This window comes from Nansenia antarctica (genome assembly GCF_963989245.1).
Source record: "Nansenia antarctica genome assembly, chromosome: 1".
Classification (NCBI taxonomy): Eukaryota; Metazoa; Chordata; class Actinopteri; order Argentiniformes; family Microstomatidae; genus Nansenia; species Nansenia antarctica.
In genome coordinates this window covers 54973295-55098766 of record NC_137674.1, presented here as the reverse complement: position 1 = coordinate 55098766, position 125472 = coordinate 54973295, and the positions used below count along the sequence as shown (strand labels likewise).

Below are 125472 nucleotides of genomic sequence, written 5' to 3'. Positions count from 1 at the left end.
ACGTTGATGTTTTGTAGATAGTCTTAGACAGTAAGAAGCTTCAGATCACCAGACACACGCTGAGGAACACCCAACACAATCAGCATCCTTGATTTAAGTGTCCTTCTCTGCTTGCTGTTTATCTTGTATATATTGAATATACTGTCCAGTTTGGGTTTTATTTTGCTGTATGTCAGGAATACGTTCAGTATTACTTTGTTATAATACAGGGTTTATGTTGGCTAACAATTGTACTGATTGTATATAGATAATTGTTTTCTCCACTCGATGCTACGAGTCATGTGACTTCCTGTAGAGGCGATATGAGTCATGTGACTTCCTATAGAGGCGATATGAGTCATGTGACTTCCTATAGAGGCGATATGAGTCATGTGACTTCCTATAGAGGCCATATGAGTCATGTGACTTCCTGTAAGAGGACGATATGAGTCATGTGACTTCCTGTAAGAGGACGATATGAGTCATGTGACTTCCTATAGAGGCGATATGAGTCATGTGACTTCCTATAGAGGCCATAGAAGGGAGCCCCTGAACCATCCTTTGTTTTACAAGATTCAAAACTTAATACGTACACTAACTATTCTACATTACCTCTGACATTCGAAGACTTGGGCTTCGACACTCACTACGATACCAGCTTTGCCGAATGGCAAGGCAAGTTTATTTGTATAGCACATTTCATACAACAGGGGCAATTCAAAGTGCTTTACATACATTATTTAAAAATACAGCATTAGAAAATAAAAATTGCAATGAATAAAAGCAAATATAAGAAGTAAATAGATAAAACATTTAAAAAGACAGTTAATGGAAAAAAGACATTGATAGAAGTGTTTGTGTTTAATCATAACTGGTGCAAAACATGAAGGTTTTTAGCTTAGATTTAAATATTTTAAGGGTTTGGGCCAGTCCTTCACTTCACAGTAATAATGCATATGATATTCAATATGTTTATATGTAGTGACAACGTAATGACATAACATAATAAGCATGTAGTAAAGTTGTCTGGGAACCTGTTTTTATTGTTGCTTCATATAGAGATTAGTCAAAAATACAGCATCTTTTGTTCAGCCAACATGTCCATCTTTTAATAAAACTTTCCATGACATGTTAAAAATGTCCGTTAGAAGAAACTTGGCCACTGATGCATCCTCTTTGATACTATGAACAAATCATTTTAAATAACTCAAAACAGAAAAGCCAGTTAGTTGAAATCCAGACAATAACTTTCAGACCAAAATGAACACAGTGAACAGTCACATCAAGATGACAAGATGAAATATTGGGGGAATAATGATACTGATAAAACGCAAAAGTTCGGTTGGTAAACCTGATAAGCTTTAGAACTGGGCTGGGCTGGGAATACTGGGATAACCTATTCAAGACTGTTTTGTTCTACAGTCAATCAAGACTTCTTGGTACAGATTAGCATACATAACGGCTATATAAAAGGACTAAAATGAGACATGCGCTACACGCTAATGGAACTAACTTAACAGAAACAGAAAGATAAAGATACTGCAGTTTTATAAAAAACAAACCAAACAGAGGTCATCCTCAGATGCTCAGGGAACTGTGCATGTATCGGCCACACCTTTTGCCCCACAAACATGGACACCCTCACCCTATATGAACGGAAGCACAGACCAACCAGAGTCTAGAATAAAATAGAGTGGAGAGCTGTCTTGCGAGTAAGGAACTGAGTGAAGACTCTTTGTCTGTGTTTGTCTCTGTTCATTCTTCTCTCCTCTTCTCTTTTCTAATCTCCCTTGGTGAGCAAGTCTTCTATGTAAGCGTCCAGTTCATCATCTGTGTTTATGTCAAAGTCCTACAGGAGGGAAGGAGAGACATTAGTGTTCAGCGTATGACTGTATATATGTGTGTGTGTGTGTGTGTGTGTGTGTGTATGTAAGTAAGTCTGAGAGACAGTGTGTACCTCCTGTACTTTCTGTAGCAGAGCTACAATGTTGGTTCGTAGTTTCTCATCGGCCTCTTACAGGAAGTCACATGACTCTGTTTGATTTCTTCAGGGAGATTGTTCCAGGAGCATGCAGCTGCGTGACTGAAAGCTGCTGCACCGTGTTTTGTTTTTACTCTTGGAATTATTAGCTAATCATAACTGGTGCAAAAACATGAAGGTTTTTAGCTTAGATTTAAATATTTTAAGGGTTTGGGCCAGTCCTTCACTTCACAGTAATAATGCATATGATATTCAATATGTTTATATGTAGTGACAACGTAATGACATAACATAATAAGCATGTAGTAAAGTTGTCTGGGAACCTGTTTTTATTCTTGCTTCATATAGAGATTAGTCAAAAATACAGCATCTTTTGTTCAGCCAACATGTCCATCTTTTAATAAAACTTTCCATGACATGTTAAAAATGTCCGTTAGAAGAAACTTGGCCACTGATGCATCCTCTTTGATACTATGAACAAATCATTTTAAATAACTCAAAACAGAAAAGCCAGTTAGTTGAAATCCAGACAATAACTTTCAGACCAAAATGAACACAGTGAACAGTCACATCAAGATGACAAGATGAAATATTGGGGGAATAATGATACTGATAAAACGCAAAAGTTCGGTTGGTAAACCTGATAAGCTTTAGAACTGGGCTGGGCTGGGAATACTGGGATAACCTATTCAAGACTGTTTTGTTCTACAGTCAATCAAGACTTCTTGGTACAGATTAGCATACATAACGGCTATATAAAAGGACTAAAATGAGACATGCGCTACACGCTAATGGAACTAACTTAACAGAAACAGAAAGATAAAGATACTGCAGTTTTATAAAAAACAAACCAAACAGAGGTCATCCTCAGATGCTCAGGGAACTGTGCATGTATCGGCCACACCTTTTGCCCCACAAACATGGACACCCTCACCCTATATGAACGGAAGCACAGACCAACCAGAGTCTAGAATAAAATAGAGTGGAGAGCTGTCTTGCGAGTAAGGAACTGAGTGAAGACTCTTTGTCTGTGTTTGTCTCTGTTCATTCTTCTCTCCTCTTCTCTTTTCTAATCTCCCTTGGTGAGCAAGTCTTCTATGTAAGCGTCCAGTTCATCATCTGTGTTTATGTCAAAGTCCTACAGGAGGGAAGGAGAGACATTAGTGTTCAGCGTATGACTGTATATATATGTGTGTGTGTGTGTGTGTGTGTGTGTGTATGTAAGTAAGTCTGAGAGACAGTGTGTACCTCCTGTACTTTCTGTAGCAGAGCTACAATGTTGGTTCGTAGTTTCTCATCGGCCTCTTACAGGAAGTCACATGACTCTGTTTGATTTCTTCAGGGAGATTGTTCCAGGAGCATGCAGCTGCGTGACTGAAAGCTGCTGCACCGTGTTTTGTTTTTACTCTTGGAATTATTAGCTAATCATAACTGGTGCAAAAACATGAAGGTTTTTAGCTTAGATTTAAATATTTTAAGGGTTTGGGCCAGTCCTTCACTTCACAGTAATAATGCATATGATATTCAATATGTTTATATGTAGTGACAACGTAATGACATAACATAATAAGCATGTAGTAAAGTTGTCTGGGAACCTGTTTTTATTGTTGCTTCATATAGAGATTAGTCAAAAATACAGCATCTTTTGTTCAGCCAACATGTCCATCTTTTAATAAAACTTTCCGTGACATGTTAAAAATGTCCGTTAGAAGAAACTTGGCCACTGATGCATCCTCTTTGATACTATGAACAAATCATTTTAAATAACTCAAAACAGAAAAGCCAGTTAGTTGAAATCCAGACAATAACTTTCAGACCAAAATGAACACAGTGAACAGTCACATCAAGATGACAAGATGAAATATTGGGGGAATAATGATACTGATAAAACGCAAAAGTTCGGTTGGTAAACCTGATAAGCTTTAGAACTGGGCTGGGCTGGGAATACTGGGATAACCTATTCAAGACTGTTTTGTTCTACAGTCAATCAAGACTTCTTGGTACAGATTAGCATACATAACGGCTATATAAAAGGACTAAAATGAGACATGCGCTACACGCTAATGGAACTAACTTAACAGAAACAGAAAGATAAAGATACTGCAGTTTTATAAAAAACAAACCAAACAGAGGTCATCCTCAGATGCTCAGGGAACTGTGCATGTATCGGCCACACCTTTTGCCCCACAAACATGGACACCCTCACCCTATATGAACGGAAGCACAGACCAACCAGAGTCTAGAATAAAATAGAGTGGAGAGCTGTCTTGCGAGTAAGGAACTGAGTGAAGACTCTTTGTCTGTGTTTGTCTCTGTTCATTCTTCTCTCCTCTTCTCTTTTCTAATCTCCCTTGGTGAGCAAGTCTTCTATGTAAGCGTCCAGTTCATCATCTGTGTTTATGTCAAAGTCCTACAGGAGGGAAGGAGAGACATTAGTGTTCAGCGTATGACTGTATATATATGTGTGTGTGTGTGTGTGTGTGTGTGTATGTAAGTAAGTCTGAGAGACAGTGTGTACCTCCTGTACTTTCTGTAGCAGAGCTACAATGTTGGTTCGTAGTTTCTCATCGGCCTCTTACAGGAAGTCACATGACTCTGTTTGATTTCTTCAGGGAGATTGTTCCAGGAGCATGCAGCTGCGTGACTGAAAGCTGCTGCACCGTGTTTTGTTTTTACTCTTGGAATTATTAGCTAATCATAACTGGTGCAAAAACATGAAGGTTTTTAGCTTAGATTTAAATATTTTAAGGGTTTGGGCCAGTCCTTCACTTCACAGTAATAATGCATATGATATTCAATATGTTTATATGTAGTGACAACGTAATGACATAACATAATAAGCATGTAGTAAAGTTGTCTGGGAACCTGTTTTTATTGTTGCTTCATATAGAGATTAGTCAAAAATACAGCATCTTTTGTTCAGCCAACATGTCCATCTTTTAATAAAACTTTCCATGACATGTTAAAAATGTCCGTTAGAAGAAACTTGGCCACTGATGCATCCTCTTTGATACTATGAACAAATCATTTTAAATAACTCAAAACAGAAAAGCCAGTTAGTTGAAATCCAGACAATAACTTTCAGACCAAAATGAACACAGTGAACAGTCACATCAAGATGACAAGATGAAATATTGGGGGAATAATGATACTGATAAAACGCAAAAGTTCGGTTGGTAAACCTGATAAGCTTTAGAACTGGGCTGGGCTGGGAATACTGGGATAACCTATTCAAGACTGTTTTGTTCTACAGTCAATCAAGACTTCTTGGTACAGATTAGCATACATAACGGCTATATAAAAGGACTAAAATGAGACATGCGCTACACGCTAATGGAACTAACTTAACAGAAACAGAAAGATAAAGATACTGCAGTTTTATAAAAAACAAACCAAACAGAGGTCATCCTCAGATGCTCAGGGAACTGTGCATGTATCGGCCACACCTTTTGCCCCACAAACATGGACACCCTCACCCTATATGAACGGAAGCACAGACCAACCAGAGTCTAGAATAAAATAGAGTGGAGAGCTGTCTTGCGAGTAAGGAACTGAGTGAAGACTCTTTGTCTGTGTTTGTCTCTGTTCATTCTTCTCTCCTCTTCTCTTTTCTAATCTCCCTTGGTGAGCAAGTCTTCTATGTAAGCGTCCAGTTCATCATCTGTGTTTATGTCAAAGTCCTACAGGAGGGAAGGAGAGACATTAGTGTTCAGCGTATGACTGTATATATATGTGTGTGTGTGTGTGTGTGTGTGTGTATGTAAGTAAGTCTGAGAGACAGTGTGTACCTCCTGTACTTTCTGTAGCAGAGCTACAATGTTGGTTCGTAGTTTCTCATCGGCCTCTTACAGGAAGTCACATGACTCTGTTTGATTTCTTCAGGGAGATTGTTCCAGGAGCATGCAGCTGCGTGACTGAAAGCTGCTGCACCGTGTTTTGTTTTTACTCTTGGAATTATTAGCTGATTAGTCTCAGCTGACCTTATATTAGGGACCTTGCGGGAATATAGGGTGGGAGGAGATCTGATATGTATTTTGGTCCAAGACCATTTTGTGATTTGTATGTAATTAGGAGGATTTTGAATTCAATTCTCTGACTGGTAGCCAGTGCAGGGATCTCAGGATTGGTGTAATGTGTTTTTGTTAGGACCCTAGCAGCAGCGTTTTTGGATGAGCTGCAATTTACGAACAGCTCCTTTAGATAGGCCTGTTAGTAGACCATTACAATAATCGAGACTACTCGAAACAAATGCATGGATGAGTTTTTCAAGGTCTTGCTTGGACATGAAACCTCTCATTCTTGTTATGTTTTTCAGGTGATAGTAGGCTGATTTAGTTATCGAATTGATGTGGCTGTTGATGTTTAGATCGGAGTCTAGAATTACACCAAGATTTCTGACCTGTTTTTTAGTCTGAAGAGAGAGAATCAAGTTTTGCACTGACTTTCGATCTTTTGTCAGGTGCACCGAATACAATTATCTCTGTTTTGTCCTTGTTTAGTTGGAGCAAGTTTTGTGTCATCCAGGCGTTTATTTGCTCAATGCAATTACAGAGATTGTCAATGGGACTATAGTCGTTCGGTGAGATGGCTATGTAGATTTGAGTGTCATCCGCATAGTTGTGGTAGGCAATTTTGTTCTTTTTTATGATGTGTCCCAATGGAAGCATGTAGAGATTGAATAGAAGGGGGCCAAGGATTGACCGTTGGGGAACCCCACATGTCATTTTAATTTGGTCAGATACAAAGTTGCCAATGGAGACATAGTAGCTTCTGTCCTGTAGGTAGGATCTAAACCAGTTTAGGGCAGTGCCTGAAAGTCCTACCAGGTTTTTAGTCTATCTATTAGAATGTCGTGGTCTACAGTGTCAAAGGCAGCACTAAGATCTAGTAGTACCAAAACTGAGATTTTTCCAGAGTCTGTGTTTACGCGAATGTCATTAAGGACCTTAATAAGGGCCGTTTCAGTGCTATGTAGGGGGCGAAGGCCTGATTGAAAGTAATCAAAGAGATCATTTAGGGTCAAATAGTTGTTCGTGGGCAACCATTTAGTTGTTCGTGGGCAACCATTTCAATAATTTTTCCTGTACAGGGAAGGTTTGATATGGGTCTGTAGTTGTTTAGTACAAATGGGTCTAGGCCGTTCTTTTTTAGTAGAGGCTTAATAACTGTTTTTAGGGCTTCAAGGAAGATTCCTGATGAAAGGGAGGTGTTAATTATTTGTATTAGTTCGCCTGCCATGCAGCTAAATATGTTTTTTAAAAAGCTTGTTGGCAGGACATCAAGGGCACAGGTGGATGGTTTAACTTTTAATTAATCCTTTATCTTCATTTTGTATAATGTACATTTCTGGAAATAATGGCCCTATTTATTTATTTATTTATTTTGCATTATGTGTTGTACTAACCCTATAGTTACTGTTGTGTTTTCACGCTTACTGTTGTTTCCTTCAAACTCTTTTTTTAAATCTTTTTATGTGGAGTGTGTTTGCATTTAAAATGTTAACTTTAATGCTGCCCTCCGCAAATGGGAATTGTCTGTCCCATAACTATGTTTAAATGCAACAATTCATGTGTTGAGGCTCGTAAAAGTGTCCAAGACTGCTTTGCTAAGTAGATTAAAACAAATAGTTCAGAGATAAAATCCTAGTACAGTGTGAGGTTACAGCAGCACATGGACAATCTGCAGGGCTTTTTGTTTCTACACCTCCTATGTTTTGCTATAAACCCAAACTGTTCAGTGCTGTTTGTGTGTGTCTATAAACTGTCTCCCTGGTTTGCTTTTGCAAGATAGTAGTTGCCTCTTACCTTGCCCTCTAATAAGCTAGATGGAATGTTTCACCTTGCTTTCACATATCCAATGGCAATTACAATGACAGGAGTGTCAAGGTGGGGATGGAGGCTGATTTGGGAGAGAGAGAGAGGGAGAGGGAGAGGGGAGAAGCTGCTACAACCACCATGACCTCACCCCTCTATTCTCCCCCTTGACATCATTGTGCTCTGTCAGAAAATGTCAAATTAACTCATGGCTGAATTACTCAATACAATTAGACTGTGGGTACTGCAGAGGGTAGGAGTGTGTGTGTGTGTGTGTGTGTGTGTGTGTGTGTGTGTGTGTGTGTGTGTATGTGTGTGTGTGTGTTGGGCGGGGGGGTTATATCAGAGAGCACAAATGTAACGCTTGGTTGCAATAAACAGAATCAGAGGGGGAGGTCAACTCTGTCTGCCCTGGTACATGGAGTTAGAGGGTGACCTCAGCCAGTGTCCCTGTTGTTGAATACTAGGGGACAGAATGTGTGTGTGTGTGTGTGTGTGTGTGTGTGTGTGTGTGTGTGTGTGTGTGTGTGTGTGTGTGAGTGACGGTTCTCACAGAGAGAAGGCATAGACTGGTCAGACATCATAATACACCAGTCTCTTGGTACTACCCTATGCTATACATTTTAGGGTCTGAATTAGCAAGAGCAGCAGAAAAAAATATCATAGGTAATTCATTTCCAATTTCACAAAGTCTATCCATTTTTTACCAGCTTAAATTGATGTCATTAAGCAATATGAGGTCAGTGCTGAAAACAATGGAAGGCATACACACTCACTGTCCCATAATCATTTAATGAACAAAGACAGCGCCAAATCCTTCATGGGTAGATAGCTGAAATGTTTTAACAGTCATTTCATTAAACTAAATGGAAAATCCTAATCAACGTCCATCTTTTAATTGTGATGTTGGGGGTTAGTATCTAGGTGATAGAGCATGTTGTGCCGCCCTGGTATGTCGCATGCCCCAGTAAGCGTGTGTGTTAATGGAAACGGGACTCCTGTTGTGTGTTTTGTTCCCTGTAAAGGACACCACACACACACCCCCCTGGGTGTGGAATGACACGTGCCAAACGTTTGCAAACACAGGTGGAGCCTTGTAACCTTGTAGCCTTTGGGTGAGAGTTATTGGGTGAACAGATTTTTTTTAAAGCCTCAAATGTCACAAAGAGCTGTGAATGCTGCATAAATCAGTCAACATCAGTCTGAAGCCTCTCAAAATGGAGGCTTAGAGAATAAATAGTGCTGAATAATCAGTTGTGGTCTAAATATTTACTAGAGGGCAGCCAAAGTAGTGGCATACATCACAAATCAGGCGTGTTTAATAATTGAGATGCATAAATCTGTCAAAAGAGAATTGTAAGGTTAAAAATGTGGTCACATGTTCTTTTGACCCTACACGACTTGTTTACCCATCTGCTCATTCATTTAGAAGGGGGAGTAGGACCCATTGGCGTTCACACAAACTACAGGAACCCTCTCCTTGCAGATGCACTTGCAGACTGATCATTGATGCATTTTCACAATGGGGACCCCTGAGTTGAGGACACAAATCCACACACGTGCACACAACCACACACAGACACAGACACACTCATACACATTTGAATATTCTATTTTGGTTCACAGTAAGCATTAAATCAAAGCACCAAAAAAACCATAATAATAAGAACAATAAGGCACCAACTTCACCACACAGCTATACTTCCAACTTCACACACACACACACACACACACACACACACACACACACAGAGACAGAGGGAAAGAGGGAGATAGAGAGAGGGAGAGGGAGAGAGACAGAGGGAGGGAGAGAGATATTAAAACGCTCGTTCGTCTTTATAAGCTATGTAGCTCAATTGGTTAAAACTCTTGGTCAGTAACCAGGAGATCGCGGGTTCGAATCTCACACACACACACACACAACAACAAAGCTAATCTACACAGAGGAGAATCCGCTGGCAATAAAAACGTGTCCGTCCATCATCAGTCACTTGACAGTCCAATAAACCTCGCGTCTGAGCGTCACATTACACGGAGTCACACTGAGAGTTTAAATCCCGGGAGGGAGAGAGCAAGTACAACACAACAACCCCACAGTCTCCCTACATCCCTGTACCAGAGAGGAGGAGAGGGGAAAGGATCAGACTCACCTCTGAACCATCAGCGGGAGTTAAGACCACTTGCTTTCTATTCCTGAAGTTGGAGAAGGACTTGGAAACAGAGAGACCGACGACAGAGAAAGACAATACCAAGACACCAAACAAAGGGGGAGAAAGAGAGTGGGGATAGGATATGTCTGATTTATTTGTATATTTTTTCAGTCACGCTGGCAGGAGAAGAGACGGACCACTCCTCCTCGGTGCCCCAGGAGGCCCAGGAGGCCCAGGCACCGGCGGGACAAACCAACGGGGAGATGCCAGGCTGCCCCGCAGACTCCCCCAGGCCGCCGGGCACCGTGTTACGACGTGCCCAGTTGGAGTGGGAACGGCCCATGTCTGTCAACTTGCCCATCGAAGTCCTGAGCGCTGACCAACCTTTCCCTTTCCTGGACACCACGCTGGCTGACCTGGGCATAGAAGAGTGAGTCTCCACAGGATGGCAGGTTTGGGTGTGTGTGTGTAAGCTTATGTTAGGCAACCTGTTCTGTCTGTCTCTGTGACAGATGTGGAGTTCTGAAGGCCTCAGAGGTGTGTGTGTGTGTGTGTGTGTGCGTGTAGGTCGTCGGTGAGAGAGAGGGTGGTCTGGGTGGACACCAAGCGGACCCAGGTGAAGAACAAAGCGGGGAAGCTGAAGGAGAAGGAGATCACCATCTTGGAGGTGCGGGTCAAGGCCCAGAACCCAGGGGACAAGCAGACCCAGGAGGTTCTGGACAGCACAGAGTCCCACACCGACCGGTCCTACTGCCGCACGGGAGTGGACATCCTCCCCTGGAAGCACACACAGCCAGGTCTGGGCCACGTCGCACTCTCCACACACGCATACGCGCACGTGCACGCACACACACACACACACACACACACACGCACACGCACACTCTGGCGTGTATTCAGTCAGGTTTCTGAGGTGAAACCTTCAGAAAGTTGTAGAAAGAGATCAAAAACATAAGTAATGTATCACTTTTACTACAGCCTTTAGAAGCGGGTGGCCTTTGGACTATGATTGCTTATAGAAAGTAAAACACCCACAGCACTTGACAGTCTGGGCTGTGCTGAATTGGTCCACATAACATGCATGTCCTGCATACAGGCAGTTCACATTATAGCCGGAGATTTCAATCATGCCGACCTGAAGGCAGTACTACCCAAGTTCTATCAGCATGTTAAATGTGCAACAAGAGGAGAAAAAACACTGGATAAGGTATACACCAACATCAAACGTGCTTACAAGGCTAGACCGCTAGCTCATCTAGGCATGTCTGACCATGTGTCAATCCTCCTGATCCCAGCCTACACTACCATGAGGAAAAGTGCTCCCATCACCACTAAGACTGTCAGAACCTGGCCAGAAGGGTCCGCTCCACTGCAGATCTGCCTAAATGACACCCCATGGCAGGAATATGAGCATGAGGACCTGGAACAGTTCACGTCGTCGGTTCTGAACCACATAGTGAACTGCACCAACTCAGTCACCGTGGACAAACGGGTCCGGGTCTACCCCAACACGAAGCCATGGATGACTGGGAAGGTCCAAAAACTGATCAATGAGAGGGACAACGCCTTTCTCGCAGGGAAGGGCACACTGCTGTACAGCACCACCAGGGCTAACCTAAAGCGCGGCATCCGAGAGGCCAAGGCAGACCACAGAGAGAAGATTGAGGAATGCTTCCTGAGCAACGACTCCAGGCGGATGTGGCAGGGGGTTCAGCACATGACAAACTTCAGAGCCAACAGGCTCACAGCCGCAGAGGACGACCCCCTGCTGGCGGAAAAGCTGAACTCCTTCTACGCCCGGTTCGACGAGGGGCGTACGGAGGTAACCACAACACAAACACCACTCTCTCCAGCTCTCAGCAGCCTCACCCTCACAGAGCATGAAGTGAGACGCGTGCTGAAGGCGGTGGACCCCAGGAAAGCCTCGGGGCCGGATGGCGTCCTGGGACGGGTGCTGAGGGACTGCGCCGACCAGCTGGCCGGGGTTTTCACCAACATCTTCAACCAGTCCCTGTCCCAGGCCACCATCCCACCCTGCCTGAAAACCTCAACTATCATCCCAGTCCCGAAGAAAAGCACGGTGAGCTGCCTAAACGACTACCGCCCGGTGGCACTCACACCAATCATCATGAAGTGCTTCGAGAAACTAGTCCGGGCCCACATACTCACACGCCTCCCGCCCAACCTGGATCCATACCAGTTCGCCTACAGAGCCCACAGGTCCACAGAGGACGCCATCGCGACGACTCTCCACGCCACTCTATCCCACCTGGAGAGGGGAAACAGCTACGCGAGACTGCTCTTTGTGGACTTCAGCTCTGCCTTCAACACCATCCTTCCAGACAGGCTAGTGACCAAACTACTAGACCTGGGACTATCACACTCTATATGTGCATGGATCAAGGACTTCCTGACCGACCGCCCCCAGAGGGTGCGGGTGGGCTCCCACACCTCCACAGCCCTCAGACTCAGCACTGGGTCCCCCCAGGGCTGCGTGCTAAGCCCCATCCTCTACAACCTCTACACCTACGACTTCACCCCCGTCCACCCCAGCAACTCCATCGTAAAGTTTGCAGACGACACCACCGTGGTGGGCTGCATCACGGGGGGGGGACGAGGCGGCGTACAGGGATGAGGGAGAGCAACTGAGCAAGCTGTGCAAGGTTAACAACCTGCTGCTGAACAAGTCAAAGACCCAGGAAATCATCGTGGACTTCAGGAGGAAAAAGTCCGAGATCCAGCCCCTGCTCATCGACGGAGAGAGCGTGGAGAGAGTCTCAGCCCTCCGATTCCTGGGGGTGCACATACAGGATGACCTGTCCTGGAAGAACAACACAACAGCCACCATCAAGAAGGCACAACAGCGGCTCTACATCCTGAGAGTCCTCAGGAAGGAACACATCAAGCAGGAGATAATGGTGGCCTACTACCGCGGCGCAGTGGAGAGCATCCTCACCTACGGCATCTGCAACTGGTTCTCCAGCTGCACAACCGCGGAGAGAAATGCGCTACAGAGAGTCGTGAGAACAGCCCAGAAGATCACCGGCGCCCCCCTCCCCTCTCTGGAAGAGCTGTACAACACACGCTGTCTCAGGAAGGCCTCCAAGATCTCCAGAGACCCAACCCACCCTGGGTACGAACACTTTAACCGGCTGCCCTCGAAAAGGCGGTACAGGACCATGGCCGCAAGGACAAACAGACTGAAGCACAGCTTCTACCCCAGGGCCATCCAGGCCCTGAACACAGCAAAGACCTAGGTTCTGGGCCCTGGACAGTCTGGACGGATTGATGGCAGCTGCTGGACTGAAAAAATCAGGTGTAGTGCTGAGGCACAAATATGTACATTTCTAGCCTGCAAACTGCGACACTTCAAATGAATGTGCAATAACACTATGTGCAATATGACAACCCTAGTCGTCTATCTGTACAGTATAGTATAGTGGATAGTGTACATAGCCTTTATTTATGTAAACCAGCTCCTTCCCTTCTTGTGTTTTTTTTAGTTTTTTTTTCCTTTCCTAGCACCAGGGGAGCCACCCCTCCTAAATGTCGTTGTTTGGTACCTGTACTATAGCAATGACAATAAAGACCATTCATTCATACAGTATGTAGCGGAGGCGACTTGTAAACTTAAGTGTCACCTTCAGACATTGAAGATGTCCTCTCGGCCGCATGGTATCATGTTAAACTGTTGGCTATAATTCAATGCTATATTCTGACTCAGCCTGTTTGTAGGACAGGTGATGCTAACCAGCGCTAGTTCAACAGACCGTAGTAGACTTTCAGACACAAAGAGACGCGGAGTCAAAGGAGCTCAGTTTACTTGCGCAAGGAGAGTGATTCAGAGAGACCGTGTTTAAGGGTCAGTCCAAATGGATCTAATCTTTTCACTCTCCAAGTCAGCCTTTATTCTTACAGAATGGAAAGGCGGAGGCAGTTTGTGATCCTATCAGACTCCTAGAAAAGGGGGGTGGTGTTCAGAACTAATCATTAACAGATGTGGCCGTGAGCGACCAAAACCTGTAAGCAGGGGAGAGAAGGGGCGAGCTGACCTTCTCTGTTTTGATTGGCTCAGGGACAATAACACGAGGGGTAATGGGTGAGGAAAAGTTCATAAACAGAGTCCAGAGTACAAGGGTGTACAAGGTTCACACAATCATTAACAGAGCCCAGAGACAGGCTGTACAGAATTTACACAGTGATACACAGAATTATATAGAGTATCCTGTTTTAACCTTATTTAACATTATGAAAACATCGTCTTAGCCCTAACATTTCCCTGCTGTTTTTCATATTTTATCACGATACAAACATTCGTCTCTTTATTCAGGTAGAGCTATCTTGTTTCCACATTTTCTAGTTCAACCGTCATTCAACGTCGCCGTACAGATCACAGACATGAATATTCATTTTTCTCAATTTGGGTTAGAGGCTGGTACTTCGGTTCCATCATAATCTCTCGAGTCAACATTTGTTGTACAAATATTCCTGAAATCAGTTTGTTAGTCATAGCTTTGAAGCAGGGGAAGACACAACAAACGAGCACAGCCAGAAATATCATTACAACAAAGAAAATCATTAGTCCTTTTACTAATAGTTGTTTCATGCCTCCCAGGTTCAGCCAATCCAACCATCCCCACGCATTCTGATCAGTGTGGGATGTTGTCAGGATGTGTTGCAAGTCATGGAGTCGGTTCAAAGCGTCAGTCATATTGGGCAAGTGTAAGTTGTCTGTGATGTAAGTGCAGCATGTGGTGTTAAGCATCACACATGTTCCTCCTGCCACTGCAGTCAATAGGTCAAGAGCCATTCTGTTCTGAAGTACCATCAGTCTGATCTGATCGATTTCGCGGTTCTGGGCTTCGTTTATCGTAAGGGATGCATTTACAAATGTCTCTAATTGATAGTTCAGGGTTTCTATGCGCAGGGAATGCTTCCCTATCCCTATCCCGGGGAACAATGCAAGTACAATCTTTTGACTAGTAGTCCAAAGTTTCTTGTCATCTGGGACATCACTGCCCCAGATTGGGTCGTGTGCCTGGACTTGGGCGTCTCGTTTGGTTCGTCGGGAGGAGATGTCATGGGTCATGATGTAAGTGTGTTCTGATAGGACAACGGGAGCACACACCCCGGCCCAGTTATCTGGGAGATGAGTGTATGCCTTATTCCCACAGACCCAATATATCCCCTGTACTGGCCGAGTGCCATTTCTAGGGAAATCGTTCATTCTCGACCATTCTTGAACCATTCTTGAACCTTTAAAGCTCTCATCGAGATCCGGATCGAGCTGTACTCTGCCCTTTCCTATAATGTACTCTGATATTGTCTCTGGTATTCCTATAATGTACTCTGATATTGTCCCTGGTATTGTCCAAGTAATTTGGCATCTCATCTTAGGGAGTTTCCCTAGAGGAATTGTTCCTTTCTTCCTAGTAAAGCAGTTAGAGAGCTCGACCCCAGGTTCGAATCTAACTAGAGGGGTCAAGAGTGGTTTGGGCAAATGGAGATGCAAGGGGAGCGTTTCTGCGCATAGGGGCCTAATGTTCCAGAAATATGGGGATTTGTCTTTTCCACTTATTTTGCTTATGAGGCACTCTGTTTGTCGACTTGAGAGCGGAACCACCCACAGAGTGGGGTGGCTGGCTGAGACAGGCAAATGAGAGCAAACATAACAGTCAGTCATATTCCTATTCTGCGCCTGTCTGTGAACATATTTGTACCATGTGTTAGTCAGAAAAGGGTGTGTGGCGGTGTCTGTGTCTTGTGTTAGGTCAGCCAGATATCGTCGTGTTCGTGTATTAATATCAGTATCTTGCTCTGGAGTCTGTCCTGTGATTAACAGAGTGAGGCCTAAGGCCAGGAACACCATTGTCCAAAAAAGATGTGGTCCCCTCATTCTAAGAGGTAGTGGATCTGGAGAATTCTTCACCGGTTTGAGACGTACCGTTCACTACCAGGACGGCCCCCTTTGTAGCCGGACTTCCACCACTACCCGTCGTTCGAGGGGAACAATGTCACTTTTTTACAATGGCTTTGGTGTATCCACGTATCTCGTTCTGCGATCTTGACAGCAGTTGGGGTGCTCAACAGTACTTCAAATGGCCCAACCCACCGCGGGCTGTGCCAATGTTTTCTCTTTATTTCTTTGATGAGGATCTGGTCACCAGGTTGTAGTCTTGGATCCTGTAGGGAGACAGAAAGGTCTGGCAGATTATTTGTTCTGGCTATTTCCTGTTTCCTAAATAGCTGGGTCATCCACGTGGCCAGTGTGTTTTCCGTTTCTGCCAAATCTACTTCCCTAATGTCGTCTACTATGGGTAGTCTAAACCTTCTCCCATTTACTATTTCAAATGGGGACAGACCCATAGGTGTCGGTGTTATTCTCATGTATGTTTCCACTAGAGAAACACACTCTTCCCACCTTCGCCCTGTTTCTTCCATTGCTTTCTTAAGTCTTAGTTTTATTGTGCCGTTTGTTCTTTCTATCAATCCTGCACTTTGAGGGTGATAGGAACAGTGATTCTTTAGTTCAATGTCCAGGTGTTTGGACACGTGTTTGATCAATTCGTTCACGAAATGTGAGCCATTATCACTATATATTCTTTCTGGGATGCCGTGGTTTGGAATGATGCGGTTACATATGGCTTTGGCCACTGTAAGTGCATCATTCGTTTTTGAGGGTACTATTTCAACCCATTTTGACATTGGACAGATGAGGGTCAAACAGTATCTGTACTTGTTTGGCCCAGAGCTGTGGAGTTCGATAAAATCCATATGCATGTGTTGAAATGGATGTTTTGCAGAGGGGAACTTGCCCCTCTTTGGTCTTTCATTTCCTTGTGAATTATGTTTGCAGCAGGTCATACACGATCTACAAAAGTTTTTTGAAAATTGTGTGTAATTATATGTGTGAAAATGTTCATTAATCCTGTTAATCATCCCCCATGTATCAAATGAGCTGCTGTTTTGTAGAGACTCTGTGGTAAAACAATTTTCCCATTTATTCTATAAACTTTGTCCGTCCCTAGGACTGCGTTGTCTCTAGCCCATTTAATTTTTTCTTTGTCTGATGCATTGTTCTGCATGTCTATAATAGCTTCAAATGGTATTGGCTGCGGAAGTGGTTTTGTGTTGACGAGAATCTCAGTTCCGTATTTACCCGCAGCTGCTTCTTTTGCTGTTCTGTCTGCAAAATCATTTCCTTTCGATGTTCTGTCTGTTCCTTTGGTGTGTGCAGCGCATTTGCATATAGCTAGGGAGCGAGGTAGCAGAACTGCTTCCAGTAATTTGGTCAGCAGTTCTGAGTGTGTTATGGATTTTCCTGTAGAGGTTTTCATTCCTCTCCTAGCCCATTGTGCAGCGAAGGTGTGTGTCGCTGAATATGCATATTGGCTATCGGTGTATAATGTGATGTCTATTCCTTTGGCTGCTACACATGCTTTTGTTAATGCTACTAATTCAGCTGCTTGAGCTGAATGTGAGTGTGGTAGTTTGCCAGCTTTGATGATTGATGTGTCTGATACTACAGCGTATCCTGTCATGTTCTGTCCTGTCAGTGACTTTGAGCAAGACCCATCCACATACCACACTTCTCCTTTCCCTAGTGCAGTATCTTTTAGGTCTCGCCGTGGTTTGCAAGTTTGTTCTGTTTGCTCTTTACACGAATGGGGGTTTCCATCATCTGGGGTGGGCATCAGTGTAGCGGGGTTTAACACTGTGCACCGTTCTATGCTGATGTGAGGTTGTGACAGTAGCGTGGCTGTCAGAGCGAGGAAACGAGCTGGTGAGAGGAACGCCATTTTTGTTTCATTCAGCAACATGGAGACAGCGTGCGGTACTAATAACCTCAACGGGTGGAACAGGACTATTTCTGCCGTGCACTGTACTGCCATTGCTGCCGCGCAGACAGCCTGAACGCACGGTGGAAGTGCCAATGATACTGGGTCTAATCGTTTAGAGTAGAACCCAATGGGTTGCTGTTTTTCTCCATGTTTTTGAGTCAATACTGAGGTCATAAATCCTTGTTTGCAATCTACCATCTGAGTAAATGGTTTCCCATAGTCTGGTAATGCGAGTACGGAGGAGCTTACTAGACTTTGTTTTAGTGTATTAAATGCGTCTAATGCTTCCGTGTTCCAATCGAGTTTATCGCTCATTTTTAATGTGTCTGTGTATGTTATGACACGGGAGCGAGGGGGCTCAAGGACACGACACCGGAGGCAGAATACAGTGTTAGCCCCGTAGGGTATTTATTTACAGTGCAGGCGGGTGGAAAAACAGATGATGAGTCCGGGGGTTTCAGCCTGGCGGGCTGGGGGTAGTGGCTGGCGTGGGCTGTAGAGAAACAGAGAAACAGCGTAAGTCTCAACGGTAGGCCAGTACAAAAAGGTATGACAAAAATAGTAACGAGAGCAAAGTACACGACTGGTAATAGAGGATACTTGCCAGGCCATTCTTAGGGAAGAACTGACGATGAATGAAGGGAGTCCAGGGTAGATGTAGCCAGAGGGTTGATTGGGAGTGGAGACAGGTGTGTTGGTTTGACTGTGGCTGGATAACCCTCCAATCACCGGGAACGAGCTTCACCTGCGGCGGAGAGCACGCTGTGCTCGAGTTGTGGGGGCGGGTGCTCGAGCTGTGGGGGCGGGGGAGGGCGTGTGTGACGGCCCAGCCGTAACAGGACCCCCCCCCGAGGGGGAGCCTCCTGGCGACCGGCCCGGAGCCTCCGGGTGGGCCCGATAGAAGTCCCTGAGGAGGACTGGGGACATGATCTGGGACCGGGGAATCCAGCTCCGTTCCTCTGGGCCATATCCTTCCCAGTCCACCAGGTACTGGAAACCCCGGCCACAGCGACGAACCCTGAGGAGCTTCCTTACCGCCCACTGGGGGTGGCCATCCACCAACTGAGGAGGGGGCGGTGCAGGGACTGGTGGCATCAGGTCGCTGGCGACATGGGGCTTAACCCGGGAGACGTGGAACACCGGGTGGATCCGACGGAGGGAGTGAGGGAGGACCAGCCGGATGGCAGCGGGGTTGATGACCCGGTCGATGGCGTAGGGGCCGATGTATCTCGACGCCAACTTCCGGGAGGGGACATTGAGGGGGAGATCCGCCGTGGAGAGCCAGACCCTCTGGCCCACCTGGTACACCGGAGCTGGAGTGCGACGACGGTTGGCGCTTCGGGTAGTTCGGGCGGTGGCCCGAAGCAAGGCCGAGCGTACGGAGGTCCAGACCCGACGACAGCGAAGGAGGTGTGCCTGGACCGATGGTACCGACGCTTAGCCCTCCTGGGTAGAAAGCAGGGGTGGCTGGTACCCCAAGGAGCACTCGAAGGGGGACCGGCCGGTGGCTTCATTTACCATGGCGTTCAGAGAGTACTCCACCCAGGGTAGGTCCTTGCTCCAGGAGGATGGATGGAGGGAGGACATGCAGCGGAGTGCCGACTCCAGGCTCTGGTTGGCTCTCTCCGCCTGCCCATTGGTCTGGGGATGGTAGCCGGAGGAGAGGCTGGTCGTGGCCCCAATCCCAGAACAGAAGGCCTGCCACACCTTGGATGTGAACTGGGGGCCACGGTCGGAAACCACATCCTGGGGAAGCCCGTAAAGCCGGAAGACGTGGGTGGTGAGTAGCTCCGCCGTCTCCGCCGAGGTCGGTAGCTTTGCCAGAGCTACCAACCGCACGGACTTGGAGAAGCGGTCCACGATGGTGAGGATGACCGTGTTGCCTAGAGACGGGGGAAGGCCGGTCACGAAGTCCATGGCGAGGTGGGACCACGGTCGACCGGGCACGGGTAGAGGCCGCAGCAGTCCTGAAGGCGGCCGGTGGGATGCCTTGCTGCGAGCGCAGGTAGGGCAGGCCGAGACGAACTCCCTGACGTTCGCGGCCATGGTGGACCACCAGAACCGCCGGCGCAGGAAGGACAGTGTGCGTAGGGCCCCAGGATGGCAGGCGAAGCGGCTGGCGTGGCCCCACTGCATCACCTTGGTCCTGACGGCGTCCGGGACGAAGAGACGGCCGGGGGACCCCGGTCGGGGATCTGGCTGGGTGCGCTGTGCAGCTCTGACCACCGCCTCGATCTCCAGGGTGACCACTCCAACGACCCGGGAGGATGGAACGATGGTGTCAGGAGTGGTGGGTTCCTCCTCTGCGGCATGGAGCCGAGAAAGGGAGTCAGCCTTGGCGTTCAGGGAGCCCGGACGGAACGTGAGGTGGAAGTTAAACCGCCCGAGGAACAGGGCCCAGCGTGCCTGACGGGAGTTCAACCGCCTGGCCGACTTGATGTAGGTTAGGTTCTTGTGGTCCGACCAGACGGTGAAGGGGTGCTCTGCGCCCTCCAGCCAGTGCCGCCACTCGTGGAACGCCTCCACCACCGCCAGCAGCTCGCGGTTCCCGATGTCGTAGTTGGCCTCGGCGGAGGTATAACGGCGGGAGTAGAAGGCGCAGGGGTGCACGGTCTGGTCCTCCGATCGTTGAGAGAGCACGCCACCGACGCCCGTGTCTGAGGCGTCCACTTCCACAATGAAGGGCCTAGAGGGGTCTGGGTTGATTAGGACCGGCGCCGAGGTGAAGAGCCTCTTCAGGTCACTGAAGGCAGCGCTGGCTGCTGGTGTCCACGTGAACTGGCGCAGGGGGGAGGTGAGGGCAGTGAGGGGGGCGGCTACCCGGCTGAAGTCCCGGATGAATCGCCGGTAGAAGTTGGCAAAGCCGAGGAATGACTGCAGCTGTTTCCGGGTGGTAGGTTGGCCCCACTCGACGACGGCCCGAGTCTTCTTGGGGTCAGGGCGAGTCAACCCACCCTCCACGATGAGCCCCAGGAATTCCACAGAGTGAGTGTGGAAAGAGCACTTCTCAGCCTTAATAAAAAGGCGATTCTCCAGTAGGCGCTGGCGGACTAGGCGGACATGTTGGACATGCTCCTCAGGGTTCCTGGAGAATACTAGGATGTCATCCAGGTAGAGGACGACAAAGATGTCCAGCATGTCCCTGAGGACGTCGTTCATGAGGGCCTGAAAGACGGAGGGGGCGTTAGTGAGACCAAAGGGCATGACAAGGTACTCATAGTGGCCACGGGGGGTCTTGAACGCCGTCTTCCACTCGTCACCCTCACGAATCCGGACCAGATGGTAGGCGTTCCGGAGGTCCAGCTTAGTGAAGATGGTGGCCCCAAGGAGGGGCTCAAAGTTGGAGCTCATGAGGGGGAGAGGATAGGTGTTCCGGACGGTGATGGCATTGAGCTCACGGTAGTCAATGCATGGCCTGAGGGTTCCATCCTTCTTCTTAACGAAGAAAAACCCCGCTGCCACCGGGGAGTGTGATGGACGGATGAGCCCCTCAGCCAGACAGTCGGAGATGTAGGTGTCCATGGCTGCCTTCTCCGGGGGGGCAAGGTTGTAGAGGCGACTGACCGGAAGTTTGTTGCCAGGGCGGAGCTCGACGGCACAGTCGTAGGGCCGGTGAGGGGGCAGGGTGCGAGCACGCTCCTTGCTGAAGGCCTCTCCGAGGTCGTGGTAGGCCTCTGGGATGGAGGAGAGGTCAGGGGGAGCCGGAGGCGGTCGCAGAGGCGATGAGGGGGTATGGGCGGCACGGAGGCACCGGGCGTAACATGCGGTACTCCAGCTCAGGATACGTCCCTCACCATAGCTGACATGGGGAATGTGGAGCTCGAGCCACGGTCGTCCCAGGATGAGCGGGGACTGGGGGGTTTTGAGGATGTAGAACCGGATCTCCTCCACATGGTTCCCAGAGACGGTCAAGGAGAGGGGTGTAGAGCGGTGGGCGAGAGGCCCCAGGCTGTGTCCGTCTAGGGCTGAGACGGAGAGGGGGGTCTCGAGGGCAACGAGGGGAACGGCAGCTGAGCGGGCCAGCTGGGCGTCCATAAAGTTCTCGTCTGCTCCCGAGTCAATGATGGCCTCGACCGTGAGGTTCTGCCCCTGCCAGGAGAGGGTGACAGAGAACCTGGCTGGGCTGGTGGTAGGTGGGGATTGAGAGACACGGCTCACCCGGATTCCCCCTTCGGGTGAGCCTGCCCTTTTGATAGGGACGGGCAGGTGTCACGGAGGTGTCCCTTCTCTCCACAGTAGAGGCACAGGCCCTGGGCCCTTCTCCTCTCCTTCTCCGCCGTGGTGAGGCGGGCTCGACCAAGCTGCATCGGCTCCTCGCCAGTGCATGGGGTGTAGGTCGACTCCCGTGCGGAGGAGGGGTTGGCTGTGACGATAGGGTCCTGGGGGCGTGGCGAGCTGGTCTGGTAGCGCCCTCTCTCTCTCCGACGCTCCCGGGAGCGCTCGTCAACGTCGATGGCTAGGGCCACTAGTTCGTCCAGGGTGGCGGGTCTGTCCCGGACGAGCTCGTCCTTGATGGCCTCACTCAGCCCCTGGCGGAAAGCAGATCGCAGTGCCCTGTCATTCCATCCGCTTCCGGCTGCCAGGGTGCGAAACTCGGTAGAGTAGGCCGCCGCGGTCCGGTTCCCCTGGTGGAGTGACATCAGTCGCGCCCCGACCTCCTGTCCTGCAGTGGGGTGGTCGAAAACCCTCTTGAACTCCGTGAGGAAGGTAGCGTAGTCACCGAACAGGTCAGGGCGGGCGCAGAGGGTGGCCTGGACCCAATTCAGGGCGTCGCCGGTGGTGAGGTTGGTGATGAACGCCACCCGGGCTGCCGGCGACCAGAACTGGCTGGGCTGATGCGAGAACACCAACTCGCACTGGAGGATGAAGCCTCGGAACTGGGCGAAGGCTCCGTCGAAGGGGCGGGGGCTGGCTAGGTGGGGCTCCCGTGGCTGTCCAGTAGGTGGTGCCGGTAGCTGGGCAGGGTCAGGGAGAGCAGGGGGGGGGGCAAAGGCTGCGAGCGCGGCCACCTGTGCCGTAAGCGCTTGGGTCGTAGTGATGAGGTGCTGCATCTGGGTGGCGCGGTGCTCCTGGTTAGCCTCCTGGGTTGTAATGCGAGTGTTCAGGGCCTGGCACGCTGTAGCGGCCGCCTGGAGGAGGTGAGTGTGTTCAGCGAGGATCTGGATAGCCGTCGGACCGGATCCAGGGGTGGGAGATGGTGCCCGGTCCTTCGTGTCGTCTGAGCCCAATTGCATGGTCAGTTCTTCTGTTATGACACGGGAGCGAGGGGGCTCAAGGACACGACACCGGAGGCAGAATACAGTGTTAGCCCCGTAGGGTATTTATTTACAGTGCAGGCGGGTGGAAAAACAGATGATGAGTCCGGGGGTTTCAGCCTGGCGGGCTGGGGGTAGTGGCTGGCGTGGGCTGTAGAGAAACAGAGAAACAGCGTAAGTCTCAACGGTAGGCCAGTACAAAAAGGTATGACAAAAATAGTAACGAGAGCAAAGTACACGACTGGTAATAGAGGATACTTGCCAGGCCATTCTTAGGGAAGAACTGACGATGAATGAAGGGAGTCCAGGGTAGATGTAGCCAGAGGGTTGATTGGGAGTGGAGACAGGTGTGTTGGTTTGACTGTGGCTGGATAACCCTCCAATCACCGGGAACGAGCTTCACCTGCGGCGGAGAGCACGCTGTGCTCGAGTTGTGGGGGCGGGTGCTCGAGCTGTGGGGGCGGGGGAGGGCGTGTGTGACGGCCCAGCCGTAACAGTGTATATCAGATTCAGCAGGGGTTGGGTGATGGCGGCATATTCCGCCACCCAAGCCCTGCAGTAGTTTGTCATTCCTAAGAACTGCATCATTTGTTTCTTAGTCTGTGGTTGTGGTGTTGCCGTCACTGATGTTTTTCTGTCTGGGTTAATGCGACGCCCTTCTTTGTTTAATGTGTGTCCTAAGAACACAACTGCTTCTTGACATATTTGCGGTTTCGATTTCGATACTTTACTTCCTGTTTTTTCCAGATGCTGTATCAACTGGATCGTGACGGCCATACATTCCTGTTTGGTGGGGGCGGCCACCAGCAGGTCGTCTACATATTGCAGAATCTGTGAGGACTCTGGAATATGAAGGTCCGCCAGGCAATTTTGCATTGCCTGGTGGAAAATCATTGGACTTTCAGACCACCCTTGTGGCATGCGTGTGTATGTGTATTTTTTGTGTTCGTATGTAAATGCGAACCACCCCTGTGAATCTTTATCCACTGGGATGGAGAAGAACGCATTGCTAAGGTCTATAACAGAGAAGTATGTTTGTCCTGCAAATAAACTGTTTAGTAGAATGTGAGGATCTGCTACGACTGCAGCCGCGCCCTGTGTGGCTTGGTTTACAGCTCGGAGATCCTGCACCATTCTCCATGACGTTTGGTCTGCCTTTTTTACAGGAAATATTGGTGTATTGCATTCTGCGTCGGGGCATTCCCTAAGAATGCCTGCTTTTATCATGTCCTGTATAACTGGTTTGATACCTATGCGGGCGTCGTCTTTTAATGGGTATTGTCTGACATTGGGTCGATAAGTTGATTTGGCTTTGACCCGTACTGGTTTTACTTTAAAAATTAATCCCACATCGGTCTTTCCTTTGGACCAGAGGCTATCTGGAATCACTTTAAGTGCATTCTCAGCCTCTGCACTTAATAGTATTATTTGTCATTCGTCCAAATTCGTGTGTGGTGTCATTGTTGTAACCCATGCTAGGCTTTTTCGTTCTATATTTTGGTATCGCTGCCAGCCCGGTTTCTCACTCATGTCTTCCCACCCCTGACATATGCTTGCTACCTGCCGAGTGAAACTACCCAGCTGCTTCCACTCGGTACCTGGACCAATAGCAAGTGAGAGGTGGGGATACTGAGTCGAGCCCAGCAGTTTCGTTGCCTCTGGGGTTAGCGAGGTTGAAACTGCTGCGTTTCCTAGCTCGTCTTGGTAGAGGTAGCTAAGAACTGTTCTCTGTGGCCCCATTCTATTGAATAGGGCTTGATAGGGCGGGTCAGGCCCTGGCTTTTTAGCATATCTAAGGGTGATATGCAGTTCTGTTGGTTTCATTCTGGTCTGTCCCTCTCGTGGGGATACATAACTAATCAACGTTTTGGCCGTTTCAGTTGGGGCTGGATGTGGTAGTTTGAGGGACCAGAAATAGTGCGGTTGTCCTAACCCATGTCGCACCATTAACTGGTCTTCTGCTCTTTCAGTTGGTCCTACTGCACGTACTCCTCCAGCTACTGGTATAAGTCTAAGTTTTAGTAGGCATATGCCATCTCTCCCTAGGAGATTTACTGGACAGTCTGGAATTAGTGAGAACGATAATTTACCCTCTATACCGGAGAGAGGGTCGATTATGTCTAAGGGTTGTGATACTTGATGTCTGCTAATTTGACCATTTGCTGATTTAACGCAGTGTTCTGTTATTGCTGGCCACATATTTGCCAATTCTACTGTAACCACAGAGGAGTCCGCCCCGGTGTCACATAAGAATACGATGCTTTTTCCTTCTATTTTTATTCTTCTCATTGGTTTAATTTTGTTATATGAGAGCGACCAATTTGTCATTACTTCTGAAATGTCCAATAGGGGTGTGTCGCCTGTCTTTTCAGGTTGTAAGCCTGTGTCTGACCAGTCTGAGTCTGAGTCTGATCCCTGACCGTCTAGTCAGTGTTGTTGTTGGTGGACAAAATGTCCCTCATTGTTGTTGTATCCCTGTCCCCCCCGGTTGGCCCCCTGTTGGTTCTGTTGTTGATATCCCTGTTGGTTATCCCCCCGTCTGTCTTGTCTGTGGTTTTGGCACTCTCTGGCCATGTGGCCTTCTTGTCCACAATTATAACAGAGGAATTTCCCATCTTTATTTAAGCCCGTTCTTTTTTGATTTCCCCCCCCCTCTCTGTTTTGTCCCTTGTGTCCTTTGTACTGATTGTTTCCTCCCCCACCCTGGTTGTGATTCCCTTTATTTTGATTCCCTTGGTTGTTCTTATTTCCGCCTGAGTTCCCTCCCACATAACAACATATTTCTGTCCCGTCCTCTGTCTCTAGCATCAGCTGATTGCTCTTTTTGTCTTTCTTTCGTCTGAGATCCTCCACTGCATGCTCTGCATAGTTCATGCATTCTGTCACTCCACCAGTCTTGTGGTTTATATTATGCTTCCTAATGAAGTCTGCTATGCCCGCTGAAAAACCTCCCATAAGGGCGGCCTTCAGTTGTTGTTGGTAAGGTGAAGTGTCAGCGGGGTCATGTGGTAGTCCCCCGTGACGTCTGAACACTTGTTCACAGCGGCCTCGGTACTCCTGGAGTGACTCGCCGGCCTTTTGCTGACACGATGTTATTTTAGTGTAGTCTGTTACGGGTGCGAATACTCGACGAACCCTGGTTATTAACGCATCCATTGCAGTGTTCAAAGCGTCGCTGCGAGTTTCTAGGGCCGCATGGGCTTCGTCCCTGCCTGTAAAGTCGCCTCTTACCCTGGCCCACTCGTATTTATATATAGTCTGACAGGCCTGCACCATCTCTGGTCCATTTAGCCCGTACGAATCTCTGAGTTGGTTTAACCCATTGCAATGGTCGTCTATGTTTTCTCTGAAGTGTGGTACACTCTCACAAGCTGCCCTGCAGTCTGTGACAGTCCATGGTCGGTATACTGTCATGACCCCTTCTACGATGGGGTTGGCTACTTGGACCATAGGTGCTATGATTGTTGCATCATCCCAATTGTCCAAATCATTGGGTAAGGGCGGGTATAATTGCTCCACTGGCTTGCCGTTGGGTATTATCCCAGGATATGCCGGCGGGTCAGTGGGGGGCGGGGCGGTGTTATGATCTTGTATTCTTTTTAACATGAGTGGTGTTTTTGGTCTACGCTTTTCCTCTTTCTCTGTCCCTAGCCCCCACCCTTCTTCTTTCCTGCTCTCCCTCTCTCTCTCTCTCTCTCTCTCTCTGTCTCTCTCACTCTCTCTGCCTCTCTCTGTCTCTCTCTCTCTCTCTGTCTCTCTGTCTCTGTCTCTCTCTCTCTCTCTCTTGCACTCCCACTTGCCTGCGTCTCGTCATCTGGGTCAATCATCGTGAGCACTGTGTGCTTGGTCCCTGTCATTTTCCTGGCTGCTTGATCTAACCATATTTTAGCGCATATAACTTCTTTTTCTAATTTCTTTTCATCTTTCCTGCCTCTCTTGGTTTCTAATATAAGTTGTAGGCGTCCTAATAAGAGTTCGCACGCTGCTGGATCTAATTGTCCTTTAAAACCAATCGTTTTATCCCATTTTCTCAAATACTTCGTACTTTTGGGGAAACAGTATTTCATAAGTTTAACATCGAGTTCCCCTTTGTCTTCTTTCCCTTTGCTATTTGAACTGCCACAATTACCCATTATTTATGTGTGTGTGTGAATGTGTGTGAATGTGTGTGTGTGTGTGTGTGTCTGTCTGTCTGTCTGTCTGTGTGTGTGTGTGTGTGTGTGTGTGTCTGTGTGTGTGTGTGTGTGTGTGTGTGTGTGTGTGTGTGAGTGTGTGTGTGTGTGTGTGTGTGTGTGCGTCTGTGTGTGTGTGTGTGTGTGTGTGTGTGTGTGTGTGTGTGTGTGTGTGTATGTGTGTGTGTGTGTGTGTGTGTGTGTGTGTGTTTGTGTGTGTGTGCGTGTGTGCGTGTGTGTGTGTGTGGGGGGGAAAGCCTCTTCTGTAGCTTGGTGTCCCGGCAGGAATTCAGGTCTGTTCCGCTCAGATGTGTGTGTGTGTGTGTGTGTTTGATTGCTTGAATTGATTGAAAACTTTATTAGAAGATTTGCAGAAGTAGGTACATGAAAGTACATATTACATACAAGGTCAACTAAAAGGATAAAAACCCAAGAAAGCTGCTGGCTTATTTCAATTGGGGTCCTTGTGTGTGTGTGTGTGTGTGTGTGTGTGTGTGTGTGTGTGTGTGTGTGTGTGTGTGTGTGTGTGGGGGGGCAGCTGTCTAGGGGGAGGGACCAAGCAAGGCGAGTCTACCCTAAATAGACTCTTTAGTGAAACCCTTCAGTCTAAAGTCCAACTCTCCTATGATTCATATGAACCGCCATCAATATAGAGCAAACAATAAACTCCATCAACTAACTCTCTCTCTCTCTCTCTCTCTCTGTCTCTAACACTTTCTATCCTCACTTATTCTAAAAACTGCCACAATTACACATTATTTATGTCAATTCTTCTGTTTTTACTAGACAACGTGTCGTTCAAAACCTAATTTCCTTAATTCACCGCAGTGTGCGTCGCGGATGACAGAGCGTTACGTTGACACCGTGAGGTTTCAACTCTGCTTCTCCGTTCGTCACCAGTGACAATCAATTTCTCACAGGCATTCACTTCCAGTCATAGTTATCAGTTTCCAGTCTTAGTCTGTTGTTTACACAGCACAAGGACATTCATTTATTTTTCTAAATGGATTCCTTATGTATGTCAAACTTACAGTTCTAAGTTCGATTAGTCTACTGTTTTCATAACTCAAGGATATTCATTTATTTTTCAAAATGGATTCTTTTTGTATGTCAAACAATTCCTATTTTGTACAATTTAGGATAGATAGACTATTCATTTCGATTGCAATCTTTCTTTTTCTATTATATTTACCGGTGTTCTTTGTATCTGTTGCCTGGTCTGGGATCTCGTCGGCCGTCTTTTCGAGGATCAAAGCTTCGACATCTAGCCGGCCTGGACCGAATTCAACGTTCCAGGACTTTGTCCGGGTCCTGGATCCGGGCTGTCGACAGACTGTCGGCGTTGTCGAGTCTTCTCCCCTCTTCAAAGACGACGTTGAGATCCGGCTTCAGAAGGACCAAATGTTGGCTATAATTCAATGCTATATTCTGACTCAGCCTGTTTGTAGGACAGGTGATGCTAACCAGCGCTAGTTCAACAGACCGTAGTAGACTTTCAGACACAAAGAGACGCGGAGTCAAAGGAGCTCAGTTTACTTGCGCAAGGAGAGTGATTCAGAGAGACCGTGTTTAAGGGTCAGTCCAAATGGATCTAATCTTTTCACTCTCCAAGTCAGCCTTTATTCTTACAGAATGGAAAGGCGGAGGCAGTTTGTGATCCTATCAGACTCCTAGAAAAGGGGGGTGGTGTTCAGAACGAATCATTAACAGATGTGGCCGTGAGCGACCAAAACCTGTAAGCAGGGGAGAGAAGGGGCGAGCTGACCTTCTCTGTTTTGATTGGCTCAGGGACAATAACACGAGGGGTAATGGGTGAGGAAAAGTTCATAAACAGAGTCCAGAGTACAAGGGTGTACAAGGTTCACACAATCATTAACAGAGCCCAGAGACAGGCTGTACAGAATTTACACAGTGATACACAGAATTATATAGAGTATCCTGTTTTAACCTTATTTAACATTATGAAAACATCGTCTTAACCCTAACATAAACGCTTGTGTCTTCCATGTGGGAGACCCATGTTCGAACCCTGTCAGGCACACATAGATCCTGGTTGCTCTTCTGGCACTGCTAGTCATGTGCCACCCCTATAGTCCAAACATCTCATGTTTATACTTAACTCTCTAAATATTCCCACAATTGGTATTGGATAGACCTAGACATTCAGCACTGGTAACCTCCTGGCCAAGAGCACCAATAACCTTCTGTTCCCCACCACTTAACTTGTCCAGTTAACTTGTCCAGTTCCTTTTGTGTTTGCAGATCTAAAGAGATCAGTATGCGTTCAATACAATGTGATAGCTCCACCTTTGCCTCAAATGGGTTTAAGGGAGATTCTACTATCGCATACACATCAAGGAAACAGAGGAAACAGAAACTACGGGCCTAGCCCCTTTCCCTCTAGACACTTGTGTTGATCTGGAAGAATTGGATAGATTTAGGTAGGAGCTTGTTGTCTTCTGATCTGCATTAAGTGTATAACTAACCAAACCTGTCAAATCTAATCTTATTTTAGATTGTGTCAAAGGAGAAGTGTCATAGAAGTAAGCAGGGGGATAGAGTTGAATTTTTTTTGGTCTTTAGGTTTTGTCATCCAAAACAAGCAAGGTGACATCTCTCTCGCTGTTTCTCCATGTTGCCTATCCCATACCCTGCCCTGGACAGTGACCTGACAAAATGTCCAGCAGTTTGGACTTCTCAAGGTGCTGTGGATCTCAATGATGTGCCAGCCAGAGATGCCTCAGTGACAGCCAGGAGATGAGATGATGTGAAATGAGATCGTCCTACTGTGGCGTCGTCATTAATAATCCCAGTCAGTTATCTCACACTCCCTGTCCCTCTGTGACCTGCGTAGCTTCGTGATGACGCGTTGGGGTCAAGCATGTATGTGGTATTTCTATTCAGCTCCCAACGCCAGGTCTTGACATGAGCTCATACTGCTTTTGTTTTCATCTACCGATACTCTAATGAGAAAGGGACTTAGGCCTAATCCTAGACTTTAGAAACAGTGTGTTTCACAGCAACTGTCTCCATTGAAAGTGTGATCTAGTCAAGGATTTAGTTAAATCTGTGTTGGGGAAAACTGCCTCCAAGGAGCTTTTCAGACACTACAGGGCTTCAGATCTTTTCTTTTCACATTGTCCTTTCCAGCAGTTTCAGTAACTACGGCGAATGCGTAACCAGCCGGTTACAGCTCAGTTTGGTCCAGAACGGCTCAGCCTGGCTCAGTTCAGTAGTGTGAAATAGGTACAAGTTTCCCATGTGTGTGTTTCAGAAGAGAACGACGGGCTGCTCCAGCCAGTGGAGATGACGATGGCCATCGAGTCACAGTCCAACTTGAAGAAGACAGACGAGTCACGACAGGTGTGAGGAGGGAAGAAGCCCCCCTCAACCACCAGCAAATGCCAAAAATGAACACTCAATGCAATTAAACATGTTAGTCAACTAGGGGCCTATTCCTTGCGCTCCACGCCTTTTATGCACTTCTGGCTCAGCCACTTTCTAAGATCTGGTATTCCCATTTTGAAAAGGTGCATGGGAATCTCGCCAAACAGGCAACCCATAAAATACTAATAGCAGAAGACGCAATTTGGAACCCTGTCCAATAGTGTTTCTGGACTTGATGCAGCCTCTCCAGCAGGAAGGGAACATGGAGATTTTGCACGCAGATGAGAATGTATCATGCAAATAGCACTTGATTGTATGGCATATCTGTATCGCTCAAGGAATGCCATTCCATGACATGTCACGCATTATGTTTTTAACATGATTTGAAGCTATGCATAATTTGTTTACGAAGTTCCTGTGACCACAATTAGTCCGTAACGGCTTTGGCTATGATGATACCTTAATGGTTCCACTCTCATTATAGCATTTAGAAGTCTTATTTATCATTACCAAAGGGTATATTTCATTGTTTGAAAATAGTGAAAATATCACTGACAATGGCTTTAAAGCAAAGGCGAATGCTTAGCAAACTCAAAGTGTAACAAACAGTACCTCAATGCTGTTGTACCATTTTCTGAATCACACCATTATTTTTCTATGAATGTTGTACTTCTTTTGTGAACTATTTAGGGTAGAATATGTATATATTAACAAGAAAATGCTTTGTTTGATGCTATTACACTAGTGTGATGTGTTGTTTTTTCATAAAGTTTCCTCATTATCATCATCTCAATCTCTCCGTCTCTCACACACACGACTCTGTACACGGGGGAAAAAAAATCGTGCACGCGGGGAAAAAAAACGCGCGCGCCATACGCGCGAAAGAGGACCCCCCCGCCACTAATGTGAAAAATCCTGGAGGAAACACTGCTGTGCCCCACCAAATTTGTTTAGCACCAGCCGCCACTGGTATGTGCGCGATGTAAAATGCTCCTCGTGTTTTGTTGTTTGTGTGGAGAATCTTGTAATGTAGGGTGAAAATGTTGGTGTAGTACTGTGCTGTTTGTTTTTACATGTATTGTGATGATGTGATGTATTGTGATGATGTGAAACAGAACATTTATTGTATGTTATTTTGAATGCGCAGATTCACAAGAGTTGCAGACCAGAGGAAGAATTGTGTTTTATATGTCTTCCATGCAGGTATGTTGCTCCACATGTTGTTTGTAATTGTTATTTGTAATGTTTGAGGGAAATTTGTGTTCTTTCTGTAAACAAATTATCCTGATGTGAAATATACATACACGGTGGGACAACCAGAATATGGCTGCCGTCTGAATGGGTTCACAAGAGTTGCAGACCAGAGGAAGAATTGTGTTTTATATGTCTTCCATGCAGATCAATAAAAAGAGTTGGTTGAAAGAAGTTTGCCTGTTTGACCATCGTTACACTGGTGCCGTGACACGTCGATCTCAAGATCAGCTGAACGCCGATCTCCGTGGCGCGATATTCACAAGAGGTGCAGACCAGAGGAAGAATTGTGTTTTATATGTCTTCCATGCAGATCAATAAAAGAGTTGGTTGAAAGAAGTTTGCCTGTTTGACCATCGTTACATTTGGATTGGGGGACATGGCAAAATCCCATTTACATCTTTAACCAAAGCTTTTAAAATGTAAAAAAAAAAAACTTAGAAGCCCAAATCATTGTATTCATAATAAATAACAATTGACTATAGGCCTACATGAAAAAACTAATGGTATTAGTATTTGTCCAAATGTAGACAAAATACAACATGATTTGTACTGGGGACGGAAAAGGCACTGTATTTTAAAAATGTCCCTACAATGTTCACCTGACCATCCCCTAGCAACTGCTAGTTCACCGATATACAGTGCCCTCATTACTGGGACAGTGAAGCATTTTTTCTTCTTTTGGCACAAAATTCCAAAGGTTTACTACAAAAGAATTATGTGCCATTTCATGGCACCAAAAGTATTGGGACAGATTCATAATTATTTAATTATTATTCAAATGAATCTCATGTTAGTAATTGGTCTTATTGTCCTTCATAATTAATGTACAGGTCCGCGCTCTTATTTTGAAGGACGTTCGAACCCCGTGACCTGGAAGTCAAGTTGTTTCGTGTAAAGTCTCTCTTCAGGAAGGTAAGGAGAACTCCAAATCACACATAGTACTGTTAATGCAGCCTACACGAAATGTGAGAACATTTGTGTCAAATGTAAACTTAAATAATAGTAGGCTTGTGCAAAAGGGAAACAGCGGCTAGAACATGGCAAACTTCGACTCACAATTAAGAGTTGACCGTGCATTTTCACGTTATGTGTGTCAGCAGACTCAGTACATTGCTGGACAGAAGTCCCAGCTACGATACCGATGACTATGACAGTCTTTCTTTGAGGAGATCAATTTTAATCAGCGCCTTTTTATACCTGTTGCGCGATGGTGACGGCACGGACTAAAACATTTCAGCAATTTGAGATTCATGTGGGAGGCTCAGTTCAGTTCAAGTTGATGTATTATTACATGGAATACAAGTAATATAGCCTACAATGCAACGAAATGCTTGAGGCAGCCCAGGTCTCAAATCAAATATAATAAAAACAAATATAGCTGCAAGCGGCAGTTAAGGGTGCATGCTACACATCTATGTTATTATGACACTGTCTCAAAGCACACTAACTGAGATTGATTCGACTAACAATGACTGACATAGCCCTAATTTGCATGTAGCTGTGTATTTTTTTAAGTATGAATTTGCCCTCAGAAAACTGTTATTTTTGTTGGAAATTATGCAGAATATTGAGTGACATGTTTTTCCAATCATGTTGGAATTTGGTACACATTGTTCGAAATGGCATAGGCTACTACTGCATACTAGCATACTCAATGAGTATACTGCATACTAAATTCATAATAAGTATATGAAGTATATGAAGTATATGAAGCCACCCGACTGTTTACACTGCAGCATACTGCCTCCCAGAATGCGTTTCGCACCGGCCGGCAGCTGGGATTTTAAATCCTCCATTTTAAACCTCCATTGGCTAAAAGCTGTAATTTTGGCTCTAGTTAACATGTCATTTTATGAAGTTTTAATATGTCTTCAGGTGAGAAAGTAACCATATATATTCCCAAAATGCATCCAGTTTGTCAAAATAAACAGTTTATATATCTGATCTGAAGTTTCCCCCCCCACTTCTGTTCGCTAGCTACGTTACCTTAGTTACCAGTAGATACCTTGGCTTTACTGCTTTGACAGAACTAAGTTGTAAAATGATTTGGGGGGCCAATATCTTTAGCTAGCTAAAGTAACTATACTATATTGTTGTCTTAGCAGTTGGTAAAAGAAAAACAACTTGTTCCTTCATCTGAAGCTACAATACTTGGACCATTCGTGACTGGGCTTTATCATTGATCATTTAGCCTACTAATACAACTTTATCCAACCAACATGCCTCTTACCAGACGACGGAGGCAATCAGCTCGTCGTATGCGGTAGGCCTACTTGATTCAGATGTACATTATTTATCACCCCGAAGTAAGTAGCCCTACCTTAACTTGTTAGCTAGCTCACTTACTAGCCCCCAGTAGACTATAGTCTATATTATGATGTGAGATGAGAGAAATTGAGGATCTTCTTAATCTTTTATAGCATCAGAACACTGACAGACTCATTAATAAATTAATCTTTAATCATCAAACTAACATCAATCTAACTTGTACAATACAATATACATATATCTAATATAGAATATAACTTGTCGAGCTCCTGCCGCTTCGCCGTCTGCCATTGCAGTTTCACGAGACTGAAGAGACGTGCTTTCGGACTGTAAACAACAGCTGTATGACGCAGTTTGACGAGACTGAAGAGACGCTCAATGCATTTTGGGGATTTAGTAATCCCAGTAGTGTCCAGTCATGGCATACTCAAATATTCAGCAAAATCTAATACATACTAGATTTCTCACATACTCAAATTTCACATACTGTACAGTGTGAACGCTCTCGCATACTCAAATCTACGTCATATCTAGTATGAGTAGTATGCTAGTATGCCATTTCGAACACAGCCATTGTCATACTACTGTCTTGAGGCTCACCAAGTTTCACATTGATTTGCATAAATATGGTCGACATCACCTCATTTGCATATTGCATATTACATTTTTTGACTTGGGAACTTGTTATCAAACCTGTTAGGGACTGGTTCATACTTCTTATGTACCCAGTTTCATGTCGATCAGACATACAGTATATTTGAAGAATATTTTCTTTTAAAGTTATGGCTTCTCAAAGTTGAAAACTTCAATGTTTTACTATAGTGCCCCCTTCTGGAACTTTGGCGTCAGATTTGTTGTGAGGGTATGACCTGGGGTCTATGTTTGTGGGAGTCATGGTCATTTTTCATACAACAGAGGCTGAATAATAATAGAAACAACAAAAACAATAACTTGCGCCCTAATAACATAGGGAGAATATATTGCAGCAGGAATCTGTAGCAGCAGGGTGTAGCCTAAAGTGCGGATTGCAGTGTCGAAGAGTATCACACTGGGACACTGAAGGGACACTTTTGTGGGATCTATCATGAATCTTTTCTTGACATGTAGTCTATTGATTCCTATGTTCAGTAGTTTTGTCACCACCATCATTTCAAGCCATGTGGTTGTGGTTGCTTTTCTTGTTGTTTGTTGCAGTTGTCTAGTGTCTATTTTATTTAGTTTTGTCTAGTTTCCGTCTGTCTGACTCACACAGTAAGATATTATTTACTAATAATTTATTTCACCAGTGAACGCCGACCTTGTATCCTTGAATTTCAGAATCAGATGTTCTAGTTAGCTTTGTAATAAGCAGCATGGGTGTGTAGTTCCACTCAACCTGCAGGTTGGTTTCCTCTTGTGAATATATCACATTGAAAAAGATTGGGGGATGACGACCACTAGGGCTGGGTATCGCCACTGATTTCCCAAAACGATTCGATTCCGATTCACCAGCTCAGTGAGCTCACGATTCGATTCGATTCACGATTCGATTCGATTCGATTCGATTCCGATTCGATCTAGTTAAAATATACATTTTTTGCTTGAATATGAAAGAGATTCTCAGAATTAATGCTATAAATGGTTCAAGGAACCCTATAACATGTAGCATTGTTAAACATATCAATGAATTGACTCCAAAGCAGTTACATGAATGTACTTTTTATTGGAACACATTTTATTGGAACATATGAACATCATTGACCAACATTTTGCAACTACAAAAAGTGCTTTTTAACGTGCTTTACTGCAGCCGATGTAAATAAAGGGGCTACAAACATAGCCTACCGGTAATAATCAACAAAAAAAGCGTTTCCGAACGTTTTTTGAGGGGTTTATATATACAAAATAAAAATGTGCAAAACTCAAACGAAAATAGTGCAATAGATGAGGGTATTTTGGGGAACAAAAACACACATTGTAAACCATAATGTCCATGAAACTAAAGCCCTTCATTACTGCTTGAGGAAAAGAAAAAAAAAAGAAAAAAAAACGTGAAAGATCGATCTCGGGATTTATGAATCGATAATCGCTCATTTAATGAAGATCGATTCAGAATCGGGAAATCGATTTTTTGAACCCAGCCCTAACGACCACGACTGGAAAATACAGAAAATTACAGTATTTGGCAACCAGAACGTTTAGGGGGTTCTCTAATAGTGTTACATGTTTTAAGAATGCTTTTTACAGTGCATTTATGTATGTTTTTGTAAATTAAAATGAAATATAACAAAGATAATTCAGTAGATGATCAAACTGTGTCACAACAAATTAGATTAGAAAACTCCACGACACTTAGGCTACAACTATTAAAAGGGGTGTCAGTCCATCAAAGCTGATTTGATTTTGAATCACTTTGAAGTCAAATTAACATTCAATCCATTACTCTGTGGTGGAATTTATTTCTTCTATGGAAGTACGCATTACTGTGTCCCTCCGCACAGCAGAGGCGGAGCGACACGTTGTAGCCTGCCATATTGTCTCACCCTGAGAGTGTAGCTACAACATATTGCTCCATAGTAATTTACCCCCAATGACATTATAGCGGGTAATTTCCTTAGGATCTTTGGAAAATTGCTGTTTTCACATATGTATAGACACTGGTCTAGTGCTGCAGATAATTAATGTACATGTTAAAATTGGTGAAGTGTACCTTTAATGTATTTTTTTCTTTCTTTTTTCTTTGAGATGGAGTTGCTGCTTCCACCCCACGAAGGGACTGTGTTGTCTGTGGTTGATATGCACACGGGTGGAGAGCCGTTGCGCATTATCCTCAAAGGGTACCCGGAGGTACAGGGCAACAGTGTGCTATCCAAACGGCGCTACGTGAAGGAGCACCTGGACCATCTGAGGAGGGTGTTGATGCTGGAGCCGCGGGGCCACTATGACATGTATGGCGCCCTGATTGTGGAGAGCGAGATGCCCGAGGCCGACCTGGGGGTTCTTTTCATGCACAATGAAGGTTACAGCACCATGTGTGGCCACGCCGTCATTGCACTTGGACGGTTCGCTGTTGACTACAAACTCGTCAAAGAGCCGCAATCGCCAGAGACGGAAGTGAACATCCACTGTCCCTGCGGCCTGGTTAAGGCCTTTGTTGAATATTCTGATGGTAAAACCGGAGGTGTGAGATTCCATAGTGTTCCAGCATTTGCATTTGCTACAGGTACTACATTTTTGTGTATTTTAGAAAGGTTGTATGAAAGGAATGAAATGTAAAAGAACACTGGGGGTGTGTACACTGTAGAGACTCCAACCCTACACCTCCAGTACACCTACAGTACCTTAACACACAGTACATCTCTTTTTTGTCAGATATAATTGTTGCAGTGCCAGGGTATGGGGAAGTAGCTGTGGACATAAGCTATGGAGGAGCATTTTACGCGTTTGTAAATGCGCAGAGATTTAACCTGGATGTTAGTAAGTCCAGGACCAGGGATCTGGTGGATGCCGCTACTGCAGTGACAAATGCTGTCAAATCCCAAGTAAGTATTTAATAATAAATTAAATAATTATGTTTTTTGAAAACACTCAATGTTGACCCTAGGGATGTACCGATATGAAATTTCTGGGCTGTTACAGATAGAGTGGGGGAAATAATATTCTAATATAATATATAATAATATAAATGAAATTTAGACCAGACACTCCAGTCCAGTTGAAGTGAATAGCTGTAATGTAAACAATGAGGAGGATAATAATGAGGATTCAACAATAATATGTTGAATTAAAAAATTGTTGCTATTGAGTGTTGAATACTTATTTCCCCTGCTGTATATCCAATATTTCTAGGATTATATCGGCTGATAGTGCAGTCTTTCACTTTAGTTTTTTCCTAGGTACTGAATCAAGTGTCCAATAGGGTGGCTGCACCGGCTTGGTGCAGTGTATCGTCATGGCGTTTGTCATGGCTAGCAAGCTACTTCTCAAAATAGTCAGAGTACCGTCCTCTAAAGTAGTCTACTAAATGCAAAGATAATAGTTGAGCTTAATGCTGGTTGGATTATCTAGTTTTTATACTGAACCTACCTTAAGTGTTGCATCACATTTTGTCCTGTTTCTAGATGGGGCGTTTGAACTCATTCTAGGATGTATGATGCCATATGTGACACAATAGCGTATTTGGAGTTACCTGGCGCAAAACAGAAATACATCAAATCAGTCTTCAAACTATTTCTGACCTAAAAGTCAGAATTTCGTTTTTTTTTAGCTAACATTCAACTTGAAGCTTTGAAGTACCCACTCTTTATTTTTCCTAACAGTTTTACGTTAATTAAATAAGTATAATCTATCAACAAAATGAGCTTGTTTGTCATGCTTTTCCGATGCGCTTGAGGGGGTGGGCTGAAATAACATGTATGCTTTCACTTGGGTGTGATTGGCTGTTAAGCTCGCTCAAGGGGGAGGGACACAAAGGGCGCCGTGTTTCAATGTTTTCATTGAGAATGTATTTCGAGTTTGTACATCGATGAACACTGCTTAGCTCAATGAATTGTTCAGTAATGACTGAAGGCACAAAGAAAGTCCCCAAGAAACGAAACTTTACTAGGACAACATACGGATTTCACGGGATCAACATACCACAACACTTTCTGCTTTTGGGTAAGTAGCCTACACTCCTTTGTTTGTTTGTGTTGGGTTAGCCGCGTTAGCTAGCTAACATTAGCTAGTATGTTCTGTGTCGTCGTATTGCCTTTTTAAAGACTTTCTAAAACAATCGCATAGCACATGCTGTTCTTATAAGTTGTGTTGTTGCTACTGTGTACAGTTAGTTAACTGTTTTTCTTTTGTTACTTGGGTTGGGCTAGCCGTGTTAGCTAGCTAGCATTAGCTAGTAAGTTATGTGTGGTATTACGTAAGACTTTCTAAAACAATCGCATAGCACATTATGCTGTTCTTATAAGTTGTGTTGTTGATACCGTGTACAGCTAGCTAACTGTGTTTGATTTTTTCTTTTTACTGTTCAGAACAACTTCATGCTGTGGTACTGTGCAGTGTTTCCTCCAGGAATTTTTACATTAGTGGCGGATAGCCCTGTCCGCGCGCGTAGTGCACGCGCAAATTTTCCCCCCTCGTGCACGCGCATGAAACGCGCACGCGCGCTCAAAACAACGTACGTTTGAGTTAGTCATCTCTAGGATTGTTGTTTGATATTAGCCTATACTTTCTCTTATCTGCATTTTGAGCAACTGTACAAGACCCAACAACACAACTCTGATACAGGACTAATGTTACCTAGCTGCTATAGACCCATTTGTACTAAACAACTACAACGTTGTATTGGACAATTTTTTTTTCGAACTAATCCACAGACAGCAGTCTTATTAACGGGCCCCTGTGGTGCCAGGTGTGGAGGCGACCCAGCACAGTGGGGATATACACTATCAAGCCAAGCTCTACTGTCAATATTTGCGTGTGTGTGTGTGTGTGTTTTACTTTGAACGCAATTTCAATTGCAATGTCCCAAGTATTACCTACATCTCCTCTGTGGAAAACTCTAATCCCGACGCAGCAGTTATTGTGCTCGGCGATTTTAATCACACCAACCTGCACACCGAACTTCCCAATTACAAACAACAGGTGTCATCATGCCCCAGCAGAGGAGCTAACATACTAGACCACTGCTACGTTACAATCAACGAGGCTTACCGTTCGTTCCCGAGGGCACCGCTGGGAAGGTCCGACCATGCCATGCTGCTCCTCGTCCCGAAATATAGACAGAAACTTAAATCCTGCAATACGACACCCAAACCTGTTAAGTCCTGGACTGCAACTGCCACTGATACTCTGAGAGGCTGTTTCGAGTGCACACATTGGGACATATTTGGTGCAGGTGCGAACAGCCTCGATGAACTCGCCCACCATAAACGTTGTTAGCTGATCCACCACCTAGCTCCTTTGCTCCTGCCAGCCATGCAGTTTCGGATCGCTCATAGCCACTGCTAGCTTCAGCAATGTTTGAAGTGTCTGGGACATCTTTTTTCTTGAAAAATCCATCCATCTGTCGCTGTTTTCGTTTAATTTTTCGAAGTTATTTAACGTGATATCTTATTTGTGCACCTAGCTAGCTAGATCAGCTTTTTGTATCTTTTAGATCAGTGTTTCTCAGGGCGCCCCGAGGAGAGGGTTGAGAAACACTGTTTTAGATGGTTCACATTTAGACCAATCCGGAGTAGCCCTTGTGTCACGTATGTTTAATTAAATTAAATTAAATTTAATTAATTAAACTGAATGTTTAATGTCATTAATCTGATTTTGGATCAGCGGTTAGAGAGAGATGGGCGTGGATTTAGGTGCACTTTTAGTCAACATCCATTATAGCGCTGATCTAGGATCAGATATATTTTAATCAGCTAAAATGTTCAGAGGTGGATTTTTTTTTGGGGGGGGGGGGAGAAATCGTGCACTTAGTGGACTGAATCAATTAGTGGCGGAGGAAATTCATTCGTGGCGGCCCGCCACCAATAAATGCATATAGAGGAAACACTGCTGTGCCTGGCCTTGCCCTCCACCTCCTGATTGCCTGAGTTACCAGCACTTCAGGTAATTCATTGTCATGTATTACCTATTTTATTTTATGAACATGGTATGGCGGTAATATTATTTCATTTATTATGGGCAATAATTTAATGTATTGTCTTCTGTCTGTTGCAGCTTTGATGCTCTGAGACCTGGCGTGGTTATGGCCAGGGAATACAACGACGCAGAACCAGTCGAGTTTCAGCTACTGAAACGCACTGATGTCAAGCCCCCCAGAGGTGATCTTCCTGTGCAAGCCCCACCCGGACTTGACGTGGACAGACAGAAGTATCTCTTTGACAAGATCAGAGAATTCTGTTCTGATGAGGCAAAAGACACCACATGCCCGTGCCCACCAGACTCCACAGCGCCTCAGAACAAGGCACCTCAGAAAAAGGCACCTCGGAACAAGACTGTCCGTTTGTAGCGGCAGGAGAAACACGCGGGAGGAATGCAGGAATTGCACACTACCTGACTACTTGAGAAATACCTGAACACTTTCATTTTCATCTTGTTGAACTTTGCACAGCATATTACTGTTTACACTTTATTATTTACATGTTACACTTTATGTTACACTTTATTACTTATCATTACTTACTTTACTTATTTACTTGTGTTTGCACAGCATGTTACACTATTGATTGCACTTTAATTCTGCTGTAGTGCGACTACCATCACTTATCACTTTATTACTTATCATTACTTACTTTACTTATTTACTTGTGATTATTGTGATGGTATTGTTGTGATTATGTACCTTGCTGCAAAGCTAATGTTGAAGAACCACAGCCAAAGATTTGTATTATTGTGTACTGTAAAATAAATTCTGATTCTGATTCAAGACTTTTTTGTATCATTAAAAGAATAATAGTTAAAACAACCATAAAGCCTCCATAATGATAAGCTGGCTAATTAGCTTAGGTAATACCTTGCTAGGTAATAATGTTAGCTATAGCTATCTGACCCAGTGACTAACAATCTAAGTGACTGTCAATCTAGAGGGGGAGTGGTTGGGGGTGGGGTTAACCAGACATTGTTACCGCCCATTACCTGGCTGTGTGAAGGTGAGAAAGAACAACATCTTTGAAGGGCATTTTCTCAGCATTGTGATTTCAGGGTTAGCAACTTTCAAATACTCATGTCGTCTTCAATTCAACTCCGATTTCAATGTATGATGCATCATTGGAAAGCTTACAATCTGTAGTTTAAGCACATGTAAAAAACAGAAAAATTATTCTGCCCCCTGGTAGCTCTTTTCATTGTCTGCTGTCACATATGTCTTACTAAATGTAAAAAGAGTTGTCGGTTGTCGACCACAGCCAGGGTAAAGTTAAAAACAGATGGAAACAAATGAAGATGTTGGAACATCTCTTCTGGGGAATTTCTAATGTTTTATCTTGTATGGTTCCCTCTCAGGTGACGCTGCACCACCCCACCAGTGAGGACCTAGCCTTCCTCTATGGCACTATCCTCACTGACGGAAAAGACACATATTCCACAGAGCCCACTGCTAATATGTGTGTGTTTGCTGATGCCCAGGTAGTTACTCAAGTCGGATGGAGTCCTCTCAGTCTGAAACCAAGGGTATCAGCATTAACAAGCTAGATAACAGAAACATTCTAGCTAAAGGGATTTGAAATATAATCACGTTTGCTAACAACAGCTGGACACATTGTGCAGGTAGGCAGGGAAGAATAAAAAGAAACAAACAAAACACAAATACAAAAACAAAGAAAATAGTCAGTAATTATAATAATTCCCCCTTCCTATATGAGCATGGTTTTAAGAACTGGAATTTGGCAACTTTCAGGATGAGTGGGACATTGTTTGTGAGTCACAAGGAATGATTTCCCTGTGCAATCGGGTATTTTAGCATGAGCTTTTGCAACAATGTGGCCTGCCAAAATACTCTGGACTGCAAACTCACTGGCTTCTTTGGACTACCTGTGTTGTGTCTAATTGGTTTTCTCTTGGGTGTGGTGTTCCAGGTGGACAGAAGCCCAACAGGTTCGGGGGTGACGGCCCGTGTGGCTCTCCAGTACCATAAAGGTTTGATTCTCCTCAACCAGACTAGGATCTTCCAGAGTGGAGCCACAGAATCCCTGTTCACAGGCAAAGCTGTTCAGGTAAAGTACCAGGAATGTCTTCTGTATCATTTTATTGATTTGGCACATACAGTGCACTCCATAAATATTGGAAAGAGGAAGCATTTTGTCTTCTTTTAGCCCTATACTCCAACAGTTTCGATAGGGTCGAAGAAAGAGATTATTAGCTTTAATTCAATGTATTTTTTTTCCAGATTGAGTTCACCATTTAAACATGCCTATTTCAGGGCTCCAAAAGTATTGGAAAAAATGTATGCAATATTACTATTATTGCTTTGCATGCAATAACTGCCTGACGTCTGAAACCCATTGACCCCACCAGACGCTGGGTATCTTCTCTGGTGATGCTCAGCCAGGCCTGTACTGCGGCCTCTTCAGTTGTTGTTTGTTTTGTGGTCTTTTAAATATTATCGTCAGGAAATGAAATGCATGTTCAGTTGGATTGAAATCTGAAGATTGACTTGGTCAATCAAGAATGTTTCTGGCCTTGAGAAACTCCATAGTTGCTATGGCAGTATGTTTGGGGCCATGGTCTTACTGTATGATGAAGCGCCAACCAATGAATTTGGAGGCATTTGCTTGTACCTGAGCAGACAAGATGTTTCGGGACGCTTCAGAATACATTCTGCTGCTGCTGTCAGCAGTAACATCATCAATTAAGACATCCAAGCCGGTTATTGTGGCCCCACCACCACCATGTTTCATGGTATGCTGTAAATCTAGTGCAGATCCCTTTTTCTCCAGGCTGGCTCTGGTACATGATAATATTCATCCTATATGTCCTCAAAGCCCCTTTTCCAGACCTCTGCAGGCTTTTTTAGCAAACTGTGACCTAACTATCGTTTTTGAAAATAACTAGGCCTAGTTAGAACCTTCCTGTGAAGCCTCTGTTTGGCTGGTGACGTATTCTGTGGCTCTGATACATTCAAGCCTACCTTCTGTAGTGTTCCTGATCTATGGGACAGTTGTTTTGTGAGGTTTTCTTATTTCTGGTGAGCTTTCTTTGGTCTTCCACTTAAGAAATCTTCCTTGGCCTACCAACCCATTTGGATTTCTGAGCTTACCAGTGTTTTCTTTCTTTCTTTTTTTAATGTGACAAACTGTTGATTTTGTTAAGTCCAATGTTTTGGTTATGTTAGTGATTGTTTTTTTTCAGATATTTCAGCCATATACCGATTCTTTGACGTCTCTTTGGTCTTCATATTGACAGACAGCAATTGCAGACTCCAAAGGGAAATGCAAAGCCTTGAATCAATACTAGACATTGACAGCTTTCTTATATGATGTGATTTTTGTTTTATAATTTTATTTTTTGTTCATCTACATGTTTTGTAAATGAGACATCTAAACAATCTCATATGCAAGGTAAAGTTTAGTGTGAAGTTTATATTGCAATTATATAGGCCTATTGTGGTTTTTGTTTTAATTCTTGTGAAAATGATGTGAAGATTGTGTTAACAAATTCATTGGTATCAAACTTTTTACTGATGACCTATTTTGACAGCATGGGACTGGCACCAGAAGAGTAACCAAAAAACTGGCTATCGTCTAATCTGTTGATAACATATTGTTACATTTCACAAGAACCTCTCTCATTTTTTCCCAGGAAACCACATGTGGAGACTTCAAGGGTGTGGTGGTTGAGGTGGCGGGCAGAGCGCACTACTCTGGGGTGGCCAGCTTTGTGCAGGAAAGTGATGATAAACTAACGCATGGGTTCCTCCTGAAGTAGGAGTAGGTAATGTATGTAGTGCAGACCTGGGTGGGTTGAGCCTACCTGGAGTGAATCCTGCCAGATGGGTGGGATGAGCCACAGCTCAGTATTATTACCCCTAGTCAAAATGCCTTTTACAATTAATATCTAAGTGAAAAGAAGCAAACCTAACCTCTAAATGATACAAAGTGAAACATGACACATTTCATCACATTTTAAAGCAAGATACATTTTTATTTGTAACTTTTTACAGTTTCAAAAGAATAAAACAAGGAAAAAGGCCTTGTGCAAAAGTTTGGGAACCCTGTCAGCTAGTACTTAGTAACTCCTCCATGGGCAACTATAACAACTTGCAAATGCTTCCCGTAGCCAGCTAAGAGTCTTTCAATGGAATTTTCCCCCATTCTTCCTGGCAGAACACCTCTTGCTCAGAAATATTCTTCGGCCTTCTTGCATGCACGGCATGTTTGAGATCTCTTCACAGATTTTCAATAATATTCAAGTCTGGGGACTGTGATGGCCATTCCAAAACTTTCATCCGTCTTTCCTGGAGCATGGCTGATTTTGAGGTATGCCTCGGGTCATTGTCTTGCTGGAATACCCAACCTCTCTTGTATTTCTGGACTGGTCCTTCGAACATTAGCCTCTAGAATGTCTTGATATTTGGTGGAATCCATTCTTCATTCCACCCGCACAATATTGCCTGTGCCCCCAGCTGCTACACAACCCCAAAGCATAATGGATCCACCTCCATGCTTAACAGTTGGCAAGGTGTTCTTCTCTACAAATGCTTCACCCTTTTTTCTCCAAACAATCCTTCTTTGGTTGTGGCCAAAGAGTTCAATTTTAGTTTCGTCAGTCTAAAGCACATTGTTCCAATAGGCTTCAGGTTTCTCAAGGTTTTCTTTTGCATACTTCAGACGCTTAATTTTATGTTGAGGTCGTAGGAAAGGCTTCTTTCTGGCAACTCTGCCATGTAGGTCTTTGTTGTCTGCTACTCCTTTTTGTCTGCTACTCCTTTTTGTCTGCTACTCCTTTGTGCAGTGTTGGTTCTTTTGAGAATGTCTCACCAGATCTTGGGCCATTCTATCTGAACATTTTCTAGATCTTGCCTTGACTTCAATTGTTCCATTTATTTTCCATTTTCTGATGATGTTTCTGACAGTGGAAATGGGTAGTTTGAAACGTTGCAAGTTTTTTGTAGCCTTCACCTTGATGGTGGAAGTGAACTATCTTGATTCTGACATCCTTGGACAACTGTTTAGAGGAACCCATGGTTTTTAACACCAGACACAACAGCCACACAGTTGGATACTTTAGAAGGCATGGAGTTACTTCAGAATATATAGTTCAACGCTGGAATTGAAGCCCTAACGAGTAAATCACCTTGGTCTGGGCCTTAGTAATCATCTTCTCAAAAGGCAAAGAATAATCCAAAAGGGTTCCCAAACTTTTGCACAGGGCCCTTTTCCTTTTTTTATCATTTAAAAACTCAGAAAAATGAAAATAAAAAGAAACCTTGCTTCAAAATGTGTAGAAAGGTGTCATGTTTAACTTTGTAGCATTTAGTGTTCAGGTTTTCTTTCAATCACTTTTGTGTAACAGACATTTAAACCAGGGGTGCCCACATTTTTGCACCCCACTGTAAATGGCGATACCCTTGATAATTAAGACAAAATGCAATTCACATTTTGGCATTAACTTAAAATCTTGTGCTTGAAAGTACTCTAATACCCCTTTTCCACCAAGGCAGTTTGAGGGCTGGTTCGGAGCCAGTGTCTAATCTCAAACCCGTTCTAAAGAACCGGCTCTCAGCCAAGACAACTTGTTCCAAAGTGGCACCAACACTTGGCTGGTCTAGAACTAAGAACCGCTTATGTCAGGGGCTGGGACCAGGATTATACTGACCAACCAAGAAATGTGTGTATCATTAATTTATTCAATTTGTTTAACTGCAATACCAGTCTAGTTGATGCTAGGTAGCTAGCTATATCGACCTAGCTTACAACAAGGGCTAACATTAACATCTTACGTTTAGTGTTAATAATAATCAAAACAAAGATAAGTATTATCTTTCTTCTTGAACGTAATCACCGTCCATAGCAATCGCGACGAGCAACACAAATACGTTATTGTTGTATTATTATATTATTGTCGTTCTTTAAATTGGAGAATGCTGAGACAGTGATGTAATAACATGGCTCTCTAGCCCGTGGAAAAGCAAACCGGTTCTTATAAGGTTCACAAGTTGAACCAATTGCGAACCGGCACTAGCACCAGTCTAGAACTAGGTTGGCGTTGGTGGAAAGGATGTATCAGTGATACTAATAATTCATACTACTCTGCAGAGCAGCATCTTCCATGGTCTATACTAGAAGAGTTGTTATTGTTATGTAATAGATATACTGTGTTGTGAAGATAATAAAAACACAGAATTACTTATGAAACACTCATATGTATAACCCTTGCTCCTTTTTAAAAATGTTTTTTCTTTTTATAAAAACCTAAAATGTTAAATAAATGTTTAATAAACCTTTTGATGTTATTGAGAAAACAAAGAAGAACAATAAATGGCCTATTTGCAATTGTTAAATTGTGATTTATATTCTTTTTCTGGGATTTACTTTTAAATGACTGAATTGAAATTCTCCTAAATCAGATTTTCATGGGTAGTAGCGGATATTGTACTCAAGAGGGTGCTATATACCAAACATTTCCCGCTAAATGACAGAAAAGTCAAACCAAAAATAATACAGGTTTGAAGAAGACAAATGAGTGAATTAAGTGTTCTGTTAGAAATAATTGTGTATGCCTGTCCGCACCGTCATATCTAAAGGAGGCTGGATCTCAGAGATGCCATGATAGTGCTTAGTAGTCACTGACTACTTCAAGTGCCCTTCGGAGGTAACTGTTTTCATGTCCTAACATATAATCTGAATTAAGTCATTTCTCACTTGTACGCCTTTTCTTCATGTGTCCCAAGGCCCAAACGGCCAACATGTTTTTGTGTGATTTGCACTGCTCGTGTTTAGTTTGTTCTGCCAATTAGAAAGACACAAATCATCATCCCGCAATGTTGAGTTTGAGAGCAAAAACACAACAACTTGCAGTTTCTCCCATTTATTTACTTCAGATCATATCATAACAATGGAAGGAAATATTTAAATTATAAAAGTCCAATGGAGGTATCTCACATTAGGAGACTGTCACATAGTAAAACTATTTGTCAATGAAAACCTTAATGTGAGAGGGAAAGAGCAGAGTGAAGTGTTGCTTCGACTGAATACTTAAAATAATAAAAAATAACAGCATAACACCTGTGTGTCTGTTGGACTAATACAGCACATTGTGGGCTGGTTTTCCAGATGAAGCCTAATCCTAGACTAAAATACCTCTTCAATTGAGCTTTTTTTTTATTGCAAATGATGTAGTGGAAGACCAGACTTAATCTGTGTATGCATACAGTCTAACATCAGTATCTACAGTGTTGAGCAGTGGCAGACCAGGCCTTCAGATACCTTCCTCACCATGTCAGCATGGTTAAAGGAGGATGTTCCCTTTTTACTTTTCCACTTGTTTTCACACTGACCTCCACTATGTCAATGGTCAATACCTGGGTCCATATCTAGCCTATTTGGGTTTTTGTGATGTGTCAGATTAGTCGTATTCAGGAAAACAGCACATTAAACATGCAGATCACACTACTTAGTTGGTACTGTATAAATGCTAGGCTGAGGAGCGCCTTTCAAGCATATTTGTAACAGTGGAGGCTGGTGAAGGTAGAAATCAGAGGATGGACTCATTTCTAATATGGTTATCAATGTTATTGGTATCAATGTATTTGATTCCATTCCATGTATTACATTAAGCCATCTACTGTTTTCTACCTCCACCAGCCTCCCCTGATTTGTAAGGTATTTTAGATTTAGTGGAATACTGCAGGCATCTAAACACTCAACATGGACCAGAAAACTCTGTGGGTATTGACAATAGTTGGTTAAGTGTGAATACAATGTGTCAAGTCAAAGAAAGGAAAACTGTCCTTTAAAGGGATAGTTAATGCAACATACAAATGATTTCCCATGTACCTTAGCTGTGTTCAATTATGTCCGTTTTGGCATTTAGTTCTCTCAGGCTGCGTTTACACTGCCAGATAGAAGTGACACAATTCTGATTTGTTGCTCACATGTGGCACAGATCGGATATGTAACGTGTAACCAGTAAAACAGCACATTGAATCTGATATTCTCAGATCCGATTCAGGCCTCAATCATATGTGGAAATGAATCTGATACAAATCGGATGTGTCATTTTGATTGTGATGTAACCAGGCAGGTCGCATATACCTGGTAATTCCTATTTGCACGTCATTGGTTGTCTCATTTGCGTCCATTGCAAGTGCCGGTGTGGGTACAGGATATATTCGGGGGTGTTCGGGGTCCTGCTATTACAGATGACGTATCACAGTATGACTGCCTGTCATGACGTAACACATTATGATGTAATGTATGATGTAACGGAAGCCATCTGGGTTCCAGGAGCTCCAGATTAACTTTAGTTAGCTGCTGCCCAATAGTAATGTTATAAGGCGATCCATCAAACATAATACAACCCAATTCCCCAAATAGTGTGCAAGTTCACATTGACATGGTTTGCTAACGTTAACTGGCTAGCACTTAACCGATGTTGGATAGCTAGGCTAGTACGTTAGTCAGCTAGCTAACGTTAGCCTAGATAGCTAGCGTGAGCTAACGCCTTTGATGCGCACTCGCTGTACTAGCCTAGCTAGCCGGTTGACATTTTGCTAACGTTAGCAAACTAGCCTGCTCCTGGAATCCAGATGGCTATCGTTTACGGCTCTGCAGCCGACCCACCCAAACAGACCCGAATACATCCTGCACCTATTCATAGCTTTCATGTGACGTCACAGCATAGTGGAAACGCCCACCTGACGGGCAAAAGGCACTTTTTGCGGGTTAATAACTTTGATTTCCCGTGGGTTAGGAAAATAATTCCAACGTGTCCGGATAGAGTAGAAGACAGGGAATCCAACACTATTTGAATGGAGTCGATCCTCCACTCCTATCACCGTGGACACAGCAAGGAGCGAATTCCCGGATATAAATATTCCCTCGCCTCGCTGACAGCGGGAGTTGGGAGTTTCGTCCAGCAGCCGGTGAACGCCCGGTTGATCGAGTTTCATATTAAAAGTATATCTTCTCGGGGTGTCAGCGCGGTGGTTAAGGGCTCAAAATGACCGTATACTGATGGTGAATTTAGCAATAATAGTCTTATGTTTGTACCACCTCCATAACCGGTGTTATTCACGGGAAAAGCCGGTCAAGGAGGCACCCTTTGCAGGTCAATAACTTTGATTCCCGTGGGTTAGGAAAATAATTCCAACGTGTCCGGATAGAGTAGAAGACAGGGAATCCAACACTATTTGAATGGAGTCGATCCTCCACTCCTATCACCGTGGACACAGCAAGGAGCGAATTCCCGGATATAAATATTCCCTCGCCTCGCTGACAGCGGGAGTTGGGAGTTTCGTCCAGCAGCCGGTGAACGCCCGGTTGATCGAGTTTCATATTAAAAGTATATCTTCTCGGGGTGTCAGCGCGGTGGTTAAGGGCTCAAAATGACCGTATACTGATGGTGAATTTAGCAATAATAGTCTTATGTTTGTACCACCTCCATAACCGGTGTTATACACGGGAAAAGCCGGTCAAGGAGGCACCCTTTGCAGGTCAATAACTTTGATTCCCGTGGGTTAGGAAAATAATTCCAACGTGTCCGGATAGAGTAGAAGACAGGGAATCCAACACTATTTGAATGGAGTCGATCCTCCACTCCTATCACCGTGGACACAGCAAGGAGCGAATTCCCGGATATAAATATTCCCTCGCCTCGCTGACAGCGGGAGTTGGGAGTTTCGTCCAGCAGCCGGTGAACGCCCGGTTGATCGAGTTTCATATTAAAAGTATATCTTCTCGGGGTGTCAGCGCGGTGGTTAAGGGCTCAAAATGACCGTATACTGATGGTAAATTTAGCAATAATAGTCTTATGTTTGTACCACCTCCATAACCGGTGTTATTCACGGGAAAAGCCGGTCAAGGAGGCACCCTTTGCAGGTCAATAACTTTGATTCTCCGGGGGTTAGGAAAATAATTCCAACGTGTCCGGATAGAGTAGAAGACAGGGAATCCAACACTATTTGAATGGAGTCGATCCTCCACTCCTATCACCGTGGACACAGCAAGGAGCGAATTCCCGGATATAAATATTCCCTCGCCTCGCTGACAGCGGGAGTTGGGAGTTTCGTCCAGCAGCCGGTGAACGCCCGGTTGATCGAGTTTCATATTAAAAGTATATCTTCTCGGGGTGTCAGCGCGGTGGTTAAGGGCTCAAAATGACCGTATACTGATGGTGAATTTAGCAATAATAGTCTTATGTTTGTACCACCTCCATAACCGGTGTTATTCACGGGAAAAGCCGGTCAAGGAGGCACCCTTTGCAGGTCAATAACTTTGTTTCTCCGGGGGTTAGGAAAATAATTCCAACGTGTCCGGATAGAGTAGAAGACAGGGAATCCAACACTATTTGAATGGTGTCAATCCTCCACTCCTATCACCGTCGTGTATCTTGATAGTTCTTCATGAGTGAGGTGGTCTAAATAGTAGGCAGCCATGTTGAGCGATGTTGCTATGATACTTTTTGCCCGTCAGGTTGGTGGTTGCTAGGGAAGAAACCACGTGACTGAAAGCTATGAATACCGGCTGTCTGTTTACTTTCATTTTCGGTAACGAAACCCATGTACGCATGCGGGTTATTTCAAGTGTTACACAAGAGAAAGCAATGTAAGCACAGGTGTCGGATATGGGTCATTTTCAAAAGTAGATGTAAGCAGGCGTTCAAAAAACTAGGCATTACGACCTGCAGTGTAAATGCAGCCTTAGATACTTGATAGCCAAATGTTGTTTTAAGAAGATTGTAGAATCAACCACAGCCAAGGTAAGTGGGAAATCAGGTTAATTTGTATTTGGAATTAACTCTCTCTTTAAGGTCAACCTTTATTTGCATATGTCCAGTATAACAAAATAGGGTTTGTTTTAATTATGATTATTACTTGTTTGTTTGTTTCTCTCCAGTAATCATTTACTCAGGCCATTCATTATGCTGAGCATTATGTATAAAAATCACCACCCAAGTGTTGATCCAAATGCAGTTTCCTTTTGTTTTAAATGCTTCTCCCTGGTCCAACTATTCCTAAAGAAGGGTTAGCCCGTTTTATTCATTCTGCCCATGTGTCATTAAACACTGCATGGAATGGTTCCTATTCAACCATGGTGGTGGTTTTGTGAGTCCTTGAATGAGCATACTCCAGCGGTGACTCTCCTCAATGTTCTCTTGCATGCGGGGTGGCGAGAGGCTTGTCTGTTTTGGGTTTGTTAGCTTGAATAATGCCATTGGGAGCTCAGGAAATCACATACATACCAGACAGTTAAGAAATGCGAGAGTTTTAGGTTCAAAGGAGGCTGTACACATGAATTGAGACTCAATCCAATGGGGTGCAACTCTGTCCACAACAATCTGAGTCACCTCTAGCTACTGTGCACCTGCACTATAGCGTCAACATTCTGCCCTCTTAAAAGGACATCAGGAATACAAACAAGTTCTAGCAGTGGCCATTTCCGGGTTCCTGTAACCCACTTTAACTCCAATTGTTCATTTCATCATCCATGTCTGTATTGCCTCTCATCAGTAGCCATTGCCAACCTCACCACATTCACTGTCCTGTATCACATCCATTCTCTTCCAACAGGAGCTAATGCTTTGAAAAGGTACTCCCTGTGGACCACTCAGATGAACAACTTGAAACGTCTTAGAACACTGAGATGAAGGTGTCACCAATGTGCTCTCCTCAAGTCTGCCACAGTAGGGCAGGGAGGGGGGGGATACAGTCGCCAATGCGCGCTTGTCTACGTGGATGAGCTTGTGAGATGGTCGGTCTGAGGGTGGATGAAGGAGCTGAGCAGGAGGCCGGACCTATCAGAGGTTGAGCTTGGTGGCGGGCCTCTCCCTGCTGCTGTAGGCATCCTGACTGTTGATGCGTTTGCGATTGCGTTTCATCTTGGACAGGTCCTTGTCAAAGACCTCGCCGGAGCGTAGTGCTGACACCAGGTCATCAAACTCTCCGCCGTCGTCCTCACCGTTGGCCTTGGCTTTGCGTGCCTTCCGCTCCTTCTCCCTCTGCTCCTTTAGCTGTACGAGACAAAGACGAAGAGAGAGGTAGAAGTGAGAGGGATGGTGGGGGTGAATGGGTCAAAAGAAAGAAAAAAACATTAGAGTAGAAGGGAGAGATGGGTGGAGGAGTTACTTTTATTCAGTGGAGGAGTTACTTTTATTACTTTATTATCTATCTATGTCCAGCAGTCAGCTAGCTCAACTGAGATATAGTGACAGCAAATAGGGCAAGTAGCTTCCCTACTCTAAAAAGCACCAAACATGAAAGCTGAACACTGACTTTATCGGCTGAGAACTAAGGATGTCCTGAAAGTCATTCCACATACCTGAGAACTAAGAAAGTCCTGAAAGTCATTCCACATACCTGCGCCTCCATTCGGGTCCTGCGCTCCTCCTCGTCTTTCCGTCTGCGCATGTTGTCGTTTTCCTGCCGAGCCTCAGCAAAGGACAGCAGGAATTGGTCAAAGATGCCAAAGAACTCATCTGGCTGCATCTTGCCGACGTCTTCGCCAAAGTGCTTCACTGCCCTCAGGAACTGTGGGATCAAGAAGTGTTGCACTTAATGCAGTTATTACACTACTATAAGGGTACATTAATTAATATGAACTAATATACTGTAGTAGGTGGCATCATGCCTCAACATGAACTATCATGGTTTAAACCATTTTGTTGATGTTTCCTGTAAACTTTTGTCGGTGTATCTGCACATCATTAACAAACATGAAGTACTACATTAATGAATGGTAATTCATGTACCCTTATGATTAAGGGTTACCCAAAACGCATACAATAGCTTAGCGTCTTGATTGCTACTGTATAAAACAGCCAGGTCCCTAACCGTAACCCAGCAGTAGCAAGGCTTTGAAGCCCTTGTTAACCTACATTTCACAGGCTACTGATTCTAGGTGAAATCTGGTCCTAGGGCCTAATGAGAACCATGTGTGCTGTTTATGGAGTGAAGAAAGACAACGCGCGAGGGCACATGACTGCCAGAGTGTGCCTGGTGTTGTTGGGGAATGTGGAAAGCATGCGGAAATCACCTCAGACTCATGCCGCCTCGCGACGGGGGAGGGCAGGCACGGTGCCTTTCATGTTAGTTTATCACTACCATATGTGACACGTTCTAGTTTTGGTCCGCATGTCGGCATCTGATTTAATGTTCTGACTTATCTTTCGAAAAATGTGAATACATTTCCGCGTTGTTGAAAATCAATGACGCACTCGCTAGTCAACTAACACAGCTTGTTTTGTGAGCCTGCTAACAATGTAAAGTAGTTAGCTAGTTAACTACGGTTAAATAGTTAACTAGGTAGCAGTGGGGATTACTCACCGAATCAATTGCATTTCAGTATTTTGGCTTGAATAGCGAGTTTGTATTGTGATTCCCTGCAATTCATTCAACACACCCGAACAGCCGTTCGTGGTGGCTGTTTCACCTGTCTTTTGGCGTACCCAGACAGGTATGAAACAGACACCACTAACATCTGTTCAGGTTATCGTTCAATCACCTTCGCTAAGGTAGGAGTTCTATCAAGAATATACTGTACATATCATACTCTCACCTAAACTAAAGCTTGCACAAAGCAGCCTATTCTGTATAGGTTATGACATGCTCTATCATCTGAACCACATGGGACCCATAAAGCAGCCAGGGGCTTCAGCACAGGATGCTCTCAACCCTGGAAGAGCTGGTGTTACTCCTAACCCTGGATGAGCTGGTGTTACTCTCAGCCCACACACACACACACAGTATGTTTTTGCAATAACAACAACAACATACTGATGGCAATGTTGTTCCTGAATATGCTGGAGTATCTCTTTAACACAACATCAATATGTCAATCCTACACACACATACCAGGTCTTTAGCCTCGGTGAGGGAGTCCTCCACATCAGAGAAACTGAAGCTGGCCACAGTGATGAACTGGCTCACCACAGACACGTACTTATCCCCAACCTCCTGGGGGCGCTTCTTCTGAAACTCCAACTCCTGAGAGGGAAAAAGAAAGGTTAACAATTGGCCAAACTAAGGGAAGAGTCCAATGAATGCAGAGAACGTGTAAAGTGGTATGAAGGAGACCAAGCCAATTACTGTACTCACACTCTCAACATTTTTCAAGCCACTGCGCAAGTTGTTGATTTCCTTCTCGAGCTCCGTCATGCTACAGTCATTGGGGAGAGAGAAGGGGATAGTTTGTTAATCCTCAAAAGAAAGGCTTTAGATTTGGAGTGGACCGATACTTAAGAATTACTTTTAAGGGACAGTCAAAGTGAGCTAAAAATCATTGTTGGATAAACCACACAGCCATCCATGTGATATCTAGCCTTCAAAGCCTTATGATACAGAACAAATTAACCATAGTCAACAGATGTTTGACCTTTGACCCTTGTGGTCTGAGGCTTGCAAAGACTATTCTACAAATAAATGATTACAGATTACAGGTTCATCTACATGCAGCCATGTGGAATGACTGTGTGTGTGTCTGTGTTTTGTGCCACTGCTGCCCTTGATCAAAGGAGTTCTTACTCAAGCTGTCAACAATAGTGGCATTGTTAAATGCTGCTGATCCCATCACAAATCCCCATGTGCTCATCCCGTGCCCCAGTGCTAATAGAAGAGGCACATGCTTAGATGACACTTGGAGTCTGACTCCAAGACCCACATTCAGATTTCAATTTCACACCATGCAAGCCTTACTGACAATGGCCGTTATTTACTCCAAAGATCGCTCCAGTGTGCTATTTATTCTTCTTCTTCTAATAGGCACATGAAAATGCATGGGCTACATATAGTTCTTTATGCGTTATTTGGAAAATCAATTTGGAGAATTGTACCGCATTTCCTTTCAATAAAACATTATTGTCCATTTATTCAATGGCAATGTACATTTTGTTCACATAGTAAATCTCCCAAATTCAAGTTGGCCAACATATGGCCTCCACTTTAGTGGTGAAAATAGCCCTAGCTCATGTGACTTGAAAGGTACATTTGACCTCAACAGTACTGAGAATCCACAGAATCCAGTTACCTAAAGACATTCACCACAATTACACTGCAAGGCCCCATCATCACACACATCAAAACAATTGTGAGCCCAGCCCATGGAAGGATCTCTCTGAGAATCAACCTACTTGACTTTGGCAGCTTCAGGTATGCTCTGAAGGTCCTCCTGGAACATCATGACCTTGGGATACTTTTTCTCCAGGATGGTGATCAGGTAGTGCAGGAGAGTGATGTTCCTGCAAGTGCACAGACATGCATGTAGACCCGATAACTTAATTGGATGATATTTAATATACAGTGCCCTGCGTAAGTAATGGGAGAGTGATGCATTTTTACTTCTTTTGGCGCTACACTCCAAAAGTTTACCTAATAATCTAACTATTAGGTTAAAGTAGAGATTCTCAGCTTTTATTTCATGGTATGTGTGTACATATTGGTTTCACTATTCAGAAATTCCAACACCTTTTATGCATAGTCCACCTTTTTTAGGGTACCCAAAAGTGATTAGACACTTGGCTTGACAGGTGTTTCTGGTTTGTTAGATGTGTTCTCTCACATCATTTGTGTAGTCAATAGAGCTCTCAATGTCTAGTATTGATTCTACAGTGGACTTTGCATTTGCCTTTGGAGTATTCTATTTGTGTCTGTCAACACAAATGAAGACCAAAGAGACATCAATGAAAGTCAGGAAAGCCAAGACAAATCTCAGACAAAAATCATCAGAAACATAGTAAAGTTTGGAATGTCATTAAAAGGAAAGAAAACACAGATGAGCCCAGAAGAATCCTAACCATGATTAAGAAAAAACCTAAAACAAATGTTCCACAGATCAGGAACACTCCAGGAGGTAAACGTGAATGTAGCAAGAAGATACCCAGCATCTGGTGGGGTCAATGGGTCGCAGACTTCAGGCTGTTATTGCATGCAACGGATTTTTTTACCAAATACAACATGAATCCTTAATTTAGACATTTGATAAATATGTCCGGGTACTCTGAAAAAGGGGGACTATGCATAAACATTTCTGAATGATGAAACCAATACTGTATGTACACAAATTTCATCAAATAAAAGCTGACAATCTCTACTTTAACCTCATAGTAGTTGTCTGATTTCAAATCCAAACTTTTTAAAGTGTAGAGCCAAAAGAAGAAAAAATGCTTCACTGTCCCATTATTTACACATGGCACTGTATATAATCATTTCATAACTTCTATTCTAGCAATATCAGCTAGTAGCCAGAAATAATCATGCAGGTTACAAGTAAATAAAGCATACATGCAATTCAATGACAATATTTGAATTTTTAACTGAAATTAAACAATATATTTTTGATATATAAAATCTCTGCATATTTTTCTCTAAATGTCAAAATGTCTGCAGGCTTAGGTTGTCCCTCTTACTTGTCAATGCTGGACTTGGTGTCAGCGATCTTGTTGAGCGAGGAGACCTTGAAACCGAAGGCGTTTCCTCTCTGCCCCTTGTTCATGTAGTTCCCGAAGGCCAGGACCACCTCTAGCAGCTGCTTCAGATTGCGGCTGTGCAGCACCTCTTTAGAGGCCTTGGTCAGCGCTGAGGGAAGCAGGCACACACAATATTGGTGTGGTTTGTGTGCGCGTGTGTGTGTGTGTGTGTGTGTGTGTGCTTATTGACGTGTTTGGTTTATGACTGCTGATGTCTAACTGAGATCCTTGAGTCTTGAGACTCCCCAGTATTTCCATGAAGACATGGAAGTAGCATGTGATGCTTCAAATGAGTTTCAATCAAAGTGGAGAAACACAATTTAAATGCCCACTCAAGTGAAAATCGTAATTTCCAGTGGTTGGGTTTGTATTTTGGCTCCAGATCAAATTAGCATCAACATTTTAATTTGTGTTGTTTTTCAGTATTCTTTGTATAAAAATCTAGCCCTGCCACACTCCCGCAAATGCTCAGTTTTCGATGGACATGATTTAAGAAGCTATGCGTCCGTCACACCAACCTGCTCATGTTATACTCCAATAGGATGTGTACTCTGCGTAGGAACACTTTCAAATAAACCAAATATATAATGTAATTATATCACATAGAAACTGTATCACATATCTGGATCGATCACCAACATGAGAAAATTACGTAAGTGTCATGGAATTGTGAGTTTACCTGAGGTGACAGTTTTGATCATTAGCAGGAAAGGACCTGATTATCTAGTGAGAGTAAATTCAGATGATTTGATGGTGTAGTTTTCACATTTGGGTTTGCCAAGCAGTCACACACCTTCAACTTTAGGTTTGATCTCAGCAATCCTCTCAGCAAACTTCTTTTTGAAGAACAGAGACTGCAGCTTCTGTTGGTAGTGGTTTATCCTGTGTGTGTGAGGAGAGAGAAGGCACGTTAGACATAGACTAGATCAGCGTTTCTCAACCTTTTTTCAGTCACGGCACCCTTCAAAAGTCGATAAAATCTCAAGGCACCCCAGTCTAAAATATAGCTATTCAAAAACGACACTGCATCACCCAGACAGCCCACACACACACACACACACACACACACACACACACACACACACACACACACACACACACACACACACACACACACACACACACACACACACACACACACACACACACACACACACACACACACACACACACACACACACACACTCACTCAGCGGCTATTGATACAAATAAAAGTTGTATTATTATTATTATTATTATTATTATTGAGAGAGAGAGGAGGGAGTGAAAGCGGCAAGTGTGCATCAAAGGCATCAGGCACGTAACCGTGCTGTATAAACATGACACAGTGACCGAACAAAAGTGGGAATTTATGGAACACATTAATTTTCATATTCCCACATTTGATTGGAAACACCTATCCAGTCCATTCAACGTAAACACCGGGGATGCAGAGTTATTAAGCCAGAAAATGCGTCTCTCTCTCCCGCTGCGCGCATGACCTTGTCTGGATGTATTAAATTCATTGCATGAAAACGAAACCGTGCGTTATTTCGCGAACTTTCCAACCCTGCTTAGCTTCCGAAGTCGGACGAGAGAATAATGTCACCGATCATCCATATAGAACAACCACCTCCACACTCTGCCGGCGAGCGAGACTGCCCTGCCCGATCAGACCCTTTTTCGGGAGCGGGGAACATAGGACCCTTTTAGATGTCATTGATTTGCCTTCCAATTGTACAGTCAGACAGCGGGACCTTTGCTATTTATTTTGCAGCTTGTGGGCCTAGCATCTTATTAACTATTGCTGTGCATGCTGGCAATATTACGGACTCGGCTATAGTGTGTGGCTTCTTCGCCTTAGCAACAATTTCGGCTACGAGGTAACTAGCCTCCAATGCTTTCTCTGAAACTTTGGCGCACTTCATCATTACCTGTTCTGGACAGCTATGCTTACTTTTTATCCGAACAAAATATTCAGCATCCTTGCTAGCTTGTGATGGATGATCTGTTGTCAGTTCGTCATGTTCCATGATTCTGCTTGTTTGCTTGTTCATTGCTCTCGAAATGTCTTTGACACACTGACCTTACGCTGAACCCGGTATTGACATTGTGAAATGGGAAAGGGGCGTGCGAGACAGAATATAGAATAATTTGACGGCACCCCTGAAGACGCCAGGCGGCGCCCCAGTGTGCCGCGGCACCCCGGTTGAGAAACGCTGGACTAGATAACTAGAAAATATGCTAACGGTTAAGACATTTAATAAGAAAGCTAGGGATGTCCAGTAAGGAGGTGGGGAAAAGTGTACTCATGAGGAAGTTCAAAAAGGGCAGCAAAATGTGCCTGGTCAGTTTTGGGAAAACATGACAAGATTTGGGTAAGTGAGAAAACAAGTAAAGAGGCATTCATCTCCATTGATATGGTTTACCTATGATCTGGGCTCTGATCTGGGGGGGGTCTAAGCAAGTTCATGAAAGAAAGTTACTCTAACCCATTCCCCAAGCACCACCAACCTTTGACAAACATTGGATGGAAAAAAACTCTGTGGTTTACAGTGCCCTATAAAAACAATTGTTTCCAGAGCACCTTCTCCTTGTTCGTGTTTTCTATTCCCTTCCTACCATATAGAAACAAAAGGAGGTTGTTCAAATAATCGGCAGCAGAGGTGCTGCCTAAAAATTACTAACTACAACATGAGCATCAGGTGGGACACTCTTCAACTGAAAAGATACTGGACTTCATGTACTATCGGATTAAAGATCTTCATCAGACGTCTCCTTCCTACCTGCTCATCTCGTAGAGGAAGCGGTCAGCCTTGGCCATTCGGTCCAGTTCATGCTTGTGCTCCTCCAAGAGGTCCACGTCACTCTTCTCTGGGATGAATTTAAGCATCTGAGAAAGAAAAGCCAAAACGGACTTAATTCGTGACTGGTCATTTCGTGACATAATTTTATACTAGTTTTTATATTGGATTATCAACAATATCATACACTTTATTATTATACACTTTATTATATTTAAATTGCCCTTTTAATACCAAATCAGTCAGATGTATACTAGCGTCTTAGTAATAGGGTCTGGCTGTTGTTGCTCAGACAGAGCTAATGTGATGTACCTCACCCCCACCCTCATTCACCTCTACTGGCTTCTGGTCAAGTCCTGCATCACGTACAAAATCCTCCTTCTCACCTACAAATCCCTCCATGCCTGCGCCCCCCAGTACCTTACTGACTTTCTCTGCCAACATACCCCATCCCGGAACCTGCGGTCCTCAGACATGGGTCTGCTCTCCACCCCCCGCACCAACCTACGGACCATCGGGGACAGAGCCTTCAGTGTGGCAGCACCCACCCTTTGGAACTCTCTCCCCTCAGTGATCCGCAACGCCCCCACCCTGGACTCCTTCAAATCAGCCCTTAAAACCCATCTGTTCACCAAGGCCTTTGGCCCCTAGTTTAGTTTTGTCGCTGTCACTGTCTCTGTGTTTTCTGTCTGACTTTCTTTCTGTGAAATCTGTAAAGCGTCCTTGGGTTTGTGAAAGGCACTATATAAAACCAAGATATTAGTAGTAGTAGTAGTAGTAGTAGTAGTAGTAGTATACCTGTTCCAGCATGTCTTTGGGCAGGTCTTCCTGCTCATCCATGGACAAGATGGCTCTCTTCATCTCCTCATTGGACAGCTTCAGCCTGTAACATAGCAACACGGGACTCTCAACCCAGAACTCAATTACAGGGAAAGTAGTCAAGCTTGTTGTTATGTTTGGTCAACCCATGAAAAAAGGAAACCAAATCACACCACAAACAAGAACGCATTCACTGAATCTGAGTTTAAACTAGCTAGACTCCTTATCACACCACAAACAAGAACGCATTCACTGAATCTGAGTTTAAACTAGCTAGACTCCTTGCCAAATTCCAGTTCCAGTGTAAATTATTTGCATTTCCAGAAATGTTGTCTCCCAGCCATGTTCTTAATTAGAAATTAGCCAAATGCTAACTTTCGTGAAGTGAGGTCAAAAAACTACTTTCTGCTGTTTTTGTTTTGTTTTGAGATGAGATGAGTGAATACAACCTCATAGGGAGGAATGGTCTGAGACTGACTGAAACGTTCTTCTGTTCTTCTGCACATCTGGCACCAGAGAACGAAATATTTAAACACATACAAAATCTCACACACAGACACAAACACAGGCACAAACACAGGCTCAAACACAGGCTCACCGTGACAGGAGGATATTGCAGTTTTGAGCACGCCGTCCATCGATGACAGAGAGCTCCTTGACCTTTTTGGAACTCAGGAAGTCATCCTCGGTCTCTTTCTGAGAACAGCCATTTACAGGAGAAACATTTCAGAAAATATATGTTGTGCTACATTTCACACACACACATGCAAAGGAAATCTACACCAAATTCCAGTTCAGTGCAAACTACTGTTTTTCTTCACTGATTCAGTCTGGCTATGCCTTGATTGAAATAGTTTAAGCCTACCTCTCTAATGAGTCCAGTCCCCTATATTGGCCAACTGTAAATAAACCTGTAGTGCCCCATGACACTTGGTTTTAGAAAGTGCTTAATGGGACCAAAAATAAATTAATAAATGTAACCCTAACTTTTGTTGCACTTTGTGATCACTCAGGCCCAGTAGTTCAAAACTTTTAATCTCAATCAGATCCGATCAGATTTTTAAATCCCATTTTTTGTGATCCAGGATCAGACAACTCGGCCAGATTTTGTCCCAGTATTTCAAAGCATTTCAGGATAGAATCACCCTGATCCAGATTCAGACTTTTCAAGATTACTAGATCCTGAATATCAGTGCTTTAATCCTACCGATCTCCATCTAGTGGATATGAAAAATAATACAAGGAAGACAAAAGACCACTTTGCAGAGACATCTATAATATCTAATTATATGCATAACACTGGGTTGTATTGTGCTACACAATATTGCTGTCCATCGCAGAGTATCCCTCTCTGACATTGATGATCCCCTAGAGCCCCTTGCACCTGCTGATGATCTAGGCCCACATATGGATTTCCCTCTAAATGAGAGACTGAGTGGTGGTGCAATGCGAGATGCTATTGTCCGCAATTACTTTTGAAAGGTGATGACAGATGATGGACTTTTCTTTGTTGAAGATATTTTTTCTTTAATCTAAATTACATTTGTGATTGACAATCTTTGTTGTGATACTTTTATGAGCATAAACATTTATGTCATCAACATTTGGTTGAAAACAAAATAGGCCACCACAAACGTGACCAAAAAATGAAAAATAAAATGTATTTGACCAAAAATGTATTTATTTAAAAATGTGTACTATTTCAGTTAACAAACTTTGCCATCTTATTTATAGTGAAAATTATTTTTAAATGTATAGTATAGTACATTTTATTCTGGTAATCCACTGGAAATCCACCCCTCTGGTGGGATCAAGATAATCCAGATTTTTGGGATCAAACTGATCCCAATCCTGTGTTGTCGGTTTGAACTACCCGTTTTGAAGATTTGATCCAGATTAAAGCTTGGATTTGATTTACTGATCTGATCGGATATCAAAGTGATCCTAATCCTGTTTTTCAATTTTGAACTACCTAAAATCCAAATCTGATCCGATCAGATAGGGATTAAAAGTTTTGAACTACTGGACCTCAGTGATTAAATTAAGTAAATGACATTTCTTTCAAGAGATCTCATTCCCTGATCACTACCGATCAGTATCTGAATCAGTAAACTCAAACATGAGCATGGATTTCCAGGCTCTCTCTCACACACACACACACGCACGCGCACGCGCACACAGTGGGTAACTTCATAAATGAAGAGGATTTACTGCGGTGGACAACTTGTTAACTGTTTAAAAGTACTTTATAACAATCCAACAACTTCTATCAACTGATTACATGAAGATATAGCCGAGGAACAGGCCAACACTGAACCTGTGTTTAATTGTTAATTGTTGCCATGACAAAAGTTAGGTCATAATTGCAACTGACTCAAAATCTTGGAAGTTAGTTGATCTTGACACAGGTTATTCTCTGTTTGACTTTAACAGCATCACACTGAAAGTGAAAGCTTCATCCTTTTTTATTTTATTTTATTTTTTAAATATTGATTTCATTGTAACTAGTTGTGCCAGGACTGAGTGTGCTCATATATTTTTATCTCAATGTCACAACTTATTTATGGATTGACACATGTACAATGTACAATGACACAGTTCTGTATCTTATCTTGACTTCTACTATAATAATGCAATAACCAAACTTCCAATAGTAACAGATGTTTTCCCTCATAAAAAAATTAAAACGTACTTAAACATAGTTTCAAAATAGTATTTGCACACTAAGACACCATTTTCTAACTCTAGACACTTCTGAAAGGGGTTATTCATGTGGTAACCAAAGTGTATAAACAGGTTAGTATAAGATAAGCACACTATCAATGAGAGAACAAATGTAGGAGAATGTTGGAAAATATTTGACATCTGGGGGGGGTATTCCACAAAACTCGATTACAGGTAATTCAGGCTTGTTTTCATAATTTGCGATAATTTCAGGTCGAGTTCCGTTCCCTGAATGCGGCTGGAATAATTTGCTGTTGCGTTGCTATGCAACCAATCCTTCAGAACAAACCTGGTAGCTACCAGGTTTACAGTCTGGTTTAAGTTAGTTGTGTGTAAAAAATGTCTAACAGGCGGAAACTAAATCCCGAACGACAGTTCCTCCAGTGTCTTTTTGGAAATATTAGGTCCCACCTTTTACGAGATAGATAGATAATCTGATATTTCTATAGATAGTTTGATAGTGTGAAGGTGTAAAAAGATAGGTATGTGTATCAGCTTGAATCGAAAATAGCAGAGCGGTGTGTCTGGCACAGGGGTTAAGGCAGCCAGCTAGCAATCAGAAGGTTGCTGGTTCGATCCTTCTCAGCAGAGAGTGGTTGACTTTAATTTAATGTATTTTCTTTTTTCTTTTTTTTACATTTAACAGAAGCCTTCATGAAAATCGATCTACAATAAATACATCTGTCTAAGTAAGTGAATCATCTATCCAAAATCATAAGAAATAATAATCTATGCCAAATCTAGGGTCCAGTTACAATGCTAGAGGAACATCATTTACTAGTCAGAAAGGCTTCAAACATCATTGTAGTTATGTCAGTTCTCGTAAATTAGCACACCATCATTTTAACATAATTTTAGATTATTATTATTAGATTAAACGTTATTGTTATTGCAGAGTACAAGCATCAGACAATGAAATGCAGTACAAAGTGTATGTCAGAAGCGGGATTCGAACCCCCATCTTAAAAGAACACTAATACCACTCTGCCATCCTGGTGAACTGATAGTAAGTAGCTAATATAACCACAGGAGTGAATGTTCATTTATTAAAAAATGAACAGAAAACAATAAATAGGGGCTAGTATGACATACGCATTAAATCTGTCAGCAATTTCTTGCCAGACCATTTTGCTCGCCTTGTTAATTGCGGGCGCGCCCAAATCAAGTGTGCGTGAACATTGATTGAACCCCAATAGAGAGTTGCAAATCGCGCGCCCCAATCGAGAGTTGCTTGAACCAGGATTTTGTTTTAATTGCAAATGTACTAATCAACGTACGTGGAATACCCTTTGATTAGTACATTCACGATTAAAACAAAAGCCTGGTTCGAGCAAATCTCAATTTGGGCGCGCGGGCCCAGAGTTATAAGCAGCCCAGAAGAGCAGATTGTCGAAAAGAAGATACTAAGACTGAAAATGACAGTGCAGCGCTCTGGCTTCTGGATCTTAATGAAGAAGTAAAAAAGGGCAATACTGCCGGAGGATTGGTTGCATAGCAACGCAACAGCGAATTATTCCAACCACATTCAGGAAACGGAACTCGATCAGAAATGATCGCGAATTATGAAAAAAAAACTGAATTACCTGTAATCGACTTTCGTGGAATACCCCCCTGGTTGACGGAGTGGATCTGACTCACCTGTTTGCTGTTATTGACCAAACAGAAGTCCTGGAACGTAGGCAAGAAGCAAGGAAGATGTGAGCATGTTAGAATGAGAATGTCAGTCAGGGTGAATCCAGCCCAAAACAATGAACATAAACAAGCTCATACAGTGACATTAGTGATGTCTGTGTGAGGGAGAAGTATGATTGTGATGGAAGCAGAGGCTGCTGGGACATGAGAGATGGGCACGTCGTGGGGGCATTGTCAAGAGTGTGCATGCTGATCGCCAAGGGCTGATAAAGTGATGGCGCGTTAGCGTTATAATCATGATTGGCATCACAGACAACAAAATGCATTTATAGTTGAGCGTTTTTAGTTTCTATTTGTAGTGATGTCCATTTAGAAGTCCTCTGAATAAAATGTCTATTCCTGTTCAGATAAATGTTTAGTGAGGCCTAATCGCCACATTTCTACCTCCCTAATATCTTTATCTAATATATTCAAAGAGTTAAGGACGAGGACACACAATTGAAAAGGCTTTACAGCTCAGTAAACACAATTTTCCATGAGGAAGCTGTTTGGTAAAAGTTTGTTTGGTAAATGTTAATTTCCTAACATTAAGCATTGTGCTCTCGCCTCCATCCAGGCCCTGAACACAGCAAAGACCTAGGTTCTGGGCCCTGGACAGTCTGGACGGATTGATGGCAGCTGCTGGATTGAAAAATCAGGTGTAGTGCTGAGGCACAAATGTGTACATTTCAAGCCTGCAAACTGCGACACTTTAAATGAATGTGCAATATGACAACCCTAGTCGTTTTATCTGTACAGTATAGTATAGTGGATAGTGTACATAGCCTTTATTTATGTAAACCAGCTCCTTTCCCTTCTTGTTTTTTTTAGTTGTTTTTTTTCTTTCCTAGCACCAGGGGAGCCACCCCTCCCAAATTTCGTTGTTTGGTACCTGTACTATAGCAATGACAATAAAGACCATTCATTCATTCATTCATTCATTCATAAAATCAAGCCAAATCTATAAGGCTTCTGTCATAGAAAAAGTAATTTTTACTTAATGGTGATCGAAGTGAATCTCATAATTCAAGCAACGTAGGTTGTGTAAGTTAAACAAACTGCAGACAATGATAGAATTGATTCTGGACAGAATTGCAGATTTGTTTTTAGTAATTTAGTACAGACGATAACTACATCTACATAATAGCCAAGATAAAACTAGGTGGCATTCCTCTACACTTGTGAGATGGCATATACACAGGCATGCAGGAGAGCGTGCTTCGTAATAGTGCTGTATGTATCGGGAGAGAGGGAGGAGAGACTGGGGTGGGGACTCTACCACACCGTTCCCTTGTTCAGCAGACCCAGCCACCACGGCGGACCACAGCACAGTACCTGCTGTTTCTGGTAGGCTGAGAAGGTCTTCTCAATGTCCTCCAGGTCCAGGATTTTGAACACCTTGCAGTCATCGACCTCTGACCACACCGTGCCCTCCAGTTTATTCTGGGATGGAGGAGCAATATCATGTTTTAATTGGTTTACGCTCCCAACTGACCTGGTGTTTAGAAATGACGTACCAATCGTGTTGATTTTCATTACCAGAGAGTGTCCTCTTGTTAGCACACCATGTGCATATATAAACCAGGTAAGTACCAAAACAAAACAGTACTGCAAAACAAAACAGAACACACAACAGGCCCATGACCCGTTCACCCTCACCTCGGCCAGCTTGGTCCAGTTGAAGGACTTTAGTGGGTTGGATGGCTGTGGGATGTTCTTCTTCTTTAGGCCCGGGCCCAGGGGTGCGCCGGGGGGAGGAGGGATCCCTCCCATGGGTGGGCGTCCAAAGGGGGGAGGGGGAGCGCCTGGAGGCGGGGGCGGGGGAGGGGGCATCATCATCCCCCCAGGTGGGGGCGGGGGTGGTGGGGGCATGCATCCCGGGGGAGGGGGGGGAGGAGGAGGGAGAGGGCCGCCGGGGGGGCCAGGGAGGAGGGGGGGACCTCCTGGGACACTGGCTATCTGTCTCTGAAAGACAAACACAATAAATGTACTCTGAAGAATCCTGAATAATGTTATTTGAATCCTTATCTTATCACTCACTAAAGATCTTGCGAAGTGACAGTATTCTCTCTGTTTAACACGGTAGTCCACATGTACTCCTTCAGGCATGAACTAACTGGATGTTGCCTTGATTGTGTGACTCTATCCAGAAACAACCCATTGTCCCTAGAAACATGTGTATTCACAATCGGTAAGGATGGGATTGGTATAAGCAAAGTGGTAAAGTTGCTCAACCTTGTTCTCTGACAGACTAGATGTGATTTACATCATCTTGCTTTGACTTATCTAATCCTTTTAGATCTACACAAACATTTAGGATATGGTGGATAAGGGTTGTTTCTGAACAGGAGCTGTGGGTCTTCTACCGATTTGCAAACATTTGTGCATGTGGAGGAGGTGTGTGTGTGTGTGTGTGTGTGTGTGGGGGGGGGGGGGGGGGGTTAAGGTTAAGGGTCGCATACAGTGCTGAGGTGGTGCAGTCGAACAGAGAGTTCGGCCACTTGCTGCTTGACGGCCTTGTGCTCGGTGCTCTCTTTCTCCAGCTTCTCCTTCATCTTGTTGAGCGTCTGCATCATGTCTTCCTTCTCCTGGGTCTTGGCGTCGCACTCTCGCTCCTTCTTGTCGAACCTCTGCTGCAGCTCGTGGTGCTCTGTGAGAGGGACAGAGGACAGGGTCCATGGGTTGTCGTTGACACAGATGAGCGTGTTCGTTGTGACAACTATAACATTAATCTCAGATGTGACGTGTGTTAAATGTGACATAATCGTCGATGCTGACCCTCCATCTCTGCAACCCGCCTGCATGTATGTCTTGTAGGGGTGGGACAAAATATTGATACGGCGATTATCGTATGGTGGCCTCTTGCGATACGATTATCGTTTCATGTGGCAAAATATAGTTTTTTGGGGCGGAAACTTAACCAATGGCATTTTTAAGCTGCTATCAAATATATATATATATATATATACAGTATATATATATATGTTGTCTCTCATCCGCACACGTCGTATTCCCTCCCCCTGCGTCCGGTCCTGATATTATAGAAGCAGCATAGCAGCAGGATAGAAGCTAGGTAAAGGGGTATGCAAGCCAGTCAAGGGCTGCGTTCGTAAATTCGGTCGGCACACTGGGCTCAACGTCATAAAGGGACCAAGTAATTTGGTTGGACAAGAGGCATTCCATGATTGCTGATCAGATTTCCAGAGCGAATTTACGAATGCAGCCTAGGGCTAAACCACTTGCAGACTATTTTTTTTTCATAACACGAAACTTTTAAAGTACCCATTCGATATAATAACAGTTTAACGATCACTAAATACGATAAATAAGGGAGACTTTTGTAAATAAGTTCGTGTTTGGATCTGTGTGATCATCCAGTTGTGTAGTTATGTGTTTCTAGCATGTCGATGTTCTATCAGCATATTGTGATGTTAGAAAGATTAAGAAGATGAATGGTTGAAAAAGCGGGGAAAAACAAATACGACATCTTAAGTCTGGAACGATTATATTTCAAAACAAGGCTTCCCTTTAACTCCCTGAGGGCCTACGACTATTACCATGCCTGTACAGTGTTGTGGAAAACGAAGGTTTCTGTCGAATGCTGCCAACACTGGAACTACGTTAGGAAATACCAGTTGACACAGATATAGTGATCGTTGATGAATTGTCTTACAATGTATCGATTATCGCAAAATCGATGTACCGCAATACTATCGGTACGGGGGGCAAAATATCATACGGTTATCGATACGTGAGTTACCTTGCAATTCCCATCCCTAATGTCTTGTATGTGCTTTTAATGTGGTTGCTGTGACCATTTTCTTCTCCCTTGTCCCTCTTGTTTTTATATCATGAACCGCATTGATTGCTGCCATCGGTGCTTGCTTATTCGTGCTCCAATTGTGCGCGATTTGTTTGTATGTCTTTCTTCATTTTGCTTATGCTTGCTCTAACTGTAAATATGATGTAATTATTTTTCTGCATATTACCAACTATTAGCCAGGAAATTAGCCATGTAAGCAAAGCTGCTCCATTTACTGCTTTACTGCTATTAATTAATGGAGACTGTCCGCAAAACTATAAACTAATAAACTTAACTAAACTAAACAAACTTCTGTTCCATCCACTTCGCATGTCAACTTCCATTCAATCCATGAATTGGAAAAATGACCCAACATATTTGAGGTGGTGATTTCTTGAGTTTGACGGAGCGGGAGTACAATGAACCCTGACTGGTTCAGCTCCAAGGTGGGCAATGGTAGAGAAGCACAGACGTTTTATAATACTGACCTTTTCGCATTTTCTCAGCCTGCTCTTTCCACTGCTTGACCTCATTTTCATTGACCAGCCTGTAAGGAGGGTGACACACACACACACACATACACATACACATACACATACACATACACATACACATACACATACACATACACATACACATACACATACACATACACATACACACACAGTGATCAGAGATCCCTATATATGAGAGAGCCATGTTATCATCCACCCTTGCTCCCTCCACACCCTCCCTCCCTTCATCAGCAGGTCACAGAGAGGACACTCACATCCGGACCACGTTCTTCACGTTAAAGTTCTCCAGCGGTGTCACGTCCGGGTCATGGCCCTTGTCATTCTGGAGGACCATCTGCTGGACGATGCGGTCCAACAGCAGCCAGTACTGTACCGTGTTCCCACTCCGCTTATCTGGGGAGTAGTGAGAGAGAGAGAGAGAGAGATCACAAAGTGAGCAAATGCTGATAACAAGAAGATGTAGGGTAGAGCAGGCCAGCGGAGAGATGTTTCTCTGCACTGCAGTGCTGTATATTTTAGGGAGAGGACAGGAAAATGGTTTCCATCATTGATTTACTGTAGGGTGAGGCTGGGGGGGAGACGTGATATTGGTTTTGCAAAGAGATTCAAAGCTCCTGGTTCATTCTTGAAAGGTGAGCATCGAAACCTTACCCAACAACACTTACAATGCTTGTAAATGGATATGTTAATGTGTACTTTCCCTGTCAACTAAACTGCTAAATAAACAAACAAACTCCATGAACATATATATACACACATATACTGTATATACACACACACACTTTCCTAAATGGTTCATAGATAAATTGCCCTTGTCCTTATAGTGCTAAACTATTCCTGATAGCAGTGAATGTAAGCAGGGTGCGCTGGGCTCTGCAGAGAGCACTTACGGGGCATGAGAAGACAGTGGTGAAGGACGGAAATAAAGTGAGGGTACGCGTCAGTGTGGTTCATCTTTTTCCGGATGAGGTCAAACACCTGGGTAGCACTTTTAGTGTCTATATGCACCTGGGAAAGAGAGAGTCGTCAAATTAGAATGAGGTACAACCATATGATAATGTAATTGCAATGAATAGGAATGAAACAACATGTATTTTCTTACAGATTCAAAACGTTGTGACAACATCAGCTCGTCCTCATTGCGTAGCATTTCAAAGTAGTCTAAATGCCTGAGAGAGAAAGTGTTAAAGGGGCACGGTAAGAGAGAGACTTTAAGGCCCATTTTCCTCTTCTCAACTCAAGCACAGGACACAAGGTAAGTTATACAGCTTTCCAGAGGCGTTGTTAGTTCTTGAAACATTGGGGGCTGAGCACAGCCCACGTTTTGTTGGGAGGGGGGTCATAAAAAGGATTTTATCATCATATGACAACCAAAATCTAACCAAATCTTATTTTTATGTGATCAATAGATCATAAACATATGTTATTTATCCATTTATTTTATACATAGACATGACCAATTCTTTAACACACCAACCAATATCAGATTATATTACAGCAAATATTTAGGGATGCACCGAAAGTTCGGCCACCGAATGTATTCAGCCGAAAATAATTAAAAAAAAAGCTCATTTGGCCATTCGGTGTGAAAAGACCTAATGTTTACCGAATACAATTTTAAAAATTGATGACGCGATCAAACAGTGCAAGCAACCCATGCTGTTCTGTGAATGAGACGAGCATTGAGTGATGACTGCCTACTGCCAAGTCATATAATTACAGCAAACATGTCGGCATGTCTCTGAACGACAACGAGAGGCACATTCCGACATTGACTTCCGTTTTCGTGACTTCAAAATAAAAGTGCAAGCTAAGCGTCTAGTCAACTAACACAGCTTGTTTTGTGAGCCTGCTAAGAATGTAAAGTAGTGTTATAGTCAGGGGTGCACATAACTTTTTGGGGCCAGTGCTCAGAGGAGCACCTAGGGATGCTGCTTGGTGCTCCCCGAGCTCGCGAGTCACGACCCGTCCCACAGGATGGATAAAAAAGGGATACATGGATATATTATTAGCAAAACGACATTTATTCATAAATAAAGATGAACGACCAAATTATTGTGTGCAAAACAAAAGAAACAAATGCAAAATCAAATGACTGCTCTTTAAGAATGAAAGTCTGTCCGACTCCTTTAAACACAATGAAATCAACTGACATCTCTTTAAGCACTAACTGAATGTCTGTTCTTTAAACACACTGAAATAAACTGACATCTCTTTAAGCACTAACTGAATGTCTGTTCTTTAAACACACTGATATAAACGGACATCTCTTTAAGCACTGCTCTGTTCTGTAAACACTGAAATCAACTTTTCCCCCCCCCCAAAAAAAAAAAAAAAAAAACTGTTGGTGCGCAAGAGCGCCTTCATGCGGCTGATCTGCCGCGCAGCATGCATTTTGGCGATGCATGCGCACTGGCGCACCAGTTATGTGCACCCCTGGTTATAGTTAACTAGGTAGCAGTGGGAATTACTCACAGAATCCAATGTATTGCAGTACTTTGGCTTGACTAGCGAGTGTGTGATGTGATTTTCATGTTGAAATGCATTTCCGTTTTCAAAATAAAAGTCTGATCATTTTGATTGGTGACTTGTTCCCCCTTTCACCAGTCGCTGTCACAATATTTACATCTTTCATGAAATTAGGAAATATTTCGTGACAAAGTATATACAATTTCAAACACATCATTAAGATCATTATCATTTTACATGAATAAGCATACAAGCCTGAATAAACAGCTACATTTATTTAATTTATGCAATTTACAGAATAAATTAATGCTAATGCTAATAATGCTAGCTTGACATTTCTGCTTGCTATTGAAAGTTAATAGCAACTTGAGTGGAATACATGAGTGGAATACGTGTTTCAATAGCCAAATCAGTTATGCATATGTGTCATACTTGAGGGGAAACTAATTATGGCTTGAAGACTTATCAATTGGATTCTACAAAAGCAAAGGAAGGTCATCCTACTTTCTTTCTATGATCCAAATTAATATCAGTGTCCAGGATAGATGAGCTAGCCATAAATAATTAGCTAGCTGAAGCCAATCTTTTCACCAACCTGAGCTTGTACATGTAGCAGTGGCACTCTCAAGTACAGACTCATCAGCTACAGCAACAGAAGATACCTCGTCTTCTTCCACCTCCTTTTGTCTCGCTTGCACGTCATTGCCGTTATTATTTTTTCAGAAAAAAGTTGTGATGTCCATAGCTAAGCTACCACCAGATGCCAACTAACAGATCTGCGCGCTCACAGAAAATGTGCCAAGTAGCGTGTCTGAAATAGATCTGCTGTTGAACAGACACACAGTCCGCAAAACATACTTTTTTTTTCCTCAATGATACTTATCTTCGAGGGCTTTAATGCATGATCGGAATTAGAGATGAATAGATCCAGGGCTTTTTATTAGGATTTTATTATTATTATTATAATTATTTTTTTTTATTGTCGGGGGCTGTTCTGAAAACATTCGGGGCTGCAGCTAACAACGTGCCTGCAGCTTTCAATGAGTATTCCCCCACTGGACCCCTTGATTCCTATGCAAATCAGAGGTCCTATAAAAACAAAGATATTCATTTGGAAACTCAATTCAACTTATGACCTGTTGAAGACATTTTTGCATTTGAGCTGTGTCACTGTAAAAGGGTTGAATAGTTATTGACTCAAGACATTTCAGCTTTTCATGTTTAATTAATTAACAAAATAAATAATTAATAAACCCATAAAAAAAAAAAACTTTGACATTAAGGGGTATTTTGTGTAGATCAGTGATAAAACATAAATATAAATAAATAAATAATAATAATAATATATTTTAAAGTCTAAAGTAGGGTTGTAACACAACACAATGTGGAATCCTGGGTGGCGAATACTTACTGAAGGCCATGTATAACTTTTAAATTGAAGGGACAGATTGCGATAACATCATATTTTCAGTCTATGTAGGCCTACTAAGTGTATTAACAATCGCCAAATTCTAGTGGACAGTTTCATTTCCTAGCAAATGCACCGCAGGTGTGAGTTATGAGGAGTACAATATCACATAAAAAGAGGCACTAGGGGATTTACCATCCCATTTGAGGGTGCAACTCACCGGTCTAACGTGGAGTTCTCATGAGAGCGTAGCTTATCAATTACTGGCTGAATCCCCAGCATCAGGAACTCATATCGGAGGTGGATACGGAACTCCAGGCTAGCCTGCAAACAACCCAAAATAGCGGAAATGTTAACCAAAATTACATTTAACAACGGAAAATAAAATACTTTTCAATGCAAGGATGAGTAGTGCGTAGATGAGCAAGATGAGTAGTGCAGTCGTTGTGTCGAGTGTTTACCTCTCCGGTGCCTTGGCTCAATACAGCATTGATGAAGGACATTATAGCCGTCTTCAAGTTGACCTCATCCCGGTACCGACCCGTGCTACGGTCCAGATCGTTTAGCAAAGTCTGGGGACGTGAAGTCAACAGTCGTCAACAGTTTCCAAAACCATTTTGTCCAGTTTTTTGCATAGCAAATCAGGGTTGAGGACAGTTTCATTTAAAAACTATGAACATAAATAACTTAAAAAATAACTTTGGGTTACAGTATGTAACCCTGGGATGAGAGAGACATCTCACTGTGGGACATGGACCCCTGCATAATTTACTGAAACCTCATTCACACCTGGAACAGGCCTGGAGTGCTTTTCATGGCAGACCCCCAGCCCAGCCTATAAAGGCTAATGCAATGCCCACCCATTTAATTTTGGGAACCACCTCTTCACGAGCCTGTGAAAAAGAGACTGGTGAGAATAAGTGATGTAGGAGTACCCCAGGGTTCTATTTTAGGACCTTTATTATTCAGTTTGTATATCAATGATCTGCCTAATGTCTGCAATGGCTGTGACATTCAAATGTATGCAGACGACACACTGATTTATGTGCATGCAAAAAACAAAGAGCAGGCTGCACTTAAACTTACTTCCACAATGATAAATGTAACCAAATGGCTTACTGATTCCTGCCTTGACCTGAATGTCAAAAAGACTTTGTATGTTTTTCACAAAGAGAGCTAGCAAATCACCTGAGTCATGTAAACTGTATGTCGCTGGGGAGAGGCTTCAGGTAGTCTCTGTATTTAAATATTCAGGAATTCTCCTTGATTCTAATCTCTCTTTCAAAAAACAGGTAAAAATGTGTCAAAGATCATAAAATATAATCTGATGAATTTAGGTATATAAGAGATAGTCTAACTATAGAGGCTGCAAAGCTGTACTTTAATGCAATGATCGTCCCTTATAAGCCAGCAGCACAACATCTGTTCAAATTCTACATAAACAGGCTTTAAAAGTGCTGGATAAAAAAACCAAGAGCTACCATCACCGCAGTATACTCACTAAACACAATCTTTTGAGTAGGGACAACCTTATTACATTTTCTGATGCATGTCTTGTTTTCAACGTTTTTCATGGACTGGCCCCACCTTCACTTAGTCAGTTTATCAAACAAAATACTCAAAGTAGCAGGCACACTAGATCTATCTTGAGAGGTGATTGTGTTATTCCATATAGGACAAGCTCCTTTAGCCAGTCCGCATTTTCAGTGAAAGCGGCACACTTCTGGAATGCTTTGCCATTACATATACGCAATAGTAAGACGTACAACACGTTCAAGCACAATCTTAAAGACTGGCTTATTGCTAATCAGTTGTGTTAGCACTAATTACAATGTTATTCTCAATGTTCCATGTAAATCCTGGTACTGTTTAATACTTGTTCCTTTTACTCTCCAGTGTTTCCCCTACCATTGCCTTGGGGGGGCGGGCCGTCACAGACTTTATCGCTTTATCCCTGACAATCACAAGTACGATCATTGCTTGGCCGATGTATTGTATTTTTTTTGTCAATAAATCAAATCAAATAAAAATATTTGCATACAACATCGTATCTGGTAGCCTACTGGTACTTTCAAACCGCAAGTTGTTTATTAATATCACAAGGTTTTTTGCATGAAATAAACTTCTCTGTGAGCGGCAATTCCTTCGACTCACATACACGCGATGTATGTATTTTTAAGAGAAGTGGCCAACACCCTCATCACCAACGGTGACATCGTCGTTATACTTAGGTTAGGGTGGGAGGTGTGAATGTTGTGGTTAAGTATGCTAGTTCTACCGTCAGTTGGCCTCACTTGTACGTATCCTGCCTTGGCTGTTTATCACACACACGCACACACCTTGGCAGTGGGCCTCACAAAAAAGCCCACTGCCTCTCTGGGACTTCCACTCCTGAGGTTAGGGTGAAGGGTTTGGTTAAAGGGACACTTCACCAATTTTTAACATCATATCACATTCATTATCTTGGGTCTTGGAGTCAAAAAGATAAGAGAAAATGTCATACGGAAATTACCCCCTGTTATGTTGATTTGGGTTAAAAAATATATATAGTTGGGGTCAAAAAAATAAAAATCCATCTGACTGGAAACGTGCATCTTTCTGCACGTGCGTTAACTTGAGTCTGCAATCGAAGCAGAAGGGAGGCGCTGATGGAAGAATCTGTGTTCACGCGAGCTGCATGTAAGAACGTAGCCAGTATGTGCATACAACATCGTATCTGGTAGCCTACTGGTAATTTCAAACTGCAAATTGTTTATTAATATCACAAGTTTTTTTGCATGAAATAAACTTGTCTGAGCTGCAATTCCTTCGACTCACATACACGCGATGTATGTATTTTTAAGAGAAGTGGCCAACACCCTCATCACCAACTGTGACATGGTTGTTATACTTAGGTTAGGGTGGGAGGTGTGAATGTTGTGGTTAAGTATGTCAAATTGCAGGAAACTAGCACAAATTGGGAGGGAGAGAGGGGCCACGGTTTTGAGTCACAAAATCTCACTCCAAACTTTTGGCGAAACTTGACAGCCCTGGTGTCAAAGAACTAGCAAGCTAACTAGCTAGCTCAGAGGTGATTAGATGAGCTAGTCTGCTGCACACATGCCAGCTAAAGAGCTAACTGGATGCACTTTATTATTTTACTTGAAGTAGATATACTATCTTTCTTATTCTGCTAGAATTGGGCTTCATGGTATTGGTAATACCATAATGGCATATTTACAGTACATGGACAGTGGATTGAAGCATTGGAAATGTCTGTTTTTTATAGTTGGACATACACATTTTTTTCAGGTGAGAGAGTAAAGTCAAAATGACATTATCTGACTGCATTGCCCACAGCAATCCAATATTCAATTATAATTATGTTAGAAATTGATATGGATCAATTTATACCTCTTATTAGATTATAAATACTCTGGTTGTTATGTTTGCCTTTTGGTTGACAGCAAAAGAGGGATAAAGGAGGATAGAGAGGGAGAGAAGGAGAGAGAGCAGGATGGTGCACCAGAGAGAGAGCGCAAGAACCAGGTGAGAAAGTGGACAGGTAGTCAAGACCACATAAGTAAGTAGCCTTGAGAACCGATGGTTCTCGAGCCTAATGGCCCATAGGGCAGGAGCCTATCTCCTGTTTCCGTAGCGTGAGGCGGCTTAATGTACAAGTTAGTACACCCCCTGGACATGACGCTGGTATGTCGCAGGGTCTTACCCCCTGGGGGGGGGGGGGGGGGGGATCCATTGTTATATATATGCCCTGTATTTGTTATATATATGCCCTGTATCTCTTAGATTTAGATGTAGTTCATTGTTGTAATGTATGTCTTACATGCTTTTACTGAAAATAATATTGGATATAATGTCTAGTAGGCCTAGTTAGTTAATGAGAGCCTATTGCTATACTGCTCTGATAAATTTGCTTGTATACAATGTTTATTTTTAATTTTTAGAGAACGGCTTATGACATCTGGCCACAGGGACAACAGTTGAAAAGTAGCCATTTGGCTAACACTGACTCATTTACCAACTGGTTTATTCATGTGTACTGTCCCTGGTCAACAAATAAATAAATAAATAAATCTCCTTCAGAGAATGGGACATTTGCACAATGCCCCGACTGCCAAATCTCTGTACATGGAAATGTACCTGGTTCACCCTACTCAGTGCCCAGGACCCTATAAACCAAAGAAGATGCAGTGACATCCAGGCTGAAGTGTGAGGGGAAGCTTAACTGGCTGCAGCACAAATCTCAGAAACAGAAACGCCCTTGAACAGAGTCTAAGATATAGCAATTCCTCTAGGGGAATGAGCCCGGACTCCCAAAGGGGAACTGTATGCTTCTGACCATCCTTGATGTAAGTGAGGACCCCTCAAGACCTTTTCCCAAAGGAATACTATGGCTACGTCAGCACACTTATGTGAATGTGGAAATACGTGTCTTTGAGGTCTACCCTCGTAAACCATTTATTGGGTCGAATAGATTCCAACAGAATGAGATGAATGAGCTTTCGGGAGTGGTAGGTCCATAGGTGCTCGTTGAGGTGCTGTATATATCTGAACTGGGCGCACGGCGAGGGCATCCCCTCCCCCTCTTTCTTGGGGACCAGGAAATAATGATTGTAGAAGCTCCAGCTGAGCTTCATCCCTCCGCTAACCCTAACCCTAACATACAGACAGCTCCCTTGTACAATCCCAGGGATTGTATCCAGCTGTGCAGCTAGGAGGGCTGAGCTCCATGAATTTCTCACGCTAGAACGTAGCCCCTAGGACCAGGGAGATACACAGTTCCTTAGCCTACACTACCAAGTAGACTAGTAGGAGGGCTGTGGTGCTGGCAGAGCGTCACCTGGGCAGTGGCTCTGACATTCCTGTGTAGATGACGGCATTGAAGCGCTCAGGCTTCAGGGTGGCCATGTTAGAGGATTTAAGTGTGACAAGAACGATCAAACAATTAACATACAGGTTGGTATGAATTGGAATTGGAGATTGAAAATATTTCTATACTGTTTCAGACTGGGTGAAAGATCAAAGGGTAAAAAAAGAGCTGATGGAGAACTCTTGCTCAGACCACATGGCTGGACCAAGAGCATGGACTTGCTCTGCTGCCTAATGCACAAGTAAAATATTCCTTAAACACGGAAGTTGTTACTGTCCTTTATTTTCTTGCAATAGGCAAGTAAGTAATCTAAGTAGCCAGGCATACACATACGCATGGCCTTCAGCAAGATCTGTGTGAGGAAGAAAAAGCAACTTCACACCCTGGGGAAAGCTGTGAACTTTCCAGGGGAACAGTTAAGCTAGGTAGGTTTGGAACACTGCAAACAGGCTTGTGAATAAGCCAGTAAAGAGTGATAATAATGAAATTGAATGCGCATTGCAGTAACCTATATATGTCAAGCCAGCTCTGGGCCTGTTCCAGACGTGATTGAATAGGGCTTCAGCAAATAAGCATCCTATTTCAACATCCTATGATGACATTTTGAAATGAGTCAACTGAAAGAGATCCCACTGGCACTTCCAATTCTCAAATTATAATTTAAATTCACTTCCAGACTAGATTGAAATGGAATTGACCCTGACCCTGCTGCAAAAGGCCAACAAATTAAGACAAAGTTGAAGGAGGAATGTTCAGGTAAATATTAAACATGGTTGAACCTGTTCATAAAAAAACATTTGAAAAAGAAATGAACCTACAATATCGACTGTTGACTGTTATGCTTGTTACCCTGTGCCTATGCCCTGTGCTACCCTTCCCTGCCCACCTGGAAGCGCGTCCTCTCACAGGCGAAGCGCTGATAGTGCAGCATGGCCTCCAGGATCTTGCGGTGCCCGCCAGGCACCAGGCATACGGCACCCATGATCTCCAGCACTGCCACCTTGGTCTTGATGTTCTCTGTGGCCAGACTCTGGGCAACGATGTTGATGCTCTCTGAGTGTGAGAGGACGTGTGCACGCCCCTGAGAGTTGTTCATCAGGGCCTTGATGCAGCCGATGAGGGAGGTGTGAATCTGCGACTCGGTTGTCTCGTAATCCATGCTCCTCAGGAAGTTGAGTATGCAGGTGAGGCCGTCCAGGTCGATGAAGCGGGTCACAAACCTGAAAGGAAGCAAGGGGACATGGGATAGAAATACTGTTTAGTCTTGTGATGTATTTTTCCCTCCCTTAGCTAGCCGGTAACACAGCATTCACTGAGTTACTGCCCGGTTGAAACTGTCTGTGAAATACAAACGTGGACAAATTTGTTGGTACCCTGCGACGAAAAAAGAAAGAACCCACAATTGTGTTGCTTATGTTGGTTTGTTTATTCCATATTTAATAGAAATCAGACTTTGCTTTTGATTTCTGATTCAACAGAATATTTGAAATAATAAAACAAATGAAAATGGCATGGACAGGCCCCGCGGTGGCGCAGCGGTCTAAGCATCAGTCTCTAGTGCAAGCTGCCCACTGGGGACTGGGATCGAAACCCGGTCTCGCCAGACCCGGATATGGCCGGGGCCCACGGGGAGCAGCATATTGGACGGCCGTTCCCGAGGGTGGTATAGGCTATTTCCGGATAAGGATCCGTCGCGCAACACCGCCCCCGTCTGGTGCCGGAATAACAGTGTTGGGCTCGAGGGGCCGGTAGCTAGTCTATCGGCTCTCTCATCTGGGCTGCCGGCCACGGGGTGCGCGTGCGGCCGATCCTACGCAATAGGCGACAGGGGATAATTGGACACTAGGTTGGGTATAATTGGATACTAAATTGGGTGAAAAAGGGATAAAAAAAAGTTTTTTTATTTTTTTATTTAAAAAAAAAAAAAAAAAAAATGGCATGGACAAAAATTATTGGACCCGTAACCTAATATTTTGTTGCTTTAGTGGCAATCACTGCAATCAAGCGATTTCTGTAGCTCTCAATTAGACTTCTGCACCTGTCAACAGGTAATTTGGCCCACTCTTCCTGAGCAAACTGCTCCAGCTGTCTCCGGTTTGAAGGGTGCCTTCTCCAGACTACATGTTTCAGCTCTTTCTATAGATGTTCAATAGGATTCAGATCAGGGGCCTCATTTATAAAAAAGTACTTGAACGTCATCTTTGACTTTCACGTAAGCACATTTTTCTAAACGGACGTAAGCATTATTTATAAAACGGGCTGAGATGGTTTAAAGTTGCGTACATGCTTCCGTCTATAAATACCAACGCAGGTAAAATGAACGCAGGTGAATGAGGCTTGTATTAACGCCCTGTGATAGAGGCTCAATTATAGCGGCTGAATTAAGACAAGTGCTATAATATAGGGTAGGCGTTCGTCTGGAAGCGGGAGAGGGCAGAGTAGGGTGGCTTCTCGGTAAGTTGCATTTGTAACGTTTGATCATGACAACTAACCAGGCACATGCTTATACTCAGTACTTGTAAAAGAAAATCAGGGGAGGTGGTGGATTTTATCATATGAGGACAATTTTAGCATCCCCTCAGCGTCAGTGACTTCAGTGTCAGTAACTTGGTAAAAATGTAATTGCATGTGTGCGTGCCCCATCGCACCTTGAAATAGCAGTAATACCACTTTCATTGATAAAATGACATAACGTATGGAAAGAGGGGGACGAAAGAGGGGGGCGAGTGCTGCTTATACGTGACAACTCCCAATGAAAAGGGCTACCTGTAGGCAAAATCATTTTTCAGTTTTTTACATGTGCTTAAACTGCAGATTGTAAGCTTTCAAATTATGCATCATACATTGAAATCGGATCTTCAACAAATTGAAGACGACATGAGTATTTGAAAGTTGCTACACCTGAAATCACTAAGCACAGAAAATCCCCATCAAAGATAATGAATCCCCATCAAACAACAAGAAACGAAGTCATTGTGTTATAGATTACACTTATGAACGTAAAACTGTTCGGAAAAATAACGAGTGGGTACTTCACATCTTCGAGTTGAATGTTAGCTAAAAAAACGAAAATCTAAAAAAAAAAAAAAAAACTTTCAAGACGATAATTTACTGTAATAATATAATGGTCTTATTCTTATCAGGTGGTCTTATTCTTATATGGCTGCGAACTACCTTTGCGAACTCCCAGACACCGGAGAAAATCCAGTATAATTTAGCGCTTGGCCGGGCAAGGTTCGTTGTGGAACGCAACGCACTAGGCATGTTGAAGGGGAGATAGACAGCTCCGGAGGGATATAAAGGAAGACTGAAATACAATCAGAAACATCAGTTCCTTTTAAATCTTGAATTAAACTCATTTTCTCGGCTGATAACATCGTTAATTTTATTATGAGCCACTTGCATGAATTACAGTAGGAAGTGCGGCTCACATGCCTGTAATAACTCTGCATAACCGTACGCAAGGTCAATACTCGACGTAGAGCTACGATCGTTTCCACGGTCAAATTGACTCACGTTGAAATTGTATAAATCACTACGTTGACGTGGTTTTCTACGTACGACACGGGTAAGATCAAAATTTGATCTGAGTACTTTCTATAAATGAGGCCCCCGGGCTCATAGAAGGCCACTTCATCCCAGTCCCGAAGAAAAGCACGGTGAGCTGCCTAAACGACTACCGCCCGGTGGCACTCACACCAATCATCATGAAGTGCTTCGAGAAACTAGTCCGGGCCCACATACTCACACGCCTCCCGCCCAACCTGGATCCATACCAGTTCGCCTACAGAGCCCACAGGTCCACAGAGGACGCCATCGCGACGACTCTCCACGCCACTCTATCCCACCTGGAGAGGGGAAACAGCTACGCGAGACTGCTCTTTGTGGACTTCAGCTCCGCCTTCAACACCATCCTTCCAGACAGGCTAGTGACCAAACTACTAGACCTGGGTCTATCACACTCTATATGTGCGTGGATCAAGGACTTCCTGACCGACCGCCCCCAGAGGGTGCGGGTGGGCCCCCACACCTCCACAGCCCTCAGCCTCAGCACTGGGTCCCCCCAGGGCTGCGTGCTAAGCCCCATCCTCTACAACCTCTACACCTACGACTTCACCCCCGTCCACCCCAGCAACTACATCGTAAAGTTTGCAGACGACACCACCGTGGTGGGATGTATCTCGGGGGGGGACGAGGCGGCGTACAGGGATGAGGTAGAGCAACTGAGCAAGCTGTGCAAGGTTAACAACCTGCTGCTGAACAAGTCAAAGACCCAGGAATTCATCGTAGACTTCAGGAGGAAAAAGTCAGAGATCCAGCCCCTGCTCATCGACGGAGAGAGCGTGGAGAGAGTCTCAACCCTCCGATTCCTGGGACAGTCTCAACCCTCCGATTCCTGGGACATCTGGGACATCTGGGATGACCTGACCTGGAAGGACAACACAAAAGGCACCATCAAGAGGGCACAACAGCGGCTATACACCCTGAGATGCCTCAGGAAGGAACACAACAAGCAGGAGATACTGGTGGCCTTCTACCGCGGCGCAGTGGAGAGCATCCTCACCTACGGCATCTGCAACTGGTTCTCCAGCTGCACAACAGCGGAGAGAAATGCGCTACAGAGAGTAGTGAGAACAGCACAGAAGATCACCGGCGCCCCCCTCCCCTCTCTGGAAGAGCTGTACAACACACGCTGTCTCAGGAAGGCCTCAAAGATCTCCAGGGACCGGACCCACCCTGGGCACGTACACTTTACCAGGCTGCCCTCGAAAAGGAGGTTCAGGACCCTGGCCGCTAAGACAAACAGACTGAAGAACTGCTTCTACCACAGGGCCGTCCAGGCCCTGAACACAGCAAAGACCTAAGTTCTGGGCCCTGGACAGTCTGGACGGATTGTATGGCAGCTGCTGGACTGAAAAAATCAGGTGTAGTGCTGAGCTTTCTGACACTGGGCAGTACGTTTCTCTCCAGAATGCCTAGATAGTCTTGAGATGTCATTGTGCCCTGCACAGATTCAAGGCACCCTGTGCCAGACACAGCAAATCACCCCCAAAACATAACCGAGCCTCCACCATGTTCACAGTAGGTATGGTGTTCTTTTCTTTGAAAGCTTACTTTTTTTCATCTGCGAACAAAGAGCTGATGTGACTTGCCAAAAAGCTCCAGTTTTGACTCATTTGTCCAATGGAATTCTCCCAGAAGCATTGTGGCTTGTCAATATGCATTTTAGTAAATTCCAGTCTGGCTTTTTAATGTTTTTCTTTCAAAAGTAGAGTCCTCCTGGGTTTTCTTCCATGGAGCCCACAAGCGGCGGATGGTGCGATCAGACACTGATGTACCTTGACCTTGGAGTTCAACTTGTACCTCTTTGGAAGTTGTCCTTGGCTCTTTTTCTACCATTCTACTATCCTTCTGTTTAATCTGGGGTCGGTTTTCCTCTTGCTGCCGCGTCCAGTGAGCTTGGCTACACAGCCACAGGAGAAGACCATCACAAACCCTCCCTCTTTGCTATTCTCACTCACACACACAGACACACACACACACACACACACACACAGACACACAGACACACACACGCCAGTCTGCATAGGGAGCCATAGCACAAACCCTCCCTCTCTCTCTCTCTACCCCCCTCTCTCTCTCTCCCTCTCTCTCTCTCTCTCTCTCTCTCTCTCTCTCACACACACACACACACACACACACACACACACTTTCTCTCACTCACACACTGACAGCCAGTCTGCAGTACCATAGCCAACTACTGATCCAACAAACAGAAAAGTAAACCAAATACAAAACAGGTAGTTCCCTAGTTTGAAAGGAGGAAATAAATGCATTTCTCTACCTTAGTGGGAGATCTGGCACTGGGAGGAGGCAGCTAGTTTCTAGTAGTCAGGGCTGTAGGAGCTGGTTGCAAGGTGTAGGCAGGCTTGCAAGGTGTCATCAGCCATTGTGGATCTGTCATCGAAAAGGCAATCTGCAGCCTCGAGAAACGCTTTTTTCACAATTTCGCCGTCTTTGAATGACTTCTTGTGTTTAACAAGAACGTGACTGACGCGATAAGAAGCTATCGTTGCAGCCGTACGTTTTCGCTCTTTTGCCACATTTCCCTTCTTCGAAACAGCCATCGTAGATTTGCAGATCAGACAGACGCACTTCCAATATCACATCGTGTAAAAAAGTCCTCCTCCCATTCTGGATGGAAGTTGTACGTTATTGGTTTCTTACATGGTCCAGCTTCCCAACTCATTTGTATACCCTTTCTTTTGTATTATATAGTAAATAGTAGAAATTGGAAGGCTAACTAGTTAATTAGTCTCGCCGGTAATTTGTAGTTGGCGCTGTTGACTGCGAATGCGTGGTGAACCGTGTGTTAGGTGAAAAGATCAGATCTCAGACTGGCTTACCTGTACGTCAATCAAGTGGCAAAAGCCATAGTGAGGATGGATGATAGGCTTTTTTTTTCTTTTCTTTTTTCTCCTTTTGGGTTTTGTTCAATGCCATGCGATCTACCCATACTACCTTTGCGATCGACCGGTCGATCGCGATCGAGGTATTGGGCACCCCTGATGTACAGTGTGGTTCACACGATGATACCAAACAGCAGAGTGACTACTTTTCTCCATTTAAATAGGCTGAATGACTGATTATAAGATTGAAAACATGTGTGATACGAATTAAAGAAAACAGTTAGTTTGAAATATCACTATAATCCAATTATTTATAATCTTTTCAGATCAAATCTGTCCAGGCCATTTTAGAATATAATTTATCTCTTTTCACAGTTTCTTTGCTTTACTCTATGACATACCAAAGGTATGCAGGTATACATGAGAAAATTGCTTTTAATTTCATCACATTTCAGGAGGAATGAAGCATTGTTTCAATAAGCTGTAAGGGTACCAACAAATGTGTCCACGTCTGTATGTTGTCATCATGCTTCTTTCTTTAACTATCTATTTTCTTAGATAGTCTATAGACTGTGGGACTAAGCCTGAAATAGTTGTCTTTAATGCCACTTTAAGTAAGGAGGCTGAGGTAAATGTCTGATGACTAAAATATGTAAGGAAGGACGTGTAACTTTTATTATTTTATTTGGATAAAAGCATTACATTTCAACCATCAAAGGCCTTCATCAGAGAGCAATTCTGAACTTCATTAAAATAGATTAACAATAAACTGTTTTACTTTGAAAACCTTATTTCCCTGTTCTAAATTTGAAGGAAAGATGTGTTACTACTACAGGGACTGCTTGAAACGTATTAATTTCCACTTTCACTCTAATCAAGAGCAGCAAAGTTACTGCTCACATTTTTTGGAATGTGGTAGTGCCACTCTCATATGTTTTACCATAAGCTAAAAAAAACAACTCTTCACTTTGTCATTATGGGGTATTGCGTGTAGAATTTAGATTAAATCCATTTTGGAATAAGACTGTTACATAACAAAATGTAGGGGTGTGAATACTTTCCGGATGCACTGTATATGTGCAATATAGGCCATAGTGCTACGGCTAGACCACTGGACCACCCCAGGCCACACGTGACCACATCACTTTTGGCGTGTGTCGAGTCAACACCCAGGAGTAGCATTCTAATTTCGGCATACTTTAGTTACCTTATAATTATTCTATAATAACTTATATTATTGTTTTAGTTCTTCTAATTTGGTGTGTCTAAACCCTAACAGGGTGATTTTCAAATCAACCTAAAAGCTAACATACAGTACATGGACATACATCCACACCTATGTTTTCAGAAACTCAAGAATTTACTATGCTGTACTTTTCTGCAGACATGAACAGAAAAAGTGGCGTATACACCTTATTTACAGAACTTAATGTGCCTCACTCATATAGTTTTACAATGTACATTGGAAGGGGTGAGATTCCAGGTCAGAAAACGTTACCTCAAATTAAATCACGCATTTGCTAGGGGTCACACAAAATCCAGATGGATAATACATAAGAGCCACCTATGTATAATAGGTTTGTTATTTTCATTTAACGGCATATGGTTTGGACTGTTCGTATAATAGTTGATTACAGGCTTAATATGTTACTCCTGTGATCCATTGCCGATTGTCTCAAAACCAAAGGCTAATGCTGTAGATGTTGTTTGTGCATCATATCGTCACTTTTGAAAATGTGCCAATAGCACGCTCAACTCAAAACTAATTATGTTTGCGTATCTGCTTGTGCCCGTTTGAAAATCACTGTTTGTCTCCCTGAGCCAGAAAGCGTCACTGAGCTGTACTGGGCTGGGAACACCATAGTTATACCTATAGAGCTATATCAGGGTGTTCTTATAGAGTAGAGAACAAAGAGAGACAGGAGAAAGAGACAGAGAGAGAGAGACAGAGAGAGAGAGAGACAGAGACAGAGACAGAGACAGAGACAGAGACAGGACAGAGACAGACAGAGAGAGAGAGAGACAGAAAGAGAGAGTCTCAGACATTGCACCTCATGGGTTGGGTTCTCAGAGCAGTCTTCAGACTCTCTATTGTTTTGTTCCTCTCCTCCTCATCTTCCTTCTCCAAGGCCAGGAGTGTCTTTCTCTGTTCAATAAAAATACAAAACATACATCCAACTCTGTCAACTCTTATGACGACATTCCTTGGGCCAACTGCTTCTGTAGGAAACATTTCGTTAGCCTCATAGCATAATTGCCTAAAGCCTGGTACACACAAAGATTTTCTAAATCTTAGCAGATTTTTTATCTGAAAATCATGAATTGAACAGTTTTAATCGTATTGTGTGTGGTGTGCTCCGATATTCCCAATACAGCACACCACATACATAAAGATCTGATCTACAACAGTCTTGAGTCTCGTCCCCCAAGCCAGAAATCTCACGTGATCAGGGTAGTAGTACCCTGACTGACCTGTACGAGGCAGCCATGTGCAACAGGGCAAATAAATTGCAGAAGAACGAAAAGAAGAAGTCAGTCAGCTCGCTTGATTGGCTACATTCCAATCCACGTCACAATCGGACTCGGGAGTCACCCACACACAAAAGGATTTTTGATCGTAAATATTGAACACGTTTAATATGTATGATCATCTGCCCCGACCATTTTCCAAGCAAATTGACTCAACACACTTCACACCACAGGATAATCTTGTAGGATAATCTTTAGAGCCATCCGATAATCGGCCATTTGCTGTCCTTGGTCGGAAGGGGGGAAATCGAGCCAAAATCGACCAGATTATCTTTATGTGTGTACCAGGCTTAAGTCATGCTTCACTTGTGGTCAGCCAAGCCGTCTTTGTTTGTAGTGTCAAAAATGCCTATGTCAAAGCGATGACTTGGGCAGATAGTGATTTTGGAATGTAACAAGCATTCTGATAGGCTGATGGCATAGGCAATAATGCACAGTGAATCAGCAGTGTTAGGAGAGTAGAGTTAGGCAGATATCTCAATTTGGCCAAAATATGAATTAGGCAATTATGCTATGAGGCTAATGATTTGGAAGTTTACTTGATTTGCCCCTTTGGGAATATCTAATTCTCATAGCCATGTACAGTATCGTGTTGTATTGTACGTGTCACCATAGGGCCCCATTCAATCTGAAAATAATATTATGTCTAATACCTCACAAACATGACAATGCTAAATAATTTGGATTAAAAAGTGGATTACAGCACAATAAAGTGACTTTTTTCAAAAGTATTTTTGATTCAGACCACCAGTGTGATAGGGTGCAGAGGTTTAAATCCCTGCCGAACCCAATGGGGCCCAATGGGCTTGGGCCTGGCAGAGTTTGGATCGGGGCCAGGCTCACACTTGGGCCAGGCTCAGGTTTGCCGCAACAGAGCGGTGTTGAATTTTCTTTTATATCATCTTTTGTCGTTATCAGCATGATATATATATTATTATCTGCAGAAACAATGCAAATCATTAAGTTAGATTTTTTGATAGTTGTTTAATGTTGTCTCACTGTTTCTGTATGTCCTAATTACTCGATTGATGCTTAAAGGCTCCAAAAACAAATAATAAACATTCCCAATTTGCTAATGTGCCTCTGCTTCGTCAAGCTCTCTTCTACTGCACCTGACAAAGTATCACATCAACTGCAAACAAACTAAGCATTCTCTTGTATGGGGGAGTGCTAGTGGAGTGCTAGTGGCATCAACGCTTACAAACACATAAAACAGAACTGGATCATTTCTGGAAATATATAAGGTATTCTAGAAAGGCGGGTGCCAGTAAATACAGTTGTTGATAGTAATTACGGTGAGTTTCCAAGCAGAAGAGCTCTACTCTTCTCAGCGAGGGGCTTTCTCCTCTCCTCTCCTGCGCATTAGATAAAGGCACAGCCGTCTTCTAGACTTCTGGCTCGGACCTCATCCCAACGGGCCTGGGTTGGGTCGGGTTTGAATGTTCATGCCTGTTTAAAACTCTAGATAGGAGTCTTGGTGAATCGACCACAGCCATGTTAATCAAGTTAATTAGTAGCCTATTTTAAGTTAAGTATCCATTTAACAATGGTTGTCAAAGTAATGACAGAGATAGTCAAATATAAATAACCACCCAAACACCTACCAAAGGCAGCTTGCTACTGATGGCTTAAATAATTTGTGTCAGAGCAAAAGCAAGTAGTCTGATTCTATGCAATGTCTGATGAACTAAACCCACCTTGAACAAACCAATCCCATTCTCCAGTCAATAGTTTTAATTCCTCATTTTTGTTTAAGAAAACAGCTAGGGGACGAGCAGGGGGGACTCACCATGAACTTTGGGTCTGTTGACAAGCTTCCCAACACACACCAGACATTTCTGAGTACGGGTTGCTGTTATTCTACATGGGTGGGGTTTTGAGAGTGTCATTGGGATGAAGGCCAGGGGGCTCAAAGTGGTGGTAGGTTTCTGCTGAGCTAGTACAAAACAGCTGTTCTAGATCCTCATGTCGGTGGGATCTGTCTTGGCCCCAGGGATCATGTTGAATCAAAACTACTGGGTTATGATTTCACTTTGATATCCGCTTGTCTTTCTCTGGAGGTTTCCCAAGAACCCCTTTTACCTGCCAAGTTTCAGTGTTCAATAATGTTATGACCAAAACACAGGATTACAACTTCTACTGCAATGGTGATTTAATCATGGTCTGAACTGAGAAGAGCAAAACAAATTACTGCTGTAAATGTTTTTGCTTTTTAGAAGACACATATCACAATTATTTACTACTCCATGAATGCTAAGAACTTGTTAACAAAAGTCTTTGCAATACTACTTTAAACAAATTATTATTTCAAAGCATTGCAAAGCCTTTATTAACTCTTAAGGGCTCTGCACACAGCGTACGATTTCTGTTGCGCATCAACGTTCCATTTTGAAGTTTGAATGGAAGTCTATGAGAACATCGCATTTACCCACACACGGCCCCGATTTTAATCGCACGGCGAACATTCGATTCCATTCATTTTGAATGGGACAAAGCACACGGCGTGCGAGTTTTGTCGCACTGCTTTGTCCCATTCAAAATGAATGGAATCGAATGTTCGCCGTGCGATTAAAATCGGGGCCGTGTGTGGGTAAATGCGATGTTCTCATAGACTTCCATTCAAACTTCAAAATGGAACGTTGACGCGCAACAGAAATCGCACGCTGTGTGCAGAGCCCTTTAGCCTCTATATAGATACTACACAAATCATTCATTAAACAAATGTCATGCATCCATGTAGACCTTAATGGGATTATCATGGATTAATTAGGCCGTTAAAGATTTGTTTAGCCGTTTGATTTATCAAGTCGGTCTGTTCAATCTCTTTGATGGCAGATAAATTAAATACAGTATCATACAGAGGACGTAAAGTGGCAATAACCAGGGCTAAGTAGTAAGTGGATTGGGCAAAATCTAAATTAAGTGAGATTTAATGATAAGGAGCTCCTACTTACGGCAGCCATGGAATTGAGCTGGTCGATGTAGAACTCAGGCCAGCTGGTTGCACCTTTGGTCTCCTCTTGTTCCTGAAAAAACAATGAGAAAACTATTTGTGTGTGTGTGATTTTGAGATTAGGTTTGAGTCTCCGGCTACTTGAATTACACTTCTGAATGCTGAAACACTTTTTATGCATATTCCCCCTATTTCAGGGAACCATCAAATGTCCATTTCAAGCACTCATGTTTAATATTTCGACATTCCTTTGCATGCAATAACTGCATCCCATTGACCAGACGCTGAGCATTTTTCTGGTGATGCTCTGCCAGGCCTGTATAAGAGCCATCTTCAGTTGTTTTGCAAGACGTTTTGCTGTTTTTCCTATTCAGCAAATGACATGCATATTCAATAGGATTCACATTTGGAGACTGACTTGGCCTGTTGACAACTTTGAATAGAATCAATACTAGACATTGGAGAGCTCTCTTATGACTAAACAAATTATGTGATGGAACACACCTGACAAACCAGAAACATCTGTCAAGTCACTTACCTTGAAATTGGGGGACTGAAAGTGTAATTTCTGAATGGTGAAACCAATATTGACACAAATATCATCAAATAAAAACAGAGAATCTCTACTTTAGCTTTGTAGTAATTTGGTTGAATGTGTGGAGTGCCAAAAGATGCTTCTGAGTTTAAATACTTTTAGAATTAGCAATCAATCATATTTCCTACCGATGCTGAGAGAGAAAAACAGAATGAGAACATGAGATAAGGGGCAATTATATAGTAGGGATATGCAATACTGACACAGAGTAGCAATTACATTCTTAAAGACATTTTGTTGACAATGAGAACATGGGGACTAAACAAGTTGAAACTTGGGAATGAGAAGCTTGGATGCATACCGAGGAGAATTCCTGCATTGTTATTGAGGGTAGTTGGTACAACATGAAGTTGGGACAACATGAAGTTGGGACAACATGAAGCTGGGACAACATGAAGATGGGAGGTCATTGTCGGTGCTAATAACCATGTATTTGTGTATGTGTATGACTTGGCATGTTAGATATCTTAGTGAGATTTTAGTGAAATCTGATATAAGGAACTATATTGTGTATACCGGTACATATTGTGGCAGACAGCAGGGAGAGGTGAGGGGAGTGTTATTTAAACGGTATGGGCAAACAAGGCCCAAACAAGAGAGAAGTAGAGAGAAGTATCCGTGTGATTACCCACTGTGATCTTGGGCCTTATAGTTGCCTATAAATGGTCAGTGAAACACCCCAACAGAACGGCCCAAAAACAAAATTTCTGCGCAACAGTTCCGTGCAACGAACACTTCAAAACAATATGAAACTTCTCTCGTCTGTCAGACCCTCTGCCAGACCATAGATAATATATATGTATATAATATCTATGTGCCAGACTGCATCGACAACGGAATCATTTTAAATGTAACTCGTCCTACTGTTCACCTTATTATTTATGATAATACATTTCATACATCCAAGTCTTGTTTAATAATTACACATCCAATTAAATATGATTCCCGATTAAACATATTTGAGGGGTTGTTTTGCAAAAACAGATATCTCCCCTTTGTATTTATTATCTTAAGTCATGTTTTTTTCTTTTAGATTAGATTAGTTAAGCTAGACAGGATACACTAGTGGTGCAACTAGTAATAATAGATAGTTCAGTAATAAAGTGGCTGTGCGCTTAAAGTTCTCGTAGTCCATATACATGGGGTGTGCTTGGGGATGATAGTCAATTGTCTACAGTGGGCTTGTTCATCTTCTTCAATGTATGGACATTGCAAGCACTCGGGAACAGTGAATCGGTGAACGATGCTCAACCTCAACTACGTGCAATCAATATTAATGTAAAAAGTCAATACATTTGCATGAATATCAATATGATACATACATATACTGTATGTACATTGTGATGCCTACAGGACATGGACGAATAAGATATGTGCAGTGTGCACGTATATCCTTGTGCGCACTCCTTCATATATAATACGTGAGAGGTCATATTTTGATGTTGGTGGAAATGGCATCCATTTCAAAGTGTTTCTCCAGTTTCATCCTTCTGCCAGCGGAGTTGCAGTTTCTCCAGTTTCTGGTGTACGCATGGTTTCATGCCATGTTCGTTTTTTATAAATCCCCAAATTGCGGGAAAATTTGCTTATGCATGTTTTTGGGCGTACACTAGCTTTATAAATGAGGCCCCAAAACTGTTGGATTACCCAACATCAGATAGCACGACTCCGGCACTGAACTGATCTGTCTTGTATCTCACAATCACTCATGGGATTGATCAAAATGAACCCAGGTAAATATATGGCTATTCTCCAGCAAATATACCTTGAAATTACCTTGAAACTAGCAAAGGACTTTTATCCTTTAAGGTACAGCTATTATTTAGTCTAGAAATGTACACGAAAACTTGTATAGGTTGTTTGTGAGCCAGCCAGCTGAGCCACTATCATTTCACATAATGGGTGCTTTACCCACAGCTCTGCAAACTTAACAGTGCATATAAATGCTTCTAAAAGTGACTTAAACGGTTTATATCAAGCTCTAATGGTTTTGTAACGCAGGTCTATCACAAATTAGGATCTATTTGATTGTGGATGCTTTCTAATCTGAATATTGGTTTCACGTCCTACAAGACAGGTCAGTGGAGGCTCAGAGTGAGCACCTCCCTGGGACGTTCCCGTCCAGCACCAACACACCTCCATCAACTGATAAAGTAACTTGATTAAATCTTGTGTCATTGATGGGCAGTGATGCCGGTAACGCGTTACTAAGTAACGCGTTACTCTAATCTGAATACTTTCCCCAGTAACGAGTATTCTAACGCGATACTATTTCCAAATCAGTAATCGGATTAAAGTTACTTATTCAAGTGGCTGTGCGTTACTATTGCGTTACTACCTCATAACTTAGGCTAAATGCAGTATTTCTTTGTAATGTTCGATAGTAAACAAACATTTCTCGCTCTTGGGGAGTGACGTCAGTGCTCACGTTTTCAACACGAGGTTACTATGGAAGGCCATGCCCGCAAAAAACGTCTCTCGACTATCGCGAGATTGCAGCAGAATCGCTCACGTGTATCACCACGCTGATTGCACAGTGTAAACAGAAGCGTAGCCTACACAATGGAGCGAGAACAGAGATATGCGTTAAATAGCTGGAAATATAAGGATTATTTTGAGTTTGTGTCAGCAAAGGATGACAAGAACATAAATGTTGATCATTGATCAACTCAGACTCACCCAGTTTAGGATTAGGATTATATTAGGATCATATCTGAATGGTCAGGTTAGGTTTTAGGTTTTGTGAAACCACTCCTTGCTAGTTACTGTTAAATAAAGATTATATTTATTTTATTGTTTAAAAACAAGTATTTATGTTGGGTGAGGCAAAGAAAGACTCTTTATTTTGTTGTTTTAAGTTATTGTTTAAAGTTTAATTATGTAATTTAAGTTACTGTTAAAATAAAGTGAGTTTTGGCAAAACCAGTTTTCATTTTTATGTTGCGGGTGGGGGGGGGGGGGGGGTCGGGTGCCTAGGCAGCTGCCAATAGTAACTAAAAAAGGTAACTAGTAATCTAACTTAGTTACTTTTAAAATCAAGTAATCAGTAAAGTAACTAGATTACTTTTTAAAGGAGTAATCAGTAATCAGTAATCAGAATACTTTTTCAAAGTAACTGTGGCAACACTGTTGATGGGCTAGAAGTTGAGTTGAAAACCCATGATAAAGGGCACATTGACACACTCAGGCAACATACCCAGAGAGAAAACTGACACAGGAAACAGGGACCAAAATAGTCACTCAAAGTAGGGCGGCACAGATAGAGAGCCTATTTTATCTCATGCACTTCAATGAGATCTATGCCACAGAACACTCAGAAAGAAAGCCAACCATTGCAGCTTTGGATTCGGTCCTGGCAACCTAAGAACCCACAAGCTTGAAAAACCTAGGGAGATTTAGTAAATGAATGTTAAAAATGGGGATTAGGGACATGTTTAATTTCACCACATCTGCTTTGCAGGGTTTAAAACATTGGGACTATAAGCAGACAGACAGATTTTAGGCATTAGGATTTTTTATGTTAATATTTAAACAAATTGTATGTATTTTGAAACTTTTTAGAAGCCTTATTCGTCATTGACCCATCTTTCATTTTGGATGTGACATATAAGCAGTCAGTCTCTCTCTCTCTCTCTCTCTCTCTCTCTCTCTCTCTCTCTCTCTCTCTCTCTCTCTCTCTCTCTCTCTCTCTCTCTCTCTCTCTCTCTCTCTCTCTCTCTCTCTCTCTCTCTCTCTCTCTCTCTCTCTCTCTCTCTCTCTCTCTCTCTCTCTCTCTCTCTCTCTCTCTCTCTCTCTCTCTCTCTCTCTCACTGTTGATTGTGTGGGGTGGGACCTGTGGGATGGAGAGGGTTAGACATGTTCTTCCGTGTCGCTAGTTGCCGCTAGTTATACAGTGGGCATACATTGCAGCTATTCACATGAAATTTAGACCAGACATTGGTATTAACTAGGGATGGAAAATCAAACCTGGTTCGAAAAACATTATGACGGACGAATATTTCAGATTCGGTGTGCAAGCATGAGTGACACAATATGAGTTTTATTTTTTTTAAAACACGGACGTAAAAAACTTAGATTAGATTCAACTGTATTGTCATTGCACAGAGTACAAGAAATTGAACACAACGTACATTTTATTGCCCTGGCCTTAAGATTCTTCCATCTTAATTTCACTTGCGCTGTGGGCCTCTTCTGGCCAGACCCCATGGCATTCACATTCTGGGTGATTTCAACCTAAATGTCTTTTTTCTTTTTGTTAGTCATTTCTCCACCCTTAGTAGAACTAAAGGTTCCTACTATTGAGGCACCTAACACCCTCCAGCAGTGTGTGGGTTTCTGCAACAGTGAAATTAGGAGTCTATGGTTCCAACTCTTTGGTGTAAAGAACATATTGGTTTATAGGCAGGGGTGCACATAACTGGTGCGCCAGTGCGCATGCGTTGCCAAAATGCATGCTGCGCAGCAGATCAGCCGCATGAAGGCGCTTTTGCGCACGAAAAAAATGTTTACAAATTTTTTTTTTTTTTTTTATCACAAAAAATACATCCTCTACCATCGTTGAAATTGAGGACAGTGATAATTTACAGCAGTCAAGAGAGCAGTGATGATGACGATTAAGCTTGTAGCATAAATAAATGCTTAGGCTGTAACTTTTTGTTGAAAAGTTGATTTCAGTGTTTACAGAACAGAGCAGTGCTTAAAGAGATGTCCGTTTATTTCAGTGTGTTTAAAGAACAGACATTCAGTTAGTGCTTAAAGAGATGTCAGTTGATTTCATTGTGTTTAAAGGAGTCTAACAGACTTTCATGCTTAAAGAGCAGTCATTTGATTTTGCATTTGTTTATTTTGTTTTGCACACAATCATTTGTTCGTTCATCTTTATTTATGAATAAATGTCGTTTTGCTAATATAAGTTATCCATGTATCCCTTTTTCATCCATCCTGTGGGACGGGTCGTGACTCGCGAGCTCGGGGAGCACCAAGCAGCATCCCTAGGTGCTCCTCTGAGCACTGGCCCCAAAAAGTTATGTGCACCCCTGTTTATAGGCCTTAGGCATGATTGATTTAATTGAACACACACCAAAGCACATCAGCTAATTGATGTTTAATGAGTGTGTGTTTGAAAATACCAATTACACAGCCATTTTATTCAGCCTTTCTCAGAGGAATTACAGAGCTGGCACTGACATGGAAGGTACTGTCCATCGCCACCACCGTTTTGGTAGGAAAAGATACCCGGTAGGGTACAGGGTACAGGGTAATAGGTAGCCTAAAGCTCTACTTTATCACTGTAACGGTTAAACAAATCAAGTGCAAAAAATAAATGAATGTATATATACACTACATGATACAAATGTTGTATTATTTAAAAGTTTTATTACAGTTTGTTCCTGAAATCCCCCCTGAATCCACCCTTCTACTGGGATCAGGATAATTTTGGTATGAAAGGTATCCCAATCCTACTAAAAAGCGTTGAACAACACCTACTGAAGGTTTGATCCAGATCGAGTCAAAGACTGGATTACGTGATCTAATCGGATTTCAGAATCCTTTTTTCCTTTTGAACCACACATTTTCAAGATTTGATCCAATCTGATCAGATTACTTCTGAACAACTGGGCCCTGGGCCCAGGACATAAAGGTGAGGTCAGGACACTACCTTACCTTCTTCTTGCTGCAGTAGATCTGCCATTTCTTCTCAGCAGGCAGGTTGAACATGGCCTCCCTGTGTTTCTCTGTGAGGTCAAGTTCATCCTGTATAGACATGACAGAGGGAAGTAGATGGGGGATTGAGAGAGAGAGATGGACAGAGAGAAGCAGAAACATCAGTCAGTGTGACACCAGATCTACTGTATCTACAGATCCACACAATCACTTATTAATTACTTTGTGGTGACAAGATAACATTAATTTTGGACACCTCAAAGGGGAACACAGTCTAAATCATTTAGGCTCCAGACCTAAAATGTTGCTAGGGGTGAAGGGGGGGACTTTGTATATCACATGTTAAACAAGCAATTCTGTTGACGGTAGAATGAGTGAATGTAATAATAACTAACCCATACTGCATGAGTCGTCGTATTATTCCTTGAAATAGACTTCCTACAGTATGTCCCCTCCCCCAAGTAGTTGAGCAGAGTGTGAATGAGTAAGTGTTAATGCGTTAAATGCTCTTTGCTTTGTGAGCGCTCTGAGTGCACATGACTACACTAGGCACCTGCTACTGTAAATTGCAATGCATGAAACATACAGTGGCAAGAAAAAGTCAGTGAACCCTTTGGAATTACCTGCATTTATGTATACATTTGTCTTAAAATATGGTCTGATCTTCATCTACAATAATGAAAAACACAACACACAAATTATTGTATTGTTCTTGTCCATTTTGAATACATCATTCAAACATTCACAGCGTAGGTTGGAAAGTATGTGAACCCCTAGGCTAATTACTTCAACAAAAGCTAATTGGAGCGGGGTTAGCAAACCTGGAGTCGAATCAATGAAACAAGATTTGAGGTGTGGGTTAGAGATACTTTGACAAAAAACACTCAAACATTTTGAGTTTGCTATTCACAAGAAGCATCTACTGATGTGAGCCATGCCTCGCAAAAAAGTGATCTATGACCTACGATCAAGCATTGTTGATTTGCATAAAGCTGGAAAGAGTTACAAAGTAATCTCAAAGAGTTTAGATATTCATCAGTCCACAGTTCGACAAATTGTTTATAAATGGAGACAATGTATTGCTGTGGCTACTCTCCCTAGAAGTGGCCGCCCAGCCAAGATGACTCCAAAAGGCACAACGCAGAATGCTCAATGAGGTAAAAAAAGAACCCTAGAGTAACAGCTAAAGGCTTGAAAGAATCATTGGAACTGGCTAACATCTCTATTCATGAGTCTACCATACGTAAAATATTGAACAGGCATTGTGTCCATGGCAGGACACCACGGAGGAAACCGCTGCTCTACAAAAAAAACTTTGCTGCGTGTTACAGACTTTTGCGTGTATGTTTTGTATTATGTCCTGTGTCTGTTTTTGTTTTGCTTCTGTCTGTCTCACCCCTAGGTGAAGTGGTGTGCATGTGGTTCCTCCCCTGTTGGTTATTGGGTCCTGTCCATCATCGTTGTCTCGTCAGCCCTCACCTGTGTTCAATCAGCTATCATCCCCGGTCATCCAATCCCAGAAGATCATCTCCTACTTAATGTGTGTTTCGTCATGTGTAGCGAGAGAGGGAAGTGGTGGTGTTTTGTTTGACTAGTTTGTTATAATCTGTTACCAGAAATCGTTTCTTTTGTTCATAGCTGTTGGTTTAGTGTGTTGATGAACTCCTGTTTTCTCTTTTTCTCGCCACGAAGGGCTAGGTAAGATACCCTGGGGTATACATTACATCACGTAGATAACCGATGTCTAAAAACATTAGGTAAGAGGCGGGCGGGTGTCACGCCCCGTAGTTCTGTAGCAGGTAGTTTAGGTTCCGGGTAGGTTAGTTAGTATGTGATATAGGTAGGTCAGAGGTGTAGGGAAGAATAGGGCTGTGTTTTGTTATTTTGTGACACCGTTCGCATGGTCCTTCTCCCTCCCTTCTCCTACCCTTTGTTAATCCCGGTTGTTTTTGTGGTATTTCATTCCCCCTTGTTCATTGTTAATGTTATATGACTGTTGTACATAATATTGGTAAACACTTTAAATACATCCTTTTATTTAAAAAGGTACCCTTTTTCGTCTGGTTGTCGATAGTTGCTTGCTCCACACTCATGGTTAATGTTGTTTTATATCTACTAGCAGAGTTGATATAGGCAGGAGGTTGCACTCTCCCTCCCTAGTGGCGAACCTCTCAGGGAGAGCGTAACACTGTGCGCCTGAAGTTTGCCAAAGAGCACCTTGACACTACACAATGCTACCGGGAAAATGTTTTGTGGACTGATGAAACTAAGGTTAAATTGTTTGGGAAGAACACACAGCACTACCTATGGTGTAAAAAAGGGCACCGCATAGCAACATGAAAACATCATCCCAACAGTGAAGCATGGTGGAGGGAGCATCATGATTTAGGGCAGTATTGCTACTATCGGGGCCTGGACAGCTTGCCATCACCGAGGTGAAGATGCATTCCCAAGTTTGGCTGACCGCCAGCTGAAGCTCAGTAGAAGTTGGGTGAGGCAGCAGGACAATGATCCTAAACATTAGGGGTGCAAGTGCAACAGTTCTCGGTTTTATATTGAACCGTACGGTTCGCCTTCCACGGTTCAATACACTAGTGAACCGTGGCGGTTTTCAGTTTATGCTGCGTTTCATTCAACGTCAGAGGTCGAGTTGGTCTGGAACGCAGTTGCTTCTTGTTCAAATGTTTGTTCATGGCGAGCATTCATGGCGAGTTAAGAACATGGCAACTGAAGCCTCGGATGACTACAAATCTGCGTTGTGGGGTCATTCATTACGGTTTTGGCATTGAATAAAGCCATGAGGGAACGAAAACAGTGAACAGAAATGTGTTGCAGAAATGCTTCACGCATAATGCGTATATGGGCTTCAAATGACATGTCTAAGGTGCATTTTTACTTTCATTTCTTCCTCTCGGATTGCTACAAATCTGCGTTGTGGGGTCACTCATTCCGGTTTTGGCATTGAATATAGCGATGAGGGAATGAAAACAGTGAACAGAAACAAGTGTCACAGAAATGCTTCACACGTGTTGTATATGCACATAATGCATATATGGGCTTAAAATATCATGGCTTAAGTGCATTTTTACTTATATTCATTAGTGATAAAAATAATTGACTAAAACACTTTCCTGAAAATGTTAATAATCTGATGATGGTTATTGTCAGGATTCAATAACACTTGCAATGAAAAATCTCTATTGAGGATGCTTTTTGGTGCTTCAAGCACCTTTCAAGGACTTTCAAGGACCTTTCAAGGACTCAATTCCCTCAAATTCAAGGACCCAACACGGCATAGTTTGAGAAATAACTCTTTTTGAATATATATATTTTTAGAGAGAGAGAGGGGGGAATTCAAGCACTTTCAATGATCCATGTCTACTTTCAAAAACTTTTAAGACCTTGATTTCTTTTTCTCAAATTCACAAACGTTCAACTCTGCCTTTATCTAACTTGCCGTTTCTCTCAAAAATACTTGAGAAAGCAGTAGCCTAACAGCTCACTACATTTCTGAAACAGAATAGCATACGTCGGCGGAAATATGAAGTATTCGACACAACAATTTGTTAATGCAATATTTCCATTGCATCACATGAAATGTACACCAGACATTGGTATTAACTCAATAAAACTACAGAGCTAAATAAACACTACAACCCATAAAAAGCTTTGTCAAATAAAGTGGAATGACACAGGAAAAAAGTACAGTAATGAACACAGTAAGAAAAAGCAATGAACCAGCTTATGCCACTAATAGGATCTTCAATTTAAAAAAATCTTGAAGGCACTCTACATTCACATGGTTGAAGGACTATGCGGTCATGTTTGAACGTTGTCCTTTGACAGTCTGCCAAATGGTTTGATGGTGTGAGAACCTTGTAATTATGTTGCTTTTACGTTTCTCTACGACATTTCACAAAGGTCTCACATTGTGCCAACATTGTCCTCCCTCACATAACTTGGAGTAGTAGGGTAGTGGTGGCCTAGTGGATAGTGAGGTGGACTGGTTTCCAGAAGATCAAGAAGTCAAATCCCACCTGGGAACACCACAACTGCTGTGCCCTTGAGTGAGACACTTAGCCCTAAATTACTCCAGGGAGACTGGTTATGGATTCTCAACTCCTAAATGTTTATTTTAGTTGTCAAAGAAAACAATAGGTAATGCACTCCACCACCAAGGTCTCCGTTCGTTATCACCCCAGAAGACTCCATTGCTGACGAAAAGGTATGTTGAAGCTTGTTTGAAGTTTGCTACAGAACATTTGGAGGGAAGGAAATGTGTGGAAGGAACTGAAGATCACCAGCGGGCCCCCCGGGAATCTTCAAGATTTAAAGACTGCGTGTTGAAAAATGGGCCAAAATCCCACCTGATCACTGTGAGAGATTAGTTTTTTGTACAGGAAACGTCTTGAAGCTGTCATTGGAAACAAAGGCTTCTCCACCCAGTATTAAATACATTTCAGTTAGAGTGTCCAACACTTCTTTCCTGAGTTTCCATCTCTTTTTATGGATTGGAGTGTTACAATGTCTTAAGTTGTGTAGTTTTATTGAGTTAATACCAATGTCAGGTCTAAATGTCATGTGATGAGCTGCAATGAAAATATGTTGAATTAAAATGGAATACTTATTTCCCCCAGTGTATAAACAACCACAACACAAATATGTATATATCATGGCAGTGAGCCCATACATCTAGCATCCCCCCTGATGGATACATACTGAGAAGGTAGAGGCTGGGGGGGGAACAAAAACACTCTAATAGCACAGTAACAACCAACTTGAAATCATGGCTGAAATCCCGTTGACAGCTCATTGTCCTGGGATAACAGCACGTATGTGAGCGTGCTTGTGTGTGAGCATGCTTGTCGTGCTTGTGTGCCAGCGTGCTTGTGTGTGAGCGTGCTTGTGTGCGTGTGACACAGAATAGCTTTAACAGATGACAACTGAGGAGAGGGGGTAAGTTCCCTCCCTTCCCCCCTCCTGGCTTATACAGTCTACTCAGCAGTTAACCTCTCATACCCCAATACACTCAGAGCATGATTCCGCAGATCATGTGGAAAATATGCAACGGCTATGAAGCCTGTGTACTGCTCCAAGAAACATATGCTCCACATAAGAGTAGGGGGGAGAAGCATGTTCTAGTAGTATGATGGAATATATTACACATTCTAATGCTTTGGTCCTCATGTCGGGATCCGATGTAATGATCTGACTTTTCTTTCGGAGAAATGTGAATACATTTCCGCGTTGTTGAAAATCAATGACACATCGCTAGTCAACTAGCACAACTTGTTTTGTGAGCCTGCTAACAATGTAAAGTAGTGTTATAGTTAACTAGGTAGCAGTGGGGATTACTCATCGAATCTATTTTGTTGCAGTATTTTGGCTTGACTAGCAAGTTTGTGTTGTGATTCTCAACAATATTGAAACGTAGTTCCATGTTTCAAAAGAAAAGTCTGAAAATGTTGATTGGTTGCCGATATGCGGACCAAATGATCAGATAGCCTATGTGATGTGACACTCCTCAGCTGATCTGCTATAAACTCATTACTTTGTGCTGTTTTAGCTTAAAGACTCATATCCAATAATATGTTTATTTTGCTTCACTATTTAACTCGTACCCAACATTTCTCACTGCAGTAATGACATGAGTGTGAAGTATGATAAAATTTCTCCAGTACTTTGCACTGGCTTCCAATTAAAACACGAGCAGAATTTATAATGTTATTATTTCCCTATAAAGTATTACATAGACTCTCTCCCTCTTATCTCGCTGACCTCCTTCAGTCGTACAAGCCCTTCACATGCTCTTCGCTCACAAAATACAAGGAAATTAGCCGTTCCCCGAATATCTATATAAGACTACTACATTTTGCGACAGAGTGCCCCATCTCTGGAATATTCTTCTGATTCATGTTAGGGATTCAGATTCAGACTCAATTGTCATATCTAGACTCAAGACTGAATACTGGGGCGCCATCTAGTGGTGTGGGGGTTGGGTTCAAGCAAACTTTGTAAGCCAACCAGCAACAGCCTACGAGACGGGATGGACGGGACAGGAGGGTTTTAAACATTTATTTAATCAATTGAATAGGCCAATCTTGACTGGCATCTTCCCGGACGAATGAATGAATGGAAAATTCATAAATTAAAATCACATACGAAAGAGTTAAACTAAAAGTTCCCTTTAACAAGTCTGAAAGCTAGCCTCAAGGTGAGCACGACTCAAATGCAGTCTACAAATCTCAAATAATACTGTACTTGAGCTTCTAATGAATCAAGTAAGCACAACAATGTAATTGTAAAGATGGCAAGGTATAATAGCATTTAGTCAAAGGAATCAAATCCAACAATTTTTGACTGTTATGGGTAGGCACAGCCACGGGTAAAGCAACATGTCCCAAACTAACTCTAAAAAACTTAAAATGCTTTCAAATAACACTGTCAAATAAAACAAAGAATGAACGCTAATGGCATTGTAAAAAATTACAATAATTAAATGACAATAAAATATAATATGAATACCAGCTCACAAATGTGGCACGTGGAGATGCAGATATGAGCTACTGTTTGCCTATTCATTCGAATGCTAAACAATGCCCCCTGGTGGTTGTTTTGCCTAGGTGAAAGATCTCAACTAAAACTGGTGGAAAATTCAAGTTGAATTGCTACTGCTGTGTCACCCCCGTTACCCAGCTTCAGCTGAACATGAACAGACCCCCCCTAGCCACTAGCACTCCTGTATGTAAACATGCTTAAGAGTAAGCGCATGTCAATATTTGGGAGCCAATATAGGATTGTGCTCATGACTGTCCTCAGGGAAACCTGCCACAGTGTGCAAAACAAAAGTATTTTTCTCACCAGGCACCAAAGCCTCTGCCACAAACCTCTGATAACAACAGTAGCCACCACAACATAGTCTGGACTGTTCTCTGCATTTTTCTTCAACCCACTTCTTCCCTCTGATGGTGAACAAAGTGTCAACAATGCCAGGCTGTATTTATGGTCAAGTTAGTCAGTCTCAAACTGGCTGTCTCCTTATAAACACTACCCCACTTCCTATTCATCCCCCTCTCCCAGATATGTGGCCTTGTTCACCACTTTTCATACATGTAAAGCAGCTATCAGCAACAGAACACGTTCAAACCAAAACAAAGCATTCCCTTTTCCCTCCATGATCTTTAGCTGCGACAGTATAGGCCATTGTGAAGTCATTAAAACATTTGCTAAAGAGTAATGACTTGCCTATGACTCAAGTTAGATAAGATTGTATCCTTTTTAAAATAAGTATATACCGGTATGTGTCATGCATGTACAACATTAACTGTATTTAATTCAAAAAGCCCAACCAGCTCAAATTTCCACATCTTGACCCTAACCCTTTATTTAAACTTTTTTTTTTATTGTAAGTATTATCAGTGTAGCAGATGTTTTGGGGGTATACTGTTTTGAGAATTCTGAAAGTGACACAAGGCTACCATTCACAACTGTTATGATCGCAAATTCAAGTTAGTTTTTGGAGGTAATGGTATGCAAAAATAAACTCTCCCTGTCAACTCCCCCTGTCTGGAGTTGAAACCAATCACACTTCTGAAAGCAGTTGAAACCAATCCCACTTGTGAAGTCCAGTGCAGACATCCACTATATGCAACTGAACGCAGCCTTAGTCTCTAGGAAATCCCCTCATGAATGCAGCTCCCTCCCATAACATTAAAAACATATATTGTGCAGTGAAGAATGTTTTCATTCCATTTCCCCCCATCAGCTCAGGCTTAATGCTACCGTCAACCTATTACACAGCAAGTTAAATTCATGTGCCCTGTGATTCAACTTAGTGACTCCAATGACAAAGGACAGAGAAAGGTATTGTGGCCCTAGCATGCAAACTGAATTGAATTATGACAACTGAATAGAGCTCCTATTGCATGGAATTGATTCAGTTTCCTACAAGGATACTGTGTGCTGCATTGTTACATGATAATACTATCATTATGTGTTTCCCTTTGTAAGGGGAGAAATCATTCTTAGCTTATCTTGAGCAATTTAGCAGATACTGAATCAGACTTCTAGGAATGCTTATGGCGTGTTAGCTGCACTTTAGTCTTCCATACCATTGGGTAAGAACAGCTAGTGTCAGGTACAGGAATAGAACCACTTAGTTGTGATCAAATGAAAGGCACCATCAGCGATATTAGCGCATTGGTGCAGTGGCCACTTGAAGCCTCTCAACAACAGTGGTCCAAACCACAAGAACATAATTATCCTTCTTTCTTTTTATTTATTTACCTCACCCTACATGGGGTTTTAATCTCGCAAAAGGAGAGGCTCATGGTTATTCTCTCAGTGAAAAGAGTGGAAGCCTCCTTCTCGTCACACTCCGGTAGTTGGTATCTATCGCCCTCCCTCTGCCGATTCCCACGCCACTGACACCCTAGCTAACCTGCTTTCAAAATATACTAACAATGAAGTACTTGTTCTGGGTGATCTCAATATTAACTGGCTGAGTGATATTTCCTCGCAGCTTAAAGATCTTGCTTGCAGCATAAACCTTTCACAATTAATTTTAGAACCAACTAGACCAAACCTCAACGATGACTCGAAATCTACATTATTAGACTTAATTTTAACAAATAAGGCTAGTAAATATACTAGTGGTGTCTTTGACCTGGGAGTCAGTGATCATTGTCCTGTTGCCTGTGTGAGAGATGTGAGGTTAAAAAAGACTTCATCTCAGGTGATAACCAAGAGGAACTTCAAACGCTTTGATGCAGAGTTGTTCCTGAGGGAGCTGGATGGCTGCGACTGGGGTTGTGTGAGCTCTCTCGATGTCATTGAGGACGCTCTCAAATCCTTTATATGTACATTTAATTGCGTTGTGGATAGACACGCCCCTATTAAAACCACTAGGATAAAAGATAGGGTAGTGCCTTGGTTTACTCATGAGCTATCTACCCTCTTTAATAACAGAAATAGTGCCTGGTCCCATGCCAGACGTACTGGTGTCCCCCAACACTGGCTATACTTCAGGCAGCTCAGAAATAAGTGCACTTCAGCCGTAAGGAAGGCTAAATCCGAATGTCCTGAATCTGATAACCACCTCATACTCTAACCATGCCAAATTCTGGAATGCAATTAATTTGACAAAAAATCGTCCTTCCAGTGCTCTCCCCCTTAGTATTACTGCTAATGACTCTGTGATCTCTGATCCTAGCGACATTCGCCTTGCTTTTAATAAACACTTCTCAGAAGCTGGTCACCTATTTGATAGGTTGTACCCTGGACACCCCTCGATGGTGGTTTCTAATGATACTGCCCCTGTGGGCCGTGTCCCCCTTTTTACCTTTCAACCATTTACTTCCGCGGAGGTCCTCAAGGTTTTAGAAACTATTGACCCCAAATCATCCACTGGTGAGGATAAACTAGACTAATTTTGTATAAAATTGGCTGCATCAATTATCAGCGCGCCGCTAACTTACATTTTTTATCTTTCCATTTCCCCTGGTGTATTTCCGTTGGTCTGGAAGTCTGCGCGAGTCATTCCTTTACACAAAGGGGGTGATAGGGCTGATCCGGATAACTATCGACCGATCTCCACTCTCCCATGCCTATCTAAAGTACTTGAGACCTTGGTCAATTCCCAATTGAAACGCTTTCTATTAAGCCACTCAATTCTTAGTCCCCATCAATCCGGTTTCAGACCTATCCATAGTACCATCTCTGCTATCACACTTGTAACTAACGACATAGTCTCGGCCTTGGATAAGAGGAACCACTGCGCGGCCCTCTTTGTCGACTTCTCGAAGGCATTTGACACGGTCGATCACCACTTGCTTTTAGAACAGCTATCCGATATTGGATTGGATTTAGGAGCTTGTGCGTGGTTCCATGACTACCTTACCCTCAGGCGTCAGTGTATAAAATCTTCACGTGGCAATTCGGATTTCATAACGGTTACAAAGGGTGTCCCTCAAGGTTCGGTGCTGGGCCCTGTACTTTTTACCATCTATATTAATGAACTGGTATCTTCGCTAACCGGTTGCCACGTTCATTTATATGCCGATGATACCATTCTTTATAGTACAGCAGATTCCCCACATGCTGCTACTATCAACTTGCAGCTAGCCTTTAACTCACTGCAAGACGCCCTCTCGAGGCATAAGCTAGTCCTCAACTCGGAGAAAACGAAATTCATGTTGTTTACTAGGGCTAGAAATGTGGACCTTACAAAGCTTCTTATATCCACAGTTGACGGCTCCTCCATTGAGAGAGTTACCGACTACAAATATCTTGGGCTGTGGTTGGATGAGAAGCTATCATTCAAAACGCATGTCGACGGCCTCGCCTCCAAACTTCGGCAAAAGGTGGGCTTTGAACCAAGATCTACTTTTCAAGTAGCCAGTCTGCCAAGATCTACCAGTCTAGTTTCAACATCGCAAACGTACACGCACGCACGTACTACACACACACACACACACACACACACACACACACACACACACACACACTTCCCAGCCTGCATAGTAAACTCACAATACACTCTCTCTCTGTCACACAGCCACACAGGAGAAGACCATCACAAACCCTCCCTCTTTGCTATTCTCACTCACACACACACACACACACAGACACACACACACATTCACACACACACAAACACACACACACACACACACACACACACACACACACACATTTGCCAGTCTGCATAGGGAGCCATAGCACAAACCCTCCCTCTCTCTCTCTCCCCCCCCCCTCTCTCTCCCTCTCTCTCTCTCTCTCTCTTACACACACACACACACACACACACACACACACACACACACACCTCAATTTCTCTCACTCACACACTGACAGCCAGTCTGCAGTACCATAGCCAACTACTGATCCAACAAACAGAAAAGTAAACCAGATACAAAACAGGTAATTCCCTAGTTTGAAAGGAGGAAATAAATGCATTTCTCTACCTTAGTGGGAGACCTGGCACTGGGAGGAGGCAGCTAGTTTCTAGTAGTCAGGGCTGTAGGAGCTGGTTGCAAGGTGTAGGCAGGCTGCAGGGTGTCATCAGCCACTGTGGATCTGTCATCGAAAAGGCAATCTGCAGCCTCGAGAAACGCTTTTTTCACAATTTCGCCGTCTTTGAATGACTTCTTGTGTTTAACAAGAACGTGACTGACGCGATAAGAAGCTATCGTTACAGCCGTACGTTTTCGCTCTTTTGCCACATTTCCCTTCTAACAGCCATCGTAGATCTGCAGATCAGACAGACGCACTTCCAATATCACATCGTGTAAAAGTCCTCCTCCCATTCTGGATGGAAGTTGTACGTTATTGGTTTCTTACTTGGTCCAGCTTCCCCACTCTATATACCCTATATACACTCTGTATACCCTTTCTTTAGTAGTAAATAGTAGAAATTGGAAGGCTAACTAGTTAATTAGTCTCGCCGGTATTTTGTATTTTGTAGTTGGCGCTGTTGACTGCGCATGCGTGGTGAACCGTGTGTTAGGTGAAAAGATCAGATCGCAGACTGGCTTACCTGTACGTCAATCAAGTGGCAAAAGCCATAGTGAGGATGGATGATAGGCGAACTTTTATTTTTATTTTATTTTTTTCAATGCCATGCGATCTACCCATACTACCTTTGTGATCGACCGGTCGATCGCGATCGACGTATTGGGCACCCCTGCTCTATGACAAGGTTGGCTGGCCCTCTCTTTCTCTGAGGCGCAGTTACCACTGGAACTTGTTCGTTTTCAAGGCCATCTGTGGCAAGCTTCCTCCTTATATCTCATCTTTATTGGACTGGAGTCTTGGTATTTATGTGACCAGATCTAATAGTTGGCTTTCTTTTCGGGTTCCGTATGCGCGTTCAGACCTGGGTAAAACAGCCTTTTTTATTGATGCCCCTAATACATGGAACACTCTGCAGCAAACTCTCCGGTTGGAGGTCCTCCCCTCTGCCTCTACTTTTAAACTCTTGGTGCAAAAACTGTATTCTACCGATTGCAATTGTTTTTAGTTTTTCTTTTTAATCCTGTCTTGCTCGCTGTTTGTTTACCCTTGCTCACTGTTCTGTTGTACACTCGACGTCACTGTAAATGAGGGTGACCTCAGTGCCTATCGAGTTTTAAATAAAGGTTTGAAATAAAATGAAACTCCACATTCAGTGGCACGCGACAGCTTAAACAGTGGCACGCGACAGCTAATCAATAAGTGCGAGAATGTTTTTTTTTTTTTTTTTTTTTTTTTATGTTGGCCGCGTTCGTAAATTCGCGCACACTGGGTTCAATGTCACAATGGGACCAAGTAGGATCAGGCCCGTGAATGAGTTCTCTCTTGCCCGCGGGATGATATTTAATTACTATTAAAACTGGCCCGCAGTATTATGTGCCCGCAGCACCATAATACTACAAGTCCCAAGATGCATTGGCGCGTACCGAGTGCCCGCGAGCGAGCGCGACCCCGCGTCTTCTCTTCACTTCAGTACTAGTCATGAGCAGCAGCAGCACAGTCACAGTGGAGATGTCAGGCCAAAACCTGCCGCTTGCCAAAAGCTGCCGGGGGTGCGGCCTAACGCGTCACGACCAGCTGGCACGCGCACGCTGTGACGCGTCAGTCTAGTGTTTTTGAAACCTCCGTTTTGACAGCCCATTAGCGAAAAGCTTTAATTTGCCTCTACAAGTGTTAATATGTCATTTTATGAAGTTTTAATATGTTTTCAGGCGAGAAAGTAACCATATATATTCACAAAATGTATCCGGTTTATCAAAATAACCCGTTTATATATGAAAACACATATAATGCTATCGCGTCTCCACAGGCTAAAGTACAACTACACTCATATCCTCAACTTATGTCCTTATCACACTACTGTCGTACCTTCTCCTTGACATGGACATACACACCTGCTACCTTCTTTGAAAGAAATCGCGATTTATTCAGTGAAAACTAGTACACCATTCAACATAGCATAACAATAGCATAGCATTCGCGGACACAGTCAGGCAATGCACCTAGCACAACAATAGCATAGCATTCGCGGACACAGTAACATAGACAGATAGACAGCTAGACAGATTAGCTGTCTAGCAGATAGACAGCTAGACAACACTTGTAGAGGCAAATTAAAGCTTTTCGCTAATGGGCTGTCAAAACGGAGGTTTCAAAAACACTAGACTGACGCGTCACAGCGTGCGCGTGCCAGCTGGTCGTGACGCGTTAGGCCGCACCCCCGGCAGCTTTTGGCAAGCGGCAGGTTTTGGCCTGACAGCGACCTAAACATCGCCGTCAATTCCCGAGTGTTCCCGAGTACACAGTTTGCTGACAAACTCGGCATACTTGCTGCCGAATTCAGGCAGAGATTTTCCGACTTTGAAGCCCAAAAAAGCAGGCTTCAACTGCTCAGCAATCCATTTGCAGTTGACGTGGAAAGTGCACCAGCAAATCTCCAAATGGCGCTGATTGAGCTCCAGTGTAATGACACACTGAACGCAGAATATGAGTCCGTGGCGCTGCTGAGTTTGCTCGTTTCATCCCCGACACCCAAGTTGCACCCAAGTTGCTCAGACGCTGTCTATGTTTGGCAGCACATACGTGTGTGAACTACTGTTTTCGTTGATGAAACTAAACAAAACATCACATAGGAGTCGTCTTACTGATGAACACCTGAACTCAATCCTGAGGATTTCCTCAGCTCAGAGCCTGACCCCAAACATTAATGAACTTGTACTCAAGATGAGACACCAAGTATCGGGCTCAGCCTCAGACAAGTGAGCAGAAAGGACTTGGACTTTATATTTATTTGAAGGGAAAAAAAAAAAAATTCTCCAGTTGAATGGACCCAGGGACATGTTGCCTAAGAAATTAATGCAACTGTTTTGCACTTTTGCAAGTTTGCACTAACTTTTCTAATTTTATTATAGAAGACAGTCATTGGTGAGGATCGGAGCAGCACACTGATTTGTTTTTAATGCATGCTGTTTCATTTTTGCATTTATCTTGCCATTGAGCTTTGAATGAAAATTACATTTAGCTGTTTACCTGTAAAAAAAAAAAAAACGTTTTCAATTTATTACTGAAAGAGCCTTGAGAAAATATTGCAACTGATTTTATTTATGTTTTACTTAATTTAATGTAATGATTAATGTTAAGTGCAATATAGGCTGTGTTATTGGTATTGGTTCAATATGTGCAATAATTGCGAGTTTTAATAAACATTGAACCAGCCCGGCCCTCCACTTGTACCATTTTTACATTTTGGCCCCCTGTGTATTTGACTTTGACATGACTGGACTAGAGGCAGTCTCAGGGACGCTCCGGCGCTCTCAGGGCGAATTTACGAATGCAGCCCTAGTCTCTCATCCACTCCACGAGAGTCGTATTCTGGCGCCAATTTTCAAAGTAAAATTCTGAATTCGATTCGATACTTGTATCAATATAACTCAAGTTGTTCAAGGATGAAGCAGACAAGGCCGAATCAATAAGACGTGCTGTGTCAAGGTATGGGAAGCAGGCCAGCACCTTTAAAGCATTTGCCACTGCTAAAAATCACGCAACTGAAGCAAGCTTTCGCATTGCTCATTGCATTGCGAAACGTGGAAAGCCATTCACTGATGGAGAATATATTAAGGAGGCTTTCCTCTGTAGCTCAGATGTTTTGTTTGAAGGCTTATCAAACAAAGACACTAATTTAAAAAAAATCATATTGATTATTGAAATATAGCGTAATAATAAATCAATACTGAGGTGCAGCCAAAACAGATGTAGACCTACTCAACAGCCAGAGAATAGCACAATTCCACACAAACCCAAAACACAACGACAGAGAGGGAGACAGACACCTTACACCGTTTTCAGAATATAGAATAGCCTACATTATTGTTGAAATAGGCTAGTCGGCACTAGATCAATTTAAGATACTTTACAATTGAGGCTATACTTGTGAGTAAAAAATATCTGACTCACCAGTAATGTTAAAGGGCCTTTTTCCTGCTCTTCCTGGAGGCAAAGTCATCAATGACTGCGTTTACATGCACACCACATTCCTGTATTAAGTGGCATATGCTCAATATTCCGATTAGGAAAGAATCATGTAAACACGTACCGAACTCGCTTAAGGCCATATAATATATATATATATATATATAAAATATTCAGATTCAGCAATATTACGATTCAGATCCCTGGCATATGCCTGTTTCTTTTTCTTCACCACTTATGTTTTAGTTTTCTTTTCCAGTGTTTATGTTTCACGTGTTTACTTGTGCGTGAGGTGCCACCTCACTGTTCTGATGGTAATGTTTGCGACAGTGCAGGGTACAGCAATTGAGTTGTATTCGGTTTGTGGGTAACGTGCGTTCTCACTGCAAACGAATCGCACTGTGGAGCGATTCCAATCGAACCGAGACCACCTTGTCTAGACGGACTCGGTCTGGTTGATTTGCTCCGGATGAGAGTGCGATTGCTGTGTTCACATATGCCCAAACCTAGCTAGGTGTGAATCCACCCTAAGCCTCAGGGGAGTGCAGTGGTCAATTTAAGCCGAAGGTCGTCTGCTACCTCATGAGGAAGCTCAAACCTCACGACTTTGTTTTGTAAAACACAAGACCATTACATTCCAGTGGGAGTGCCAGTTAGAACATCATTTTTGTGAAAGATTTGGTGCCCACGTGGTGGACAAGTTGTTGAACTCTGCATGAGTTGAACCAATAGGAAACCTTAGCATTAGCGACGTACAGTACCACCAGCTATAAACCCAAAGGAAACCTTAGCATTAGCGACATACTACCAGCTATAAACCCAAAGGAAACCTTAGCATTAGCGACATACCACCAGCTATAAACCCAAAGGAAACCTTAGCATTAGCGACATACCACCAGCTATAAACCCAAAGGAAACCTTAGCATTAGCGACATACCACCAGCTATAAACCCAAAGGAAACCATAGCATTAGCGACATACCACCAGCTATAAACCCAAAGGAAACCTTAGCATTAGCGACATACCACCAGCTCGGAGAACATGCCATCCAGTTCATCATAGCCCGGCATGGGCAGAGACGGCTCCATGGCCTGCAGGGCAAAGTCATCACGTAGCTGGTAGGTGATCTCTGGGTGGTCGCTGCTCTGGAAGCAGCAGAAGATGAAGGAGATGCTGCCACGGCTGCTGCCACGGCGTTTCCTGGGAGCCATGGCTGGGGAGAGAGAGGGCAAGGCTCTCTCTGGGCCTCTTCTCTGCCTCCTCTACTTCAGGGTCTGGCTTCTGTCACGGAACCCTGAAAACACAAAAAGTAGCCTATGTTTTTATAACAATACAAGCTTTTAGAACAAAGAGCATCATTATGTTGCCCTAGCAACCGCACTAAGATGGCTTATAAAGTGTTCAGGATGATGAGAGACTTATCTAAAATGGAATGGCACCCAGTGATATTTCAGTGTGAAATCTAGTCCATCAAGACCAAAACCTTGCACCACCTGAACAGTTTCTTCCCCATGGCAGTGGGCTCCCTGCCTCTCATTGATTCTGTGACTTCCGCCACCCCCGTCACACACACACGCGCACACACATACGGTACAACTGACAGTGTAATTTATATTTTAGTTTTACATTACTCTAATTTGCAGCCTAATTAAACTATTTTTGCTGTTTTGTCCTATGCATCAACCTCACCAAGTACATTTATTGAAAATGTTTGTGCAAATATACTTAAATAAAATAATTCTGATACTACCGGTAATACTTTTCGGATTACGAAAGAGGTTGAAATCTACACCACAATTTGTCTAGAGTAGAGGACAAAGGGCTTCTCTCTGGGGAACTAATGATTGTAATAAGGGCAGTGTGTGTAAATGGCTTTGTATTCTAAAGTTGTTTGTAATGGACACAAACAATAAGGGAGAGTGGCCCTTATTCAGGTGGCTGTTGAGTCCGATCGAAGGCTGCGCTCAGGTCTAGTAGAACTAGGATGTTGAGGGCACCTGAGTCTGCGGAGGTGAGGAGATCATTGATGACTTTGACCAGGGCTGTTTCGGTGCTGTGATGTGGGCGGAAACCAGATTGAACGGGTTCATACAGGTTGTTGGACTGGAGGTGGGAGTGAAGTTGGACAGAGACAGCACGCTCAAGGGTTTTGGAGAAGAATGGTAGGTTGGAGATGGGGCGGTAGTTGGAGAGGTTGGCTGGGTCAAGAGTGGGCTTTTTGAGAATCGGCGAGTTTGTATATTGAGGGAACGTGGCCTTGGGATAGTGACTGATTGAAGAGGGCAGTGAGGTGGGGGATGAGGGCAGGGAGGCAGGCCTTGGTCAGGGTGGTAGGGAGGGGGTCGAGGGAGCAGGTGGTTGTTTTGGAGGCGGTGATGATGGTAGTGATGAGGGAGGAGTTAACGGGGGAGAAAGTAGTGAGAGGAGTAGGGGGGGGTAATCAGCAGGGGGTAAGATGACAGCAGGGGGGGCGGGGGTGGAGGAGTTGGAGATGGAGGCAGTCAGTGAGCTGTTGATGTGGGAGATCTTGCTGTTGAAGGTGTGGAGAAAGGAGTTGCAGAGATCAGGGGAGGAAGTTGTGTTATTGTCCGAGGGTTGGAGTAGTTTCTTGACAGTAGAGAAGAGGGTGCGGGGGTTTCGATTGGTGGTGTTGATGCGGGTGGAGTAGTAGGCAGATTTGGCAGCTTGGAGTGCGTCACGGTAGGAGGAGATATGTTGCTTGTAGACTTCGGCATGGACAGTGAGGTGGGTTCTATTGTGGAGTCGATCTAGTTGGTGGCCGGTCTGTTTCATGGTGCGTAGTTCAGTGGTGTACCAGGGGGAGGAGGTGGTGAAGGAGACAGTGGTGGTTTTCAAGGGGGCCAGTGAGTCAAGGGAGTCAGAGAGAATGGAGTTGAGCATGGTAGCATAGTCTTTCAGGTTGGAGGGAGTGGAGTGAGTGGGGAGGGCAGAGGATATGGACTGAGATAGAGTGAGTGTTATGTTAACTCTGCTGCACGCCTCCTTTCAAACACCCGCTCCCGTGACCACATCACTCCTGTCCTCCACTCTCTCCACTGGCTCCCCATCAAAGAACGCATCCAATTCAAAATCCTCATCCTCACATACAAAGCCCTCCATAGCCTGGCCCCCCCTTACCTGACTGACCTCCTTCTCCCCCACCGCCCTACCCGTACCCTCCGATCCTCATCCATTGTTCCCCTCACTGTCCCACCCTCAAAACTCAAAGGCTTCGGTCACCGTGCCTTTTCACGAGCTGCACCCTGCCTCTGGAACTCTCTCCCCCAACCACTCAGAGACTCACCCTCACTTCTCACTTTTAAATCCCACCTCAAAACCTACCTGTTCTCCCATGCCTACAGCCTCCCCTACCACTAGCCATCTCCCCCATCCCGGCGCCCCCGCCCCTTGACACGCATACAACCTCCCCTACACCTACCCATCTCCCCTAACCCTGCCACCCCCCTGATATGCATACAGCCTCCCCTGCATACAGCCTCCCCACCCCCCCCCCCCTCCCCTCCCCGTACGCTGACTCTGTGTTCCATGTTACTTGTTGTTTTTGTGTTTTCCGTATCCCCTATATTGTCAGCGTCTTTGAGCCTCGGAAAAGCGCTATATAAATTCAATGAATTATTATTATTATTATTATTATTATTATTATTATTAAGAGATGGTACATTTGATAGGGTGGCGTGGTAGGGGCAGGGGGGCAGAGAAGAGGATGCAGTAGTGGTCAGAGAGTGGGAATGGAAGAGGGTGGGGGTTGGATATGGGTAGGGAGGCAGAGCAGACAAGGTCGAGTGTGTGGCCTTTTACATGGGTGGGGAAGTTGAGGTGCTGGGTGAGGTGGAAACAATCAAGGAGAGAGAGGAAGTCAGAGGTGACGTTGGAGTTGGGTTGGTCGACATGGATATTAAAGTCACCAGTGAGTAAAAGGCGGGTAGAAAGGGAAGAGAGGCAATGGTGAGGAGAGATTAGTCAGAAAAGAGGGGTGTGGTTGGGGAGTGAAAAGGCGAGGTATTCGAAGGATGACATGGGTGGGAGGTTGAGGTCCAGTGCAATGACAGTTAGGGTGTGTTTGTGGAGAGCAGCGAGACCACCCCCTCGCTTAGAGAGGCGGGGTTTAGCGATGTAGGTGTAATTAGGGGGGGTGGCCTGGTTGAGTGAGTAGTAGTCCGAGGGTTGTTGCCAGGTTTCAGTGAGGAGAAGTATGTCCAGGTTGTTATCCAGTATCAGTTCAGATATGACAGGGGATTTGTTGGAGAAAGAGCGGGTGTTCAACAGTGCAAGGGAGATGGATGGGGGAGCAGGAGGCCTAGGCCTGTAGGTTGGTAATGAGGGCGGAGTTTGTGATGACCAGGTCGAGTGTGTGTCCCCTAGAGCAGTGGTTCCCAACCGGGGGTACGCGGACCCCTAGGGGTACGTGAGGGGATTGCAGGGGGTACGTGGAAATATTTGGAATTATAATTTATTTCCCCTTCCAAAAAAATAAATAAATATACAAGTCATTTCATAAACCTGTTGTTAAAATGGTACGCTGCAACTTAAGTTCCTCCCCGACAGATGAGGACTGTAACACAAGTGGTAGTCACGTCACATTTAAATCATGTTCACGACCATTTTCGCGCGCAAGTCAGCTAGGCCTGTCAGTATACCGCAAAGATGGACAGATGGTTAAAACGACCAGCTACAGTAACGGTCAAGAAAACTGAGGCAAAAAAGAAAAAAGGACCCCGCTATTATCTGGAAACATATGTTTTGTGGGGATTTACATGTACACCGGCTGATCCACCACAGCCACAGTGCTTTTTCTGCGGCGAAGTCCTGGCTAATAATTCAATGAAGCCATCCCATTTACAGCGACACCAGAGCACCAAACACCTAGCAACTGTTGGTAAAACTGACGACTTTTTCAAGCGAAACTGTCGAGTTCAAGTCAAGTCAGGCTACACTGAAGAAAGCGGCAAGTGTGTCAAGCAAAGCACTGGAGGCGTCCTATGCTGTTTCATTACTGGTGGCTAAGTAAAAAAAAAAACATTCAATCGCCGAAGATCTGATTTTGCCTGCCGCTATGATTTTGGCTAAAACTATGCTGGACAAGAAAGCAGCTGACGCGTTCAAGTTGGTACCATTATCAAACAATACCGTCTCCCGTCGGATTGATGATATGTCCATAAATATTGTCGGACAAGTGGTGGATAAAATGAAGCAAGCAGGTCAGTTCGCTTTGCAATTAGATGAAATGACCGACGTTAGTGGGGAGGCTCAGCTGCTGGCTTTTGTGCATTATAAAGAAGAGTCGGACATAAATGAGCATATCTTGTTTTGCAAGACGCTGCCAGGAAAGACAACTGGCGAGGGAATATTTTTGATTATTGACAGCTTCTTCAAAGACAACGATCTGGAGTGGAAATCCTGCAGTCACATCTGTACCGATGGAGCGGCAGCAATGACGGGTAAGGTGCGTGGGCTGCTTGGGCGTGTGATGAAGGTGATCCCCGAAATTAAGTGGATATACTGTATTATTCACCGGGAGGCACTCGCCAGCAAAAGGATGAGCCCCGAGTTAAGTGCAGTTATGGATGACGCAGTTAAGGTGATTAACTTAATTCAGTCCCGGCCAATGAACCACAGACTGTTTCAAACTCTTTGTCATGGCAGGGGGTCAGAGCATGAGCAGCTACTGCTTCACACAGACGTTCGCTGGCTGTCTCGTGGCAGTGTGTGTGTGTGTGTGTGTGTGTGTCAGTGTGTGTCTGTGTGTGTGTGTGTGTGTGTGTGTGTGTGTGTGTGTGTGTGTGTGTGATGAATGAATTAACCATTGAGGTGTTTGGCCAGGTGGCACATGTATTGGCCAATTAGCTCATGTAGTCTAATTTTGAATGGCAGTGTTTTGAAATGGCAAACATGTGACTTTATGTCAGATTGTTGTGTCTTAGGCAGAGAACCGTGTTAAGTACATTTAAAAAGTGCCATTTTGAATAGCAAAATGTGTGTAAAGCAGAAAATGTGTTTAGAGTTTTGGAGACTTGAGAAGAGGTTTTGCTCTCTGTGTGTGTCTGTTTAAATAATTGTGCTATGCATGTCATTTTATTGTGTTAGCAATTTGAAAAAACTGTAATAGCACACATGTGCTGTGGACAGATAGGCTAGTTAAAAGTCCCAGTGCTGTTATACTGTATATCGGCACTCATGGAATGCCTCTTGTCCAATCAAATTACTTGGTCGGAACTAACTGTTGTATAATAAATGTTATATTTGCAAGTTAGTGTTTAATTGAACATTTTTGGAAATAATCAACACGCATGAGTGAGGGGGTACTTCTGGCATGGCAAAACAGCTCAAGGGGTACACAAGACAAAAAAGGTTGGGAACCACTGCCCTAGAGTGTGTGGAGACATCAACATGCTGTCGGAGGATGAGGCAATCCAAAGGTTGAAGGAACTCAGATGCAGGGTGACAGGAGGGGGTCAACATGAATGTTCATATCTCCAATAATTATGATGTTAGCAGAGGTTGAGCAGAGTGTAGAGAGAAGGTTGTGCATCTCTGAGATGAAAGCTGAGTTAGGTTTGGGGGGCCGGTAGATGGACATTTGTATGGACAGTATGTATGAGTATGAGTATGGACATTTGGAAAGGGGGCTTACATTTAAATGCAAGACACTCAAATGAGGACTGTGTGGGCAGAGGGATGGGGGACAGCTCCAGTTCTTGTCGATGTATGACAGCTAGGCCACCACTGCGACCAGTACTGCAAGCTTTCTCCAGATAGCTGTAACTAGGAGGACAGGCTTCATTTAGAGCAGAGTAACCTCAGGCTGGTGCCAAGTTTCAGTAAGGCACATGATGTCTAGCCCTTTGTCCATGATGTGGTCTTGTATGAAGGAGGATTTATTGTTGATAGATTGTGCATTAAAGAGTTCTATTTTAATGTTGGATGAGGTGATGAATCTCTGTAGAGGCCGAAGCAGACTGAAATCCACTCCACGTTTTCTGCCCTGCTTGGTGTGTAACGGTGCGCTACTAGTTTCAGGAGCGACGGTGTTCCGATGATGCGGCAGATGTGTGATAGTGCACTCCGTCGACCAGATGGATTTGATGAAGTTGCCAGACTGGGAATAGACAAACTTTCGACGTGAGCTTCTGTGAATGTAGAGGGGTCGGCGTAGAAGTCCAAGTTTTTTGATGGCTGGAATGCACGTTGGAGTGGTGCAGTTGTTGAGGTTCAGCAGTTGCGTGTTGGAATACTACAGCATCATGCCGGGAGAGTGAATGCCAGGTGCTAGCCACTAGCCATTTAGCCGAGGTCTCCCAGCCACAGTTTGGCTGGCTAGCTGACAACTAGCTGTGGAGGCAGCGGTCCCAGGCAACAAAGCCTAACCGCACCAGGAACAGCTGAGAGGCTGTCCCGGAGTATACCTCACAGTGGCTGCGCTGGACAGAGAAGGTGATGAGAACTTTAAAATGTTTAGGGCAAAATACCTCAAAACAAACAACTGAAGATGGCTGCAGTACAGGCCTGACAGAGCATCACCAGAGAAGACAGCCAGCGTCTGTGGGTTGCAGACATCAGACAGTTATTGCATGCAAACATCATACTAAACATGAGTGCTTAATTTTTACATTTAATTAATAAATGTCCACCCTGAAACTATGCATACTCTCCAAAGTGTTTTTTTTTTTTTTACATGAATACCATCAAATAAAAGCTCAGAATCATAATAATTGTTTGATTTCAAATCCGCGTAGAGTGTAGAGCCAAAAGAAGAAATGCTTCACTGTTCCACTGTGGCAATGTATGTCTAGCAGTTTTCACAGGGAAAATAACAGCAGAGAAAAATGGCAGTTTACACGCTTTTTAACACAGCTGCAATTCACTAAAATACATTCAAGGAATGCCCCCATATTTTCCAAAAGTCTATGTGGCCACTGAGGGTGCCAAATAGAGAGGTGACCACCTCACTTTGATATGCTGAAACACACTCTAGAGAGGGTAGCTATCACTTGACCTTACCCATGTCATGCCTCACATAGCATTGGCTAACTGGAAACAGCACGTCACAAAAAAAGTGACTCTGTGGCAACATTATCCATAGCCTTTGTCTGCATACCTTTAGATTTGCTGTATTGCACACACACCTTTGACCCCTCAGTATAACATTCACTGAACTAACATTCAGATTCACTGAAGGAGCGTTCCTCCTGCAGAAAGAGCGAGTGCACACCTGCGTAGTGCACTATATAATCGCAGAGAGGTGATGGAGGTATGGAATCTCGGCCCAGCTGCTTAGCCCTTGGGGCAGGGAGCGATCGTGGGAAAACGCAACAGGATTTCACCCCTCCTTGGAGAGTCTCTCTGTGGAGCCAGGAGAGCTGGTTTGTGGGGACAAAGCATGGATGAAGGCAGACAGTGACATTTCAGATTGGAGAAGTCGTCATCCTGAATGAGGAGTGGGTAGAGCCAGGGCCATCCTGGCCATGATGCCCTACAGTTCACCAGCACACCAGATAACAGCTCAGCCTTAAAGCCCAGGCAAATCTGACACCAGCAAGGAATTCCCAGCTGCCTCCTTAAAGAGTTGGTTAGAGACCAACAGTGACCAGCTACCCCTCCTTAAAGACCAACGGACTGTTGTCAGCCTCACCCTCAGAGGGCTCTGGTGGCCTTCTCTGGTGGTGTCCTGTGACTTTTAACTCAAAGGAGTGAGATGCTCTGCTTGGACTGCAGGTGCATGCCACATATGACAAATACTCTGTATTCTATGAAGTATTTTGATCGAGCCATTAAACCATAAAATACAAAAAGGATGCATTCCTTATTTCAAACAAGATGTAACTTCCAAATAGGGATGTCCCGATCCGATATTGATATCGCATATCGCTGCGATATTGGTCCTGAATGCTGGATCGCAGATCGCACCAGAAAAAAAATAGGCTGCGATCTGAGTGCCCGATCTGGCGTGTCACTCACGTGATGACAACAGTAGTAGTCAGTGGTCACATGCAGGAGAGCGGCTAGTAGCTACTAGGGGTGTAACGGATCACCTAACTCACGGATAGGATCGTGTCACGGTTCGGATCATTTTTCGGATCAACACAAAAAAAAAATATTTTATAAAAACAGCTTTTTCCTTGAATTCTGTAAAAACACCACTTTTACTATGTGACAAAAACCAACAACATTCAAGATGTCAACACTGGTAATATATATATATATATACATACATATATATATATAACATATTCTACACTCAAACATTACATAATTATACTGAAATACACTCAATTTAAATGATAGGAGAGAGGGAGGAGGCGCCTGGTTGCAGCAGTGAGTCACTGGGCTCTTTAAAGCAGATGAATAAACATGTTTTATGCCACTTTTAACTAAATGATAAAGTGAACCCTTATTTTGAACATGGTATGAAAAAAATGCCTACATTATCAGAAGTTGTCGAGCTACCTTTTTCGTGCCTCCCGTCATAGTTGACAGAGAAGCCAAAGTGCTCCAATACATGGGATTTAAATGTTGAGGGAGGCATTTCGAGTTCTTCTCCGCCGAACAACGTAACGTGCTCGCCATGATACACCTGGGCCGCGTTCGTAAATTCGCTTTGAGAGCGCCGGAGCGCACACTGGGTCCGACGTCATAAAGGGACCAAGTAATTTGATTGGACAAGAGGCGTTCTTTGAACGCTGATCAGATTCCAGAGCGGATTTACGAACGCAGCCTTGTTGTTGTGGATTCCCAGCTTCACGTGTAGTGAGCAAACAACGGATTCGTTTTCTTTCGCATTATCAACCTATCATTACGCTTTAGAGTAAAACAAAGCCCGCAACTGTCGCGTCTATCTTTTCATGGCAACCCTACATTGTGATTTACAAGAGATATTAACTAATATTAAGTAATATTATTACTTGTTAACATTTTGCAATTGATCCGCGGTACACATGTGTGCCGAACCGTGGAGGGCGATCCGTACGGATCACAGATTATCCGTGATCCGTTACAGCCCTAGTAGCTACCTGTGTGTAGCGAGTCTGACAATGTCATGATGCCAGCTGGTGAAATCATAAACCATTTGCTTAAGTAATTTTTGGGTTATTTACATAGTCTGAAACTACAGATGGTAAGCTTTAAAATGATGCGTCATACATTGAAATCGGAAAAAAATTCAAGACGACACGAGTATTTGAATGTTGGTGCACCGAATGCGACAGGAGAGACTTGGAGGGATACAACTATATATATATATCAAGTTTAGACACTTGCCATCTGATCCCATTCATTACTGATATCTATCACACAACTACCACACAACACAGACCCTCCTTCTGGTGCAGTGCACCACAGAGTGACCAGATGTGGTCCAGCTAGGAGTCTTCAGAACCTCCAAAAGACTCTGGTTGTTGTGTGGGACACCCAAAACACTGGACAAGAACTGGTGGAGAAGAATCCCATCTGGTCTGGCCGTGTCCCTCGCTGTGCTAGGGTCAAGGGTTGCCACGCTTCTCTACTCATGGCATAGCACTGCCAAAACATGGTCTCCAGGAATGGAGCTGCACACAGTGAGGGATCTGTCTATCTAGGAGGACCAGAAGTAGGGGGGCCGGAAGAGGGTGGGCAAGGAGAGGGTGGGCCAGAAGAAGGTGGGCCACGAGAGGGTGGGCCAGGAAAATGTGGGCCAGGATAAGGTGGGCAAGGAGAGGGTGGGCCAGAAGAAGGTGGGCCAGAAGAAGGTGGGCCAGGAGAGGGTGGGCCAGGAGAGGCTGGGCCGGAAGGACCTGAGGAGGACCACCAAGTGTTCAGGTGGACATTCTGTAGAAGACTTCATTCTGAAGGCAAGAGGACGTATGAGCCGTGAAAAAGCATCCAGAAGGCATTCCTGTGGTCCCTCTGCGTAGTCTCTGGAACTGCACCTCTGGACTTCAGACATTCAGACATTTGACCGTCTCCCTGCGGCAGGGAGCTCTTTGCTCCCGTCCATTTTTCCCCAAACTCCTAGCTGACCTAAGGGCCTGTGATTTTGTGGTTTAAACAAAGGAGGTAGTTGGGGTTTCAAAGTGTCTCTGACCAATTCAGACACACACACACGCACTGATACAATAGTGTGTCTAAAAACATTATATTATATTATAATTATTAGGGATGCACCCAATAAAAAATTGTTGTCCGAAGCCGAAGCTAAATTTAAGGAAACATTACATTTTGGCCGAATACCAAATACGTACCGGCGGTTTTTCATTTATTTTTGTACCATTGCATAAATTAAATACATTTGACTTTTTATTCATGCTTTTCAAAGAAAGAAATTCTGAAAACCTTTATTGATCACTTTTATTGAACATTCCAGCAGACATTAGGCTATACCAACACAATAACTGAAAATAAATAAATCGCCTCATCAAAAAACATCTACTCAGGGTTTCTCCTGGCACAAAATGAGGTGTTATGACAGAGAAAGTTTGTTAGTCTTTGTTAATGACAGTAGTACCATGTCAGTCCAAAATCTATTGTTGACCGTCTGATCAATAGAACTTTTCAGCGATTGAAAACTCAAGACTTCAAAACTGGTCATTTTGCAAATAATACATTAAAGGTAGCACTGACTAACACTAGTATAGGCTCAACATGTCATTCTGGATAATGAAACAGCAAGTCAACTAATGTAATTTTTTATATGAAATAACATTGACCTAAAAGACTATTCTGACAGTTGACAAAGTGACGAGTGCGCAAGGCCAGGGTGCAACATGTTACTGGCTGGTCGGCTGGTTCCCTGTTTTGTCTTTACATGCACAGCTATTTCACTAGCAAACACAAAAGCTAAGCTTATTTGCAGTACAGCGCCACCAGGGTTAGGTATAAATAGCACCCCCGCCACCACGTTGGCGGAATGCCGCAATTGCAGTTAGAAATTACAGGAATCCACCAATTGGAACGCTTACTACCGTCAGAGTTTTATCGAGAGCTGGAGAAAAAAAAACTGCTACTATTCGGCGGTAAACATTCAGTCTTTTCACACATTCGGCCGAATAATGAATGTGCTTTTTTTTGCCATTATTCGCCCGAATACATTCCCTAGAGAGGAGAGCTGGTTATTGGAAATTTGCCAATAACCATCAGGCGCAAAAGGCATTCCTATCAAGTGCAGGGCGCACTTATACTGTACCAGCGTCTTTGAGCCTCGGAAAAGCGCTATATAAATCCAATGAATTATTATTATTATTACTTGTGTGTGTCAGGGCCTCATTAGCACTAACCATCCTGATACCTGACTTGTGACAGGTGCAAACTTGCCCTTGTGAGATTATTTCATATCGCCTGGGTGTGGCCAAAATGAGCTCCCTTGGGCATCCTATTTTAGTTTGGTTTTCTAAGGGTTTTCAGTTACCTGTTGCACCCTGTCCCCTAACGATTTTTTGGCAAGAAGGTTTATTTCATTCATTTGGAAAAAAGGTTTGGCTCCAAGCTTGGATTAGGGGTAGGAATTTTACCTTTGAGGGAGTACCACCAACAGTAACCTATTGAGGCCAGATGTGAGTGATGTCCCTCACCAGAAAACCGTAAAGGCTCATTCCGGGAGTGTAGTTGTCAAGTTTATTCAAATTGAATTCACAGTTTCTGGCAAAATTGTGAGCAGAATCGGATGATTCTTAAACAGTGCATGCACACTATATCATAGAAATGTTTTCACCTCATGAAGAAACCCATAGTTTATGGTTACAAACATTCTAAATGAACTTTCAGAACATTTAGGGCAGGCTGAACACCGAAGACAGGAGGAGAACACAGACTACTGAGGAGCCCTATAGTGCTCTGTTGATACAGAAGGCAGCTTTACAGAGGCAAAGTTCAAGCAACACAGGCTGTATGGGCGAACTAGGTTGAATATGGATACCCTTGACCACTGAGCCAAACAAGTAAGAGTCCTAGCTCAACACACCCACCACACCACACGCTCGCTCCTGAGTGCGTAGCCTAGTCATAACGGCTAAAACGGCTAAAGGCTAAAAGGAGGATTAAAATCAGGTTAATATGCGAGTCCCCTGCTAGTTTAGGGTTAGACTTTAACACTTTACACTGACACTTAAACAGAGAAGTCACTGAGTTATTGTGTGTGTGTGTGTGTGTGTGTGTGTGTGTGTGTGTGTGTGTGTGTGTGTGTGTGTGTGTGTGTGTGTGTGTGTGTGTGTGTGTGTGTGTGTGTGTGTGTGTGTGTGTACTGTGTACATGTGAATGTCACATGGGCAATGGCCTGGGTGCTCATGGGAGTGGCATCCGAGATCCCTCTCAGATTACAGGATTAGTAGAGCGACAGGAAGGAAATGTTACTCAGAGTTGACTTTGGCTAAGGCTTGACAGATGATAGTAATAATATATTTTATTTTATCTCTAAAGCACCTTTTATTTGAACAATTTCAAAGTGCATAGAACTACAACTGAGATACACTGGATACAACTATGGTGAATTAGTTAGCTTTGCAATTACTCCTGAACCTGACCACAGATATCAAAGAATACATTCTGATACCACCAATTCAATGATCTTTGGTGGAAAAAAAATATTCAAGCATCATCATCACTTTGCCTAAATTCCACCAGACGATTGAAATGGACAGCTCCAAAACTACCAGAGACTCTCAGCAGCTCTAGTACACAGTAACGGTACTACCTGCATGCTGGTGTTCTTCCACTGTGAAGGCAGGGTGTATGCTTACTGTTGTCAGACACAATCGGGGCCATGGGTATACCCAACCAGGGGATCAGATTCCACACTCCCCCCCTCCTGACTGGGGCCACTTTGGAAGAAAGGGGAAAGATAAAAAAAGAGTAGGAAGACCTGTGCACCCAACCCAAAGTTACACATGTTCACATTCTTTTTTTCAGTTCGGCCCTTTCAGGTAAGAGGCAGGGCAAAGGTTTGGTAAAGTTATAAACGAGGCTACTTTGAGGAGTGTGTTGCTGGCCTGAGGTGACTCTTTGGTGACTCCTGAATAGTTCAATCAGTGTTCATATTTCTGTAATATTAATGTAACGTTGAGAGTGGTGTATAGGTCACTACTGACTGCAACAACAACTAGGCTTTG

At 43.5% G+C, this 125472-nt stretch overlaps 3 protein-coding genes across 5 annotated transcripts; 2 read left to right on the top strand and 1 right to left on the bottom strand.

Annotated features, from left to right (window-relative positions):
- Window positions 1–8707: 8707 nt before the first annotated feature.
- LOC308151326 (uncharacterized protein) lies at window positions 8708–30560 on the top strand (the record flags this gene model as incomplete). The annotated part of the gene is made up of 4 exons (XM_080524175.1): window positions 8708–8723; window positions 10095–10353; window positions 10491–10720; window positions 30466–30560. 4 exons carry the CDS (start codon window positions 8708–8710, stop codon window positions 30558–30560), a joined length of 600 nt encoding a protein of 199 aa, XP_080380301.1.
- Window positions 30561–36824: 6264 nt separating this feature from the next.
- On the top strand, window positions 36825–47048 carry l3hypdh (trans-L-3-hydroxyproline dehydratase; the record flags this gene model as incomplete). Of its 2 annotated transcripts, XR_013937520.1 has the most annotated exons (6): window positions 36825–37302; window positions 37452–37621; window positions 42075–42197; window positions 42647–42784; window positions 44370–45867; window positions 46019–47048. XR_013937520.1 is itself a non-coding variant. In XM_080535273.1 (5 exons), the coding sequence occupies 5 exons, from the start codon at window positions 36825–36827 to the stop codon at window positions 44493–44495; spliced, it is 1035 nt and encodes a 344-aa protein (XP_080391399.1). In that variant the 3' UTR covers window positions 44496–47048. The 2 variants fall into 2 exon arrangements, 1 of the variants encoding a protein (XP_080391399.1); XM_080535273.1 differs by having other exon boundaries at window positions 44370–47048.
- A 5478-nt stretch (window positions 47049–52526) lies between these two features.
- Window positions 52527–112590, bottom strand: daam1b (dishevelled associated activator of morphogenesis 1b; the record flags this gene model as incomplete). 2 transcript variants are annotated; one of them, XM_080545864.1, is made up of 25 exons in its annotated part: window positions 52527–52739; window positions 53086–53256; window positions 54580–54711; window positions 54823–54883; window positions 55854–55961; window positions 57129–57297; window positions 57982–58070; window positions 59954–60060; window positions 60770–60854; window positions 61389–61486; window positions 65153–65182; window positions 66521–66628; window positions 66845–67150; window positions 67648–67835; window positions 69476–69534; window positions 69757–69895; window positions 70393–70510; window positions 70605–70671; window positions 73600–73703; window positions 73841–73951; window positions 79136–79469; window positions 86711–86805; window positions 90143–90214; window positions 96401–96490; window positions 112405–112590. In XM_080545864.1, 25 exons carry the CDS (start codon window positions 112588–112590, stop codon window positions 52527–52529), a joined length of 3240 nt encoding a protein of 1079 aa, XP_080401990.1. The 2 variants fall into 2 exon arrangements, with proteins under 2 accessions (XP_080401990.1, XP_080401991.1); XM_080545865.1 differs by lacking the exon at window positions 65153–65182.
- Between the last annotated feature and the right edge of the window lie 12882 nt (window positions 112591–125472).